Consider the following 109,321-nt stretch of genomic DNA (forward strand, 5'->3'; position numbering starts at 1 on the left):
TAATAAATAAGAAATATATTAATATAATGCATATCCTAATAACATTTTCCAGATTCCAGTATTGTTTGAATAGCCCCCAGATAGCACCCATGAGATACAGAAGATCAGTAGGTCAGAACCAATAAAAATGTTGTTTTACCAGGCCAGGGTGAGAAGAGCAGAGTAGTCCAGTTGGTCTATGAGTGAGAGACGATGAAGTTGACTGAACTTTGAAGTTCCCTTATTTCTATGGTGAAAAAGTAGAAGTTGGCAAAAATGAAAGTCATATCTTAAGATTTCCTGTAAATGCCTCATTGCCTCATAGACAAAATAAAACACACATCATTGAAGAAACGAGTTGGGGACTTTCATTTCCAAAAAACCTTCAAAGGTGTACTGTACATGATTGCTGAATTGTTCACTGTTCAAACAGCAATTGTTTTATAGTATAGTTTAATTAACTTATATGAACTGATAAGCAATGAGTCAGTGTGCAATTATGTTTTGAATCACTCCTATCCAGGAACGCTCATTGAAGCGTGACAACCCAGAACACATTTGACATATGTTTCTATGTCCATACAGTGGGGAAAAAAAGTATTTAGTCAGCCACCAATTGTGCATGTTCTCCCACTTAAAAAGATGAGAGAGGCCTGTAATTTTCATCATAGGTACACGTCAACTATGACAGACAAAATGAGGGAAAAAAATCCAGAAAATCACATTGTAGGATTTTTAATTAATTTATTTGCAAATTATGGTGGAAAATAAGTATTTGGTCAATAACAAAAGTTTCTCAATACTTTGTTATATACCCTTTGTTGGCAATGACACAGGTCAAACGTTTTCTGTAAGTCTTCACACACTGTTGCTGGTATTTTGGCCCATTCCTCCATGCAGATCACCTCTAGAGCAGTGTTGTTTTGGGGCTGTCGCTGGGCAACACAGACTTTCAACTCCCTCCAAAGATTTTCTATGGGGTTGAGATCTGGAGACTGGCTAGGTCACTCCAGGACCTTGAAATGCTTCTTACGAAGCCACTCCTTCTTTGCCCGGGCGGTGTGTTTGGGATCATTGTCATGCTGAAAGACTCACCCACGTTTCATCTTCAATGCCCTTGCTGATGGAAGGAGGTTTTCACTCAAAATCTCACGATACATGGCCCCATTCATTCTTTCCTTTACACGGATCAGTCGTCCTGGTCCCTTTGCAGAAAAACAGCACCAAAGCATGATGTTTCCACCCCCATGCTTCACAGTAGGTATGGTGTTCTTTGGATGCAACTCAGCATTCTTTGTCCTCCAAACACGACGAGTTGAGTTTTTACCAAAAAGTTATATTTTGGTTTCATCTGACTATATGACATTCTCCCAATCCTCTTCTGGATCATCCAAATGCACTCTAGCAAACTTCAGACGGGCCTGGACATGTACTGGCTTAAGCAGCGGGACACGTCTGGCACTGCAGGATTTGAGTCCCTGGCGGCGTAGTGTGTTACTGATGGTAGGCTTTGTTACTTTGGTCCCAGCTCTCTGCAGGTCATTCACTAGGTCCCCCCGTGTGGTTCTGGGATTTTTGCTCACCGTTCTTGTGATCATTTTGACCCCACAGGGTGAGATCTTGCGTGGAGCCCCAGATCGAGGGAGATTATCAGTGGTCTTGTATGTCTTCCATTTCCTAATAATTGCTCCCACAGTTGATTTCTTCAAACCAAGCTGCTTACCTATTGCAGATTCAGTCTTCCCAGCCTGGTGCAGGTCTACAATTTTGTTTCTGGTGTCCTTTGACAGCTCTTTGGTCTTGGCCATAGTGGAGTTTGGAGTGTGACTGTTTGAGGTTGTGGACAGGTGTCTTTTATACTGATAACAAGTTCAAACAGGTGCCATTAATACAGGTAACGAGTGGAGGACAGAGGAGCTTCTTAAAGAAGAAGTTACAGGTCTGTGAGAGCCAGAAATCTTGCTAGTTTGTAGGTGACCAAATACTTATTTTCCACCATAATTTGCAAATAAATTCATTAAAAATCCTACAATGTGATTTTCTGGATTTTTTTTCCTCAATTTGTCTGTCATAGTTGACGTGTACCTATGATGAAAATTACAGGCCTCTCTCATCTTTTTAAGTGGGAGAACTTGCACAATTGGTGGCTGACTAAATACTTTTTTTCCCCACTGTAGCCTACACAATTTGATGTAATTTCCACATGCAAATTATTTCTGTGAAGTGATATGCTAGCTGCTAGGCTTACTTCAATTTAATGTATCTTCTTTTCCGCAATGAGAACTGTCTGCATACTGCAGTGGTATGCTACCACATCTCAATAGATTTAGGAATAAAATGCTTGGTTGTTCAAATTAACCTAACTATAATGTGTATTGGCAGAGAGGTTTTATACTGTGAAAGTACAGTAAAATCTCAATTTTTGCATTTCTATATACACATATTTCCTGCTAAAAACCTGTTTTTACTTTGTCATTATGGGGTATTATGTGTAGATTGATGAGGGGGAAAAAACGAGTTAATCCATTTTAGAATAATGCTGTAACGTAACAAAATGTGGAAAAAGTCAAGGGGTCTGAATACTTTCCGAATGCACTGTATTTCCTGCTGACAACGAGAAATGCCATTGGAGAAGCCGTGCAAAGGAAGTATATACACCACAAAGACAGTCTCATCAGTTTTCTGAAAAATATTTCCAGTAAGGCTGTGTGACATGTGGCAAATACAGTATTGTCTGTCATACACAAAACAGAAATGACAGAAATATACATCTGGAAGACCAGACTGGTCTCTCGACAGATTCCTAGCAATAGAAGACAACAGGGTTTTCTACCACATGCTGTTATCGAATCTATTCCCAATTTAACATGTATACCACAGAAACCATTAAATAACAAAAATGTGAAAGCAAATCTGGGCACCACATTAGACGGACTGTCCATACAATTAAGATGACAGAAGCACAACAGAGTAGTGAAAACAATTTGCTATTAAGATATACCTCCCCCTGCTGTCAGTTAATGCCTTGAGCATGAGTTACCATGAATATCTCAATCCCACAATACTTTAAATACCTTATCTATCCACCATCAATATATCCATAAACCTATCTAAAGATATTACACATTTTATCTGTCATCACATATTTATACATACATTTGTCAGAAATGCTTCTCTTTTTGGGGGAATAGCATTGGCACAGGTCTGTGTTTTAGCTGGACATTCATTTTCACAGCAAATATTGGCAGCCATCACTAATGCTTTGAGAGAAGGGGGCTGGGGGGGGATCTAACGTGAAGCGGAGGTGAAGTCGGGGTCAGGGACAAAGTTCTCTCTATTTAAACTCAACAATTACATTGATAATTTATATACTATAGAGCCATTTTAGTCCTTTTTGTGATGACATGTCTCTATGTAGAGGGAAGCCTGATGTCTCATGCTTTAGAAATGCTAGCTGTTTCTGTGTTTATGTAACCAGATTAATGTAAACAATATCTGAGGAGCAGGACACAGAAATCTGCTAAGACGTCCTTTTCTCAATTCTACCTATAGCCTTTTCACTGAGGCTCAACTTCAAGGTTTTTTCCAGGGCTTAGTTGGCAATAACAACATAATCCCACACACCCATTGCCCTGGTATACCCTCTTCAATGGTTTCCTTGGTTACTTTACAGCCAATTTATTTTCACTACTCTGAATAGTGGGTGAAACAGCATATTGTTTCATTGTGCTTGACTGCGCCCGTAGCTCAAAACCTTGTCTTTAGCCTTGTGTGTCTGTGGGAAAAAGAGAACCATGAGATTTTTTTGCCAGTATTGGTACTTCTAGCATGTTAGTGAATTATGTGGTTGACAGTGGTTTATGCATTTCATTCCCAGTGAGAATTATATTAAGCACACTCATTTGAGTGGGGACATCTGGCCAGTGGCTACTAAAGACTACAAAAACTGGAAAGGAACAGACAAGCAATTGCGTTTCTCTATAGGCTATAGCTTTCGTCAGAGGAAATAATGGGAACAGGATAGAGTATTGTTATGCCATATACAGTTGGATTAGTGGCTACAAACAGCATTCAAAATAAGAAGAACCTGACAAACGTGTTCAATAGAGGATAATTTATACAAGTTATCATTGATTTTAGATTATCCGCAAGTGGACCGTGGATAAGATGTTTAAGCAACAATGAGGGCAAAAATGACCTATCACTTTTTGCATTTTACCTATCCCTGGAGAAAAATGTGGGGAATGCGGGCGTTCCAGATGTGCGCCTTAACTACGCCCACGCGCAAGGACGTGGGCACGCAACGTCTCTTGAGGGAAAGCGGAGCAGAAGAGCGAAACATGGCGACATCGAACAATCCGCGGAAATTTAGCGAGAAAATCGCTTTACATAATCAGAAGCAGGCAGAGGAGACAGCAGCATTCGAGGAAGTGATGAAAGATTTGAGTATTACCCGAGCAGCGAGGGTAAGCGTGTCTATTTTTTTACCCATTTTCTCTTTTTACCCATTTGCTGTGATTGCTCGCGACCTGTCAAATGCAGTAATATGTGCGGCGGGCACGTAGTTTGGCCAGGGAGGTAAACAATAACAAACAGCCACATATGCCAGCAAATATTATTTGCATGAATGGCAACCAGTCTCCTTACTATCATATTCGTGTAGTTAGTTATTTTCAAATGGAGAGGAATCCCGAGGCCCTCCGTCTTCAAAAGTTGCACAATATCATAGCTGCTATAGCTGCTCCAGTGCAAATATGGGGCGTGCATGCGTGTTTGACAGCGCGCATCAAAATCGAGTTTAGGTTTTTCTGCCTGAGGAAGAAGCGTGAGATTAACAGCAATTTCTATGCATTGAAGCATCTGGGACAGCAGTATTTTTTGTATATAGATCAACAAAGACATATAGCTTAATAATCAGGTGGAAAAACCAGTCGTGAGACTGGGCAGACAAGTACAGTAAATATGATTGTCAGCGTCATCAAACACGAGTCAACCCCGCACAGATTATGTTGACAGTAAACCGCATGCCGCAGGACTCTAATGTCAGCAAAATATTGATCTGCATCAATCTCATGTCAATGGTCTAAACTGTAGTTACATTTTCCTACAAAATAGCATGGGTGCATTTGAGTAACGTTGCCAGCACAACCCGCGCATTTGAAATAGTTTCAAATGGACGGGTATGGGATAATAATGATGATAGAAGTTTGTATTTTGTATTTCGTGGTCGCACATTGAGATTCGTGGTTGCAAGTACGATTTGCAAATGTGTAATTTAATCAAGCAAGCTTGTATCATGAAATGTTTAACAAACGGTTGCAAATTTGTAACTTGATATTTGAATACATTCAATAAGATTTGCAAGCATCATTTATTTATAGAATTATTACCAGAGGTGACACCAAGTCACTTATTCGAGTCACAAGCAAGTCTCAAATCACAAGGGCCAAGTCTCAAGTCGAGTCCCAAGTAGGACAGGTCAGTCAAAATAGGCTCTTATTATTATTATTATTATTATTATTATTATTATCATCAAGTCCAAGTCTTGCATTCTAAGAGCAAGTCAAGTCCAGTAGTTAAAAGTCAAGTAAAATCAAATATATACAGGCAATGACTCAACTACAAATCTTTTATCTATTTATTGAGGCAAAAACAGCCCTTTTCATTACCGGTATTTTGTCTACAACACATTTGGATTATATAGCCTAATAATTAATTTGAACAAATTACAAATTCAAATTCATAATTAAGTTATATTTTTCAAGCAATTGTTACATACCAAAAGACCAGTATGCCTATGCTAGTAATTGATGCCCCATTGCTGGTGAGCTTGCAAAGTAAATGGTTAATATTCTTGGTCACCCACATTTTTTGGGAGCAGCATATTTACATTTAAGTCATTTAGCAGACGCTCTTATCCAGAGCGACTTACAAATTGGTGCATTCAACTTAGGATAGCCAGTGGGACAACCACATCTTGATCACAGTAAGTACACTTCTTCAAACAAGCAGCTGTGAGCAAAGTCAGTGCAATCAGGGACAACTACATCTCGATCACAATAAGTTCATTTCTTTAAACAAGTCAGTGCTAGCAGGTGAAATAAGTCAGGTGTTAGTTTAGACAAAAGACAGTGGTAGTAAAGGGGGGGTAGAAGGATTACTATTATACTATTCCAGGTATTCCTTAAAGAGGTAGGGTTTCAAGTGTCTCCGGAAGGTGGTCAGTGACTCCGCTGTCGTGGGGGAACTTGTTCCACCATTGGGTGCCAGAGCAGCGAATAGCTTTAATTTATGGCAATCCTCTCTCCCTACAATTTGACGTTTGCGCTGCACCCGATTTTATAGCTATACAGTCAATCAACAATCTGTTCGCGATCTCTGTGGTTTTCAAATTTTGACCTGCGACCCAAAATAATATGTGGTTCAAAGCTTGCGCAAATGTAGCCTGTCATTGCAGGCATAAATGGTGATGCATTTTAAAAATGCAACATAAAGAAATAAACGGTGTTTTACACCTGCATTTTGAGCTGAAAGTCATTCATGTTAGCAGTCAATATCAACCAGTGGCGATTTTAACATGTACATCTTGGTGGGGGCAAACAAACAAACAAATTGGGGGATGCATGCCAGCAAAGCCACTACACAACACTAAACAATACATTAATTGCACTATAACAGTGACAAATGGTGCCCACAAACTGTTAGGGCCTACATAAAGCTGTCCCAACAGCAGAGTCCCAACAGCAGTCCCAACACCTTACCACTGCTACACCTACACCTGGCTATCAGTGGAGCCTTGTCTGGCAGCGAAACAGTTTATTCAGCGGCAGGTAGCTTAGTGGTTAAGAGCGTTGTGCCAGTAATCGAAAGGTCGCTGGTTCTAATCCGACTAGGTGAAAAATCGGTCGATGTGCCCTTGAGCAAGGAACTTAACCCTAATTGCTCCTGTAAGTCGCTCTGGATAAGAGCGTCTGCTAAATGACTAAAATGTTTACTGCCTTTAAAAAAAAACATAGCTGATATGTCTGACTTGCTTAAACAAATGTGGTTTCTACTGACAATTGAGATGTACAAACTATGGCATAAGGGGACGACGAGCGGATAAGAGGCAATCCGTAATTTCGATTAAGACATTAATGAGCGTGCTAGGACGGACGTAGTCAATGTAACTATTTGTTCAGCACTTTTGAAATGTACAGCTAATGAATTCAGGACATGGGGCGTTCTTAAAGTGTTCTCCCTGTACACCAAGTCATTCAGAACCGTAGGATAAACAAAGGGGCATATAAGCAGACAATGAAAGCCCTTAAAATATTTGATGATTACATTTCTCTAAAACAGGTTATAGGCTACATGTGCACCACAGTAGGTGAAATTAAGAGGGGAAAATAGACCAAATTATTAGGGTGAGGCACTAACAGCTTACTACACAACATACACTTAGTATTACTTTCTTAGCTATGGTATACATATCTCCCTGGCATATTACATCATTTATGCAGCAGGTTACAATACATTTTTGGACTCACCTTGTTGTGCTGTGCTCACTTGAATAGGAAGGTGGCGCGGTGGTCCTTCGTGGGCAAATTTTGTCATCAAACTTTGTCATCAAAGTCTGGCATTTTTCTGGATTGATGGTGCTTTCAAGACAACTGGGAACTATGGGAAAAAAACAAGGTAGAATCATAATGGCGTCAATGATCTTCAGGTCGTAGCTCTAGAAAGAGGCCAGAGTTCCAGATTTACAATTCCGAGTTGGATGACCGTTCACAACGTATTTTCCCAGTCGGAGCTAGTTTTTTCCCCAGTTCCCAGTTATTTTGAACTCACTGAAGTCAGATTTCCCAGTTCCGAGTTAACAGTTGTTTTGAGCGCGGCAGAAATCATGCTGGATTGACAGCATGGCCAATGTTGAATGTTTATAATTTTATGCTTGGAAAAGAGACCCTTAAACCCAGACTTGGGACCATACAGCCACTCCACTGAATAGCAGGCTAGTGATTGCTTTTCAATGCTTGCAGTTAGCCACTAATTCCTTCCAAACAACTCATTGTTGAATTTACGATTTCCAACATGTTGTGTAATGTTTATGTCCAATGGCCGATGAGCACCGATACGTTTTATCTATAATTTGTATTCCTTTTTTATCTTCATATGACAAGGAATAAAAAGGATTTGTGAGTAGATTGCCGACTTGATTCATGATGATGACTGCTAGCTAAGATTTTGAATGTATGATGTTGACATGATCAGTCCAATCAAAGCTACTGTAGATATAATGTGATTTGACGTCATTTTATCTGTGGCCAATGACCTTGAGCCTTCTTGGATGGGCACTTCTAATGTAACTATGGCAGCACCCAAGGGGCTTGAATTTTTGTGCTCTACCCTTAGATTTGGCGGTGACTTAGTGTCCCCACGAGTGACAGAACACTGAGACAATCACGGCGCAACTAGAGAACATTACCAACCCCTACACTACGTATTTTCCGCTGGCTGCCCCACCACCACAGAAAGCACTGAGCTAGGCTAAAACACCTGCGTTTTGGAGCTGCCTTGCTCAAGAAAGCAAAAAAGAGACCATGTTTGTATGCGGCTTTATTAACTCAATGATTGTAATTTTTAATTTGACATAGTTTTTTTTTTTTTTTTTGGGGGGGGGGGGGGGGGGGCATCACTTCCAATCCCCCATGTTTTTTATATATATACTCCCCTTTATTACTTTTCAACCCCGGCATCCTTTCCCTACTTGGAGTAAATTAGTGAACAACAATTCCCAGGCCTCTACTTCCGATCTACACTTACTATCTACACCTTATGGACACAGTTCATTTTACAATAATTCTATTATATATATCTTTTTATTTTTTTTTGCTCCTGAACTTCTTCTACTCTCTAATTTGACATTGTTTGCAAACTGTCATGTGACACGCATTAATGCCAAAATAACATGCAAAACAGGGGCTCAATACAAGGGCTCAAAAACAGTTGGGGTTCTGCACTGAATGACGGTCGCCACTGATATCAACTAAGGATATGTCACATTGTCACTTCTCAGGAGTACAGCGCAAGCAGGATCATATACGGTGTACTTACATTTACATTTACGTCATTTAGCAGACGCTCTTATCCAGAGCGACTTACAAATAGGTGCATTCACCTTATAGCCAGTGGGATCACCACTTTACAATGTTTATTATTATTTTTTATTTTTTATTTTTTTGGGTTGGGGTAAGGGGGGGGTAGAAGGATTACTTTATCCTATCCCAGCTATTCCTTAAAGAGGTGGGGTTTCAAATGTCTCCGGAAGGTGGTGAGTGACTCCGCTGTCCTGGCGTCGTGAGGGAGCTTGTTCCACCATTGGGGTGCCAGAGCAGCGAACAGTTTTGACTGGGCTGAGCGGGAACTATGCTTCCGCAGAGGTAGGGGAGCCAGCAGGCCAGAGGTGGATGAACGCAATGCCCTCGTTTGGGTGTAGGGACTGATCAGAGCCTGAAGGTAGGGAGGTGCCGTTCCCCTCACAGCTCCGTAGGCAAGCACCATGGTCTTGTAGCAGATGCAAGCTTCAACTGGAAGCCAGTGGAGTGTGCGGAGGAGCGGGGTGACGTGAGAGAACTTGGGAAGGTTGAACACCAGACGGGCTGCGGCATTCTGGATGAGTTGTAGGGGTTTAATGGCACAGGCAGGGAGCCCAGCCAACAGCGAGTTGCAGTAATCCAGACGGGAGATGACAAGTGCCTGGATTAGGACCTGTGCTGCTTCCTGTGTAAGGCAGGGTCGTACTCTCCGAAAGTTGTAGAGCATGAACTCCTGAGTGGTGCAGTGGTCTAAGGCACTGCATCGCAGTGCTAACTGTGCCACTAGAGATCCTGGTTCGAATCCAGGCTCTGTCGCAGCCGGCCGCGACCGGGAGACTCATTGGCGGCGCACAATTGGCCCAGCGTCGTCCAGGGTAGGGGAGGGAATGGCCGGCAGGGATGTAGCTCAGTTGATAGAGCATGGCGTTTGCAACGCCAGGGTTGTGGGTTCGATTCCCACGGGGGGCCAGTATAAAAATATATGTATTCACTAACTGTAAATCGCTCTGGATAAGAGCGTCTGCTAAATGACTAAAATGTAAATGTAATGAACCTACAGGATCGGGTCACCGCCTTGATGTTAGCGGAGAACGACAGGGTGTTGTCCAGGGTCACGCCAAGGCTCTTCGCACTCTGGGAGAAGGACACAACAGAGTTGTCAACCGTGATGGCGAGATCATGGAACAGGCAGTCCTTCCCCGGGAGGAAGAGCAGCTCCGTCTTGCCAAGGATCAGCTTGAGGTGGTGATCCATCATCCATACTGATATGTCTGCCAGACATGCAGAGATGCGATTCGCCACCTGGTTATCAGAAGGGGGAAAGGAGAAGATTAGTTGTGTGTCGTCAGCGTAGCAATGATAGGAGAGGCCATGTGAGGATATGACAGAGCCAAGTGACTTGGTGTATAGGGAGAATAGGAGAGGGCCTAGAACTGAGCCCTGGGGGACACCAGTGGTGAGAGCACGTGGTGCGGAGACAGCTTCTCGCCACGCCACTTGGTAGGAGCGACCGGTCAGGTAGGACGCAATCCAAGAGTGAGCCGCGCCGGAGATGCCCAGCTCGGAGAGGGTGGAGAGGAGGATCTGATGGTTCACAGTATCAAAGGCAGCAGACAGGTCTAGAAGGACAAGAGCAGAGGAGAGAGAGTTAGCTTTAGCAGTGCGGAGAGCCTCCGTGACACAGAGAAGAGCAGTCTCAGTTGAATGACCAGTCCTGAAACCTGACTGGTTTGGATCAAGAAGGTCATTCTGAGAGAGATAGCAAGAGAGTTGGCTAAAGACGGCACGCTCAATAGTTTTGGAGAGAAAAGAAAGAAGGGATACTGGTCTGTAGTTGTTGACATCAGAGAGATCGAGTGTTGGTTTTTTGAGAAGGGGTGCAACTCTCGCTCTCTTGAAGACGGAAGGGACATAGCCAGCGGTCAAGGATGAGTTGATCAGCGAGGTGAGGTAAGGGAGAAGGTCACCAGAGATGGTCTGGAGAAGAGAGGAGGGGATAGGGTCAAGCGGGCAGGTTGTTGGGCGGCCTGCCGTCACCAGTCGCAAGATTTTATCTGGAGAGAGAGGGGAGAAAGAAGTCAAAGCATAGGGTAGGGCAGTGTGAGTAGGACCAGCAGTGTCATTTGACTTAACAAACGAGGATCGGATGTCGTCAACCTTCTTTTCAAAATGGTTGACGAAGTCATCCACAGAGAGGGAGGAGGTGGGGGGGGGGGGAGGATTCAGCAGGGAGGAGAATGTGGCAAAGAGCTTCCTAGGGTTAGAGGCAGATGCTTGGAATTTAGAGTGGTAGAAAGTGGCCTTAGCAGCAGAAACAGATGAAGAAAATGTAGAGAGGAGGGAGTGAAAAGATGCCAGGTCCGCAGGGAGTCTAGTTTTCTTCCATTTCCGCTCGGCTGCCCGGAGCTCTGTTCTGTGAGCTCGCAATGAGTCATCATTGGATGCAGAAAGGGAGGAGAGGAGGGTTGAGGAGGCAGAATCAGGAGATTGGAGGGAGAAGGATTGAGCAGAGGGAAGAGATGATAGAATGGAAGAGGAGAGAGTAGCGGGAGAGAGAGAGCGAAGGTTGCGACGGCGCATTACCATCTGTGTAGGGGCAGAGTGAGTAGAGTTGGAGGAGAGCGAGAGAGAAAAGGATACAAAGTAGTGGTCGGAGACATGGAGGGGAGTTGCAGTGAGATTAGTAGAAGAACAGCATCTAGTAAAGATGAGGTCAAGCGTATTGCCTGCCTTGTGAGTAGGGGGGGACGGTGAGAGGGTGAGGTCAAAAGAGGAGAGGAGTGGAAAGAAGGAGGCAGACAGAAATTAGTCAAATGTAGACGTAGGGAGGTTGAATTCCCCCAGAACTGTGAGGGGTGAGCCATCCTCAGGAAAGGAACTTATCAAGGCGTCAAGCTCATTGATGAACTCTCCAAGGGAACCTGGAGGGCGATAGATGACAAGGATATTAAGCTTAAATGGGCTAGTGACTGTGACAGCATGGAATTCAAATGAGGAGATAGACAGATGGGTCAGGGGAAAAATTGAGAATGTCCACTTGGGAGAGATGAGGATTCCTGTGCCACCACCCCGCTGACCAGATGCTCTCGGGGTATGCGAGAACACATGGTCAGACGAGGAGAGAGCAGTAGGAGTAGCAGTGTTTTCAGTGGTAATCCATGTTTCCGTCAGCGCCAAGAAGTCGAGGGACTGGAGGGTAGCATAGGCTGAGATGAACTCTGCCTTGTTGGCAGCAGAACGGCAGTTCCAGAGGCTGCCTGAGACCTGGAACTCCACGTGGGTGGTGCGTGCAGGGACCACCAGGTTAGAGAGGCAGCAGCCACGCGGTGTGAGGCGTTTGTGTAGCCTGTGCGGAGAGGAGAGAACAGGGATAGGCAGAGGCATAGTTGACAGGCTGCAGCAGATGGCTACAATACTTGTATGCAGTGGGAGGTTGCAGGATGAGATGGAAACGGGGCATAAAATTAACACCCGCCAAATGCGGGTAGGTTTAGGTATTGGCGGGAAATAATGTCTATTTCACCAGCCACGATGGCGGATGGTCATTTTGCTGGGCTCTACAGTGGGCGCATTAGATTCACGAATAAAAATAGTCAAAAGTCAAGTATGACCACGTGCAAGTTAGGGTTAGGCAAATGCTACAGTATCTGTTTTCAAAGTATTTCTGCTGTTTTGTATCATAGCTGCTATTTGAATATTATTTTATTTTCTCCCCAATTTCGTGATATCCAATTGGTAGTTACAGTGTTGTCCCATCGCTGCAACTCCCGTACGGACTTGGGAGAGGCGAAGGTCGAGAGCCATGTGTCCTCCGAAACACGATCCTGCCAAGCCGCACTGCTTCTTGACACACTGCTCGCTTAACCCGGAAACCAGCCGCACCAGGGTTGTGAGTTCCTAGAGCGCGATGGAACAAGGACATCCTGGCTGGCCAAACCCTCCCCTAACCCGGACGACACTGGGCCAATTGTGCGTCGCCTCATGGGTCTCCCAGTCGCAGCCGGCTGTGATCCTCAACACGGGAGCCCCTCAGGGGTGCGTGCTCAGTCCCCTCCTGTACTCCCTTTTCACCCATGACTGCATGGCCAGGCACGACTCCAACACCATCATTAAGATTTCCTGATCACCGACAACGATGAGACAGCCTATAGGGAGGAGGTCAGAGACCTGGCCGTGTGGTGCCAGGATAACAACCTCTCCCTCAACGTGATCAAGACAAAGGAGATGATTGTGGACTACAGGGGAAAAAAAGAGGACTGAGCACGCCCCCATTCTCATCCACGGGGCTGTAGTGGAACCGGTTGAGAGCTTCAAGTTCCTTGGTGTCCACATCACCAACAAACTATCATGGTCCAAACACACCAAGACAGTCGTGAAGAGGGCACAACAAAGCCTATTCCCCCTCAGGAGACTGAAAAGATTTGGCATGGGTCCTCAGATCCTCAAAAAGTTGTACAGTTGCATCATCGAGAGCATCATGACTGGTTGCATCACAGCCTGGTATGGCAACTGCTCGGCCTCCGACCGCAAGGCACTACAGACGGTAGTGCATATGGCCCAGTACATCACTGGGGCCAAGCTTCCTGCCATCCAGGACCTCTATACCAGGCGGTGTCAGAGGAAGGCTCTAAAAATTGCCAGACTCCAGCCACTCTAGTCATAGACTGTTCCCTCATGGCAAGCGGTACCGTAGCGCTAAGTCTAGGTCCAAAAGGCTTCTTAACAGCTTATCATGGCTACCCGGACTATTTGCATTGTCCCTTTGATTTGATATTTGGTTACTAGCCCGTTAAGCAGCTTTCTTCAGAAAACTAGCTCTCAATTTAACTGTTCCTTTCGGTGTGGATTACCACCCCAGCACAGAGCGTTGAGTGGCTAATTTCAGGAATTCTGCTAACTTCAGCTTCACTTTACCGAGTGAAGTTACCTCAGTTAGCTTGTTAGGAGCGCTTTTTGTCGTCGGCTAGCTACAGTACACCTGTTGCCTGGCCTACATACATACAGTTGGCGTTGTTAGCTAGCTAGCTCCACTGCTTTAGCATCCCGCTAATAGTGGTTTCCTACTAATTGTATTTACTTCAACCCAGGGTCTCTAGCTCTCCGTCGGTTCCCACCGTTTGGAGTTAGCTAGCTGAACTTTTGACTGTCTTGGCTAGTTAGTGGGCTAACGGCACCACTGGGGTTTTCGCTAGCAACCTCTGGGGCTAAACCCCCATTCGGTTTGTTTGGCTAGCACGAGCGGTGCTGTTTCTTCAGTCTGTTACCCCTCCATTGAAGCACCACCCCTTTCACATTCCCCTGTGAAAGATAACCCACCCGTTCGTTCTATCTTGAGTTACTTGGTTCACACACCGAGTCAGCACTTGGTATCTCACACCGATGGCTCGGCTACCTGGCTATCATCACTCAGGTGCAGTTCTTGTGTCTGTAGCAGTTTGTATGAATGAGTGGTTACATAACATACATGTTGACATGTTAAATGGCTATAAGACAGAGATAAGACAGTCCTGTGTAGCTCAGTTGGTAGAGCATGGTGTTTGCAACGCCAGGGTTGTGGGTTCGATTCCCACGGGGTCCAGTATGAAAACAATGTATGCACTCACTAACTGTAAGTCGCTCTGGATAAGAGTGTCTGCTAAATGACTCAAATGTAAATAAGGAGACTCTTACTGTGATGTCAGGTAAGGTACCACTGAAGGCCCCAGTATTCAGTCAGGCAGCTGGAAGCAGATGTTTCACCATCCAGGCCCATGTCACAGCATGCAGAGGCCCGATGGGGAGATGACAAATACATTATGTACCTTTCATCACCAAAGCCGTGTTAGCATTTACTGCACATGTTGCTAAACAATCCAACCATTTTGTAAGTGTCATTGATATAAATGGGCAATTCGCATACAATATCCAGTTCATAAGCATTGACTGTAATACCTCTAGGGTCCTGTTGTTGTCTGGCAGCATTCTGCTTTCTAGTGATCTTACTCCCTCTCCACCTGAAATACAATAACAAGAAAAACAGTAAGCCTAGTCAGTCAGTCATTTGGCTAACTATGCTAATTAAACACTCATGTAAATGTTTACAAGCCTATTCAGCCAAATTATACCAAAACAATGCAGCCTGTTTTCAGCAGGGGCATATTTCTTGCCAACTGTTTCAGTCCCCAATTAATCAAGAAACAGGCAGTGGAACAAAGTAGTTTGACAAAAAGTGTTCAAAAGTCAGTAACAAGTCTTTAAAATATAGCTAGCAAATATCGTTTTTATTTTCTAGAAACCTAACATTATTTGGTACAGTGATGATGGTGGGAGTTTTTCCCCAAACAGTTTCAATTTAGCTAACGTAGCTTATGGCATTTCTATCAACTTTATCAATCAGATGGTTAACTAGCAAATATATTTGTTCTCCCCTCGCATCTAAAGCTGCCTGCTAAAGCTAACGTTAGCCAGTTGATAGTAAAGCTAGGATGAATGTCAGAAGACAGCTAGCTAAAGTTAACTTAGCTGCTGTCAATGGAGTTTGTCTGAAATGTACCATTTTATATTTCACATGATAAACAAACTACTGTCATGCATTTTTACCAAAATAAAAGTACTTCTCTTCAAGCTACTTCCTGAGATTTGATTGATGGAACAATCCAGCCAATGGTTGCAGCAATAGGCGGCTGTGGTTTTGGCTGATTGGTCAGGAGTAACAGGTCCTGCCCCCAAAGCTGCTCAAACCATTTTTTAAAACTTGTTGTTCTCTTTCTACAAACTTACAAAATGTTCTACAAGCATACGAATCTCTTGGTAACGTGACAAAAGTGACAGAACTCAGAGCATTTGCAGATAAAAAATCTGCAAGTTTATTTTTGATGCACAGAAGAATATTCATAGTCTTAAATGGACTTGTAATAATTCTGAAAATAAATTATGTTTGCAAGTTACAGGTTTGCGACCGTTACATTTTTTCCATGATACAAGCTTGCAAAAGTACACATTTACGATTCGTACAGTGGGGAGAACAAGTATTTGATACACTGCCGATTTTGCAGGTTTTCCTACTTACAAAGCATGTAGAGGTCTGTAATTTTTATCATAGGTACACTTCAACTGTGAGAGACGGAATCTAAAACAAAAATCCAGAAAATCACATTGTATGATTTTTAAGTAATTAATTTGCATTTTATTGGATGACATAAGTATTTGATCACCTACCAACCAGTAAGAATTCCGGCTCTCACAGACCTGTTAGTTTTTCTTTAAGAAGCCCTCCTGTTCTCCACTCATTACCTGTATTAACTGCACCTGTTTGAACTTGTTACCTGTATAAAAGACACCTGTCCACACACTCAATCAAACAGACTCCAACCTCTCCACAATGGCCAAGACCAGAGAGCTGTGTAAGGACATCAGGGATAAAATTGTAGACCTGCACAAGGCTGGGATGGGCTACAGGACAATAGGCAAGCAGCTTGGTGAGAAGGCAACAACTGTTGGCGCAATTATTAGAAAATGGAAGAAGTTCAAGATGACGGTCAATCACCCCCGGTCTGGGGCTCCATGCAAGATCTCACCTTGTGGGGCATCAATGATCATGAGGAAGGTGAGGGATCAGACCAGAACTACACGGCAGGACCTGGTCAATGACCTGAAGAGAGCTGGGACCACAGTCTCAAAGAAAACCATTAGTAACACACTACGCCGTCATGGATTAAAATCCTGCAGCACACGCAAGGTCCCCCTGCTCAAGCCAGCGCATGTCCAGGCCCGTCTGAAGTTTGCCAATGACCATCTGGATGATCCAGAGGAGGAATGGGAGAAGGTAATGTGGTCTGATGAGACAAAAATAGAGCTTTTTGGTCTAAACTCCACTCGCCGTGTTTGGAGGAAGAAGAAGGATGAGTACAACACCAAGAACACCATCCCAACCGTGAAGCATGGAGGTGGAAACATCATTCTTTGGGGATGCTTTTCTGCAAAGGGGACAGGACGACTGCACCGTATTGAGGGGAGGATGGATGGGGCCATGTATCGCGAGATCTTGGCCAACAACCTCCTTCCCTCAGTAAGAGCATTGAAGATGGGTCGTGGCTGGGTCTTCCAGCATGACAACGACCCGAAACACACAGCCAGGGCAACTAAGGAGTGGCTCCGTAAGAAGCATCTCAAGGTCCTGGAGTGGCCTAGCCAGTCTCCAGACCTGAACCCAATAGAAAATCTTTGGAGGGAGCTGAAAGTCCATATTGCCCAGCGACAGCCCCGAAACCTGAAGGATCTGGAGAAGGTCTGTATGGAGGAGTGGGCCAAAATCCCTGCTGCAGTGTGTGCAAACCTGGTCAAGACCTACAGGAAACGTATGATCTCTGTAATTGTAAACAAAGGTTTCTGTACCAAATATTAAGTTCTGCTTTTCTGATGTATCAAATACTTATGTCATGTAATAAAATGCAAATTAATTACTTAAAAATCATACAATATGATTTTCTGGATTTTTGTTTTAGATTCCGTCTCTCACAGTTGAAGTGTACCTATGATAAAAATTACAGACCTCTACATGCTTTGTAAATAGGAAAACCTGCAAAATCGGCAGTGTATCAAATACTTGTTCTCCCCACTGTACTTGCAACCACGAATCTCAATGTGCGACCACGAAATTCAAAATACAAACTCACAGGGTTCTTTCTATCATCATTATTATTACATAGGTGGGTTCTGAGATACTATAGACTAGAGCTAGCAACATTGGCATAGCGCACTGACTCAAGTACCCCTTTCCTTGGCACATGGAATGGGGCGGGATCGGCTATGGGCGGGGTCGACCCGGGCTGGCCCTGCCCACCACACGTTTTCATTGGTTGAGGCCCATTCCCATTCCACCACGCTCGACACAAGTAGCCTGCGTAGTGATACGTCAGCACGTACATGTAACAGATCAGCTACCTAGCCACTCTAGCTAGCTAGTTAGCTGGATAACGTTATAGCAAAGACGGTCCAGTATTAAGTAGGCGATGTCATGGCGACTTTGGCTAGCTAAGCTCATGTGCAGAAACATGTCAGCGGGTCAAACGGTCGTCTCGCGCCGAACTGCGCATGTACGTCAAATCAATCTAAGGCACTTTTTAAATATGTTGTTTTTGACGAAAATGAAAATGTTTCAGTTTGCCACGTTCACGAGGTTTGAGTAATAACATGTTCAACCACTTAATACATTGGCTCGAATCTAGGTTGTGCCATTAGATTTTGAGAAAATTATGGAACTAAGGAGGAATTTTTCACTTCTCTCATTGACGTCTCAAACCCCCGGCCTGTTCTGCTTGGTCTGCTTCGCAAGCGTTCCCAGAAGTCTTGCGATGTTGCGCCTCTGGGTTTAGAAACTTTGATTTTGACCAATGGGTAAAATAATGTTAATTCTGTAGATAATCCTCTTAAGAAAACCAATGGTCCAAACCATATGTAACTACAGTACATATGAGGACACAGAGGTCCAGACCTAATGTATTTTTTTTCTAATTTGAAATACAGTACCAGTCAAAAGTTTGGACACCTACTCATTCCAGGGTTTTTCTTTATTTTTACTATTTTCTACATTGTAGAATAATAGTGAAGACATAAACTATGAAATAACACATGGAATCATGTAGTAACCAAAAAAGTGTTAAACAAATCAAAATATATTTTATATTTGAGATTCTTCAAATAGCGGACCGCAGAGTGAAGGAAAAGCAGCCAACAAGTGCTCAGCATATGTGGGAACTCCTTCAAGACTGTTGGAAAACCATTCCAGGTGAAGCTGATTGAGAGAATGCCAAGAGTGTGCAAAGCTGTCATCAAGGCAAAGAGTGGTTATTTGAAATATAAAATATATTTTGATTTGTTTAACACTTTTTTGGTTACTACATGATTCCATATGTGTTATTTCATAGTTTTGATGTCTTCACTATTATTCTACAATGTAAAAATAAAGAAAAACCCTTGATTGTGTAGGTGTGTCTAAACTTTTGACTGGTGGTGTATATATTTTGTACACAACGAAAATCAATATGTAAAAGTATTTTGTACATAATAAAGAAAATCAATTATGGGTCTAAATATTGCTCCCAACGTTGATCAAAGCTCAGAACACTTATATTCTAATCGCGCCTGCCTCTTTGCAAACTGTTTTTTTTGTTATGTTCAACCTGCGTCCCCCAGATTTCCCTCCCGGAGTTGCCTTTTTAGCAGCACATTCACCACTCTCTCAAACGGCTAACTCCGCCATCTCACCAGGGCCCGCCCTACCGTACCTCCTCCTCCCTCTAAATAAAATATTGAAATATTGATCATTTGTTTGACCGAGACGCAACCCGACAGAAAGATACATCAATCTCAGTTAAAGCATCCGTGCGAGCAAAACAGTGCACCTCTGTCTTAGTATGTGGAGACCAGTGGTCACCAAGGCATTCGTAGTTGATCACCAAACATTTATGTAGAAAAGCCAATGATAAAGGCTGTGATAAAAGGCTTGCGCTCTTTTTTTTGTGTTGCGCTATTGGCGGTAGGTGAACTTGATTCAGAAGCCCTGCGCACCGGGTAAGCAAAGTGTTCCCATTATGAACCATTTAATTTGTCTGAAAAGACAAACACCGCCTACCCGGCGGACAGGAGATCTGTGGCTAAATCAGTGCAGCTACTGAGCTGGCCAATCAGATAGCTCAAATCACTGTGCCTACAGTGCTTCCACGACCCTGGCCACAGCAAAGTTTGATACTAGCCTACATAAGATTTAATCACTTTTTAAAACCATGGCTACAAAGAGACTGTCAAAGAATACAGCTGTTTTATGAGTGAGTTCATGTTGAATTTTTCATTCATCACTGTCAACACAGTTTTTTATTCAACACTATTACAAAACATAAAATGCGCTTCTCCCTACTTCCACTCGCGCTGCAGCTGCAATGAATGAGTAGCCAAGTGTATCCATAGCCCTGCTTTATTATTATTATTATTATTATTATTATTATTATTATTATTAACAGCTCGTACACCCACTATTTTAATATCAAGGAATATTTCACTTTCTCTAGTCATAGGAACAACATGAATTTCTGCATGATGCAGATGCGGTGCAACTCGAGATTTGCAATCAGATGGAAGACGGTGTCCCCTCTCTCTGGTCAGTCTCACCGGAGGAAAGGAAGGAGAGAGCAGGGACCATGAGAAGCGGACCCTCTGCTGCTCTCTTCCTCCCTCCGCTGAGAATAATGCCGTGTTTAAAACAACTGGGAACTCGGAAATCTACGACTTCCGACTTCAGTGCGTTCAAGACAACTGGGAACTCAGGAAAAAAATTAGATCCGACTGGGATTTTGAACGGTCATCCAACTCGGAATTCCAAGTCGGAAACTCTTTCCGACCTGAAGATCACTGACGTCATGGTTTGACCTATTTTTTTTTTCAGAGTTCCCAGTTGTTTTGAAAGCGCCATTAACATCAAATGCAGGTACCATCAGTCCAGTAAAATAAAAAAGCTATTTTTTTTGCAAATGATTTATGTTTATGCTCAGCTGAGCTGGTTTTATTAGGTTCATGTTACATTTTTTAAATCATGTTTAAAAAAAATTTGAGCGGTAGATCTCAGCTTGCTTTTTGACTGCGAAAGTGATCTTGACTCAAAAGGTTGGTGACCACTGGTGATATATACTGAACAGAAATATAAACGCAATATGTAAAGTGTTGTTTCCGGTGTTTCATGAGCTGAAATAAAATATCCCAGCTCTGTCCTATGTCAACAGAGCTCGGTGCTTATTATCGGATGTATTAGGTTACGAAATCCGACTATCTGGATATAATGTGAAGTTAGAAAGACCCCACCAAATGATTCAGAACATGAATAATCGTATTTGTCTTGATAAAATCTATTTTATTACATAAGGAAGTTACATTAAATCACTAAAGCGCATTTTCACCCACTCTGGCCTTTTCTAAACTACCCACAAAATAATTGTCTCATGATATTACTAAGTCTCTCTAGTACATAGTTGAACTTCCTGAAATGTATGTGGTTGGCTGCTGCCACCTGAACTCACGGCCAATCATAGATCAACTATTTGCATACTAATAGCAGGTGAACTGTTGAACCTACAAGGGTGTGACCTTTTAGTTTTTGTAAGGATGGAAATACATTCATATCGGTGATAATTATCTCAGCTACTGTATGTATTTATGGCGCCATCAATGTAAAGATGAGCCGGTGTGGCATGATTTGTAAATAATAAAACAATATTTGGTCACGGGTGATCTGTAATTGCTGGCAAAAAGATTCTCTATATAGCTTATTAGGTCAATTGAGGTTAAAGGTGTGTACATTTTACTGTCACGTATCATTAGGTGCTCTCTCAGGCCAGATGAGTCGTATCCCCTTGGTATTAACTGAGATTGAGTGATTTGTAATCTATAAAATAAATGTTACATTTTGTGAAAACAAGCAAGGTTTATTTTTATTTTTATGTCAGTCAGATCTTTTGTGCTCTCTATCACTCATTTTGTTTTGGAAGTATTTATTCTGTTACCTTTTAAATATTTCATACCTAACATTATCTGACTCCATGTTTGCTTATTGTTTTGTTTCATCACTCTCCTTATTCAGTTACAGTTACAGAAGACCCAGTATTTACAGTTGGGACAAAACCGTGGGCAGTACTATGGCGGATCATTGCCAAATGTCAATCAGATTGGAAATGGCACCATTGACATGCCTTTTCAGGTATGTGTTTGTAGGACTCTGATTGAAATATTTGTGGTCTTACCCTAAACTGAACACGTTTACTCTTTTGTTGACATATATTTGGCTACCATTCATCTATGAAGCTTGAGACTGGTTTGTTTTGTTGGTGTCTGCAGACTCCCTTTCAAGGTTCAGGTGACACCAGCAGGACAACACGGCATCATGGATTGGTTGACAGAGTTTACCGGGACAGAAACCGCATCACGTCCCCACATGGAAGGCCCCTCGACAAACATGGACGCCAAATATCCTTTACTGTCGATTTATGCTACTGTGTTTTTATTACACTTTATTTTACAGTCTGCTATGCAACGGAAATTAAATTATGAATTACATGGTAATATAGTAATTACATTGTAATAATATAGTAATTATATGGTAATTACCAATAACTATTGTATTTTATTTATTGAAGCAAGCGCCACTATGTAACAGCTTTAACCAATGTACTTCAATAGCATATACTGTACTACATGGTGTCATGGTGTTTTACATCCATGACTTCAGTTGTGAGATGCTACATATTTGTATTGCCCTTAACCAGGGGTCTCACATTGATAGCTGTCCATATGGCTCGGTGTATCTGTCACCCCCACCCGACACCAGTTGGAGGAGGTAAAATAATCCAACTATGTTGTGGCATGTGATACTGTTTGGATTTCGTTGTGAAACGTCCCTTGACTTTTCACAACTGATACATTTAGTCACCCCTAAGTGGTGTATGTCTCTTTCCCTGTGCTATAGAACAAACTCGGACTCTGCGTTGCATCAGAGCACTTTGAACCCACAGGACATTTTTGCAGGAGGCTCACAGGACTTGCAGCTTAAACGAGGTGCGTCGGATTTGAACTGGATGTACTTTATACGGTACTAGTCAAATGTTTGGACACACCTACTCATTCCAGGGTTTTTCTTTATTTGTACTATTTTCTACATTGTAGAATAATAGTGAAGACATCAAAACTATGAAATAACACATATGGAATCATGTAGTAACCAAAAAAGTGTTAAACAAATCAAAATATATTTTATATTTGAGATTCTTCAAATAGCCACCCTTTGCCTTGATGACAGCTTTGAACACTCTTGGCATTCTCTCAACCAGCTTCATGAGGTAGTCACCTGGAATGCATTTCAATTAACAGGTGTGCCTTCTTAAAAGTTAATTTGTGGAATTTCTTTCCTTCCTAATGCGTTTGAGCCAATCAGTTGTGTTGTGACAAGGTAGGGGGGTTATACAGAAGATAGCACTATTTGGTAAAAGACCAAGTCCATATTATGGCAAGAACAGCTCAAATAATAAGCAAAGAGAAACGACAGTCCATCATTACTTTAAGACATGAAGGTCAGTAAATCCGGAAAATTTCAAGAACTTTGAAAGTTTCTTGAAGTGCAGTCGCAAAAATCATCAAGCGCAATGATGAATCTGGCTCTCATGAGGACCGCCACAGGAAAGGAAGACCCAGAGTTACCTCTGCTGCAGAGGATAAGTTCATTAGAGTTACCAGCCTCAGATATTTCAGCCCAAATAAATGCTTCACAGAGTTCAGGTAACAGACACCAACATCAACTGTTCAGAGGAGACTGCATGAATCAGGCCTTCATTGCTGCAAAGAAACCACTACTAAAGGACACTAATAAGAAGAAGAGACTTGCTTGGGCCAAGAAACACGAGCAATGGACATTAGACCGGTGGAAATGTGTCCTTTGGTCTGGAGTCCAAATTGGAGATTTTTGGTTCCAACCGCCGTGTCTTTGTGAGACGCGGTGTGGGTGAACGGATGATCTCTGCAGTAGCCATGTGGTAGCCATGCTTTACGGTGTTTTCCACCGTAAAGCATGGAGGAGGAGGTGTTATGGTGTGGGGGTGCTTTGCTGGTGACACTGTCTGTGATTTATTTAGAATTCAAGGCACACTTAATCAGCATGGCTACCACAGCATTCTGCAGCGATACGCCATCCCATTTGGTTTGGGCTTAGTGGGACTATCATGTGTTTTTCAACAGGACAATGACCCAACACACCTCCAGGCTGTGTAAGGGCTATTTTACCAAGAAGGAGAGTGATGCAGTGCTGCATCAGATGACCTGGCCTCCACAATCCCCCGACCTCAACCCAACTGAGATGGTTTTGGATGAGTCATACCGCAGAGTGAAGGAAAAGCAGCCAACAAGTGCTCAGCATATGTGGGAACTCCTTCAAGACTGTTGGAAAAGCATTCCAGGTGAAGCTGGTTGAGAGAATGCCAAGAGTGTGCAAAGCTGTCATCAAGGCAAAGGGTGGCTATTTGAAGAATCTCAAATATAAAATATATTTTGATTTGTTTAACACTTTTTTGGCTACTACATGATTCCATATGTGTTATTTCATAGTTTTGATGTCTTCACTATTATTCTACAATGTAAAAATAAAGAAAAACCCTTGAATGAGTAGGTGTGTCCAAACTTTTGACTGGTAGTGTACATAAGAGCTTTATATAATGAACAAAAATATAAAACGCAACATGCAACAATTCCAAAGATTTTACTGAGTTACAGTTCATGTAAGGGAATCAGTAAATTAAAATAAATTCATTAGGCCCTAATCTCTGGATTTCACATGACTAGGAATACAGATATGCATCTGTTGGTCACAGATACCTTTAAAAAAAAGGTAGGGGCATGGATCAGAAAACCAGTCAGTATCTTGTGTGACCACCATTTGCCTCATGCAGTGCGACACATCTCCTTCTTATAGAATTGATCAGGCTGTTGATTGTGGCCTGTGGAATGTTGTCCCACTCCTCTTCAATGGCTGTGTGAAGTTGCTGGATATTGGTGGGAACTGGAACACGCTGTCGTACATGTCGATCCAGAGCATCCCAAACATGCTCAATCGGTGAGTATGCAGGCCATGGAAGAACTGGGACATTTTCAGCTTCCAGGAATTGTGTACAGATCCTTGCGACATGGGGCCGTGCATTATCACGCTGAAACATGAGGTGATGGCAGTGGATGAATGGCACGACAATGGGCCTCAGGATCTTGTCACGGTATCTCTGTGCATTCAAATTGCCATCGATAAAATGCAATTGTGTTCGTTGTCCATAGCTTATGCCTGTCCATACCATAACCCCACCGCCACCATGTGGAATTTTGTTCATAATGTTGACATCAGCAAACCACTCGCCCACACAACGCCATACATGAGGTCTGCGGATTTGAGGCCTGTTGGACGTACTGACAAATTCTCTACAAGGACATTGGAGGTGGCTTATGGTAAAGAAATGAACATTAAATTCTCAGGCAACAGCTCCGGTGGACATTCCTGCAGTCAGCATGCCAATTACACACTCCCTCAAAACTTGAGACATCTGTGGCATTGTGTGACAAAACTGCACATTTTAGAGTGGCCTTTTATTGTCTTCAGCACAAGGTGCACCTGTGTAATTATTATGTTGTTTAATCAGCTTCTTGATATGCCACACCTGTCAGGTGGATGGATTATCTTGGCAAAGGAGAAATGCTCACTAACAGGGATGTAAAAAAATGTGTGCACCAATTTTGAGAGAAATAATCTTTTTTTTGCGAATATGGAACATTTCTGGAATCTTTTATTTCAGCTCATGAAAGATGGAACCAACACTTTACATTAGACTTCATTTTTTTCTGGTCAGGTGGTTAACAAAAACTCTTGGCCCTACAATAACCCAATGCTCTGTTTCCAGTTTGTAGGTTTAATAATGATTTTTCTGTTCAGCGCAAATTAATTAACCCTGTTATTATGAGGGAGGTGATATATGATGTATTGATGATTAAATATTTAGTAATGGCTTTGCCGGCTACCCTTTATTGTACTATTGAAAACTCTCTGGTGTACATGATAAAAGGCTTCAGACCTTGTCTTTGAAGGCTGTAGACATTACTCATAGGACGAATATTAATATCCAAGTGATTCTCAATGTGACATTATACTAATGGCTGTCTGAAGCGTATTCCTTTATTGAGAAACTCGTTTGAAAAATGATATCAAATTCAGTCGTATTGATTTCATTTCCTTTCACTGTTATGGCAAGATGAAAATAGGGGTATTTCAATATGTATTTTTTTGCTTTTTTAAATTCTAGATAAGTGACAATTAGATAAATCGAACTCCCTCTCTTTCTCTCTCTGTCTCTTTCTCTCTCTCTGACTCGCTCTCTGTCTGTGTCTGTCTGTCATTCTGTCTCTCTACCTCTGTCTGTCTGTCTCTCTCTCGCTCTCTGTCTGTGTGTCTCTCTCTCTCTCTCTCTTTCTTCCTTCCTTTCTTTTCCTCTCCAGTGCTTCTGCTTCATGTACCAGGGCCAGAAGACACAGAATCAGATATGGACAAAGACGAACAAAAACAGAACTGGGATGGCAAAAAGGTGAAGTGCACTCCGATCTGGTGATATATCTTAACGTCATTGTTATACAGCTCTGAGTTCTATTGGATTCTTACTGAGTTGTCATTTTTCTGTTTCCCTCAGAGTGTTTCATCAAGGTCCAAGGTCCCAGGAATCAAGTGAGTACTTCCACAAACTAACTCTAACCATCCTGACTTCAGTATAGCTTTGTGAATGGCTGATTATGACCGCCCACGACAGTTGGCATTTAGTGATGATTTGATGTTTTTCCAACTGAAGACGTGATGTTTTGGGACATCATTGACATACTTTAAGAAGTGTTGTAGAGCCAGCGAGATCTGGCTGTCTACGGTGTTATTATATTGGTATTTTGAGAATGTGAACAGGGTCTTGCAGTGATCTCAGCAGATATCTTAGTACTGAGCTTATTTGGAGAGAAAACAATTGGAGGCAATTTCCCTTCCTTTCCTTTGGGGTCATGTTGAAAACATGAAGAGAAGTGTATCTCTGGAAAGCATTTGCTGGTAAAGCTGTATGCTCAACTTCCTGTCTGGCTCAAAGGACGATGTGGAAACCCATAGTGGAAATATTGCTGAAGTCGGGGAGGGGGGTATTCTCATTTATTTTCTTATGCTATTTTACATACACTGCCTGTGAAATCTGCTGACTGTGCATATACTACCTCAACTGTCATTATGGAAATACCAATCATCTCTTTTTCGGTTTACAGCATATTCCCATCTCCGGATCAGGAGCTGACCGCGTCGCTGATGCCGTCAGCCCAAAACACGGGCGGGGGCTCCCTGCCTGATCTGACCAACATCCAGTTCCCCCCTCCGCTACCCACCCCCCTGGACCCCGAGGACTCCACCCTCAGCGCCTCCAACAGCACGGGCAACCTGGCCACCAGCCACTTACACAGCTTCAGCTCCACCAGCCAAGGTGACCTCTCAGTCCTCCACCTTCCAGAACCATAGATGTATAGAGTTTGGAAACACAGTTTGAAATTCTGAATGTTCATGTTGCCACCAGGAGTTGGGAGATGATAATACCACATGATGCCAACATGGCAGACAGTTTGCCGAAATGTATCTTATATATGTCTCTCTGTCTCTAGCTTTCTATGACAGTTGGGATTCTGAAAGAGATGTTTGCTGTTTTGTGTCCCATCAGGACAGACCACCGCCCAGCAGGGCAGGCAGGACAACATGGTCAACCAGGACTCCCACCAGCACCAGTCCCTACAGCTCTCCCCCACCCTGTCACCACCCCTCACCCTCGCCCAGGTAGTACGTACCGTACACTTCCCTGCTAGCACTGTGATTGTTACAGTTCTGAATAGCTTTTCTAGTGTATTTACAATGATTGTACTCTGTAGTTGTCCCCCCCTCTATTTGATTGTACTTAAAGTAAGTTGCTCTGGATAACTGGAGCACCTGTCAAATGATTTGAAGGTAATATACCAGGAGCCTCCAGCGAATCTTAACATCCAACAGAAATTGGGGATTGTACTAAGTTTTGCCGTCACTCTTCTTTCTATCACATTTCTGTGGACATCATTTTAGTTTTTCCCACTGACTAATTTCGAACTCCTATGTCCATCTGTCTCAGGCGGAGACCATAGACGCCATGACACTGGAGGCGCAGTTGTCCCAGTACGCGTTCTTCAGCCAGCCCTCTTCTCAACAACAGCAGCAGCAGACCACTCAAGGACTGACAAGGCTGGTCCAGCTCCCCTCCCCTCTGAACACCTCGTCCAGCCAGACACAGAACTCCATGGATATGAACTCGGTAAGCTTACCTTCTCAAACCCTTCCCTCTTCAAAACATTCCTTATCCTACACTATGTCCGTAGGAAAAGATAGTGCTCAAACCGACTTAGTGTTCCTACACTATTTAACACAATGTAGTTTTTCCTGTTCGGCTATCTTTGGTTTGATCTTGAAGTCAAAGGAACTATTCTTCTTAAAGCAGGATGTGTAGTTTTTTTGTTTTTGTTTTTGCTGCAGGACCATAAATCTGTGGGAACAGATGTACGGGAGACAGAGGTGCTGAAAAATGCCATGGAGGGAAAAGATTGAGGGGGTTTAAAATAAATTCAAGATGAAAGGTGCACAAGAGAGATAATGAATACATTCTCACAAAAATATAAACGCAACATGTAAAGTGTTGGTCCCATGTTTCATGAGCTGAAATAAAAGATCCCAGAACTTTTCCATATACACAAAAAGCTTATTTCTCTCAAATGTTGTGCACAAATTTTGTTTACATCCCTGTTAGTGAGTATTTCTCCTTTGCCAAAATAATCCATCCACCTGACAGGTGTGGCATACCAAGAAGCTGATTAAACAGCATGATCATTACACAGGTGCACCTTGTGCTGGGGACAATAAAAGGCCACTCTAAAATGTGCAGTTTTGTCACACAACACAATGTCATAGATGTTTCAAGTTGAGGGAGCGTGCAATGGGCATGCTGACTGCAGGAATGTCGACCAGAGCTGTGGTCAGAGAATTTAATGTTAATTGCTCTACCAGAAGCCACCTCCAACGTTGTTTAGAGAATTTGCAGTACGTCCAACCGGCCTCAACTGCAGACCACGTGTAACCATGCCAGCACAGGACCTCCACATCTATCTTTTTCACCTGCGGGATGGTCTGAGACGAGCCACCAGGACAGCTGATGAAACTGTGGGTTTGCACAACCAAAGAATTTCTGCACAATCTGTCAGAAACTGTCTCAGGGAAGCTCATCTGCGTGCTCGTTGTCCTCACCAGGGTCTTGACCTGACTGCAGTACGGCGTTGTAACCGACTTTAGTGGGCAAAAACTCAACTTCGATGGCCACTGGCACGCTGGAGAAGTGTTCTCTTCACGGATGAATCCCAGTTTCAACTTTACGGGGCAGATGGCAGACAGCGTGTATGGCATCGTGTGGGTGAGCAGTTTGCTGATGTCAATGTTGTGAACAGAGTGCCCCATGGTGGCAGTGGGGTTATGGTATGGGCAGAGATAAGCTACGGACAACGAACACAATTACCGATGGCAGTTTGAATGCACAGAGCTACCATGACGAGATCCTGAGGCCCATTGTCGTGTCGTTCATCCACCGCCACCACCTCGTTTCAGCATGATAATGCACAGCCCCATGTCGCAAGGACCTGTACACAATTCCTAGAAGCTGAAAATGTACAAGTTCTTCCATGCCCTGCATACTCACCAGACATGTCCCCCATTGAGCATGTTTGGGATCCTCTGGATCGACGTGTATGACAGCGTGTTCCAGTTTCCGCAAATATCCAACAACTTTGCACAGCCATCGAAGCGGAGTGGGACAACATTCCACAATCAACAGCCTGATCAACTCTATGCGAAGGAGATGTGTTGCGCTGCATGAGGCAAATGGTGTTCCCACCAGATACTGACTGGTTTTCTGATCCACGCCCCTACCTTTTTTTTAAAGGTATCTGTGACCAACAGATGCATATCTGTATTCCCAGTCATGTGAAATCCATAGATTAGGGCCTAATTTAATTTATTTCAATTTACTGATTTCCTTATTAACTGTAATTCAGTAAAATCTTTGAAATTGTTGCATTTATATTTTTCTTCAGAATGCCAAGTGAGTGTTTTTAAAGGCACTCCGCTACACTGACATTCTTTAACTATATGGCGATCCATACAAGATGCCTGCTGGTGGCCTCCACAAAATATGCTGACTGTTCGGTTGCGAAATGCTAATTCAATTAAGTGTTGAACATGGTTTTGCTCAATATTGTTTGTTATAGCTCAATCTCTCTATTCAGACATTCCTTTTGCATCGCCTCAACCGACAGTTATGAACGTAGAGAGATTTTAGAGTTCATGTGTAGGCAGATGGTGCATTTGAATATTATTACAATACAATTGCATCAGTTTCTGTTGCAAGTGTGTTTATATACTGTATACTTCCTCTTAGCAGAGTGGAGTTAACTTTCATGACAAGTTATTCAATTGTTATGTAAGCTTGAGTGTCTGAAGCTGTCACTGAACCTTTTACTTTACTTCTATGACCCTAGTATAGGCATCTGTTGCAGCTGTATAGCATCCTTTTATTTCGTCATTCACTGCATCATTTATTTAGCAAGCCATACGGTTCAGCAGGGTTCCCCAACTGGTGGACCGTGGGCCAAATCTGACCCGCGGGTGATTTTATTTCAATGCTGGACATAAAGACTGTAAAAACACCAGCAAATCAGCTCCAAGTTATTTTAATTTTAGAAATCTGTTCCCAAGTATTCCCACGCATAATAAAGAGACGTGATCGTATACAAATGCAAGCAAGGTTTGAAATTATTATGTTTTAGTCAAACATTACAGTGCATTCGGTAAGTTCAGACCCCTTGAGTTTTTCCACATTTTGTTACAGCCTTATTCTAAAATGGATTAAATGTTTTTTTCCCCTCATGAATCTACACACAGTACCCCATAATGACAAAGCAAAAACAGGTTTTTAGACATTTTTGCAAATGTATTACAAATAAAAAAAGGAAATATCACATTTACATAAGTATTCAGAACCTTTACTCAGTACTTTGTTGAAGCACATTTGGCAGCGATTACAGCCTTGAGTCTTCTTGGCTATGATGCTACAGTTGAAGTTGGAAGTTTACATACACTTAGGTTGGAGACATTAAAACTCGTTTTTCAACCACTCCACACATTTCTTGTTAACAAACTATAGTTTTGGCAAGTCTGTTAGGACATCTACTTTGTGCATGACACAAGTAATTTTTCCAACAATTGTTTACAGACAGATTATTTCACTTATAATTCACTGTATCACAATTCCAGTGGGTCAGAAGTTTACATACACTAAGTTGACTGTGCCTTTAAACAGCTTGGAAAATTCCAGAAAATGATGTCATGGCTTTAAAAGCTTCTGATAGGCTAATTGACATCATTTTTTATTTTTTTTATTTCACCTTTATTTAACCAGGTAAGCCAGTTGAGAACAAGTTCTCATTTACAACTGCGACCTGGCCAAGATAAAGCAAAGCAGTGTGATTAAAAACAACAACACAGAGTTACATATGGGGTAAACAAAACAAAGTCAAAAATACAACAGAAAATATATATATATACAGTGTGTGCGAATGTAGTAAGTTATGGAGGTAAGCCAATAAATAGGCCATAGTGCTAAATAGTTACAATTTCGTATTAACACAGATAGGAATGACAGATGTGCAAAAGATGATGTGCAAATAGAGATACTGGGGTGCAAATTAGCAAAATAAATAACAATATGGGGATGAGGTAGTTGGATGGGCTAATTTCAGAATGGCTGTGTACAGGTGCAGTGATCGGTAAGCTGCTCTGACAACTGATGCTTAAAGTTAGTGAGGGAGATAAGAGTCTCCAGCTTCAGAGATTTTTGCAGTTCGTTCCAGTCATTGGCAGCAGAGAACTGGAAGGAATGGCGGCCAAAGGAGGTGTTGGCTTTGGGGATGACCAGTGAGATATACCTGCTGGAGCGCAGACTACGGGTGGGTGTTGCTATGGTGACCAGTGAGCAAAGATAAGACAGGGATTTGCCTAGCAGTGATTTGTAGATGACCTGGAGCCAGTGGGTTTGGCGACTAATATATAGTGAGGGCCAGCCAACAAGAGCGTACAGGTCACAATGGTGGGTAGTATATGGGGCTTTGGTGACAAAACGGATGGCACTGTGGTAGACTACATCCAATTTGCTGAGTAGAGTGTTGGAGGCTATTTTGTAAATGACATCGCCGAAGTCAAGGATTGGTAGGATAGTCAGTTTTACGAGGGCATGTTTGGCAGCATGAGTGAAGGAGGCATTGTTGTGAAATAGGAAGTCGATTCTAGATCTAACTTTTGATTGGAGATGCTTAATGTGAGTCTGGAAGGAGAGTTTACAGTCTAACCAGACACCTAGGTATTTGTAGTTGTCCACATACTCTAGGTCAGACCCGCCGAGAGTAGGGATTCTAGTCGGGTGGGCGGGTGCAAGCAGCGTTCGGTTGAAGAGCATGCATTTAGTTTTACTAGTGTTTAAGAGCAGTTGGAGGCTACGGAAGGAGTGTTGTATGGCGTTGAAGCTCGTTTGGAGGTTTGTTAACACAGTGTCCAATGAAGGGCCAGATGTATACAAAATGGTGTCGTCCGCATAGAGGTGGATTCGAGCGTCACCAGCAGCAAGAGCGACATCATTGATATACACAGAGAATAGAGTCGGCCCGAGAATTGAACCCTGTGGCACCCCCATAGAGACTGCCAGAGGTCCAGACAACAGGCCCTCCGATTTGACACATTGAACTCTATCTGAGAAGTAGTTGGTGAACCAGGCGAGGCAGTCATTTGTGAAACCAAGGCTATTTAGTCTGCCAATAAGAATGCAGTGGTTTGAGTCAATTGGAGGTGTACCTGTCGATGTATTTCAAGGCCTACCTTCAAACTCAGTGACTCTTTGCTTGACATCATGGGAAAATAAAAAGAAATCAGCCAAGACCTCAGAAAAAAATGTGTAGACCTCCAAGTCTGGTTCATCCTTGAGAGCAATTTCCAAACACCTGAAGGTACCACGTTCATCTGTACAAACAATAGTACGCAAGTATAAACACCATGGGACCACGCAGCCGTTATAGCGCTCAGGAAGGAGACGTGTTCTGTCTCCTAGAGATGAACGTACTTTGGTGCAAAAAGTGCAAATCAGTCCTAGAACAACAGCAAAGGACCTTGTGAAGATGCTGGAGGAAACAGGTACAAAAGTATCTATATCCACAGTAAAACAAGTCCTATATCGACATAACCTGAAAGGCCGCTCAGCAAGGAAGAAGCCACTACTCCAAAACCGCCATAAAAAAGCCAGACTACGGTTTGCAACTGTACATGGGGACAAAGATCGTACTTTTTGGAGAAATGTCCTCTGGTCTGATGAAACAAAAATATAACTGTTTGGCCATAATGACCATCGTTATGTTTGGAGGAAAAAGGGGGTGGCTTGCAAGCCGAAGAACACCATCCCAACCGTGAAGCACGGGGGTGGCAGCATCATGCTGTGGGGGTGCTTTGCTGCAGCAGGGACTGGTACACTTCACAAAATAGATGGCATCATGAGGAAGGAAAATTATGTGGATATATTGAAGCAACATCTCAAGACATCAGTCAGGAAGTTAAAGATTGGTCGCAAATGGGTCTTCCAAATGGACAATGACCCCAAGCATACTTCAAAAGTTGTGGCAAAATGGCTTAAGGACAACAAAATCAAGGTATTGAAGTGGCCATCACAAAGCCCTGACCTTAATCCTATAGAACATTTGTGGGCAGAACTGAAAAAGCGTGTGCGAGCAAGGAGGCCTACAAACCTGACTCAGTTACACCAGCTCTGTCAGGAGGAATGGGCCAAAATTCACCAAACTTATTGTGGGAAGCTTGTGGAAGGCTACCCGAAACATTTGACCCAAGTTAAACAATTTAAAGGCAATGCTACCAAATACTAATTGAGTGTATGTAAACTTCTGACCCAATGGGAATGTGATGAAAGAAATAAAAGCTGAAATAAATCACTCTACTATTATTCTGACATTTCACATTCTTAAAATAAAGTGGTGGTCCTAACTGACCTAAGACAGGGAATTTGTACTAGGACTAAATGTCAGGAATTGTGAAAAACTGAGTTTAAATGTATTTGGCTAAGGTGTATGTAAACTTCCGACTTCAACTGTACATATTGGCACACCTGTATTTTGGGAGTTTCTCCCATTCTTCTCTGCAGATCCTCTCAAGCTCTGTCAAGTTGTATGGGAAGCGTCACTGCACAGCTATTTTCAGGTCTCTCCAGAGATGTTCGATCGGGTTCAAGTCCGGGCTCTGGCTGGGCCACTCAAGGACATTCAGAGACTTGTCCCGAAGCCACTCCTGCGTTGTCTTGGCTGTGTGCTTAGGGGTGTTGTCCTGTTGGAAGGTGAAACTTCGCCCCAGTCTGAGGTCCTGAGCGCTCTGGAGCAGGTTTTCATCAAGGATCTCTCTGTACATCTTTCCCTCGATCCTGACTAGTCTCCCAGTCCCTGCCGCTGAAAAACATCCCCACAGCATGATGCTGTCACCACCATGCTTCACCGTAGGGATGGGGCCAGGTTTCCTCCAGACGTGATGCTTGGCATTCAGGCCAAAGAGTTCAATCTTGGTTTCATCAGACCAGAGAATCTTGTTTCTCATGGTCTGAGAGTGCTTTAGGTGCCTTTTGGCAAACTACAAGTAGGCTGTCATGTGCCTTTTACTGAGGAATGGCTTCTGTCTGGTCACTCTACCATAAAGGCCTGATGGTGGAGTGCTGCAGAGATGGTTGTCCTTCTGGAAGGTTCTCTCATCTCCACAGAGGAACTCTGGAGCTCTGTCAGAGTGACCATCGGGTTCTTGGTCACCTCCCTGACCAAGGCCCTTCTCCCCCGATTGCTCAGTTTGGCCGGGCGGCCAGCTCTAGGAAGAGTCTTGGTGGTTCCAAACTTCTTCCATTTAAAAATGATGTAGGCCAGTGTGTTCTTGGGGACCTTCAATGCTGCAGACAGTTTTTGGTACCCTTCCCCAGATCTGTGCCTCGACACAATCCTGTCTCGGAGCTCTACGGACAATTCCTTCGACCTCATGGCTTGGTTTTTGCTCTGACATGCACTGTCAACTGTGGGACCTTATATAGACAGGTGTGTGCATTTCTAAATCATGTCCAATCAATTGAATTAACCACAGGTGGACTCCAATCAAGTTGTAGAAACATCTCAAGGACGATCAATGGAAACAGGATGCACCTGAGCTCAATTTTGAGTCTCATAACAAAGGGTCTGAATACTTATGTAAATAAGGTATGTTTTTGTTTGATACATTTGATACAATTTCAAAAACCTGTTTTCATTTTGTCATTATGGGATATTGTGTGTAGATTGATGAGAAATGTTTTATTTTATCCATTTTAGAATAAGGCTGTAATGTAATGTAATGTGGAAAAAGTCAAGGGGTCTGAATACTTTCCAAATGCACTGTATATCTGTTTGGGCTCCTTGCGGTCAATTTACGGTCTACAAATTATTTGTAATTATGTTCTGGCCCCATGGCCATCCGCTCAAGACATTCAGCCTGCTGCTGAATCTAGTTGATGATTCCTGCTGTATATTAATACATTGGTAGTGAACTGAGGGAGATAGAAATATGATTAGTGTATCTGTCAATACTGATGTCACCTCACACTGGTTAAAGATGTGTCAACTCACCTTCTATTTGCTAAACATACATTCTACTCACCTTCTATTTGCTAAACATATGTTCAACTCGCCTTCTATTGGCTAAACATACATTCAACTTGCCTTCTATTGACTAAACATGGTATTTGACCATTGTACTGGTGGAAGTGGATTTCAGTGCTCTCGTCTTGAGGTGAAGACGAGCAGAGAGGAGCGAGCTACTACCATTAAATTACTTGGTTATCTTGTTGAAGAATGACTTAAATGGCTAGCTAGTGAGTCAGCTATTTGCACAGTACACACCCTAAAGGAAGAACAAACCCTTACATAGCATACATTTGATGATCACTGAAGCCATAGATCCCCGAGGGATTCCATTAAAACATTTGATTGTTAGCCAATTCTTATCTCTTTGTGCAGTTAGGCTAAATCACCCTCTTTCGCAAGGCCACGATGATGGTGCAAGTCAACTAATCCAGGGCATCTTTAGCAAGGATTTAGCAATAACTGCAAAGACATGAGCCTCATCCTCTGTGTGTATGTCTACTCATAGCCAGGTTGAGACACACTTACACTACATGACCAAAAGTATGTGGACACCTGCTCGTCTAACATCTCATTCCAAAATCATGGGCATTAATATGAAGTTGGTCCCCCCTTTGCTGCTATAACAGCCTCCACTCTTCTGAGAAGGCTTTCCACTAGATGTTGGAACATTGCTGCGGGGACTTGATTCCATTCAGCCACAAGAGCATTAGTGAGGTCGGGCACTGATGTTGGGCGATTAGGCCTGGCTCGCAGTCGGTGTTCCAATTCATACCAAAATTGTTCGATGGAGTTGAGATCAGGGCTATGTGCAGGCCAGTCAAGTTCTTCCACACCGATCTCAACAAACCATTTCTGTATGGACCTCGCTTTGTGCACTGGAGTATTGTCATGCTGAAACAGAAAAGGGCCTTCCCCAAACTGTTGCCACAAAGTTGGAAGCATCGTCTAGAATATCATTGTATGCTGTAGCTTTAAGATTTCCCTTCACTGGAACTAAGGGGCCTAGCCCGAACCATGAAAAACAGCCCCAAACCATTATTCCTCCAACACCAAACTTTACAGTTGGCACTATGCATTCGGGCAGGTAACGTTCTCCTGGCATCCCCCAAAGCAACAGTCGTCCGTTGGACTGCCAGATGGTGAAGCGTGATTCATCACAGAGAACGCGTTTCCACTGCTCCAGAGTCCAATGGCGGCAAGCTTTACACCACTCCAGCTGACGCTTGGCATTGCGCATGGTGATCTTAGGCTTGTGTGCGGCTGCTCGGCCATGGAAACCCATTTGATGAAGCTCTCGACGAACAGTTCTTGAACTGACTTTGCTTCCAGAGGCAGTTTGGAACTTGGTAGTGAGTGTTGCAACCGAGGACAGACTATTTTTACGCTATATGCGCTTCAGCACTCGTCGGTCCCGTTCTGTGTGCTTGTGCGGCCTACAAATTCGCAGCTGAGCTGTTGTTGCTCCTAGATGTTTCCACTTCACAGAAACAGCATTTATAGTTGACTGGGGCAGCTCTAGCAGGGCAGAAATTTGACGAACTGACTTGTTGGAAAGGTGGCATCCTATGACTGTGCTACGTTGAAAGTCACTGAGCTCTTCAATAAGGCCAATCTATTGCCAATGTTTGTCTATGGATATTGCATGGCTGTGTGCTTGATTTTATACACCTGTCAGCATCTGGTGTGGCAAAATAGCCGAATCCACTAATTTGAAGGGGTGTCCACATACTTTTGTAAATATAGTGTAGCATACCTTTTCAGAAAGGAGCCAGTCAGTCAGTCAGCCAGCCAGTAACCCAGCAGGTCAGTAACCCAGCCAGTAACCCAGCAGGTCAGTAACCCAGCCAGTCAGTAACCCAGCCAGTAACCCAGCAGGTCAGTCAGCCAGCCAGTAACCCAGCAGGTGTCAGTCAGCCAGTCAGTCAGCCAGTCAGTAACCCAGCAGGTCAGTCAGCCAGTCAGTCAGTCAGCCAGCCAGCCAGTAACCCAGCAGGTCAGTCAGCCAGTCAGTCAGTCAGCCAGCCAGCCAGTAACCCAGCAGGTCAGTCAGCCAGTCAGTAACCCAGCAGGTGTCAGTCAGCCAGCCAGTAACCCAGTAGGTCAGTAACCCAGCCAGTAACCCAGCAGGTCAGTCAGACAGTCAGTAACCCAGCAGGTGTCAGCCAGCCAGTCAGTCAGCCAGCCAGTAACCCAGCAGGTCAGTAAGCCAGTCAGTAACCCAGCAGGTGTCAGCCAGCCAGCCAGTAACCCAGCCAGTAACCCAGCAGGTCAGTAAGCCAGTCAGTAACCCAGCAGGTGTCAGCCAGCCAGCCAGTAACCCAGTCAGTAACCCAGCAGGTGTCAGCCAGCCAGTCAGTCAGCCAGTCAGTAACCCAGCAGGTGTCAGCCAGCCAGCCAGTAACCCAGCCAGTAACCCAGCAGGTCAGTAAGCCAGTCAGTAACCCAGCAGGTGTCAGTCAGCCAGTCAGTCAGCCAGTCAGTAACCCAGCAGGTGTCAGCCAGCCAGTCAGTAAGCCAGTCAGTAACCCAGCAGGTGTCAGTCAGCCAGTCAGTCAGCCAGTCAGTAACCCAGCAGGTGTCAGCCAGCCAGCCAGTAACCCAGCCAGTAACCCAGCAGGTCAGTAAGCCAGTCAGTAACCCAGCAGGTGTCAGCCAGCCAGCCAGTAACCCAGTCAGTAACCCAGCAGGTGTCAGCCAGCCAGTCAGTAAGCCAGTCAGTAACCCAGCAGGTGTCAGCCAGCCAGTCAGTCAGCCAGTCAGTAACCCAGCAGGTGTCAGCCAGCCAGCCAGTAACCCAGCCAGTAACCCAGCAGGTCAGTAAGCCAGTCAGTAACCCAGCAGGTGTCAGTCAGCCAGTCAGTCAGCCAGTCAGTAACCCAGCAGGTGTCAGCCAGCCAGTCAGTAAGCCAGTCAGTAACCCAGCAGGTGTCAGTCAGCCAGTCAGTCAGCCAGTCAGTAACCCAGCAGGTGTCAGTCAGCCAGTCAGTCAGCCAGTCAGTAACCCAGCAGGTGTCAGCCAGCCAGTCAGTCAGTCAGCCAGCCAGTAACCCAGCAGGTCAGTCAGCCAGTCAGTGAGTCTAACTAAAATATGATCCTGTATTAAGGCTCTTTCCCCCAACAGTACCGCAGTAGGGCTGGGTCTTCAGCCAATCAGTCTCCAACATCACCAGTCTCCAATCAAGGCTTCTCACCTGGCGGCTCGCCTCAAGTAAGGGCGTGTGAGCAAAACCCGCTGACAGTGTGTGTGTGTATATATATATATATATATATATATATATATATATATATATATATATATATATATATACACACTGTTCCTCCATTGTAGTTCTGTTTTCGTCGCCAGCTGGGCCCCTTGGCTGCCCCTTCCGGCTGCTCTTGTGTCACCAACCCCCTGCCACCCCCATCGTCGTGTCTCGCAGTGTCACTGACCCCTTCCCCCTTGCTGCTTCTCTGTGTCTGCATCCTAAGTGGCCTCGTAGCATAGCCACTAAAATGACACACGTTAGCCAGTTGGTTGAGGAAGGAAAATGTACTTGGTAGTTAACATCTAGCCACCTGAGCTGACTTTTAGCCTTGCTAGAGTTTTGAATCCCTTGTGTATTGTGAAGAAACAGGGTCCCTCAACAAGGCCCTGTAGGCTAGATGTACGTTGTAAGTTTGATGTAAATGTATAATATAAACAAACTAATTGAACTGAACATAACATTGAACGACTAAGTCATCTCCTGTTAGAGGAGTCCTAAAAGCTCCCACCCAGTATCCAGGCTACTAGCTACATGGGTATGTTTGTTCATCCGTTTGTGCTTTCTCTCACCTAGACGGCTAACCTACAGTGTTGTAGGTTACATGCAGTGCGGCAGACAGTCCATGTTCTGTTATCATGCCCTTCACCGGTGTTCTTTTGGCAGGGCACAGATAATGTGGTTCTGAACTGAAAGAGGCATGGGGAAGGCTGCCTTACTGAGTCTCTGTCAATATAATCCAATGATTTATACATTAAGGCGGACGATGAAAGCGGAACATTTTCGGCTTTTTATAAGAATATTAAATTAAAACTTCAAGAGCATTACTGGATGATTGAATGTTTTTGAAATTCTAACTTTACCCACAAAAGGAATTTCCATATTTCATTCTATTTCATTATGTTATTTTATCTAAGATATTAAGAATTCTTAGTACAAGACATGCATGGTAACCAACTCCCTACAACATTGTTGGTTGTGGGTTGATGACATTTATAAAGTGCTTTTGAGTAGTATTCAGTGCATGTTGACATATTGGCTGGTTGGGCACTTAACATCAACATCCGAGGAACAAGAGGTAAATGCAGTTGATCTGATCATCTGTCGAATCATCTTTAAAGGTGAGATGGGCAGGTTACTATGATGACTTAATTAATCAACTAATGGATGAGATTGAGGTTGATTGCACAGCAAATTCATTGATGAGCTTGCGAAACTTGATTCCTGCTGTGTTTGTACTGTGTCATGCTTTAACTATTGTCTAGGAAGCAGTATGTTGTTTGTTTTCAGGATTGCAGATGTGTGCGGTGATTTCTGTGTTGCCTGGAGCTGAATGGAAAGCAAAACCCAATCGTTTGATGTGAATGTCTTATGAATTGTGACATAGTTCAGTTAGTTGTGGTGTGATTGTGCACTCTATCTGCTCTTCCTCTCCTGTGTTTTATACCTGTACATTAATATCATGGTATTGTTTTTAACAAGGGGATATGCTTGTGTTCTAGCACCACTCCATATTGGGCAGTGTGTTTGCGGACTTCTATGACCAGCAACTCACTTCCAGACAGACCAGTGCTCTCTCCCAACAGGTAAGTAAGGTTTAACATCCTACCTCAGGACTAATTATGCAAGCTAATATTAGATACTTTTCGTATGGCAATATTTGCCAATATCTTGGTATCGAAGCACAATATATTAATACAGGGTTTCCCAAACTCGGTCCTCGGGACCCCAAGGGGTGCATGTTCAGGTATTTGCCCTAGCACTACAAAGCTGATTTAAATAATAAACTCATCATTAAGCTAAACGTGCACCCATTGGGGTCCCGAGGACCGAGTTTGGGAAACCATGTATTAATAGGTTTCCATTTTTTACCATTGTACTGAATCTTTATATTGACCATTTGGCAACTGTTATTAGTAGAGAAATGAGCCCTTGTTGTTGAGTGTTGGCTAACCTCATGTTCTGTGTTGACTAACCTCATGTTCTGTTTTCTCTGTTCCTCGAACAGCTGGAGCAGTTCAACATGACAGACAACAGTCTGTATGGCCAGGGCTCCACCCTCAACTACTCCCAAGCAGCCATGATAGGTTTGATGGGTAGCCACGGCAACCTGCAAGACTCCCAGCAGCTGGGCTACAGTAGCCATGGCAACATCCCCAACATCATTCTCACAGGTACTATTCCGCCACACCAGGTGGCTCACTCAAGTCTCAGCAAGGCTAGGCAGAAGAATAGAGTTCACACAATGTAAACACTCTCTCAATACAAAGCTCTAACTCTTGTTATGTCTAGGGGTCCAAGGCACACCTAGCTGTTCGATAAGCTGTCTGAATGTTTGCATTTAGCATGAAAGTGAGTGTAAGCAGACTGGTTGTCAGTGTATTCACCTGGGAAGAATGAGTACTTACCAGGGTCCAGGGTGAGCTCTGTCTTAGTCAGCCAGCCCAACCCATTTGTTCTTGTCGTGACAAATAATAATAAAAACAAATACAAAAAATACAAAAAGGCATGCCCAAACAAAAAAAGTATCGCACAAATGCGCGACCCTGCTGGGCTGAGAGGCTTCTTCTTCTTCTTCTTTAAAGTTTTATGGCAGACTACATATGTACGGGGTGTTCTTCTTTGATATTATTGCGGTCCGCAAACAAATGCTGTAGGTGCATGCCGCCACCTACTGTGTTGGCTGTATCAGCCCAAATCATTTACAAAATAAAAGTAAACAAAGTAAACAAAACTCAATGTACTCCTTTATTCAGTCCTGGAAACCCAAAAACCTTTCAGCCGCAGATACTATTATGTCCAGTTTCTTGGAATTTTTGTTTGTTTGTGCAGTACAATTAATCACATGCGCGATAAACACCATAAAATCCACCTTCTTCACAATCAGCATATCCGTTTCCCTCAACTGTTGAACAACACTCTGAATCTCAAGATTCAGCGGAGAATCCACCACCATATCTTCAGCTCCCCTCGCTCCTTCAGCTATTTCACTTGCCTCCGGGTAGGAGACCTGCTGTATAGCTCTGACCCTTGCCACTTCATACTCCTTTAACCTAACCGGGCACTCCGGGGAATTGGGAACGTGGTTTCCAGGCTGAGAGGCTATTCAATCCACCGCTCTTCTCACTAATCACCTGCCTATCACTTGCACCTGTGAGCAATTACTTATCAATCCCCTGCTGGGGGAAAGGCGTTCCAATGAATGGGTCTTAAGGTTATTATAGCTGATAGCTGGTGGTGGTGGTGGGGAGGTGGATGATTGTCGAAAACAGTTGCTGAGAAACAGCAAGTGAGAGTACATGGGTAAGTTGACATACATCCCAAGATGTATGCCCATTGGTTGAGAGAGAGGAAGGTGATAATTGCAAGAGTGAGCACATAGGTTGAACAGCAAGCGTGAGGAATGTGCATTATTGTGCCGTGTTTATAGGCTATAAGGTAAATAGGAGAATGACACACCGCACGTGGCTAACAGGAAAGAGGAGAAACAAGACACTATGCTGATGATGATACGTTTGTATTCATTCCCACTATGCCCGTAGAATAGGACAGTAAGTGAATTATGTTATGCATACTGGATGAAGTTAAACGAGCATTCAGACCAGCCTTCCTGATTTGAACTTTAGTAAACTACATTTATTAAATGCTCCTTGAAATATTTAATGAGACGCTATTCTTTATGTGGTGTAAACGCTGGAAGACCCTGACCACTCCTCATCTCTCTTTACCGGTGTATGTTTTAGCCACTGGAGAGTCACCACCCAGACCTTCCAAGGGTTTGTCTTACAGCTCTCTGTCGGCTGACATCAGCTTCGACGCAGACTCTCAGTTTCCCCTGGACGAGCTGAAGATCGACCCGCTGACCCTAGATGGGCTGTACATGCTCAACGATCCTGACATGGACCTCACTGACCCCGCCACAGAAGACGCCTTTCGGATGGACCGGCTGTAGAGTCGCTGCCAAGTTGACCGACTGTGTCAGAGGAACCCGGCCTGAGGGGAGAGGGATATTTCGGGGGTGTTGGGAGCTCGTGGCGAGGCCCCAGCTGTGCAGTGTATTCATCCCACACTCCCACCTCCCTTCACCAGCCGCCCCTTTCTAAGAGCTATGGTAAGATAAGCTAAATGGTCGACAGTTTGCTTTCTCCACTCCGTATGGAAAAGATGAAAGGGCGACGTTGTCATGTTTGGTGGATATTGCGCTTAAGGTTCTGCCTGTGACCAGTCTGTGCTAACCACATACATCCCTTAACTTGTTTATTTATTTATTTTATTACATGCCTCCTGATGGCCTTTCTGTTGGTTTTTGTAAAGAAAACAAAAAGTAGGGGATACAACACTACATTGGTCTGGCCTTCCATTTGAAGACATTAACTGATTTAAAATCATGTCTGCAGTGGAAACTGTTTTATCTTTCTCTCACCTGTCATACTAGATTAGCATGTCTTGCCTCATTATCACCCATCTGCTTTTTCACAACCGCCCTTCTCATGGCTCATAGTCCCGTGTAGCTCAGTTGGTAGAGCATGGCGCTTGCAACGCCAGGGTTGTGGGTTCGATTCCCGCGGGGGACCAGTATGAAAAAATGTATGCACTCACTAACTGTAAGTCGCTCTGGATAAGAGCATCTGCTAAATGACTAAAATGTAAATGTAAATGGCTAATCTTCAATGCACTTAACCACGCTGTCATTAACTCACACTATACAGTGCCTTCAGAAAGTATTCACACCCCTTTACTTTTTCCACATTTTGTTGTGTTGCGAAGTGGGATTCAAATGTCAACGATCTACACAAAATGCTTTAATGTCAGAGTGGAAGAAAAAATCTAACATTGTAATTTTTTTATGGAAAAGAAAACACCAATATATCTTGATTAGATAAGTATTCAACCCCCTGAGTCAATACATGTTAGAATCACCTTTGGCAGCAATTACAGCTGTGAGTCTTTCTGGGTAAGTCTAAGAGCTTTGCACACCTTGATTGTACAATATTTGCTCATAATTCTTAAAATAATTATTCAAACTCTGTCAAATTGGTTGTTGATCATTTGTACACAGCCATTTTCAAGTCTTGCCATAGCTTTTCAAGACAATTTATGTCAAAACTGTAACTAGGCCACTCAGAAACATTCAATGTCATCTTGGTAAGCAACTCCAGTTTATATTTGGCCTTCTGTTTTAGGTAATTGTCCTGCTGAAAGGTGAATCTGTCTGCCAGTGTCTGTTGGAAAGCAGACTGAACCAAGTTTTCCTCTAGGATTTTGCCTGTGCTTAGCTCTATTCTGTTTCCCTCCCCCTAAAAAACTCCCTAGTCCTTGCTTATGACAAGCATACCCATAACATGATGCAGCCACCACCATGCTTGAAATGATGAAGAGTGGTACTCGGTGATGTGTTGTGTTGGATTTGCCCCAAACATAACGCTTTGTATTCAGGACTAAAAGTTCATTGTTTGCAGTATTACTTTAATTCCTTGTTGCAAACAGGATGCATGTTTTGGAATATTTTTATTCTGTACAGGCTTCCCTCTTTTCACTCTGTCATTTATGTTAGTATTGTGGAGTAACTACAATGTTGTTGATCCATCCTCAGTTATCGCCTATCACAGCCATTAAACTCTGTAACTGTTTTAAAATCACCATTGGCCTCATGGTGAAATCCCTGAGCGGTTTCCTTCCTCTCCGGCAACTGAGTTAGGAAGGACGCCTGTATTTTTTTAGTGACTGGGTGTAGTGATACACCATCCGAAGTGTAAATAACAACTACACCATACTCAAAGGGATATTCAATGTCTGTTTCTATTTTATTTTTTACCCATCTACCAATAGGTGCCCTTATTTGCGAACCATTGGAAAACCTCCCTGGTCTTTGTGGTTGAATCTGTGCTTGAAATTCACTGCTCGGCATGGGACCTTACAGATACAATGCATGACCAAAAGTATGTGGACACCTGCTCGTCGAACGTCTCATTCCAAAATCATGGGCATTAATATGGAGTTGGTCCCTCCCCTTTTGCTGCTATAACAGCCTCCACTCTTCTGGGAAGGCTTTCCACTAGATGTTGGAACATTGCTGCGGGGACTTGCTTCCATTCAGCCACAAGAGCATTAGTGATGTCGGGCAATGATGTTGGGCGATTAGGCCTGGCTCACAGTCGGCGTTCTAATTCATCCCAAAGGTGTTAGAAGGGGATGAGGTCAGGACTCTGAGGCCAGTCAAGTTCTTCCACACCGATCTCGACAAACCATTTCTGTATGGACCAGATTCATCACTCCAGAGAACGCGTTTCCACTGCTCCAGAGTCCAATGGCGGCGAGCTTTACACCACTCCAGCCGACATTTGGCATTGCGCATGGTGATCTTAGGCTTGTGTGCAGCTGCTCGGCCATGGAAACCCATGGAACAGTTATTGTGCTGACGTTGCTTCCAAAGGCAGTTTGGACAGACTATTTTTACACGCTGTGCGCTTCAACACTCGGTGGTCCCGTTCTGCAAGCTTGTGTGGCCTACCACTTCGTGGCTGAGCCATTGATGCTCCTAGACTTTTCAACTTCACAATAATAGCATTTACAGTTGACCGGGGCAGCTCTAGCAGGGAAGACATTTAACGAACTGACTTGTTGGAAAGGTGGCATCCTATGACTGTGCCACGTTGAAAGTCACTGAGCTCTTCAGTAAGGCCATTCTACTGCCAATGTTTGTCTATGGATATTGCATGGCTGTGTGCTCGATTGTATACGCTTGTCAGCAACGGGTGTGGCTGAAATAGCCGAATCCACTAATTTGAAGGGGTGTGGCTGAAATAGCCGAATCCACTAATTTGAAGGGGTGTCCACATACTTTTGTATATATAGTGTAATTGTATGTGTGGGGTACAGAGATGGTGTAGTCATTTAAAAATCATGTTAAACACTATTATTGCACACAGTGAGTCCATGCAACATATTATGTGACTTGTTAAGCACAATTTTACTCCTGAACTTATTTAGGCTTGCCATAACAAAAGGGTTAAATACTCAATGACTCAAGACATTTAAGCTTTTCATTTTTAATTAATTTGTAAGCATTTCTAAAAACATAATTCCACTTTGACATTATGGGGTATTGTGTGTAGATCAGTGATACACAATCAAAATGTAATCCACTTTAAATTCAGGCTTTAACAAAACAAAATGTGGAAAAGGTCGAGGGGTGCCAATACTTTCTGAAGGCACTGTAGTTGTATTTATTGGTGCAGTTTTTTTCTCTGAAGTTGACCAGTATTTTACTTTTGGTTTCCTCCAAACTTGTCGTTGTAATTTCAGTCCATCAATTCTGTCAGCATTTCAGGGTTGGACATGTTTTAGTGCTGAAGGGTGTACTACAAAGTGGGTTCAATGAGCTAACTCGTCTAAATATTCAGAAATAACTTGTTATTTTTTGGAAAGATACATTTGAAATGGGCAAGGTCTAATTGACTCAACAACCAAAAACGCGTATCTAAGTTTAACTTTCTTAATGAACCAGAAAATCAATAGGTATTTCTGGTTGTTTGTCAAAGTTAGCTGGCAAACTCATTGATCCTGCTTTGTAGTATACCCCTCTGGTCAACAGTTAAGCGGTTTCCTTTGTTGAACAACTAGGAGTGCTAACCCTCCTCTTTAGCTTGTGATTGGCCACAGCAACCAAAGTAAGGTCTAAATTCCAGTTAAACAATCCTTGAAAAATCACTTACAACCCTGTTTGTAGAGTTGTCAAAAAAAGGGATGTCGTAGGGTCATTTTGGCAATTTATTCCTGAAATGACATTTAAGCTCTACTATGGTAGCTGGTTTTGAAATGAAATCTGAATGAATCACTGTGATAACCAAATTCTGCCTTAGAAGATTACATGATATGGAAAGCTATGATCTCAAATATCTCCATTCAAAAATGTTGGTAATCGTGCAACTTGTTGAGACTCTTAAGCAGTGAAGTGCAAACCTTTTATCAAGCACCACCCATTGTTTTCCAATGACCAACGCTGGACTCAAATTGGCTCTAGTGAGAATATGACCAAGTTGAACACAACTAAGGGAGGTGTATCACTGCTCATTTTGTTATCCACTGCTTTTCACTAGTTACCATTTTGCTTTTCATATTTATATTCACACATTTTGTGAGGTGGTACTGTATTTCCCATGTCAGCCTAATTGAAATGGACAGATCGAGCCGAGGAATCACATTTCTGGTGCCCTAGAAGTTGTTACTTGTGAATTAGATGTTTCGCTCCCTGGTAATTTATGTTTTGTTTCCATTAGTTGTCTTTTCTAAATTGGATCTTGCTTATGATATCTATGCAAAACAAATTAAATTGATTGATTGAGGACTGAGCGTTATTAGCGATCTAATAGACATAACTAAGTACCTAAACTAAATTACCTTGTTGAATTGTACAGTACCATTTTGATTGCTTTTTCTCAGCAAAGAAAATGAGCATTTTGGCATGTTTAATTTGCTACTCTTTAATTTACATTTTACTTCATTTTCTACACTTCACGGAGGAGATTTCAAATGATATATTCTGCACGTTGGCTTTGGCAGAAACTGTAAAAAAGCATGACAAAAGACAAACGCTGCATATATTAGAAAATTGACCCCTTTGTGACTCCCATGGATGTGTCGGAGGTTGATTTTACTGCTAAAATGTGATTCTTTTCTGATGAAGATTCAACTGACTCTCTATTAGAACAGCATTGCTGCAACCGGAATGTATTTCATCACATCTTCATACAGTATTCTCAGAATATTGACACCTTCATATGAACCTCAGTAACTTCTAATCTTAGTGTTGGACCCCATTTTTTTTGACACCCTTACACCATACTGTAGGTGTTGCACTTCAAAAGGGACGTGAAATGTGATTTTGAGTTTGGTTCAGTGCTGTTAGTGTCTCGCATATTTAATATTTGTGTGTGTGTGTATAAACGTGTCACATAAACGTTTTCCCCTCATTGTCATTGGAAAAGTCCCCCATCAGTTTTCCCATCAGCTCTTCAGTCTTTTCTGGATGTATAGTGTCAGGATTTCAGTATTGATGTGGTTGTAGGCTTTACAGTTGACCTGTTAATAGTTCATGTCAAGTGAGCTTGCTTCTTTGTGAGTCATTTCCTTGGATGTCCCCATGACATTATCCTGCATTTTACTTTGCACTTTACTCGCAACTTTATAGCATTGAGCCCTGGGACTTTTTCACCCCGCTCTGAGCGACTGTTATGTGCACTGGACCTGTTTCCCCCTGTATTTGGTCAAACTTGCCTTCTTGTTAAAAAAAGAAAGTGTATTTTTTAAAAGCATATGTTTATAGTCTATATAAAAAAAAATGCTTTTTTTTAAAAACTTAAATCAGCTAGTATTTTTTGTTAGGCGTCTGATATTGTGACTTTGAAATGCTCCAATTTTGGAAGCCGATATTATAAACTTTGTATTTTTGGATAGAAGATTTCTCACTGCACAACAGATACGGCTAGTAATGCTCCTGTTGTGCTTCAAGCTACAAGTACAATACAAGCAGGGTGAAGTAATCATGAAATGGGGAAGCAATTAGATGTAACAAAATTGATGTATCAAGGAGTGATGTGGGAAGTCACACATTAATGGTTAATATTAAAATATGTACTGTCATAGACAGGAGTGAGAACAGTCGTCTCGTTGTGCAAAGAGTATATAAACAACACCCACTATTATCATATAATATGCACTATTTAACTGTGTCATTCGCAATCTATAATTCAGAACTGTGTGCGTAAATTCACCTTGAAGAAATACCGCTAGTTGTGTGATTTATATCAGTCAGGTATGTGCTCAATTCAGAATTTTGGAATTGACTCCCATTCAATTCATGAGTTGAAATTTGAATTGAATTGGCCACACCCCACAGGATGTAGAATTTGAGTTTGATTGACAGGAAGTAGAATTAAATTCTGTGCAATTCAAAGAAATTCCACTCAGACATAGAACATGAGTTTCATTGAATCTGACAGGTCACACTTCCAGATACCAAAGAATGTATTACTTTTCTCTGGAAACAATGTTCATATACTATTTTAGTGCTTAGAATAGCTAATTATATTTCCACCCACCATTACATTTGTTTGGCTTCTTTTTGAAGGCTTTAGGGCCAAGTTGAGGGTTAAACTAATGCATTCTGGGAAATATAGTATTTTCCCTATATTTAACCAAATTTAAGAGATTAATTAAATTTAATAATTTAGAATTCGCATACAGGTTTTGTTTTCCTTTATCATTAATTTTAAGAGTTTGTCCTGAAAATCAATTGTTTCATCAATATTTTATATGCATGTATATAATTACATGTTTTATGTACAATATGTATATTTGTATAGACTACACCTAATATAGAATAGAAGAGGCATTTGAATTTCACTGAATTCAATTTTATTTCCTTGAATTCAAATTCAAATTGCAATTCTGTATCCTGTTTACTACTTCAATTCAAATTCATGTATTGAATTGGAATTTGAGGCATTTTCAATTCTGAATTGGTCACTTGTGGAGAGAAATATGAGGGAATCCTTTCAAACCCTGGTTTTGGTCTTCATTTCTTTTAATTGAACTTTTTTTTAACGTGTTTGGCTGCCACCTGTAACTTTCCTTTTCAGTAGTGTTACAGACTATTTGTCTTTTGATACGCTTGCGAAAAATACCTTTACTGTGTGGAGAAGGCATATGGTACATTCCTTACTGTGCAGCTAATGCAATAGCAGAACGCATAATGCATTGTGAGCTTACACAAATGATGAGCTGTCTTTGTGCTATCTTGGAGTTTGTGTTATTTGAAAGGTTTATCTAAATGCTGGTCTCATGTATGTTAGTGTATATTTCACTATGTTCACAGTAAATACATGCAGCATCACCATTTACCATAGATACAAGGGACACCTTCCTTCTTGTTTTTTTGTATTAATACATTCCTTGAATTATCTGTTGTTTTGCTGGTCAAGCATGCAAAACATGATTGGTTATAGATCTGAATGTGAGAACAGTTTTGACTGTGACAGTGGTTCTGAATCAGAAGCAGTCCTGATTTTGAATCTTTAGCGCTTGATTTTTACTTTGTTTTGTGTATGCAAATGTTTTGTATTCCTTTTTTCTGACTACTTTGCATGAGTTTCAAGACAAATAATTTGCTCCTATTTTTAGCTTGGTTTTATTTTGTATGTTCTTTTTTTCTATCAAGCACAATGTCATGCAAAATACTATATTGTAAACTAAGGAAGAAAGACTGTTTAAATGTGATTTAATGTTCTGTTACGTTTTCTTTGTATGGTCAATTGTCTTTGTCTTCGATTCGAACAGTGGCAAGGCCTCACACAAACTGAACTGCTATGTCAATCCAAAAGCAACAGAAAAAAATGTTTTATCAGCCTTTTATGCACATGTAGATGCAATTATTTGGTGTACGTACTTATACATTTGATATTGCATGTGTTTATGCGCTAGATGCCCACTGAAGTGTATTCTGTTTGCCGAGTGTATAGATTAACTGTGTATATTGCTTTTCGGTATAAAATGTTTTGTGCTTTATGTGATATGATGTCAAAAGTGAAAATGTGTGTTACATGCACTGAGAATTAATGTGCTACAGTATGTCATTGTTCTTCTGTTCTGTTTTTCTGACTTAAAGTATCGGTTAACCTAAAGTTTTTCAGACTGATCCAAACTCCATGTTGCTTAACTGTGTTTTTATAATCAGTTGTCTTTTTTCTTTCAAACAATTTTTTTCTGTGTTTATGTAGTAAATCTGACTGATTTGATAGATCTATTATTACTGCCACAATTTTTGCACCAATATTCGGGTGTCCAACGGTTTATACTCAAAACGTTTACAGAAGCAACCGTTTACAAAGAATGGAGCAGGTTTGCATGGTTTTTGTGTGTGTGTACGTTTATGTAACTTATCATAGATAAAAATGTATAAACCACATGAACTACAGGTAGATATCAGTTCGGTTATAAAGGTGTGATGAGGTGGTGATGGAGTCAGGCGCAGGAGGGTAAATCACAGAATAACAGGCTTTAATCTGCAAAATACAGGTTTACGCAGAAATGCGTCAAACACTCCAGGGCACAAAACAGGCGCACTGGAAAATACAAGGCATACGGGAAAAATACTACCGTCAATACACGAGCTCCACCGAGCTTCACTAACCTCCACAAATAAACAATCACCCACAAGGACAAGGGGCAGAGGGAACACTTATACACCGACTAATTAGGGGAATAGAACCAGGTGTGTGTGATTGACAAGACAATTGTGATGATGATTGGGGCGGCAGTGGTTAGTACTCCGGTGACGGCGAACGCCGAAGCCTGCCCGAACAAGGAGGGGAGGCAGCCTCGGCGGAAGTCGTGACAAAAGGACTGTTTTGTGTTCTCTTGACTTGTTTACAAAATGTGTCCTTTTGGAATTGTAATACTATACTCTATCAGTCATACAAATCAACTATGTGCAAAAGGAAATGGCCAAAAACAAAGGTCCTTCTCTAAATAATGGGAAAGATATTGTTTTAATATGAAATGGACCCTTGCCATCCACACACGATACTGTAAACCAGGCGTCTTCAACCTTTTCTTGCCCAGAGACAACCTCCCAGGCAAATTTGCGACCCAGGGACCCCATCATACATTAGCAAAAAAATTAATAATCACATTTTGTCTTATCATTAGGTGACTGATAATGACAAAAAGTAATGAACATTTTAAAATGAATAGATTTGGTAGATCTTTTTCATTATTTAGCCACCCTTTGCCTTGATGACAGCTTTGCACACTATTGGCATTCTCTCAACCAGCTTCACCTGGAATGCTTTTCCAACAGTCTTGAAGAAGTTCCCACATATGCTGAGCGCTTGTTGGCTGCTTTTCCTTCACTCTGCGGTCCAACTCATCCTAAACCATCTCAATTGGGTTGAGGTCGGGTGATGTGGAGGCCAGGTCATCTGATGCAGCATTCCATTACTCTCCTTCTTGGTCAAATAGCCCTTACACAGCTTGGAGGTGTGTTGAGTCATTGTTCTGTTGAAAAACAAATGATAGTCCCACTAAGCGCAAACCAGATGGGATGTCGTAGTGCTGCAGAACGCTGTGGTAGCCATGCTGGTTAAGTGTGCCTTAGACTTCTAAATAAATCACTGACAGTGTCACCAGCAAAACACCCCCACACCACCACCTCCATGCTTCACGGTGGGAACCACGCATGCAAAGATCATCCATTCACCTACTCTGCGTCTCACAAAGACATGGCAGTTGGAACCAAAAATCTCAAATTTGGACTCATCAGACCAAAGGACAGATTTCTACCAGTCTAATGTCCAAGTCTCTTCTTCTTATTGGTGTCCTTTTAGTAGTGGTTTCTTTGCAGCAATTCAACCATGAAGGCCTGATTCATGCAGTCTCCTCTGAACAGTTGATGTTGAGATGTGTCTGTTACTTGAACTCTGAAGCATTTATTTGGGCTGCAATTTCTGAGGCTGGTAACTCTAATGAACTTATCTTCTGCAGCAGAGGTAACTCTGGGTCTTCCTTTCCTGTGGCGGTCCTCATGAGAGCCAGTTTCATCATAGCACTTGATGGTTTTTGCGACTGCACTTGAAGAAACTTTAAAAGTTCTTGAATTTTCCGTATTGACTGACCTTCATGTCAAAGTAATGATGGACTGTCGTTTCTCTTTGCTTATTTGAGCTGTTCTTGCCATAATATGGACCTGGTCTTTTACCAAATAGAGTGATCTTCTGTATACCACCTCTACCTTGTCACAACACAACTGATTGGCTCAAACACATTAAGAAGGAAAGAAATTCCACAAATTAACTTTTAACAAGGCACACCTGTTAACTTAAATGCATTTCAGGTGACTACCTCATGAAGCTGGTTGAGAGAATGTCAAGTGTGTGTGTAAAGCTGTCATCAAGGCAAAGGGTGGCTACTTTGAAGAATAAAAAATATATTTTGATTTGTTTAACACTTTTTTGGTTACTACATGATTCCATAGGTGTTATTTCATAGTTTTGATGTCTTCACTATTATTCTACAATGTAGAAAATAGTAAAAAATAAAGAAAAACCCTTGAATGAGTGGGTGTGTCCAAACTTTTGACTGGTACTGTATATATATTTTTGCGGACCCCCTGCATTACCTTCACGGACACCTAGGGGGGCGCGGACCCGCGGTTGAATAGCCCTGCTGTAAACCCATCAACTTCCCCATGACACCAGACAGGTGATCAGGGCAATATATAAGTATTACATAGCCAAACATGGCCATCTCAACGTTTTAACATATGCCAACTAGCCTGGCTGGATCAGCAGTTGACAGCTTCCCTTAACGTCATGACTGTGACAATGGAGCTGTCCAATGCTAAAACCAACGGATCCAGGCTATAAAGCTGCAAAATAAATAACTGTATTTACAAAGTATTAAGTTCATAAATTGTCCCTTTAAATCTTATTTATAGTTCAAGTAATGCACTTATTTAGAGCACTTTGTTTTTCTGTCCTTCACTAAAATGTGTTTGTCAAAGTTGAAATACTCTTCAAATACTCTAATTTCCCACTGAATCTCCAAAGTTACGTTTTTGTTTTGTTAGACTGAGAATTACATAAACTTAAAACCATAGACTTGTCTATGAATTGTTTACATTTAGAAAAGGAAAATATTAATCTTAAGAGTTTATTTCTCACTGCATAACCTACCGCATTAAGACTGACATGTGACTGACATTTTCTGCTTGATACCTTGAGGTAACTCTTTCTACATGGTACCACATTTCTAAATAACATGTTATGACTCAAAGGCTTGATGTGATATATTTTTTGCTTTTAGCAAGTATTTAGCTCTGACTAGGATAGGTTAACCATGTGCAAACACACTGTGTGACTTAAACCTGCTCACCCAAAGCATCTCCTGTAGGATAAAATGCAGATCTCAATATAAGTCTGTACATTTTTGTATTATTATAGTGGCACTACATGTAAAAAGGGAAAATCAACTAGCCAGATGAAATGGAGAGAGTCATTGTTTGATCATTCAGCATAGTTATTACCACAACAACAACAAAAACTACAAATCCTCTGATGTGCATTTAATGGGGGATGGCCCACTCTAGTGGTCCTTTTCTCATACAACGGCAGCTAAATTGTAATATAATGTATTTTCTTTTTGAGTACGATTACTCAAATGTTGCAAATGCATTTAACTGCAATGTCTGGATACTACACATACTGTACTCACAGCAACAGGACACAGTTATGCTCATCAAATATGCAAATCCTAGCATTCAGCAGAACAGCTTGGCAATCCTGTACTTTTGTTGAGCTGACCCTTTAAAATGAATGGATCAAATCTTGTTCTTTAAATTGTGCTTTTATATTAAAGGGAGAAAACAGACCAAAAAATCAAAGTGGCTATATTAAATGTGTACTAAATAACTGAAAACGAATGTTAAGCTTCTATTCAAATCGTACCTAACGTATTTTTCTTGTGTGAAGTCTTCTGTCTTTGTATCTTTGCATTACTATTTGTAAATGAAATTAGATTAAATAAAAATCTAAATAATCAATGTGACTGATCCCACTAAATGTTGTTGGCCCACTGTTTTATTGTTGTACAATGTCTCCATCTGGTGATCATGAGAGGTAGAGTGGCTGTAAAGAGTACAAATATTATGTTCACTCACAGTAAGATAATAATAATATTTAATTTGTAGAGCCATTGTAACTGAAGCAGTTACATTGAAGTCTTATGTCAGCTAAAATATAATAACCACTTGGCAACTTTTTGTAGAAAGAGAATGCATTTAGTTCCCCTGATTTGGCTATTTTTTTCCACGTCTTTGGGAGTTTCCCAGGTGCTTAACTGGAAATCACCTTATTCACCTGGCTCCCCTGGCCCCTCTTGTCACATCCTGTAAAGGCCCAGCAAATTAACATTTCAGCAACAGTTTGGAGGAAAGCAATGCTGACAATAACTATTTTAATTGCTTGGGCCAGTAAATAGTCCACACTATTAGGCTACACTTAATCATTGACCTAATCAAGTCCAGTGAGGTTTCCATAGGATCATATGTTCACGCAATTTTGCTTTTTATTGCATGAGAACAATACAATGCATTGCCATACACAAAAGGTACCATCAGTAGGAATAACTTCCTATAGAAAGAATTATGACAGATGACACAGTTGTGTTAACACTTAACAGTTAGAACACTTACATTTGTAGTGATTATAATACAAGCTATAATGAATTTTACAGTAGGTTATTGTAAGCTAATGTTATTGAAAACATTGAGTAGTTGGGGCCTTCTCTTACCCCAGGTGTGTTTAGGTTTAGCTTCGTGCGCGGGTCAAGTGTGCGTCCATTGCATCCCATAATGCAATAGGAGGCCGTTGTGACTGATCCAGCAGTCAGCGGCTGGTGGTGAGTTTCCAGAGCGCCGAAGAGGCAGTAGCAGGCGGTGAACGTCTCTGAATCCATGTGACATTATACGAACATTTAAGCGTACAGGCATTAGATAAATATGCGGCCTAAGTGTCTAGCATATCTCCATAAAGGCCCGTGAGTGTCGGCAAGTACCACAGTATTCGTTTTGGAGGATTCCTCCCCCGTTCGCCGGATCGCACCGAACAGGCAATGACAACGGCCTCAGCAACTCCGCAGCAGATGAGAGACCGGCTGCTGCAGGCCATCGATAGTCACAGCAATGTGAGTAGCTAGCAACACGATGTGGCTATCTGGACGCATATTTGTCGTCATATTTATTTATTTAAAAACAACATGCCAAATATCCACTGATAAATGCTAGCTAATAATACACGCTTGTGAGTTGACACATTGCTTGCTAGCTTAAGTTAGCTAGCCACTGTAGCTAGTTCACGCTAACAAATTTGCTACGCTAACGTTACCGGGCGCTAGCTAGCTTCGTTGCTAGCCTGGCCAACAGGGTAATGTTTAACCAACTATGTTGAAAACAAGTTAGCTTAACTCTTGATACACTAAATGGATATCAGCCGAAATAACGTTAGCCTAACGTTAGTTAGTTATCTATCTAGCCCACTTCACTTGACGTTTCTCCCATTCCTCGCCCGCGTCATACACGTTGTTGCGTAGCTATCTAGCAAGATAGTAGCTACTACCTAACTTAACTAACGTTAGTTGGTTGGCTAGTTAGTTAACTTGTCAATATGAGTGAGGTCGAATTTGCTTTGTTATTTATTGGCAAGCGTATTTTCTAATTCCTTCACCGAACTGACTTTACTAGTTAGCCAATGAGCCAGCGAATGAAACTTCTGTTTCAAAAAAGTGTGTATCTGATAAATGCTAGCTAATCACATGACATGACTATCTTGTTATCCAATACCTATATAAACACTTGTAGTGATGTTGGCTAAGGTTTGGGTAACTTAGTTAACTTAACTCAACTAGAAGTCAACTACAGTAGCTACCTTAGCTGCAATGGCTATGCAGTGGACTCTTCATTGCTAGCTAGATTAAAAGTAGCTTCAGATCAGGTTAACACGGCTTGCCTCATGTCATGTACCTAGTTTTCAGGCTGTCTTATTCAGTGTTTCCTACTATGGACAAGATAACTAGCTTCCGATACCTAAGCTATGTGCAACAAGCTACTGTAAAATGCTTTAAATAATTGTAGGCAAAACGAACGTATTTTCACGATTTCAGTTATATCATCAAAATCAATACATCAAAGCACGTTTTGGGCTCATTCAGTAGTTTTTACGTGATTAAGTAGAATCCTGTTGATATTCCTAAAACATACGTTAAATGGTACTGTTGCTGCTTCCTGTTATCGATTTTTGATTTGTAGCCCAGTGTCAATATGCTGAAATGGGTTGTGATATTTTGAAGATAAACATCAAAATTACTCCCTTTCAGAAAGTATTCAGACCGCCTGACTTTTTCCACATTTTGTTAGGTTACAGCCTTATTCTAAAATGTATTAAATTGTTTTTTTCCTGATCAATCTAAACAATACCCCACAATGACAAATCAAAAACAGGTTTTTAGAAATGTTTGCTAATTTATCAAAAAAAAAAAAAAAAACTATCACATAAGTATTCAGACCCTTTACTCAGTACTTTGTTGAAGCATCTTTGGCAGCAATAACCGCCTCAAGTCTTCTTGGGTATGACGCTACAAGCTTGGCACTCCTGTATTTGAGGAGTTTCTCCCATTCTTCTCTGCAGATCCTCTCAAGCTCTGTCAGGTTGGATGGGGAGCGTCGCTGCACAGCTAATTTCAGGTCTCTCCAGAGATGTTCGATCGGGTTCAAGTCCGGGCTCTGGCTGGGCCACTCAGGGACATTCAGAGACTTGTCCCGAAGCCACTCCTGCGTTGTCTTGGCTGTGTGCTTAGGGTCGTTGTCCTGTTGGAAGGTGAACCTTCGGCCCAGTCTGAGGTCCTGAGCGCACTGGAGGTTTTCATGAAGGATCTCTCTGTACTTTGCTCTGTTCATCTTTGCCACGATCCTGACTAGTCTCCCAGTCCCTGCCGCTGAAAAACATCCCCACAGCATGATGCTGCCACCACTATGCTTCACCATAGGGATGGTGCCAGGTTTCCTCTAGACGTGATGCTTGGCATTCAGGCCAAAGAGTTCAATCTTGGTTTCATCATTTACATTTAAGTCATTTAGCAGACGCTCTAATCCAGAGCGACTTACAAATTGGTGCATTCAATTTAGGATAGCCAGTGGGACCTCCACCCCCTTTTTATTTTTTTATTTTATGGGGGGGTGGGTAGAAGGATTACTGTTATACTATTCCAGGTATTCCTTAAAGAGGTAGGGTTTCAAGTGTCTCCGGAAGGTGGTCAGTGACTCCGCTGTCCTGGCGTCGTGGGGGAGCTTGTTCCACCATTGGGGTGCCAGAGCAGCGAATAACTTTGACTGGGCTGAGAGGGAACTGTGCTTCCGTAGAGGTAGGGGGGCTAGCAGGCCAGAGGTGGATGAACGTAGTGCCCTCGTTTGGGTGTAGGATCAGAGCCTGAAGGTAAGGAGGTGCCGTTCCCCTCACAGCTCCGGAGGCAAACACCATGGTTTTGTAGTAGATGCAAGCTTCAACTGGAAGCCAGTGGAGTGTGCGGAGGAGCGTGGTGACATGAGAGAACTTGGGAAGGTTGAACACCAGACGGGCTGCAGCGTTCTGGATAAGTTGTAGGGGTTTAATGGCACATGCAGGGAGCCCAGCCAACAGCGAGTTGCAGTAATCCAGACGGGAGATGACAAGCGCCTAGATTAGGACCTGTGCCTCTTTCTGTGTAAGGTAGGGTCATACTCTGCGAATGTTGTAGAGCATGAACCTGTAGGATCGGGTCACCACTTTGATGTTAGCGGAGAACGACAGGGTGTTGTCCAGGGTCACACCAAGGTTCTTTGCACTCTGGGAGGAGGACACAATGGAGTTGTCAACTGTGATGGCGAGATCATGGAGCGGGCAGTCCTTCCCCGGGAGGAAGAGCATCTCTGTCTTGCCGAGGTTCAGCTTGAGGTGGTGATCCGACATCCACACTGATATGTCTGCCAGACATGCATAGATGCGATTCAGCACCTGGTTATCAGAAGGGGGGAATGGAGATAATTAATTGTGTGTCGTCTGCGTAGCAATGATAGAATAGACCATGTGAGGATATGACAGATCCAAGTGACTTGGTGTATAGAGAGAATAGGAGAGGGCCTAGAACTGAGCCCTGGGGGACACCAGTGGTGAGAGCACGTGGTGCGGAGACAGATTCTCGCCACGCCACCTGGTAGGAGCGACCTGTCAGGTAGGACGCAATCCAAGAGTGAGCAGCGCCTCAGATGCCCAACTCGGAGAGGGTGGAGAGGAGGATCTGATGGTTCACAGTATCAAAGGCAGCAGATAGGTCTAGAAGGATAAGAGCAGAGGAGAGCGTTAGCTTTAGCAGTGCGGAGAGCCTCCGTGACACAGAGAAGAGTAGTCTCAGTTGAATGACCATTCTTGAAACCTGACTGGTTTGGATCAAGAAGGTCATTCTGAGAGAGATAGCAGGAGAGTTGGCTAGAGACGGCACGCTCAAGAGTTTTGGAGAGAAAAGAAAGAAGGTATACTGGTCTGTAGTTGTTGACATCGGAGGGATCGAGTGTAGGTTTTTTGAGGAGGGGTGCAACTCTCGCTCTCTTGAAGATGGAAGGGACATAGCCAGCGGTCAAGGATGAGTTGATGAGCGAGGTGAGGTAAGGGAGAAGGTGTCCAGAAATGGTCTGGAGAAGAGAGGAGGGGATAGGGTCAAGCAGGCAGGTTGTTGGGTGGCCGGCCATCACAAGTCGCAAGATTTTATCTGGAGAGAGAGGGGAGAAAGAAGTCAAAGCGTAGGGTAGGGCAGTGTGAGCAGAACCAGCGGTGTCATTTGACTTAGTAAATGAGGATCAGATGTCGTCAACCTTCTTTTCAAAATGGTTGACAAAGTCATCCATAGAGAGGGAGGAGGATTCAGCAGGGAGGAGAAGGTGGCAAAGAGCTTCCTAGGGTTAGAGGCAGAGGCTTTAAATTTAGAGTGGTAGAAAGTGGCTTTAGCAGCAGAAACAGAGGAAGAAAATGTAGAGAGGAGGGAGTGAAAAGATGACCGGTCCGCAGGGAGTCTAGTTTTCCTCCATTTCCGCTCGGCTGCCCGGAGCCCTGTTCTGTGAGCTCACAATGAGCCGTCAAGCCACGGAGCAGGAGGGGAGGACCAAGCCGGCCAGGAGGATAGGGGACATAGAGAGTCAAAAGATGCACAAAGGGAGGAGAGGAGGGTTGAGGAGGCAGAATCAGGAGATCGGAGGGAGAAGGATTTAGCAGAGGGAAGAGATGATAGGATGGAAGAGGAGAGAGTAGCGAGAGAGAGCGACGGTTGCGACGGCACATTACCATCTGAGTAGGGGCAGAGTGAGTAGTGTTGGAGGAGAGCGAGAGAGAAAAGGATACAAGGTAGTGGTTGGAGACTTGGAGGGGAGTTGCAGTGAGATTAGTAGAAGAACAGCATCTAGTAAAGATGAGGTCAAGCGTATTGCCTGCCTTGTGAGTAGGGGGGACGGTGAGGTCAAAAGAGAAAAGAATGAGGCAGAGAGAAATGAGTCAAAGGCAGACGTAGGGAGGTTAAAGTCACCCAGAACTGTGAGGGGTGAGCCATTCTCAGGAAAGGAACTTATCAAGGCGTCAAGCTCATTGATGAACTTTCCAAGGGAACCTGGAGGGCGATAAATGATAAGGATGTTAAGCTTGAATGGGCTAGTGACTGTGACAGCATGGAATTCAAATGAGGAGATAGACAGATGGGTCAGGGGGAAAAGAGAGAATGTCCACTTGGGAGAGATGAGGATTCCTGTGCCACCGCCGCGCTGACCAGATGCTCTCGGGGTATGTGAGAACACATGATCAGACGAGGAAAGAGCAGTAGGACTAGCAGTGTTTTCTGTGGTAATCCATGTTTCCGTCAGCGCCAAGAAGTCGAGGGACTGGAGGGTAGCATAGGCTGAGATGAACTCTGCCTTGTTGGCCGCAGAACGGCAGTTCCAGAGGCTGCCGGAGACCTGGAACTCCACGTGGGTCGTTCGCGCAGGGACCACAAGATTAGAGTGGCAGCAGCCACGCGGTGTGAAGCATTTGTATGGCCTGTGCAGAGAGGAGAGAACAGGGATAGACAGACACATAGTTGACAGGCTACAGAAAAGCCTACAATAATGCAAAAGAGATCGGAATAAAATTAACTAAACATCTGGGGAAGCGAGAGAGTGGGGCCTCCCTCACTCACCTTTCACTGAAACACTCAAATATAACTCCCAACTTCCACTTTAGAGATTATAGTTGTTGTAAACTACAGTGGTTCAATGTTTTCTAGGAATAGACTAACTTAGTTTATTCAGCTAGCTAACTTGGTACAGTATTCTTCCGTGAAAAACCGCCCAGGGCACCGTATCCTATGACGCCATTGCTAACTAGCATGTTAGCTTCCAATAACACACGGTTTAGCACCAATACTCGGTTACAACAAACTACCAATAGTGTGTTAACACACTAAACAGATCATTTGTGTCCTTGTCTAACGTTGTGTAAAGTTTTGGGTTAGATTTGACAGTTTGAGTGAGTACGTCGTCAACTTATTCAGCCAGTTAGTTAGAATAGTTAGCATATTAGCTCGCCATCACTCTCTGTCAACGAAACAACCCCTCCCACGGTATGAAACACACAGAGAAGGCCAAGCTAACGTTAACTAGTCACCCATGTCTTGAATTCCTTTTAAACGACTCTGGTTACCAGTATGTAAAAATATAATAAAAAATAAGTGTAGGTTATAAACTTACCCTTAGTAGCTACTGTTAGCTAGTTAAGTGTAAAGCTAGCTACTGAATCAATTTAGCTAGTTCGCGTCTGTCCCAACGGAGAGAAAGCGTCTCCAAAGGCAGAAGCCCGGTTAATACAAACATATCTTACCAAGCCAACTAGCTAGTTAGTTACATATAATTGTTTTAGATTAATTCCAAATTAGGACCAACTGTTCTATTGGTCATCTAGTAGCCAGCTTGTGGGGATAACGTTACTTGTAAACATTACAGCTAGGTCGTTCTAGCTGTTGTTTAGTTAGCTATCCAGGTAGCAACAAGCTAGCTACATTTCGAGTACAGTAGCTACTAACTACCTAACGTTAACTCTTTAGCTAATGAGGTTAGAAAAACAGCTGAATGGTAGGTAGCTAGCTAGCATAATTACAGGTACTCTTAAGCGTTAACTATGAAACCATACATTACCTTCAATGAATTATCAGATCAGAGAATCTTGTTTCTCATGGTCTGAGCGTTCTTTCGGTGCCTTTTGGCAAACTCTAAGCGGGCTGTCATGTGCCTTTTTACTGAGGAGTAGCTTCTGTCTGGCCACTACCATAAAGGCCTGATTGATGGAGTGCTGCAGAGATGGTTGTCCTTCTGGAAGGTTCTCCCATCTCCACAGAGGAACTCTGGAGCTCTGTCAGAGTAACCACCGGGTTCTTGGTCACCTCCCTGACCAAGGCCCTTCTCCCCCGTATGCTCAGTTAGGCCGGGCCGCCAGCTCTAGGAAGAGTCTTGGTGGTTCCAAACTTCTTCAATTTAAGAATGATGGAGGCCACTGTGTTCTTGGGGACCTTCAATTATGCAGACATTTTTTGGTACCCTTCCCCAGATCTGTGCCTCAACACAATCCTGTCTCGGAGCTCTACGGACAATTCCTTCGACCTCATGGCTTGGTTTTTGCTCTGACATGCACTGTCAACTGTGGGACCTTTATATAGACGTGTGTGCCTTTCCAAATCATGCTCAATCAATTTAATTGACCACAGGTGAACTCCAGTCAAGTTGTAGAAACATCTCAAGAATGATCAATGGAAACAGGATGCACCTGAGCTCAATTTTGAGTCTCATAGCAAAGGGTCTGAATACCTTTGTAAATAAGGTGTTTCTGTTTTTTTTCTACAAACCTGTTTTCTCTCTGTCGTTATGGGGTAATGTGTGTAGATTGCTGAGGATTTTTATTTATTTAATCCATTTTAGAATAAGGCTGTAACGTAACAAAATGTGGAAAAAGTCAATGGGTCTGAATACTTTCCGAACTTATATTTTGCTAAATTACTACACACCAACATTTATCAAGGGGCTTGTACTGTAATCAATAGCACGCACAAATTAATCATTCACATCGATATTGTATAGAAATCAATGGATCTGGGACAATGACCATGACGACATGTACTATTTGCGCTCTTCTAAAGGACAAACCATAACTATCTTTGGTATACTACATATAGCCTACCTGTGGATAGATGAAAACCTGTAGTAGCCATTTATCAGCTCATCTCCTCGTGCCACAATGATGGCCAAAGGAAACCCAACACACTTTTTTGACTGCATAATTACATCTAATCATCACCTCAGCTAGTTCTACAAACCAAAGATATGAATCTGTTTAAAGCAATCGATTTAGTATCATTGAGAAATGTACTTACTGTGATATGTGCTTGTCTCACCTAATTATCTTTAGATTAATGCACTAACTGTAAATCGCTCTGAATAACAGCGTCTGGTAAATGTAATATTGATGACTATAAACGTTTATATTACGATCACCAATCTGAGGTAAAAGGAAGTGTAATTCCTCTCAATTTGTGGTGAAAATGCGAGCTTGTGTAAGGTAGTAACACAAACTGTCCATATTAGGGAAATTAGAACAATATAAAATGTAATGTGACAAAATAATTCAACGTGTCAATTTAAGATGATAGTATATGCTGCCCACTCACAAGCTTATTGCACCTATTTCTCACTTATTATACACTCAAACACAATTTAACCTGGTGCTCTAGACTAGAGCTTCCATAGTGTCTGTGCAGCAGCCTGAATGTTCAACGTCACTAATAATTGGCCAGATTGCTTGTTAGCCAGTTGATAACCAGCATAGCGTTTAGCTCTAGCTAGGTAATAGGCCAGCTCGCAAGCTAACTGTTGCCTACTTAGAAGTAACAGCAGTTACTTGACACCATCTTTTTAACTGACTTAACTGTTGAGCAAATATTGTCTGAAGTTCTGTGTTCTGATCACCTCTTTTGCTCCTTTCAGCAGATTTGCAATATGGTGGCAGTATTAGAAGTTATCACATATTTGGAGAAGTTCCCTATCACCAAAGAAGCACTTGAGGTAAGACCCAAAGCTTTGTACGTCTTTTTAAATTGTTGCCAGTTACAATGATTCTGGTGTTCTTAACCACTTTTTATTATTATACTGTTTTATTACCAACTTAGGAAACTCGCTTGGGGAAACTGATCAATGATGTGAGGAAGAAGACCAAGGATGAAGACCTTGCCAAGCGTGCCAAGAAGCTTTTGCGGAGCTGGCAGAAATTGATCGAGCCGGGGCAAAATGAGACTCCATTGCGGGGGGCCGTTTGTGTCCCGGGCTCTGCCAATGGCAGTGCCCACCCCTGTCAGACTGACGTTCCACCCCCTGACGTCTCACTGGCAGGCAAGGGTGTCCCAGAAGTCAAAACTAGAAATGACGTCCACAACACCCACTCGCCGAAAGCAGAGAAGTCAAGCATCAGAAAGCGTAGAGGGGAGCAAAGGGACAGTGTGCATTTACCGGCCAAAATCTCCAAGATGTCCCCCTACGAGCAGATGCACAACTCCACCCCGCCACCACCACCCACAAATGGGATTGCAGGTAGCCCTGAGGTTCCCCCATCGCCGGACAGGGCCCGGACAGAGCACCTAGAGAATGACAAACACAGTAGAATCCCTGTCAATGCTGTTAAGCCTCACCCCAGCTCCCCGGGCCTCACTAAACTACCTAGCACTTCCTCTTTACTCAAGACTGCTGTGTTACAGCAGCAGGCAAGGCTGGATGAAGGAGGAGGGGGGTCGTATCAAGCCAAAAGCCCCCGCTGTCTCTCATCAAGTCTGCGGAGTCCACGGACTATGAAGCAAGAGACGATGTCCAAGCGCTCTTCAACATATGCACCAAAAGGGACTATCCCAAGCCCAGCTCGGAGCCCTTGCTTGCTGTCGTCCCAGTTTTTAACGTCCCCAGCCAAAGTGTCTCATGTGGATGCGCTGCCACCCCCTGCCCATAGGGCCTCACTGCACTGGCCCGGCTCCTCGGAGGTCACCACCCATTCCCCACGCAACACTGCAACACTGGAACCCCCGCCGGTCTTCCCTCCCAACTCCCAGCCCGCCCCAACGAACTCTGAAAGCTCAGAACTCCACAGACCCACGCCCTCCTCCTCTGTAGTGGTGGTCAAGGCTGAGGCAGAAGTCGCTGCCTCCAGCTCGGACCGCAAAAAGAGGAAGAAGTACAGGTCCAGAGACTACGCTGTCAACCTGCAGGGGCAGGACACAGAGGACCAAATGAAGCCTGTGCGGTTAAAAGAGCGCAGGCTAACGTTTGACCCTGTGACTGGGCAGATCAAGTCCATGGTACATAAAGAACCCTCTCAGGTGGAGGAACCCCCAAGGCAACCTCCCCCTGAGCCCCAGCAGAGGACTCACCTGCCCTTACACCAGCATCAGCCCCCCACCCCCAGCCCCTTCCAACAGACTAACTGGAAAGAGCTGTCCCGAAACGAGATCATCCAGTCCTACCTAAACCTTCAGAGCAACATGCTAACATCCTCGGGGGTCCAGGCCCCCGGCGCGCACTTTTTCATGTCGGAATACCTGAAACGGGAGGAGAGCGATGTTAGGGAGGCGAGGCGAGGAGTGCACGTCTTGCAGCTGGACAGCTCGGTAACGGACACACCGGGGGTGAGCCGGGAGGTGACTGACGAGGACCTCCACAGAGTACATACGGAGCACTGGCAAGGCGTAAACGGTTGTTGCGACACCAAGGGCACTTGGTACGACTGGACGGAGTGCATATCTTTGGATCCACACGGGGATGAGAGCAAACTAAACATCCTGCCTTACGTCTGCCTAGACTGAGGAGAAGGGGTGTCTCTCTTTCACTTGACAGAGGAAGGAAAACAATTTTTTTTGCCCACTGTGAGTTGGGGAAAGCCAGAACTGCAAAACTCCCTCCGTGCCTCCCTCTCAGAGATAATCGAATGAGGTTTTGGTAAAAAAAAAAAAAAAAAAAGTTTGCTTGGTCAAAGGGCTGCTGTTTCAGTTCTTTTTTTCAAAAAGAAAAAAAAGTTGCGGGAAAGATGTGCCCCTGTTTGCAGTGCTGCTACTAACAAGGAATTGCAAACTACGGTTCTAGTTGAGGGTTGGCTGGGTTTGAGCTGTCCAGTAGAGGCACAGTTATGCTCAGAAGGGGTTGAAAGAGTTTATCTAGCACAGGTAAAGCCGAATGTGTCCAGCAAGTGGAATACTGACACCTATTTGGCAGTTAAAAGAAGCTTTGTGACATGAAACATTTTTTTTCCTAAAATGTCTTATCATGTATGCATCTATTTATTTGACCTTTTCAGTTTTTTGGGGAGGTTTATCGAAACAGATGTACAAAACCTGTAGAGCTTTTCTGCTTGCATCACGTAATGTTGACCTGTTCTACAATGCAAAAGAGGCATACCATTGTTTTGCACAATCTTTTCTTTTTGATTGGCGATACGCGTTAGCTATCCAACATTCCATACTCCTCACATCTATCTCCTCACCACTCTGTTCTGATGCACCCATGCCATCATACACTTCTTCCCGGAAGAAATTCTGCAAAAAAAATTAGCCTGTTTTTGAATGTGTTCGATCCAAAAAGTATTTAAAAAATCTGTTTAGTTTTTGAATTATTTATTTGTTAAATGTACATTTGTATTTCCTCCCTTATCCTCTAGCAATCCTCACCCAGGCAGAAATGTGAGCGCTAATACATTAAAACTGTATACAATTGTGTGGACAAGAAAATAAGGAAACGTTTGTATGCGGGAACTATACTTGTTACCATTCCTTTAGCTATCATTTGCCTTATGGAATTTCATCATAAGATTTTTAAAGTTGAACAGCCTTAGTGAATGTACAGAAATTAGACCTTTGTATTTAGTTATACAGTGGTAGATAACTTTTGTAATTTCATAATTGACACGAAGGTACGTGTAGATAAAAAATACACAACACCTGCAAGTAAAAAATTGTTTTGCATAGTTTGGACATCCATGTCAAAGTTCCCTCAGATCTTTTAAGCGTTTGTTTTGCAGGAATGTTCTACTCATTGAGAAGCATGCATGATGGTGAATGAACAAGCATTGTTTATTTTGCTTTTTTGTTAAACTACATAAACCTAGAGAGTGCTGTGGTACCATCACACATTCTTAACTTTTTCCATGTGACAAACATGATAGTAAATTTAAGTAGTTTTTTCCTTTTCTCATCTTGCATTGCCACTGTTCTCCACATATAACATGACTTTAGATGGGCGAAGATCAGACTGTGTGCCGCTACATTCATCCCTACCAATGTGCCTTTGATGTCAAATCTGGATTTGTTCCGCATATTACTCCTGTCCTTGGAACTAGGTTTATGTGTGGGACAATTCCAAATTCTTTGTCCAATAATGCTGGAATATGCACAGTTTTTTCTAAGCAATGGTCCTTAGTGAACACTGGTCCAGTATGGGTAAATTGCAGACTGAGATATCACTCAAACACAGCTCGCAATAAATAAATGTTAAAGATGATTGATGTGGATATGGTCAGTTTTGACTGGGACATCTTTATTTGTTCAGTGTTTAACATCTCTCAATAGTTTGAAAAATAAAGTGACATTCTAAACCCTCTGCTCGGTTTTCTTATTTGGTATAAGACTTAATTCTGACACAATATAAACACAACTGTTTGTATTGTAGTCAGGTTGGGGTTAACTGGTTAACGTTGGCATTAATATGGTAAGTTCAATGATGTAAACGCTATGTCTATGGGTGCATTACTACTTTGGTTTTCATTGTGTATTCTCAGTGTCCTCATGGGGGAGCACTTCGGTTGGTTTTAAAAAATGGACTTGAATGGGCTATGACAAGTTCTATGGTTAAACAGAAATGTATATCATGGCTTTATTTATCTTTGAATTAGGTTCTGTTGCTGTCCTCTTCCACTTCCTTGAGTGGTTTTACTCGTTATGACAAACCACAACTGTCAACTCACTTTCTTCCTCCTGATAAGATAACCAAGTCTCTACATGCATTTCAGAACCCCTCCGTGAGTTGTTGTAGTCAGTGAATTGCTGCTCCTTCTAGAAGACTCCTCCCCTTTTAGACTTATGAATCATCATTACACATCCATGGTGTCACCTCCCTGACAACCAGCTGTCCTCCTGTGACTGTCTGGGAACATGTCACTGAGGACCAGATCAGAGCTGTGTTGCCTGTTGGGTCTTAGGTCCCTCTAAGTTCTCCCTTGTGACCCCACTTCTCATCTTCATTCTCTGGTGGTTGTTGGCTGTTCATATCAGATTCATGGCCCTGTTGCTTCCCTACCCCTTGCCTTCAGGCAATGATCAAATGATGCACTTCCGCCAGACACCCATGCCACCCTGCAAGGATACAGCAGCAGCCAAACTCCCCGCCTGGTCTCTGAGACTAGACGTAACATAGGGAATGTAAATCCGACACACTAAAATTAAATCAAAATGTATTTGCCACATGCGCCGATTACAACAGGTGTAGACCTTACAATGAAATGCTTACTTACAAGCCCTTAACCAACAATGCAGTTTAAAGAAAAATAAGTTAAGTAAAAAAATAAAATTAAGAGCAGCAGTAAAATAAAAATAAACAGTAGGGAGGCTATATACAGGGGGTACCGGTACAGAGTCAATGTGCGGGGGCACAGGTTAGTCGAGGTAATTTAAGTAATATGTACATGTGGGTAGAGTTAAAGTGACTATGCATAGATAATAAACAGATTGTAGCAGCAGTGTAAAATGTGGGGTGGGGTGGGGTGGGGTGGGACAATGCAAATAGTCTGGGTAGCCATGATTAGCTGTTCAGGAGTCTTATGGCTTGGGGGTAGAAGCTGTTAAGAAGCCTTTTGGACCTAGACTTGGCGCTCCGGTACTGCTTGCCGTACGGTAGCAGAGAGAACAGTCTATGACTAGGGTGGCTGGAGTCTTTGACAACTTTTAGGGCCTTCCTCTGACACCGCCTGGTATAGAGGTCCTGGATGGCAGGAATTTTGGCCCCAGTGTGATGTACTGGGCTGTACTCACTACCCTCTGTAGTGCCTTGCGGTCGGAGGCCGAGCAGTTGCCATACCAGGCGGTGATGCAACCAGTCAGGATGCTCTCGATGGTGCAGCTGTATAACTTTTTGAGGATCTGAGGACCCATGCCAAATCTTTTCAGTTTCCTGAGGGGGAATATGCTTTGTCGTGCCCTTTTCACGACTGTCTTGGTGTGTTTGGACCATGATAGATTGTTGGTGATGTGGACACCAAGGAACTTGAAGCTCTCAACCGGTTCCACTACAGCCCTGTCGATGAGAATGGGGGTGTGCTCAGTCCTCTTTTTTTTCCTGTAGTCCACAATCATCTCCTTTGTCTTGATCACATTGAGGGAGAGGTTGTTATCCTGGCATCACACGGCCAGGTCTCTGACCTCCTCCCTATAGGCTGTCTCTTCATTGTCGGTTGTGTCGTCGGAAAACGTAATGATGGTGTTGGAGTCGTGCCTGGCCATGCAGTCATGAGTGAACAGGGAGTACAGGAGGGGACTGAGCACGCACCCCTGAGGGGCCCCCGTGTTGAGGATCAGCGTGGCAGATGTGTTGTTACCTACCCTTACCACCTGGGGGCAGCCCGTCAGGAAGTCCAGTATCCAGTTGCAGAGGGAGGTGTTTAGTCCCAGGGTCCTTAGCTTAGTGATAAGCTTTGAGGTCACTATAATGTTGAACGCTGAGCTGTAGTCAATGAACAGCATTCTCACGTAGGTGTTCCTCTTGTCCAGGTGGGAAAGGGCAGTGTGGAGTGCAATAGAGATTGCATCATCTGTGGATCTGTTGGGGCGGTATGCAAATTGGAGTGGGTCTAGGGTTTCTGGGATAATGGTGTTGATGTGAGCCATGACCAGCCTTTCAAAGCACTTCATGGCTACAGGCGTAAGTGCTACGGGTCGTTAGTCATTTAGGCAGGCTATCTTAGTGTTCTTGGGCACAGGGACTATGGTGGTCTGCTTGAAACATGTTGGTATAACAGACTTAGTCAGGGACATGTTGCAAATGTCAGTGATGACACTTGCCAGTTGGTCAGCGCATGCTCGGAGTACGCGTCCTGGTAATCCGTCTGGCCCTGCGGCCTTGTGAATGTTGACCTGTTTAAATGTCTTACTCACATCGGCTACGGAGAGAGCGTGATCACATAGTCATCCGGAACAGTTTATGCTCTCATGCATGCTTCAGTGTTGCTTGCCTCGAAGCGAGCATAGAAGTGATGTAGCTCGAATGGTAGGCTTGTGTCACTGGGCAGCTCGCGGCTGTGCTTCCCTTTGTAGTCTGTAATAGTTTGCAAGCCCTGTCACATCCGACGAGCGTCAGAGCCGGTGTAGTACGATTCAATCTTAGTCCTTTATTGACTCTTTGCCTGTTTGATGGTTCATCGGAGTTCATAGCAGGATTTCTTATAAGCGTCCGGGTTAGAGTCCCGCTCCTTGAATGCGGCAGCTCTACCCTTTAGCTCAGTGCGGATGTTGCCTGTAATCCATGGCTTCTGGTTGGGGTATGTACGTACGGACACTGTGGGCACGATGTCATTGATGCACTTATTGATGAAGCCAGTGACTGATGTGGTGTACTCCTCAATGCCATTGGAGGAATCCCGGAACATATTCCAGTCTGTGCTAGCAAAATAGTCCTGTAGCTTAGCATCTGTGTCATCTGACCACTTCCTTATTAACCGAGTCACTGGTGCTTCCTGCTTTAGTTTTTGCTTATAAACAGGAATCAGGAGGATATAATTATGGTCAGATTTGCCAAATGGAGGGCGAGGGAGAGCTTTGTACGCGTCTCTGTGTGTGGAGTAAAGGTGGTCTAGAGTTTCTTTCAGCTGGTTGCACATTTAACATGCTGGTAGAAATGAGGTAGAACGGATTTAAGTTTCCCTGCATTAAAGTCCCCGGCCACTAGGAGCGCTGCCTCTGGATGATATGCTACGTTTGCTGTGGTTACATAAGACAGATGGTTACTTAAGGCAAAAACAAAATTAGGGTGGTTGGTCGGGCATTTAACGCGAACGTCTAGCAACCGAAAGGTTGTGAGTTCGAATCTCATCAGGGAGATTAGCAACTTTTCAGCTACTTGCTACTTTGCAACCAATGTTCCCTCTAATATTGTTAATCACTGAGCAAATTTCAGGTCTGCTGAGCGCAAACTTGAACTTTGTGAAAATTCTGTGCAACTTCCAGCGCACGTTTACTGTGAACACTGAGGCTGTACCCGCTTTAAGTTAGTTTTAACAGTGGCCATGTAGGCTATTGGCTATTTGATCATAATGTAGGTCTACCAAAGTGGCCTACCATCATGGAAATAGCTGTTCTATCAGTCAGCCTACAGTAGCAGCCAATGTGTGGTCAATGTAGGCCTACATTCCATAAGACTTTCAAAAAACAAAACATGCAGGGCTTGACATTAACCTGTTCATCCACTTGTCCTTCAGACAAGGAGGTGACTGAAAATGTTGTGTTGTTTGATGCAAGAAACCACTTTACAAAATAAAATGCATTATTATTCCCATACCATTATTACAGTGAATCAGGCAAATTATGCTACCCTCTGCCTATTGGCTACTTAGCTTATTCAAGCCTGTCTCAAAATACAACACTGCCCCTTTAAGACAAAAAATAAGCTCTTTACCTGACTCGCTTTTCAAAGATGTCTAGAAATATACAAGTTTTGTGCTCTTGTAGGAAGCAATCACTCCCCTATTTCTGACTACAAATGATCTATAACTGGGCTAATAACTCACTAACTAGCAAAGGATATGAACTAAATGTGCACACGTGGCTACATGCAGCTCTTGCTTTGAACTCAAAACAAGCGCATCTACTCACGACCACTTATGCTGTAAACACAGTCCAGTTCAAAGTAAATGGCACAGATCCATATATGGCAATGGTCTATTTGCATATAGGCCTACAGCAGCTCTGATTTGTTTATGCCGCACCGGTCTGTGTGGCGTCCGGGCTGAGGAGTGCTTGTCAATGCAATAGAATCCTACTCCGATGCATTCTGCCTACAACAAAATCTCTTGCATAGTTTGTTTTGTTCGGTATATTGCATTGAAAGTGACTAATATTGCGTTGATTCGATCACAATTGCCACAGTAAAGGGAAACGTTGACAGTGTATATTCCTTGTTGTGCTTTTTCTATGTTGTCGATCTAGTATGTGTGGATCTATGTTGGCCGGTGTGGTTCCCAATCAGAGGCAGCTGTCGCTCGTTGTCTCTGATTGGTGACCATACTTAGGCAGCCTATTGGCACTGTCTAGTTGTGGGATCTTGTTCCTTGTAAGGTATGTTGTGTGTTCTACCTTGGACTTCACGTTTCGTTTCCTTTGTTGTTTTGTCGTGTGTTTGTTAAGTTTAATAAACATGTACGCATATCACGCTGCGCCTTGGTCTGACCCGTCATTCAACGAACATGACAGAAGATCCCACCAAACGAGGACCAAGCAGCGTGCCGAGAAGGAGCAAACGCCTGGGACTCAACAGGAGGTTACATTAGTAGATGTCCTCCTCAATTTGGGGGAGAATTACGGAGGAGGAGGCCGTCCGTTATCGGAAGGCGATGAAGGAGGATGCCCAGGTAGGAGAGGAGAAACGACGCCAACAGTGCCGACGACGGAGACCCGAGAGGTAACCCCAATAAAAAAAATTGGGGGGGCACACGGTGTGGACGACGAGGCAGCAGGAGGCCGTTAAAGGGCGGATCTGCAGGTTAGGAGAGGAGGCCACCATGTTACGGGAGTTATTCGGTCAGAGGGAGGCGCTACAGGAGGCTAAAAGGGAGAAGGAAAGAGTAGAGGCACGGCGAGAGGAGCTGGTAAGGCAGCAGAAGGAGCGGGGGTTAATAAAGGAACCCAGTCCTGCTCCTCGCACCAAGCAAGTGGTGCGTGTCGCCAGTCCGGTCCGGCCCGTTCCTGCTCCCCGCACCAAGTCAGTGGTGCGTGTTCCCAGTATGGCACGGCCCGGCCCGTTCCTGCCCCTCGCACCAAGCCTGTGGTGCGCGTCGCCAGTCCGGCCCGGCCTGTTCCTGCTCCTCGCACCAAGCCAGTGGTGCGCGTCGCCAGTCCGGCCCGGCCTGTTCCTGCTCCTCGCACCAAGCCAGTGGTGCGCGTCACCAGTCCGGCCCGGCCCGTTCCTGTCCCTCGCACCAAGCCAGTGGTGCGTGTTCCTAGTCCGGTCCGGCCTGTGCCTGCTTCTCGCACCAGACCAGTGGTGCGTTTGTCCAGTCCGGCACGGCCCGTGCCCGTTCCACCGGTGCCTGGTCCGGCACCGGTCAGCTGCTCCACTCCGGAGCCAGAGCAGTCCGCTCCACCGGTGCCTGATCCAGTGCCGGTCAGCGGCTCCACTCCTTGGACTTCACGTTACGTTTCCTTTGTTGTTTTGTCGTGTGTTTGTTAAGTTTAATAAACATGTACGCATATCACGCTGCGCCTTGGTCTGACCCGTCATTCAACGAACGTGACAGTGTGTGGCCTCCACGTGCCTGTATGACCTCCCTACAACGCCTGGGCATGCTCCTGATGAGGTGGCGGATGGTCTCCTGAGGGATCTCCTCCCAGACCTGGACTAAAGCATCCGCCAACTCCTGGACAGTGTGTGGTGCAACGTGGCGTTGGTGGATGGAGCGAGACATGATGTCCCAGATGTGCTCAATTGGATTCAGGTCTGGGGAACGGGCGGGCCAGTCCATAGCATCAAAGCCTTCCTCTTGCAGGAACTGCTGACACACTCCAGCCACATGAGGTCTAGCATTGTCTTGCATTAGGAGGAACCCAGGGCCAACCGCACCAGCATATGGTCTCACAAGGGGTCTGAGGATCTCATCTCGGTACCTAATGGCAGTCAGGCTACCTCTGGCGTGCACATGGAGGGCTGTGCGGCCCCCCCAAAGAAATACCACCCCACACCATGACTGACCCACCGCCAAACCGGTCATGCTGGAGGATGTTGCCGGCAGCAGAACGTTCTCCACGGCATCTCCAGACTCTGTCACGTCTGTCACATGTGCTCAGTGTGAACCTGCTTTCATCTGTGAAGAGCACAGGGCGCCAGTGGCGAATTTGCCAATCTTGGTGTTCTCTGACAAATGCCAAACGTCCTGCACGGTGTTGGGCTGTAAGCACAACCCCCACCTGTGGACATCGGGCCCTCATACCACCCTCATGGAGTCTGTTTCTGACCGTTTGAGCAGACGCATGCACATTTGTGGCCTGCTGGAGGTCATTTTGCAGGGCTCTGGCAGTGCTCCTCCTGCTCCTCCTTGCACAAAGGCGGAGGTAGAGGTCCTGCTGCTGGGATGTTGCCCTCCTACGGCCTCCTCCACCTCTCCTGATGTACTGGCCTGTCTCCTGGTAGCGCCTCCATGCTCTGGACACTACGCTGACAGACACAGCAAACCTTCTTGCCACAGCTCGCATTGATGTGCCATCCTGGATGAGCTGCACTACCTGAGCCACTTGTGTGGGTTGTAGACTCCATCTCATGCTACCACTAGAGTGAAAGCACCGCCAGCATTCAAAAGTGACCAAAACATCAGCCAGGAAGCATAGGAACTGAGAAGTGGTCTGTGGTCACCACATGCAGAACATCTCCTTTATTGGGGGTGTCTTGCTAATTGCCTATAATTTCCACCTGTTGTCTATTCCATTTGCACAACAGCATGTGAAATGTATTGTCAATCAGTGTTGCTTCCTAAGTGGACAGTTTGATTTCACAGAAGTGTGATTGACTTGGAGTTACATTGTGTTGTTTAAGTGTTCCCTTTATTTTGTGTATATATTTCAAAATTTGAGGTAGGCTATATGATCGCACCAGTAATAGATCCGTTGTTGTATTACTTGTGAAGCACAGCTGAGTGAGCATACATTTAAATAATGTGCTTTTTAATTTATTTTACTGGGCTGGTGGTGCCTGCATCTGATGGTCAGTCTCAGCAGAGGGAGAGAGCAGCAGACTGAGGGTCCGCCTCTCAGCGTCCCTCCGCTCTCCCTTTCCTCTGCTTACAATGACCAAAAAGGGACACAGTCTTCCAGCTGATGGCGAAACTCGAGTCACACCGTATTATTTCTGCCTCATGCACAAATTCATGTTGTTACTCCTATGAACAGAGAAAGTGAAATATTCCTTGATGTTAAAAAAGACCCAAGCCGCTAATAATAACATCAAAGCAAACCTATAGATACACTTTCCTACTCATTAATTACTGCTGCAGTGCTTGTTGTAGCACTGAGTGGAAATAGGAAAAACTTGCATTTTATGGCTTATAAAAGTATTGAATACAATGTTTTGACAGTGCTGAGTAAGAACTTGAAATCTTGAAATCTCACAGTATCAACTTTGCTGTAGCTTTCTTTTATGCCTGCTACGTTACTGCAGACACGGTCATCTGAGCCATCCGATTGGCCAGCGGTAGGCCTATAGTGCACTTGATTTGCTTTCTGGCCCTGCCGGGAAGGCAGAGTTTGTACCTTCTGACACATAAAATTGGTAAAAATGGTAACAGTTCGACTACCCGGCGCGCAGGGCAGCTGAATCGGTGCACCTACTGCCAACAGCCCGAGACAAACAAAATAAAAAGGCTTTTTTTACAGAAATGTTTGGTGATCGACTAGGAATGCCTTAAAGATCGACCGGTTGGTGACCACTGCTCTAGAAAGTTGTGTGAAGTTCAATCTCATGCTTCTCTCTGTGGGCTGATATTTCTGAATGGCACCATCCCTATGGTGAAGCATGGTGTTGGCAGCATCGTGCAGTGGGGATGTTTTTCAGCGGCAGGGACTGGGAGACTAGTCAGGATCGAGAGAAAGATGAACAGAGCAAAGTACAGAGAGATCCTTGATGAAAACCTGCTTCAGAGCGCTCAGGACATCAGACTGGGGGCGAAGGTTCATCTTCCAACAGGACAACGACCCTAAGCACACAGCCAAGACAACACAGGAGTGGCTTTGGGACAAGTCTCTGTATGTCCTTGAGTGGCCCAGCCAGTGCCCGGACTTGAACCTGATCGAACATCTCTGGAGAGACCTGAAAATAACTGTGCAGCAACGCTCCCCATCCAACCTTACAGAGCTTGATAGGATCTGCAAAGAAGAATGGTAGAAACTCCCCAAATACAGGTGTGCCAAGCTTGTATCGTTATACCCAAGAAGACTTGAGGCTATAAACGCTGCCAAAGGTGATTCAACAAAGTACTGAGTAAAGGGTCTGAATACTTATGTAAATGTGATATTTGTAATAAATTAGCAAACATTTCTTTAAACCTGTTTTTGCTTTGTCATTATGGAGTATTGTGGGTAGATTGATGAGGGAAAAAAACAATGTAATCAATTTTATAATAAGGCTGTATCCTAACAACATGTGGAAAAAGTCAAGGGGTCTGAATACTTTCCGAAGGCGCTGTAACTCCTAAACTTAACCCTAACTCCTAGCCTAGCTAACGTTAGCCAGCTAGCTAGAATTTGTAACATAGCATACATTTTACACATTCGCAACATATAGTATGTTTTGCAAAATCGTAACATATTGTACGTTTTGTAAATTCCTAACATATAATACGATATTGTAATTCGTAACATATAATATACGAAATGGGTGATGGACATTCACAAATTAATACCATACGAAACATAACATATCATACTAAATGGAGGGTCTCAGATTTACTTACAGAATAATACGAAATTGATTATGACACTGAATAGGGCTAAGGATGTTGGATACAGTTGTTGGTAGGGTAGCCAAATGAGTTCAGTATGCCATTTTCATTTGAGACAAAGTAGTGTAATGTCATTGATCATCAAGATAATATTCCAAATACTCTATTGAACCAAATTGAATTGACAACCACACTAAGGCTGCGTTTAGACAGGCAGCCCAATTCTGATATTTAGTTCACTAATCAGATTGGCTCTGAAGAGCTGATGTGAAAAGATCTGATGTGATTGGTTAAAAGACAAATTAGTGGAAAAAACATCAGAATTGGTCTACCTTTCTTTAAATGCAGCCAAACTGTCACTGAAGTGATACAAATGGACACTGAATTGACTTGACTTTTTTAAATCAGTGTTTTTATGAAACTGTGGTTTATAACAATGTAATAACACATGAATCATGATAATGTGTCTTATCTAGGCTAAACTAAAATATTTGGTTAATTGTTTAATGTCATAATTAATATTTTTAACTATGTTCTCATTTGGATGTAGCCTACTAGTGCTATTAACATTCTCAGAATTCCAAAATGGGTCAAAACCCTTGAACGAGCGAAGGGGGTCCTTTACACTCCAAAAATGTAGTTCAATAATAGTATCATTACGTCATTCAGTAGCTCAATTTGGTAGTTCCTCTACTCAAACTTTTCCCGACGGTGATTCAAGACTCCCCAACTACTGGTGTGGCCATAGGATACTCCCACCATTCAGGAATTTGGGACTTTCCTTCCATATAAGGACTTTTTGATATCAATCACGAGTCACGATTTAGACTTAGAAAGGGAAAGGTGGAGCCTAAAATCGATCAACGAACCGTACAAGTTCGTGTAAGCATTTCTATTGGTTGTAAGAAAAAAGAAAGGAAGTATTTAGTTCACTCCGGAGTTTAACTGGAAGAGACACGAAAATAAAAGGCTTTGCACAAAGAAACTGATACAAAGTATCAATACGAAAAACAAAATAACTCGTTCATAGTCATGTCTGGCTCATCATTTAACAGAGGTCCTGCTTATGGGTTTTCTGCAGAAGTCAAAAGCAAGGTAAGTGTTCACGGAAAGTGCTAATGAATCACTTGCCTTATGGTAGTAGCCTATACTGTAGCCTATGGTGAGGTTTATTATGGAAAACTGTATTTATTTATTGAAAAATGTGTAGGCCTAAGTCTTTTAGGCTACATGGGCTATGATGTTCTGCTGAGTGTAAAGGTATTTAATAGTACGTGGAACTGGCAAAGCTACTTTTTGGAATGACAAATAAAGAGGAAGACTTTTGTCAAATTACAAGTTTTACCGGCTGTGCACTATGCATATATGTTTGATAATAGTGTTCATTAATATGACAGAATGATACAAATAAAAAGTGAACTTTAGTTTGGTTTAAGTTGTTGGTTTAGTTTTGGGAAGCGCTTAGAAAAGCATGGGCGTTGCCCGTATTGGCAATGTAGATTTCCTTGTGGCAAGTTAAAATCTCTATACGGTCCCATTACATAGAGAAACTGGTCAGTACAACACTCTATAGTGTTGTAGGTCTTTCATACATCCATCCATCCATGTCCCTGAGTTTGATGTCACCCATCCAGAGGTCACACTGTCCTATCACGAGAACAACTGCTGCTTCCTGCGCTGGGGTGGATTGGGGCCTTGGTGAATGGCTATTGTAGTGCGCACTGCGCCTACGTGCATACTTTGACAAATGGCTTCACAAAACAATCCAAATAGAAATATGTTCTCTTTCAGAACATATGCACTTTCAAAAGTGAACGTTGACAGGAGACAGTGCCAGTGTTTTCTGGTGGCAGTGTTTTCTGGTGGCAGGTAGCATAGCTGTTAGAGAGGCGAGCCAGCAACCGGATGATTGCTAGTTCGAATCCCGGGTCCGACTGGAAAAATCTTTCGGGAAGTGAGCTGGCAACCGTTGGGTTTCTTGTATCAAATCCTATATATGCCATTGCCTGCCGGTACTTACCCCCCACAACAACAGCTCCCAGCGCGGCCAGTGTGGCAGCCCCTCTATGTGTGTCTTTCAGAGGGTTGGGTAAAAGTCAAATTTATGTTGGACCTTGTGTGCAATTAACCAATTAAGTGATCTTAAACTTAATCTATCTATAAATGTCCTCCATCCAAAACGTCAATGGCACAACCAGGAGTTAACCTACTACTGTACCCCTTGGGCCAAATATAACTGTTTTATCACATTTACTTTAAAGATTTGGAGGAGCCTTTGTGTTCCTGTACTTATTATGATTATTATTATTTATTTAATCGTGTGTTACACTTTTATAGTGTAATAGGAGAAATGGAATTGAAACGCTCTGCAAAGTTCCCCAACCTGGCTCTTTACTTATGTAAACAGAGAATAATGACTAATATAATATCATTTTCTATTTTATCCTTCATAAACAACAAACTTTACCCATCATGTTCCAAGTTATGTTATACAAAAGAATACTCAGGTCCCCACATTACTACCCTGATCCGTTTAACTGCAGATAAAAGTGCATTATAGTCTCTATCTGACACATAGCAGATAAATGTGCATTATGTTCTTCTGTGTCTGAGACATAGCAATGTGTCTTTTAGACCACCAGCTGATTTATTGTTTGCATTCCTTGGCTGAGTCCTTATATTGGCAAGGGGTCCCATTCCTACAGTTTTCCATTGGTCCTCAGAACGCAATGTACGGGTAGCCAAGTGGATGTAAAGCTGTTGGTTTCCTCTCATACCAATGAATGATGTCCATTGTCTCTGGTATTTCCTGCCATTGATGATGTAGGAATGCAATGCAATGTGAGGTATTGAAGTGTGTTATTCAAGGAGCTTTTACTCCTTGACTAGGCCCCTTGCCATTTTAGATGATAGGTAAAATTATGGTTAACCCAGACTTGTAGTGGCTCAATTCCAACAAGACTACCAAATATGTTTTTTGAGAACGTAGCGGTGGTCCATGTTCATTCCATTTGATTTAAACTCTTTCAACTCGGAGTCCCAACAGTCATTCCCCATGACCTAAATTGCGCCGCGGGATGAATTCCTTGAGTTCACCATGCCTCTCTAAATTACATCTTTCAAATGTCTTGTGGGCAATTAAAGCAGTCAATGTTGTTTTAATTTGGGGATAATTAAATGAAGCAAATATATAATGAGAGGACCGGTTTGCCCAGGAAGTCCTTTATTCGGTTGTACTTGAAGTTCCGCTGCACATTTTAGCCTTGGAGGGAAATTTGTGGAGAATATTTTGACCCTATTCCTCACACAGTCTTTGGTATGTATTTTTAACTTCAACCTCAGAATGCATTGTTTAGAGATACTATAGAGGCCATTAAAACAATTACTTTCTGTACTGACATTGCAATGTTGTTGCATTTCTATTTGTAGTATCATTTTCATAGTAAGATCTACACTACAGTTCTAAATAGACGTTTTCTAAATGTTGATTTTAGTGCCAGTTTCCTTCTTCACACTTATTTCTGTGATTATTTATTCAAAGTATTTACAAATCAGGATAACACTTTAAACACCCTCTCAACAAGGAATGCAGTCTCTGCAGTGTCAAATTGCATAAAGTTTAACTCGCCCCAATACCATGCAGCTACCTTCCTGTGCTTCAAGGAGATTTAAGTGGTTTACCAAACAGGATGTGTGTGTGTGTGTGCGCGTTTTGTGTTTGAGCTCATGTCAGTGTCACCTCTGTAAGGGCTGTTACAATAACACCCAAAGTTATCCCCATTGGTTGAGACTGTGAAACATACACAAACACACTGTGAATCATGGTTTTGGGGCCGCCCATAATAAACTCTTGAGAGAAACTATCAACACACACAAACCATTATATTGTTTCTTGCTGTGGTTCTGGCAATGAAAACCGGCCACTACCAAGTCATCAATTGATGATAAATACTCCCACACATACAGTACCAGTCAAAAGTTTGGACACACCTACTCATTCAAGGGTTTTTCTTTATTTTTACTATTTTCTACATTGTAGAATAATAGTTAAGACATCAAAACTATGACATAACACATATGGAATCATGTAGTAACCAAAAAAGTGTTAAACAAATAAAAATATATTTGAGATTCTTCAAAGTAGCTACCTTTTGCCTTGATGACAGCTTTGCACACTCTTGGCATTCTCTCAACCAGCTTCACCTGGAATGCTTTTCCAACAGTCTTGAAGGAGTTCCCACATATGCTGAGCACTTGTTGGCTGCTTTTCCTTCACTCTGCGGTCCAAATCATCCCAAACCATCTCAGTTGGGTTGAGGTCGGGTGATTGTGGAGGCCAGGTCATCTGATGCAGCAATCCATCACTCTCCTTGGTCAAATAGCCCTTACACAGCCTGGAGGTGTGTTTTGGGTCATTGTCCTGTTGAAAAACAAATGATAGTCCCACTAAGTGCAAACCAGATGGGATGGCGTATCGCTGCAGAATGCTGTGGTAGCCATGCTGGTTAAGTGTGCCTTGAATTCTAAATAAATCACAGACAGATTCACCAGCAAAGCACCCCCACACCATCACACCTCCTCCTCCTCCATGCTTCACGGTGGGAACCACACATGCGGAGATCATCCGTTCACCTACTCTGCATCTCACAAAGACACGGCGGTTGGAACCAAAATCTCAAATTTGGACTCATCAGACCAAAGGACAGGTCTAATGTCCATTGCTCGTGTTTCTTGGCCCAAGCAAGTCTCTTCTTATTATTGGTGTCCTTTAGTAGTGGTTTCTTTGCAGCAATTCGACCATGAAGGCCTGATTCACGCAGTCTACTCTGAACAGTTGATGTTGAGATGTGTCTGTTACTTCAACTCTGTGAAGCATTTATTTGGGCTGCAATCTGAGGTGCAGTTAACTCAATTGAATTTATCCTCTGTAGCAGAGGTAACTCTGGGTCTTCCTTTCCTGTGGCGGTCCTCATGAGAGTCAGTTTCATCATAGCACTTGGTGTTTTTTGCGACTGCACTTGAAGAAACGTTCAAAGTTCTTGACATTCTCCGGATTGACTGACCTTTATGGCTTAAAGTAATGATGGCCTGTCGTTTCTCTTTGCTTATTTGAGCTGTTCTTGCCATAATATGGACTTGGTCTTTTACCAAATAGGGCTGTCTTCTGTATACCACCCCTACCTCGTCACAACACAACTGATTGGCTCAAACGCAAGGAAAGAAATTCCACAAATTAACTTTAACAAGGCACACCTGTTAATTGAAATGCATTCCATGTGACTACCTCATGAAGCTGGGTGAGAGAATGCCAAGAGTGTGTGCAAAGCTGTCATCAAGGCAAAGGGTGGCTACTTTGAAGAATCCCAAATATAAAATATATTTGTATTTGTTTAACACTTTTTTGGTTACTACATGATTCCATATGTGTTATTTCATAGTTTTGATGTCTTCACTATTATTCTACAATGTAGAAAATATTAAAAATAAAGAAAAACCTTTGAATGAGTAGGTGTGTCCAAACTTTTGACTGGTAGTGTACGTTGGTAGCACTTTATTATATGGAAAGTACCTGGTGCACAGTAATAACCTATGAATAACTTGTTTGTTCCTTTGGGATTCATTAAAACAAGCAGCAATGGCCACCATTAGGTACCAGGTAGTTCCCAATTGTGTAGAATTATTTGAAGTACCCATTTCAAATAGTTTTCTCATAAATACCAGTGGAAACATTACTGTCAAATAAAGTGTAACCTGCATGTTACCTGCACATATTGTGTTGGTGTTTAGGTTGTGCAAACTTTCCCAAGACGTGAATGTTTCCTATAATGAATTTTGACCTTTCCCCCTCTCCAGATTGCAGGAAAGTACGACCCTCAGAGAGAGGAAGAGCTAAAGGTCTGGATCGAGGATACGACAGGATGTGTCATCGGGGAAGACTTCCAGAAAGGCCTGAAAAATGGCGTCATCTTATGCAAGTACGTTTCTAAATAGGGCCAGGATCCATCATCATGTCCCTATGTGTAAAATGTGGCTTTATTGACCCACAAAGCTAGAAATTCTATGGCACCAGCCAATGGATTTAACCAAAGACAACATCAATCATAAACATTCTGCTAGCTACAACGTAATACATCAAATAATACAATCCATAGCATATGTCCTGTCTGTCCTCATTGCTGTTGGTTTTACTGTACTATAGACAATTTTCTCCTCTGATTCCTTCTGTTGCCTATGAGGTACTGCAGTCTAAGTAAGCAAACTCTCTTCCTCCCCTAGACTGATCAACAAACTTCAACCTGGCTCTGTGAAAAAGATCAACTCGTCCACCATGAATTGGCATCAGGTGAGCTGCTTGGATTGTTCTCTCTACATGAACAGACTTGATCTGTACTTTACCAGGTGGTTTTACAGTTAGAGAATATATCTGAGCTGTTGTGCTGACCAAGCCTGTTTTTTTACTAGCTTAAAAGCAGAGGTAGATTTTTATTAGAGCTGCAACTTTCTCTGAAGTAGTGAGTGTACAGAAATAGAAAATGTCTTAGAATATGAAATATAGTGAGACCTCGGTGTGCCAGAGATATCCTTTTAGCTAAATGGCTTGTTATGATAGCCTCGTTATAGGTGTGACTTCCTAAAATCTACCTTCATGCAATTATTGAGAAGCTCTTTATTCATCTTATCATTTCATGCACTATGTCTGGATCTAGCTGGAGAACATCACCAACTTCATCAAATCCATCCAAACGTACGGCCTGAAGCCCCATGATATCTTTGAGGCCAATGACCTGTTTGAGAGTGGGAACATGACCCAGGTCCAGAGCACACTGCTGTCTCTCGCTGGCACGGTAAGACTTTCAGTATTAAAAACTTTAGAAACTGATTTTTATGCTTGCATCCCTCATGAGAATAGCAACTTCTGTATTTTAACGTCTGTATTTTTAACTGTGTAATTTCCACTTGCATTAATCATTTGACCTTGCAGTAATGCTCTGTAGAACATGTCAGGTTTTGTCTTCGTAAAGATGTTCCTGAAGCTAACATAATGGTGTCCCGTCTTCCTCAACATATGGTGTCAGAAGCGGGATCTAAATACAGCACCCTCCTGAATAAGCTCCTACTATTGTGTCCAGTAATATCTTGAGGTATCCAACAGTGTCAGGATTTCTGTACACTTTCACCTGCAGGCCAAGACCAAAGGCTGCCAGTCCCGAGTGGACATTGGGGTGAAGTACGCAGACAAACAGGAGAGGCTATTCGACGAGGAGAAGATGAAGGCCGGACAGTGTGTCATCGGACTGCAGGCAAGAGGGAATGTGTTGACAGTGATACCACTGAGGAGCATGTTGTTCTTTTTGCTGTTGCCAGCTCTTTAGCCGTCTTGCCAAACAAAACATCAGTAGCAAAGCTGACTAAGATATATAGCTAACAGCCTTATAACAGGCTAAGGCAGAGACACACTGGCATTCATGCTATTGTTCTTGTAAAACTCATATTTCATTGAATCTTGCCATAACTTCTATTAATTTAGGATATTTCTTATTGAAGGGTTGCATGTAGGGTTACATTAATGATTCCTAACCTTTATAAGCCCTTTGGCATAACTTCTATTTCAGCCAAGAAGACTATTGTTAATTTGATGATATATACTCAGGGATTAGCAGTCTGTCTGAAAGTCTCCATCACAGGGGGGTTGTAATTTTCCACTCATCCTTTGCTGTTTTCCTTTTATAACTGATATCTGTCTCTCTCCGCAGATGGGGACGAATAAGTGTGCCAGCCAGGCGGGCATGAACGCATACGGCACCAGGAGGCACCTCTACGACCCCAAGGCTCACATCCTGCCCCCCATGGACAACTCCACCATCAGTCTGCAAATGGGCACCAACAAGGGGGCCAGCCAGGTAAAAGTCCATGTGTAGAAAAGACAATACAAGAGCTTAATGGTTCTGACAAACAAAGTTCTCATTCATTTCACCATGTCTTAAAACTCAATCAAGGTATCAATACTGTGCTAGTAGACTTTGGCTATTACTAATGGATTCTTGTTTATTTTAATTCCTACATGTTTGAATTCACTGCTAACTAATTCATCTTTCTCTACTCTTCAGGCTGGTATGACAGCTCCAGGAACCCGCCGTGCCATCTACGACCAGAAGCTGGGCACAGACAAATGTGACAACAGCACCATGTCGCTGCAGATGGGCTCCAACGCAGGCGCCAACCAGAGCGGGCAGAACTTTGGCCTGGGTCGTCAGATCTATGACGCCAAGTACTGCCCCAAGAACGAGGAGGGTGAGGAGGAGCAGAACGGGGCCGGGGCCGAATATGTCCCTGACTACCAAGACGAGGGTTACCAAGAATACAAAGATGAAGCAGTGCCGGTGTACCAACAAGAGGGGACAGATTATTAAAAGGGGGGTTGTGCTGGTTGAAAACAGAAGAAACCTCAAGGAAGGCTTTTTCAAAGTTATTTGTTACATAGGATTTTCCACCTTTTGGGTGATATCCTTTTGGGATTGGACAATAGTGCCCTCTTGCCCTCATTTAAGTGCTGGTTAGGACCAATGTTACACATATCTCACATGTACTATGCATTAGTAGGTTTTTATATTCCTGTTGAAATGGCTATGCTTATGTATTTTTAAAGTGTAACCACTAAAGCTAGTACTGGTGTCTGAGCTGAGATTAGCTTTTATATCCCAGTGATTAGCTTTTAGTAAAGTGCCAAAGCCCTCTTGCCAGTTTCCCCCTCGACAAATGTTTGCCAACTAATGTAAATTGGTACATTTAAAGGGATAACATTTATACCAATTATTTTTTATCTTCAGGCAAATATTGGATCCAATAGGATTCAATTATAAAAAATCCTCAGTTAAAAAATGGATTGTTCCATAGTTGGAATTTACCCATCATTGTACTAAAGGTCATATTGAGAATGTAACCTATATACATTTATATGATCTTAATTGATGTGAATAAGAATGTGAATTTGTAGTAATTGTTAGTATCCATTCAGTATTTTTACTTGGTAATATAAAAGACAACAATATATTGTGTAGTATCTGTTTGGACCGAGGGAAAAAAATTGTGCACTTTTTTATGTATGCCGACCATATAATTTCTTTGGAGGAAATATTTCCTTTGTTTGCATAACCAGAACAACTGGAGCCAAGATTATTTTCTTTGGATTAGAGTATAAAAAATAAAAATAAACATTCAAACATTCCAAGCTGGATACTGGATTCGTTTTGTCAAAGTTTTCTTCATTGTATAATGTTTTAATGGATTCACTGATGATTGATAAGGGGACCAAACATATTTTAGATTTTGAACTCTGTCATTCAAAGTGATTATTTATATATTTCTGTAAAAAATTGTACCGACTCTGAAGGGATATTTGCTCTTACTACTTTTGCTATTATATACATTCCTTGTGCTTTTCTTTGGATCCATATTTTCATTATGAATAGAAACATGTGTGTGAATAAAGTGTAATAAAGACATTCATTGTATACAAAACAGCCTGATGTGTCAATTAGTTAGAATTAAAAGGTGTCTCATTAGTTACATGGTTGTCATAACTTAGGCTACGATCATTAATTAATGTGGCTTTAAATAGGGCATAAACAATGTCTGCATTCCATCGCCTAACATACTAATTTCATGGTATGTGAAAAATGCAGTGTTGTAGGCATGGGGTTTTGAGTCATTTGGGTCACTGATGGAATAGAGAAGTACACTACATGTCCAAAGGTATGTGGACACCTGCTTGACGAACATCTCATTCCAAAATCATGGCCATTAATATGGAGTTGGTCCCCCCTTTTCTGCTATAACAGCCTCCACTCTTATGGGAAGGCTTTCCACTAGATGTTGGAACGTTGCTGCGGGGACTTGCTTCCATTCAGCCACAAGAGCATTAGAGAGGTCGGGCACTGATATTGGGCGATTAGGCCTGGCTCGCAGTCAGCGTTCCAATTCTTCTCAAAGGTATTTGATGGGATTGAGGTCAGGGCTCTGTGCAGGCTAGTCAAGTTCTTCCACACCGATCTCGACAAATCATTTCTGTATGGACCTCACTTTGTGCACTGGGGCATTGTCATGCTGAAACAGGAAAGGGCCTTCCCTAAACTGTTGCCACAAAGTTGGAAGCACAGAATCGTCTAGAATGTCATTGTATGCTGTAGCGTTAAGATTTCCCTTCACTTGAAACATGAAAAACAGCCCCACACCATTATTCCTCCTCCACCGAACTTTACAGTTGGCACTATGTATTGGGGCAGGTAGTGTTCTATTGGCATCCGCCAAACCCAGATTCGGACTATCAGATGGTGAAGCGTGATTCATCACTCCAGAGAAGCGTTTCACTGCTCCAGAGTCCAATGGCGGCGAGCTATACACCACTCCAGCTGACACTTGGCAGTGTGCATGGTGCTCTTAGGCTTGTGTGTGGCTGCTCGGTCATGGGAATCCACTTCATGAAGCTCCCGACAAACAGTTATTGTGCTGAAGTTGCTTCCAGAGGCAGTTTGGAACTCGGTAGTGAGTGTTGCAACCGAGGACAGACGATTTTTACACCCTATGCGCTTGAGCACTCGGTGGTCCCGTTCTGTGAGCTTGTGTGGCCTACCACTTGGTGGCTGAGCCGTTGTTGCTCTTAGACGTTTCCACTTCACAATAACAGCACTTACAGTTGACTGGGGCAGCTCTAGCATGGCAGAAATTTGACGAACTGACTTGTTGGAAAGGTGGCATCCTATGACGGTGCCACGTTGAAAGTCACTTAGCTCTTCAGTACGGGCCATTCTACTGCCAATGTTTGTCTATGGAGATTGCATGGCTGCGTGCTTGATTTTATACACATGTCAGCAAAGGGTGTGGCTGAAGTAGCCGAATCCACTCATTTGAAGGGGTGTCCACATACCTTTGTATATATAGTGTATGTGAGCTAAAGCATGGCACCCTCAAGCAAGCGGTCATGGCTAGAAGGGATTCAGTTTTAGTCAAATTAACGTCAAAAGTAAATAAATATATATTATGTTGATAACCCAAACCCTTTTCCTAACCTAATTCTCCTAACCTGCTACGTTAATTCTCCTAACCTGCTGGGTAAGTTCTCCTAACCTATTACGAAAAGTCAAATCTGATGTTAATTTGACAAAAGCTGGCTCCCTTCTAGCAAGCCCAGTGCAGCTACATATCACAAGGCAGGCAATACGCTTGACCTCATCTTCACTAGATGCTGCTCCTCTACTAATCTCACTGCAACTCCCCTCCAAGTCTCCGACCACTACTTTGTTTCCTTTTCTCTCTCGCTCTCCTCCCACACTACTCACTCTGCCCCTACACAGATGGTAATGCGCCGCCGCAACCTTCGCTCTCTCTCTCCCACTACTCTCTCCTCTTCCATCCTATCATCTCTTCCCTCTGCTCAATCCTTCTCCCTCCAATCTCCTGATTCTGCCTCCTCAACCCTCCTCTCCTCCCTTTCTGCATCCTTTGACTCTCTGTGTCCCCTATCCTCCCGGCCGGCTCGGTCCTCCCCCCCAGCTCCGTGGCTTGATGACTCACTGCGAGCTCACAGAACAGAGCTCCGGGCAGCGGAGCGGAAATGGAAGAAAACTAAACTCCCTACCGACCTGGCATCTTTTCACTCCCTCCTCTCTACATTTTCTTCATCTGTTTCTGCTGCTAAGGCCACCTTCTACCACTCTAAATTCCAAGCATCTGCCTCTAACCCTAGGAAGCTCTTTGCCACATTTTCCTCCCTCCTGAATCCTCCTCCCCCCCCCCCACCTCCTCTCTCTCTGTGGATGACTTCGTCAACCACTTTGAAAAGAAGGTTGACGACATCCGATCCTCGTTTGTTAAGTCTAATAACACTGCTGGTCCTGCTCACACTGCCCTACCCTATGCTTTGACTTCTTTCTCCCCTCTCTCTCCAGATAAAATCCTGCGACTTGTGACTGCAGGCCGCCCAACAACCTGCCCGCTTGACCCCATCCCCTCCTCCCTTCTCCAGACCATCTCCGGTGACCTTCTCCCCTACCTCACCTCGCTGATCAACTCATCCTTGACCGCTGGCCATGTCCCTTCCGTCTTCAAGAGAGCGAGAGTTGCTCCCCTCCTCAAAAAACCAACACTCGACCCCACTGATGTCAACAACTACAGACCAGTATCCCTTCTTTCTTTTCTTTCCAAAACTATTGAGCGTGCCGTCTTTAGCCAACTCTCTTGCTATCTCTCTCAGAATGACCTTCTTGATCCAAACCAATCAGGTTTCAGGACTGGTCATTCAACTGAGACTGCTCTTCTCTGTGTCACGGAGACTCTCCGCACTGCTAAAGCTAACTCTCTCTCCTCTGCTCTTGTCCTTCTAGACCTGTCTGCTGCCTTTGATACTGTGAACCATCAGATCCTCCTCTCCACCCTCTCCGAGATGGGCATCTCCGGCGCGGCTCACTCCTGGATTGCGTCCTACCTGACCGGTCGCTCCTACCAAGTGGCGTGGCGGGAAGCTGTCTCCGCACCACGTGCTCTCACCACTGGTGTCCCCCAGGGATCGGTTCTGGGCCCTCTCCTTTTCTCCCTATACACCAAGTCACTTGGCTCTGTCATATCCTCACATGGTCTCTCCTATCATTGCTACGCTGACGATACACAACTAATCTTCTCCTTTCCCCCTTCTGATAACCAGGTGGCGAATCGCATCTCTGCATGTCTGGCAGACATATCAGTATGGATGACGGATCACCACCTCAAGCTGAACCCTGGCAAGACGGAGCTGCTCTTCCTCCCGGGGAAGGACTGCCCGTTCCATGATCTCGCCATCACGGTTGACAACTCCGCTGTGTCCTCCTCCCAGAGTGCGAAGAGCCTAGGCGTGACCCTGGACAACACCCTGTCGTTCTCCGCCAACATCAAGGCGGTGACCCGCTCCTGCAGGTTCATGCTCTACAACATTCGGAGAGTGCGACCCTGCCTTACACAGGAAGCGGCGCAGGTCCTGGTCCAGGCACTTGTCATCTCCCGTCTGGACTACTGCAACTCGCTGTTGGCTGGGCTCCCTGCCTGTGCCATTAAACCCCTACAACTCATCCAGAATGCCGCAGCCCGTCTGGTGTTCAACCTTCCCAAGTTCTCTCACGTCACCCCCCTCCTCCGCACACTCCACTGGCTTCCAGTTGAAGCTCGCATCCGCTACAAGACCATGGTGCTTGCCTATGGAGCAGTGAGGGGAACGGCACCTCTGTACCTTCAGGCTCTGATCAGTCCCTACACCCAAACGAGGACATTGCGTTCATCCACCTCTGGCCTGCTGGCTCCCCTTCCTCTGCGGAAGCACAACTCCCGCTCAGCCCAGTCAAAACTGTTCGCTGCTCTGGCACCCCAATGGTGGAACAAGCTCCCTCACGACGCCAGGACAGCGGAGTCACTCACCACCTTCCGGAGACATTTGAAACCCCACCTCTTTAAGGAATACCTGGGATAGGATAAAGTATTCCTTCTAACCCCCCCCCCCCCCCCCCCCCAAATTGTAAAGTGGTTATCCCACTGGCTATAGGGTGAACGCACCAATTTGTGAGTCGCTCTGGCTAAGAGCGTCTGCTAAATGACGTTAATGTGCCCTTGAGCAAGGCACTTAACCCTAATTGCTCCTGTAAGTCGCTCTGGTTAAGAGCGTCTGCTAAATGACTAAAATGTAAATGTAAATATCTGATTTACAAAGGCACTGCACTGGTAGCCTTTGCTTTGCATGACTAGCAGTTGGTGCAGATGACCTTGCTGCCAGCTGTAGTAGTTCCAATGTTCACAGTCCTTTTGGATTGGCGCACTTCACTTTATCAGCATGCATGGTTATTATAGCAGAATGTAGTCAAAGTAGCCCTGCTTGTCTGACTTGTTTATTTTATTTTGCAGGTTTGCTCCATTCTCTGTGAATGCATGCACACATTCTCTGTGTGAAGAATTCAAACATGGCGCCTCACACCGCGTGGCTGCTGCCTCCCCAGGAGTCTTATGTGGTCGGGAGAGGTTGTGTTTTCTCTAGCAGGAGGTAAGCTTGGCTTCTTATATGGTGTTGAGTAAAGCTTAAACCATGTATTTAGATCGTAGGTAGGTAGTTGTAGTTAGGTATTGTAGGTAGTTTATTTAGGTAGTTATTTAGGTAGTTATTGTAGGTTTCCGTAGGTAATTATTGTAGGTAAGTATTGTTTACGGCGGAGCCCGGCGAAGCACGAGGCTAGCTAGCTAGCGGGTAGCTACTGGTAACGTTTAGCAACGGTGGAGAGTTGTTTCCAATGTTAATGTGCTAGCTAGCCAACGTTAAATTTTTGCTGCGTTATGAAAGGAACTAGACACGGACACGAATTATCTGTTTAGTGTGTTAACACACTATTGGTAGTTTGTTGTAACCAAGTATTGGTGCTAAACTGTGTGTTATTGGATGCTAGCATGCTAGTTAGCTATGGCGTCATAGTTAGGCATCGTGGGCTGTTGTGGGTAGTTACTGTAGGTTAGCATTGTTTTTCGGCGGTGCCGGGTGTAGCACGAAGCTAGCTAGCTAGCCGTTCTTCAAACAAAGTCAACACAGTAGCCATTGCTAGCTAGCCAACACGACCAGCTAACTGTACTGTAGTAGCTAAATACAATATACTTGTGCTAGCTAGCCAACGTTTAATTATTGCTGCGTTATGAAAGGAACTAGACACGGACACGAATGATCTGTTTAGTGTGTTAACACACTATTGGTAGTTTGTTGTAACCAAGTATTGGTGCTAAACTGTGTGTTATTGGATGCTAGCATGCTAGTTAGCTATGGTGTCATAGTTAGGCATCGTGGGCTGTTGTGGGTAGTTACTGTAGGTTGGCATTGGCTAGTTAGCTATGGTGTCATAGTTAGCTAGCTGAATAAAGTGGGTTGAGTCTATTCCTTTAAACATTGAACCGCTGTGGTTCACAACAATTCTGATTTCTAAAGGTGGAAGTTGGGAGAGTTTTTGTTCGGGTGGTTCAGTGAAACAATTATAGTTTCTGAGGTGGAAGTTTTGGTGAGGGAGGCCCTGCTCTCTCCTCTCCCAGATGTTTAGTTCATTTCATTCCGATCTCCTCTGCATTATTGTAGCCATTTGCTACAGCCTGTCAACTATGCCTCTGCCTATCCCTGTTCTCTCCTCTCTGCACAGGCTACACAAACGCCTCACACCGCGTGGCTGCTGCCTCTCTAACCTGGTGGTCCCTGCACGCACCCCACACCTGGAGTTCCAGGTCTCAGGCAGCCTCTGGAACTGCCGTTCTGCTGCCAACAAAGCTGACTTCATCCCAGCCTATGCTAACCTCCAGTCCCTCGACTTCCTGGCGCTGACGGAAACATGGATTACCACTGAAAACACTGCTACTCCTACTGCTCTCTCCTCGTCTGACCATGTGTTCTCGCATACCCCGAGAGCATCTGGTCAGAGGGGTGGTGGCACAGGAATCCTCATCTCTCCCAAGTGGACATTCTCAATTTTTCCCCTAACCCACCTGTCTATCTCCTCATTTGAATTCCATGCTGTCACAGTCACTAGCCCATTTAAGCTTAATATCCTTGTCATCTATCGCCCTCCAGGTTCCCTTGGAGAGTTCATCAATGAGCTTGACGCCTTGATAAGTTCCTTTCCTGAGGATGGCTCACCCCTCACAGTTTTGGGGGATTTCAACCTCCCTATGTCCACATTTGACTCATTTCTCTCTGCCTCCTTCTTTCCACTCCTCTCCTCTTTTGACCTCACCCTCTCACCGTCCTCCCCTACTCACAAGGCAGGCAATACGCTTGACCTCATCTTTACTAGATGCTGCTCTTCTACTAATCTCACTGCAACTCCCCTCCATGTCTCCGACCACTACTTTGTTTCCTTTTCTCTCTCGCTCTCCTCCAACACTACTCACTCTGCCCCTACACAGATGGTAATGCGCCGCCGCAACCTTCGCTCTCTCTCTCCCACTACTCTCTCCTCTTCCATCCTATCATCTCTTCCCTCTGCTCAATCCTTCTCCCTCCAATCTCCTGATTCTGCCTCCTCAACCCTCCTCTCCTCCCTTTCTGCATCCTTTGACTCTCTGTGTCCCCTATCCTCCCGGCCGGCTCGGTCCTCCCCTCCAGCTCCGTGGCTTGATGACTCATTGCGAGCTCACAGAACAGAGCTCCGGGCAGCGGAGCGGAAATGGAAGAAAACTAAACTCCCTGCCGACCTGGCATCTTTTCACTCCCTCCTCTCTACATTTTCTTCATCTGTTTCTGCTGCTAAGGCCACTTTCTACCACTCTAAATTCCAAGCATCTGCCTCTAACCCTAGGAAGCTCTTTGCCACATTTTCCTCCCTGCTGAATCCCCCCCCCTCCTCTCTCTCTGTGGATGACTTCGTCAACCACTTTGAAAAGAAGGTTGACGACATCCGATCCTCGTTTGTTAAGTCTAATGACACTGCTGGTCCTACTCACACTGCCCTACCCTATGCTTTGACTTCTTTCTCCCCTCTCTCTCCAGATAAAATCCTGCGACTTGTGACTGCAGGCCGCCCAACAACCTGCCCGCTTGACCCCATCCCCTCCTCTCTTCTCCAGACCATCTCCGGTGACCTTCTCCCCTACCTCACCTCGCTGATCAACTCATCCTTGACCGCTGGCCATGTCCCTTCCGTCTTCAAGAGAGCGAGAGTTGCTCCCCTTCTCAAAAAACCAACACTCGATCCCACTGATGTCAACAACTACAGACCAGTATCCCTTCTTTCTTTTCTTTCCAAAACTATTGAGCGTGCCGTCTTTAGCCAACTCTCTTGCTATCTCTCTCAGAATGACCTGCTTGATCCAAACCAGTCAGGTTTCAGGACTGGTCATTCAACTGAGACTGCTCTTCTCTGTGTCACGGAGGCTCTCCGCACTGCTAAAGCTAACTCTCTCTCCTCTGCTCTTGTCCTTCTAGACCTGTCTGCTGCCTTTGATACTGTGAACCATCAGATCCTCCTCTCCACCCTCTCCGAGCTGGGCATCTCCGGCGCGGCTCACTCCTGGATTGCGTCCTACCTGACCGGTCTCTCCTACCAAGTGGCGTGGCGAGAAGCTGTCTCCACACCACGTGCTCTCACCACTGGTGTCCCCCAGGGCTCAGTTCTAGGCCCTCTCCTTTTCTCCCTATACACCAAGTCACTTGGCTCTGTCATATCCTCACATGGCCTCTCCTATCATAGCTACGCTGACGATACACAACTAATCTTCTCCTTTCCCCCTTCTGATAACCAGGTGGCGAATCGCATCTCTGCATGTCTGGCCGACATATCAGTATGGATGACGGATCACCACCTCAAGCTGAACCCTGGCAAGACGGAGCTGCTCTTCCTCCCGGGGAAGGACTGCCCGTTCCATGATCTCGCCATCACGGTTGACAACTCCGTTGTGTCCTCCTCCCAGAGTGCGAAGAGCCTTGGCGTGACCCTGGACAACACCCTGTCGTTCTCCGCTAACATCAAGGCGGTGACCCGCTCCTGCAGGTTCATGCTCTACAACATTCGGAGAGTACGACCCTGCCTTACACAGGAAGCGGCACAGGTCCTAATCCAGGCACTTGTCATCTCCCGTCTGGATTACTGCAACTCGCTGTTGGCTGGCCTCCCTGCCTGTGCCATTAAACCCCTACAACTCATCCAGAATGCCGCAGCCCGTCTGGTGTTCAACCTTCCCAAGTTCTCTCACGTCACCCCCCTCCTCCGCACACTCCACTGGCTTCCAGTTGAAGCTCGCATCCGTTACAAGACCATGGTGCTTGCCTATGGAGCAGTGAGGGGAACGGCACCTCTGTACCTTCGGGCTCTGATCAGTCCCTACACCCAAACGAGGGCATTGCGTTCATCCACCTCTGGCCTGCTGGCTCCCCTTCCTCTGCGGAAGCATAGTTCCCGCTCAGCCCAGTCAAAACTGTTTGCTGCTCTGGCACCCCAATGGTGGAACAAGCTCCCTCACGACGCCAGGACAGCGGAGTCACTCACCACCTTCCGGAGACATTTGAAACCCCACCTCTTTAAGGAATACCTGGGATAGGATAAAGTAATCCTTCTACCCCCCCCCCCCCCCCCCAAAAAAAAATGGTAAAGTGGTTATCCCACTGGCTATAGGGTGAATGCACCAATTTGTGAGTCGCTCTGGATAAGAGCGTCTGCTAAATGACGTAAATGTGCCCTTGAGCAAGGCACTTAACCCTAATTGCTCCTGTAAGTCGCTCTGGATAAGAGCGTCTGCTAAATGACTAAAATGTAAAATGTAAAATGTAAATTTTATTTCACCTTTATTTAACCAGGTAAGCCAGTTGAGAACAAGTTCTCATTCACAACTGCGACCTGGCCAAGATAAAGCAAAGCAGTGCGATAAAAACAACAACACAGAGTTACATATGGGGTAAACAAAACTTAAAGTCAAAAATACAACAGTAAATATATATACAGCGTGTGCGAATGTAGTAAGTTATGGAGGTAAGGCAATAAATAGGCAATAGTGCAAAATAGTTACAATTTCGTATTAACACTGGAATGATAGATGTGCAAAAGATGATGTGCAAATAGAGATACTGGGGTGCAAATTAGCAAAATAAATAACAATATGGGGATGAGGTAGTTGGATGGGCTATTTACAGATGGGCTGTGTACAGGTGCAGTGATCGGTAAGCTGCTCTGACAACTGACGCCTAAATTTAGTGAGGAAGAAAAGAGTCTCCAGCGTCAGAGATTTTTGCAGTTCGTTCCAGTCATTGGCAGCAGAGAACTGGAAGGAATGGCGGCCAAAGGAGGAGTTGGCTTTGGGGATGACTAGTGAGATATACCTGCTGGAGCGCATACTACGGGTGGGTGTTGCTATGGTGACCAGTGAGCTAAGATAAGACTGGGATTTGCCTAGCAGTGATTTATAGATGACCTGGAGCCAGTGGGTTTGGCGACGAATATGTAGTGAGGGCCAGCCAACAACAGCGTACAGGTCACAATGCTGGGTAGTATATGGGGCTTTGGTGACAAAACGGATGGCACTGTGATAGACTACATCCAATTTGCTGAGTAGAGTTTTGGAGGCTATTTTGTAAATGACATCGCCGAAGTCAAGGATCGGTGGGATAGTCAGTTTTACGAGGGCATGTTTGGCAGCATGAGTGAAGGAGGCGTTGTTGCGAAATAGGAAGCCGATTCTAGATCTAACTTTTGATTGGAGATGCTTAATGTGAGTCTGGAAGGAGAGTTTACGGTCTAACCAAACACCTAGGTATTTGTAGTTGTCCACATACTCTAGGTCAGACCCGCCGAGAGTAGTGATTCTAGTCGGGTGGGCGGGTGCAAGCAGCGTTCGGTTGAAGAGAATGCATTTAGTTTTACTAGTGTTTAAGAGCAGTTGGAGGCTACGGAAGGAGTGTTGTATGGCGTTGAAGCTCGTTTGGAGGTTTGTTAACACAGTGTCCAATGAAGAGCCAGATGTATACAAAATGGTGTCATCCGCATAGAGGTGGATCCGAGCGTCACCAGCAGCAAGAGCAACATCATTGATATACACAGAGAATAGAGTCGGCCCGAGAATTGAACCCTGTGGTACCCCCATAGAGACTGCCAGAGGTCCAGACAACAGGCCCTCCGATTTGACACATTGAACTCTATCTGAGAAGTAGTTGGTGAACCAGGCGAGGCAGTCATTTGAGAAACCAAGGCTATTTAGTCTGCCAATAAGAATGCTGTGGTTGACAGAGTCGAAAGCCTTGGCCAGGTCGATGAAGACGGCTGCGCAGTACTGTCTTTTATCGATCGCGGTTATAATATCGTTTAGGACCTTGAGCGTGGCTGAGGTGCACCCATGACCAGCTCGGAAACCGGATTGCATAGCGGAGAAGGTACGGTGGGATTTGAAATGGTCGGTGATCTGTTTGTTAACTTGGCTTTCAAAAACTTTCGAAAGGCAGGGCAGGATGGATATAGGTCTGTAACAGTTTGGATCTAGAGTGTCACTCCCTTTGAAGAGGGGGATGACCGCGGCAGCTTTCCAATCTCTGGGGATCTCAGACATTACGAAAGAGAGGTTGAACAGGCTAGTAATAGGGGTTGCAACAATTTCGGCGGCTAATTTTAGAAAGAAAGGGTCCAGATTGTCTAGCCCAGCTGATTTGTAGGGGTCCAGATTTTTCAGCTCTTTCAGAACATCAGCTGTCTGAATTTGTGTAAAGGAGAAGCGGGGGGGGCATGGGGAAGTTGCAGCGGAGGGTGCAGAGCTGGTGGCCGGGGTATTGGTAGCCAGGTGGAAAGCATGGCCAGCCGTAGCAAAATGCTTTTCGAAATTCTCGATTATTGTGGATTTATCGGTGGTGACAGTGTTTCCTAGCCTCAGTGCAGTGGGCAGTTGGGAGGAGGTGCTCTTATTCTCCATGGACTTTACAATGTCCCAAAACTTTTTGGAGTTAGTGCTACAGGATGCAAATTTCTGTTTGAAAAAGCTAGCCTTTGCTTTCCTAACTGATTGTGTATATTGGTTCCTGACTTCCCTGAAAAGTTGCATATCGCGGGGGCTGTTCGATGCTAATGCAGTACGCCACAGGATGTTTTTGTGCTGGTCAAGGGCAGTCAAGTCTGAGGAGAACCAGGGGCTATATCTGTTCTTAGTTCTGAATTTTTTGAATGGGGCATGCTTATTTAAGATTGAGAGGAAAGCACTTTTAAAGAACAACTAGGCATCCTCTACTGACGGAATGAGGTCAATATTCAAAGTGTTTTAGGGAGCGTTTGACAGTGATGAGGGGTGGTCGTTTGACCGCGGACCCATTACGGACGCAGGCAATGAGGCAGTGATCGCTGAGATCCTGGTTGAAGACAGCGGAGGTGTATTTAGAGGGTAAATTTGTCAGGATGATATCTATGAGGGTGCCCATGTTTACAGATTTTGGGTTGTACCTGGTAGGTTCATTGATAATTTGTGTGAGATTGAGGGCATCTAGTTTAGATTGTAGGTTGGCCGGGGTGTTAAGCATATCCCAGTTTAGGTCACCAAGCAGTATGAACTCTGAGGATAGATGGCGGGCAATCAGTTCACATATGGTGTCCAGGGCACAGCTCGGGGCTGAGGGGGGTCTGTAGCAAGCGGCAACAGTGAGAGACTTATTTCTGGAAAGGTGGATTTTTAGAAGTAGAAGCTCAAACTGTTTGGGCACAGACCTGGATAGTATGATAGAACTCTGCAGGCTATCTCTACAGTAGATTGCAACCCCACCCCCTTTGGCAGTTCTATCGAGACGGAAAATGTTGTAGTTGGATATGGACATTTCTGAATTTTTGGTGGCCTTCCTAAGCCAGGATTCAGACACTGCTAGAACATCAGGGTTGGCGGAGTGTGCTAACGCAGTGAATAACTCAAATGTAGGGAGGAGGCTTCGGATGTTAACGTGCAAGAAACCAAGGCTTTTACGGTTACAGAAGTCAACAAATGATAACGCCTGGGGTGTAGGAGTGATACTGGGGGCTACAGGGCCTGGGTTAACCTCTACATCACCAGAGGAACAGAGGAGGAGTAGAATAAGGATACGGCTAAAGGCTTTAAGAACTGGTCTTCTAGTGCGTTGGGTACAGAGAAAAAAAGGGTGTCACGCCCTGACTCTGGGGACTCGTATTTGTTGAGTCAGGGTGTGTATTTTCTATGTGGTATGTTCTATGTTGTATTTTCTAGGTTTAGATCTAGATCGTCTAGATCTATGTTGGACGGTGTGGTTCCCAATCAGAGGCAGCTGTCGCTCGTTGTCTCTGATTGGGGACCATACTTAGGTAGCCTATTGGCACTAGTGGGTTGTGGGACCTTGTTCCGTGTGAGGTATATTGTTTGTGTACCGTGGACTTCACGTTTCGTTTAGTTTGTTGTTTTGTCGCTTGTTTATTCATTCCAAATAAACATGTATGCATATCACGCTGCGCCTTGGTCTGACCCGTCCATGAACGATCGTGACAGAAGATCCCACCAAACGAGGACCAAGCAGCGTGTCCAGGAGCAGACAGTCTGGACATGGGAGGAGATCCTGGAAGGGAAGGGTTCCTGGACATGGGAGGAGATTCAGGCTGGGATGGATCGCCGTCCTTGGGAGGAGACAGTGGAGGCGCGGTATAGAGAGGAGCAGCGGCAACGCAGAAGGCGCCGGCCGAGGAAGAAGCCCGAGAGACAGCCCCAAGATATTTTTTTTTTGGGGGGGGCTAAAATGGTGGTTGGCGGAGCCTAGTGTTAGAGCGCAGAACCAACTCCCCGTACTCACGCGAGGAGGCGTGTGACTGGGCAGGCTCCGTGTTATGCAGAGCTACGTACTGTGTCGCCAGGGTGCCGGCACAGCCCTGTACGTCCTGTGCTAGCACCACGCACGTGCCGTGCGAAGATGGGCATCCAGCCAGGACGGGGTGTGCCGGCTCAACGCTCCTGGTCTCCAGTATGCCTCCTCGGTCCCGCATATCCTGCGCCGGTTCTACGTACTGTATCGCCAGTACGCATGCACAGCCCAGTGCGTCCTGTGCCAGCGCCCCGCACGTGTAGTGCGAAAGTGGGTAGCCAGCCAGGACGGGTTGTGCCAGCTCTCCGCTCCAGACCTCCAGTCCGCCTTCGCAGCCCGACCCGGCCCGTTCCTGCTCCTCGCACCAAGCCAGTGGTGCGCGTCGCCAGCCCGACCCGGCCCGTTCCTGCTCCTCGCACCAAGCCAGTGGTGCGCGTCGCCAGCCCGGCCCGGCCTGTTCCTGCCCCTCGCACCAAGCCAGTGGTGCGTGTCGCCAGCCCGGCCTGGTCTGTTCCTGTCCCTCGCACCAAGCCAGCGGTGCGCGTCGCCAGCCCGGCCCGGCCTGTTCCTGCCCCTCGCACCAAGCCAGTGGTGCGCGTCGCCAGCCCGGCCCGGCATGTTTCTGCACCTCGCACCAAGCCAGTGGTGCATGTTCCTAGTCCGGTTCGGCCCGTGCCTGCTCCTCGCACCAGACCAGTGGTGAGTGTGTCCAGTCCGGCACGACCTGTGCCCGTTCCACCGGTGCCTGGTCCGGCACCAGTCAGCAGCTCCAGTCCGGAGCCAGAGCAGTCCGCTCCACCAGTGCCTGATCCAGCTCCGGTCAGCTGCTCCAGTCCGGAGCCAGAGCAGTCCGCTCCACCGGTGCCTGATCCAGCTCCGGTCAGCTGCTCCAGTCCGGAGCCAGAGCAGTCCGCTCCACCGGTGCCTGATCCAGCTCCGGTCAGCGGCTCCACTCCGGAGCCAGAGCAGTCCGCTCCACCGGGGTCCAGTCCAGATCCGGTCAGCGGCTCCAGTCCGGAGCCTGAGCAGTCCGCTCCACCGGTGCCCGGTCCAGCTCCGGTCAGCGGCTCCAGTCCAGACCCAGACGTCAGCCCCTCTCCAGGTTCGGGGTCTCCCACACCAGGTTCCAGACAGGGCTTGGTACTTCGTGGGAGGAAGGAGAGGGGAAGCAGCGCGCCGAGGTCCAGACCAGACCAGGGGCGCAACAGGGAGGCGGAGAGTAAGTGGTCGTCACGCCCTGAGCCGGATCCGCCTCCGAGGCGGAATGCCCACCCGGCCCCTACCCTGTTATGTTTATGTTGTGCGGTCGGAGTCCGCACCTTTGGGGGGGGTACTGTCAGGCCCTGACTCTGGGGACTCGTATTTGTTGAGTCAGGGTGTGTATTTTGTGTGTGGTATGTTCTATGTTGTATTTTCTAGGTTTAGATCTAGATCGTCTAGATCTATGTTGGCCGGTGTGGTTCCCAATCAGAGGCAGCTGTCGCTCGTTGTCTCTGATTGGGGACCATACTTAGGTAGCCTATTGGCACTAGTGGGTTGTGGGATCTTGTTCTGTGTGAGGTATGTTGTTTGTGTACCGTGGACGTTTAGTTTGTTGTTTTGTCGCTTGTTTATTCATTCCAAATAAACATGTATGCATATCACGCTGCGCCTTGGTCTGACCCGTCCATAATAATAATAAATAATAATAAAATGCCATTTAGCAGACGCTTTTATCCAAAGCGACTTACAGTCATGCGTGCATACATTTTTTTTTTTGTGTATGGGTGGTCCCGGGGATCGAACCCACTACCTTGGCGTTACAAGCGCCGTGCTCTACCAGCTGAGCTACAGAGGAACGATCGTGACAAAGGGGCAGATTTCCGGGGGTTGTAGAATAAAACTGACATGAATAACTTTGCTATCCCTAGTTCCTTATATCTCCAGGTTTGGGTATTTTATCGTAAGGTCAGATATACCTGGTACAATAAAAAATATGATGGGTAAAAAAAGTACATTTGTAAAAACTCTTTCCTCAGACCCAGTTCAACATGCAGTGGTCACCTGAAAGTCTTGCAACAACTGAGCAGGTAGGATTAATTAAAGCAGTTTCTAGTGCACTACATTTTAGTCAAACACTGCCTATTGTGCCTAGAGCTGTAATCCCCTAACGTAATGTTCATTGGCTCTGGTACAGGGACAAGAGCCCTGCATTAGCACACAAGGCCTCGGTGTCGGCAGTGCCAAGCGCAAAGGGGAGAACGTCATCACCAAGCTAGATGTCTGGACACGCAGCAGGGTAAGAACTCCTCTACTGAAACGTCCATCACAAGAGAAGTTGTTGCACTATGTCAGTGTTTTAACTGTGGAATAGATAATAACCATAATGAGAGAGGGCCCACTCCCACTTTAATGTGGATGTTTCATCATTATAAATTAACTGATTAGCTTTTTAAAGTAAAACATTGGAATTTAAATGGAACCCGACCACATCTTGTCACTTCCCTCCTCGTCATCCTCTCACAAAGATAATGATGCAAAATCGTATTAAACTTTATTGGAAACCTGACACAAGCACATTCTGGAATATTGACTGTCATTTATGCATGGGGTTTGAGAGTGTGCCTGTTTGTCCCACAGAGCTCGCTGTGGCCTATGACCTTTGGGCTGGCGTGTTTCTCAGTTGTCACTGTAAATATTTTCTAGAACATTCAAACCTGACACCGCAACCTGTGTTCTAACCCAGTAAAAAAACAAGAAGGGAAAAGATACTGTTGTTCAAATCAGCACTTCGATTGATGATGTGTTGTGCATTTGTACATGAGGTTTTATGACAGAAAGTTGGCTATTGATGAATTGGGCCTCTTGGTAACTGTATCAGGCATGTCAAATAATTTCATGTGAATATTTCATTATTTTCTCTCCATCACAAAGCTGTGCTAATGGAGGTGGCTACTACCATTGCTCTTATGCAGTTGTCCGAGGATGTTACCACATTGTACCCGTAATATGTATCAGTCCTGTATCAGGCAGAGGACGCTGGTGGGAGAAGCTCATTGTAATGGCTGGAATGGAATTAATGGAACGGAGTCAAACGTGCTTTTGATGTGTTTGATACCATTCAATTTAGATTCCAGCCATTACAATGAGCCCGTCCTCATATAGAATTTCTTAGCATTTTTCATACAGACCTACGGGTATTACATGTCTTGTTCTTGCACATGTTTGTTTCTAGGTTGTCCACCCACAGCAGAAGCTTTGTTGTGTGGCACCTTATCGTTTCAGAAGGAGATCACGCGGGAGAAGAAAATGAAGATTGGTACTGAAATTCTGTTTCTACATGGTGTATTTATAGCTGGTGATTGACTTCATATGGCTCATAATGATGTCGCTCTTGCTGCTGGTGACTCTCAGATCCACCTCTACGCAGACGACACCATTTTGTATGCATCTGGCCCTTCATTGGACACTGTGTTAACAAACCTCCAAACGAGCTTCAATGCCATACAACAATCCTTCAGTAGCCTCCAACTGCTCTTAAACACTAGTAAAACTAAATGCATGCTTTTCAATCGAACGCTGCTGGCACCCGCCCACCCGACTAGAATCACCACTCTCGACGGGTCTGACCTAGAGTATGTGGACAACTACAAATACCTAGGTGTCTGGTTAGACTGTAAACTCAACTTCCAGACTCACATAAAGAATCTCCAATCCAAAGTTAAATCTAGAATCGGCTTCCTATTTCGCAACAAAGCCTCCTTCACTCATGCTGCCAAACATGCCCTCGTAAAACTGACTATCCTACCGATCCTTGACTTCGGCGATGTCATTTACATTTTACATTACATTTACATTTTAGTCATTTAGCTTTTACATTTACATTACATTTACATTTTAGTCATCTTATCCAGAGCGACTTACATATTTTTTTTTATACTGGCCCCCCGTGGGAATCAAACCCACAACCCTGGCGTTGCAAACGCCATGCTCTATCAACTGAGCTACATCCCTGCCGGCCATTCCCTCCCCTACCCTGGACGACGCTGGGCCAATTGTGCGCCGCCCATGAGTCTCCCGGTCGCGGCCGGCGGCGACAGAGCCTGGATTCGAACCAGGATCTCTAGTGGCACAGTTAGCACTGCGATGCAGTGCCTTAGACCACTGCGCCACCAACACTCTACACAGCAAATTGGATGTAGTCTATCACAGTTCCATCCGTTTTGTCTCCAAAGCCCCATACACTACCCACCACTGTGACCTGTACGCTCTTGTTGGCTGGTCCTCACTACATGTTCGTCGTCAAACCCACTGGCTCCAGGCCATCTATAAATCACTGCTAGGCAAATCCCCGCCTTATCTTAGCTCATTGGTCACCATAGCAGCACCCACCCGTAGTCTGCGCTCCAGCAGGTATATCTCACTGGTCATTCCCAAAGCCAACACCTCCTTTGGCCGCCATTCCTTCCAGTTCTCTGCTGCCAATGACTGGAACGAATTGCAAAAATCTCTGAAGCTGGAGACTCTTATCTCCCTCAATAACTTTAAGCATCAGTTGTCAGAGCACCTTACCGATCACTGCACCTGTACACAGCCCATCTGAAATTAGCCCACCCAACTACCTCATCCCTATATTGTTATTTATTTTGCTCTTTTTCACCCCAGTATCTCTATTTGCACATAATCTCTTGCACATCTAGCATTCCAGTGTTAATACTATTGTAATTATTCTGCACTATAGCCTATTTATTGCCTTACCTCCATAACTTGCTACATTTGCACACACTGTATATATATTTTCTGTTGTATTTCTGACTTTATGTTTTTTACCCCATATGTAACTCTGTGTTGTTTTTTTTGTTTTTTTTATTGCACTACTTTGCTTTATCTTGGCCAGGTCGCAGTTGTAAATGAGAACCTGTTCTCAACTGGCTTACCTGGTTAAATAAAGGTGAAATAAAATAAAAAAATAATAAGGATAACATTTTACTGTGAATGAACATTATCAGGAGGTGTTGTGTATTTTATCTTACCTTCTGCCTTTGTGTTATTCAATGTCAGATGTATTTTTGTGTGAGGGCTGTCATAAAAGATGACAAAAACATTTTAGCTGTCTGTTTTAATTTGGATATCTCCTATAGAAGTATCCCGAGTATGGTGACTTCAACTTGAATGGAAGTTGCACTGTTTGATGTTTATTGTACAGTACCGCCACCTACTGGTCCAGTGAAATATACACATATTTTGTCTGGGCGGAAATAGATAGCCGGATGTCCCTGCGAGTCGCGCGATATCAGCACCAACGAGACTTCGGAATGTTCTTTTCCCCGGAACATCAGGCAAGATGGTAGGTGGCCAATTTTACAAGAACCCGAATTTGACAATCTATGTCCATCTCAGCTAAGTTATAACACCTTTTAATTATTAAATCATACAGTGCAATGCATCACTGCGTATCAATCGGTGCATTGGTGAATTTTAGGATGAAACACATTATTTACAATACCACAAAGCTTGGGTTGCCTGCAATGCTAATGCTAGCTTGCTCTTTATTTACCGAATCCGGTTTTGTCTTTTAGAGATGAATTCCGAAGTAAGCACGACAGCACTCTACTAACACATAGTGGCTATGAATATTATGAATTATATTCACAGTGAACGGCTTGTTTTAACACTCGTTTTCGTTGGCCCTTAATATCAACTGTGTTGAAGTAGTTTGCGTTGTTTCCCTAGGCGGATGTCGAGATCAAGAAGAAGCGTACCTTTAGGAAGTTCACCTACAGAGGTGTGGACTTGGACCAGCTTCTGGACATGTCCTAGTGAGTAAACCAATTAATCCAATAAATGGGTCCCGACATTTGGCAATATTGCTGTTTGCATTGTGGTATTTCGGTGAAAGCTCGGCACTTTCTCTGAGTGTAACCATCATGCCAATGCTAGAGGAACCCCATCTTGCAGAAGGGTGAGGTCAGACAGTGGCGTTCTCTCTTTCGAAAGTTGGGTACATTATTATGGCAACCGGTATGCTGTTTCATTTTCATGACTTTTCTCCATTTTGCATGTCATACATATCGTTACATAATGAATTGGACTATGACTAAATATGTAAAACTCTAAAGAGGTCATTTTGGTACAGTCTGGATTTATTTAAATGTTTTATTGACTCCCCTGTAGAAGTCTCCAGTCTGCTATTTGGACCTGATGCTGAATGTTAATTTGAAAGTATCCCTGACTGCATCATGCCTCCCTTCCTCCAGTGAACAGCTGATGCAGCTGTACTGCGCCCGCCAGAGGAGGAGGCTTAACCGTGGCCTTCGCCGCAAGCAACAGTCCCTCCTGAAGCGCCTGCGTAAGGCCAAGAAGGAGGCTCCCCCGATGGAGAAGCCCGAGGTGGTGAAGACTCACCTCAGGGACATGGTCATCCTGCCTGAGATGGTTGGCTCCATGGTCGGAGTGTACAATGGCAAGACCTTCAACCAGGTTGAAATCAAGGTGAGGTTTTGGGAAAGATCTGTAATTCCAAGGTTAGCAATGCTAACAGGGACATGTAAAACTCCATATCGAATGTTAGCTAAATGCAAAAAAATGCATTGTGAACATTTTAGTCTCTGACATTAACTATTTACATTACAGACATAATGCTTAGTTTACTGCACTCACAAAACAAATTTTAGACAGCAAGGCTCTTGATCCAGGAGGGGATTCTCTGCTGTTGCCGAGAGAAGCTTGATTTTGCGAGAAGCTAACCAGGTAGCTAGATTCTAAATTAGAAAACCAAATGCACAACTGCGTAGCATTTAGCACATTTCAGACAGTTAACGTAATAGTTATAAGATACTTTGGGCCGTGTATGTGGACACCCCTTCAAATTATTGGATTCGGCTATTTCAGCCACACCCGTTGCTGACAGGTGTTTAAAATCAAGCACACAGCCATGCAATCTCCATAGATGGACATTGGCAGTAGAATGGCCCCTCCTGAAGAGCTCAGTGACTTTCAACGTGGCACCGTCATAGGATACCACCTTTCCAGCAAGTAAGTCCGTCACATTTCTGCCCTTCTAGAACTTCCCCGGTCAACTGTAAGCGCTGTTATTGTGAAGTGGAAATATCTAGGAGCAACAACGGCTCAGCCGCGAAGTGGTAGGCCACACAAGCTCACAGAAAGGGACAGCTGAGTGCTGTAGCGCGTAACAATTATCTGTCCTCGGTTGCAACACTCACTACCGCGTTCCAAACTGCCTCTGGACGCAACTTCAGTACATTAACTGTTCATCTGGAGCTTCATGAAATGGGTTTCCATGGCCGAGCAGCCGCACACAAGCCTAAGATCACCATGCGCAATGTCAAGATTCTGCTGGAGTGGTGTAAAGCTCACCGCCATTGGACTCTGGAGCAGTGGAAACGCCTTCTCTGGGGTGATGAATCACGCTTCACCATCTGGCAGGCTGATGGAAGAACCTGGGTTTGGCAGATGCCAAGAGAATGCTACCTGCCCGAATGCATAGTACCAACTGTAAAGTTTGGTGGAGAAGAAATAATGGTCTGTGGCTGTTTTTCATGGTTTGGGCTAGGCCCCTTAGTTCCAGTGAAGGGGAATCTTAAAGCTACAGCATACAATTACATTCTAGACGATTCTGTACTTCCAACTTTGTGGCAAGTTTGGGGAAGGTCCTTTCCTGTTTCAGCATGACAATGCCCCTGTGCACAAAGCGAGGTCCATACAGAAATGGTTCGTCGAACGGTGTGGAAGAACTTGACTGGCCTGCACAGAGCCCTGATCTCAACTCCATCGAACAATTTTGGGATGAATTGGAACACCGACTGCGAGCAAGGCCTAATCCCCAACATCAGTGCCCGACCTCACTAATGCTCTTGTGGCTCAATGGAAGCAAGTCCCCGCAGCAATGTTCCAACATCTAGTGGAAAGCCTTCTCAGAAGAGTGGAGGCTGTTTTATCAGCAAAAGGGTGGACCAACGCCATATTAATGCCCTTGGTTTTGGAAAGGGATGTTTGACAAGCAGGTGTGGTCCTCTGTAGCTCAGCTGGTAGAGCACGGCGCCTGTAACGCCAAGGTAGTGGGTTCGATCCCCGGGACCACCCATACACAAAAATGTATGCACGCATGACTGTAAGTCGCTTTGGATAAAAGCGTCTGCTAAATGGCATATTATTATATTATAGGTGTTCACATTCTTTTGGCCATGTAGTGTATCTAGCTGGCAAACATTTATTTGTGAATTCCATACTATAACTAGATCACCTGGCGCGTGCTGCACAACAGTGAGTGACTAAAGTCTCCTGTCTTGTCATTGTGTGCTTGTAAACAAACACCATGTTACTGGGGACTACCGGTAAGCTTCATAATGAAAATGTGACGGGTGAAATGACGAACTCAATGTGCTTTATCTCTTAACGTATTGCAGAAGTTGACTGCAAGTATTTACTTAAAAAGTAACTACAAATATTCACATTTATTAAACTTCAAATAAGTAGTTTCAACGGTATGGAAAAACCTTGCCGTGCCTATTTCTAAATCCCCGGGATACCGCCCAAGCCTACTACACACCGCAATGGCCCCTCCCGAGATTGCGATTGTAAATACATTTTTTAATTTTACTTATTGCTAGGGTTTTCGCATCCTGTTACCTGCGTACAATGCAATAATTTGCTACACTGTATTTTTGAAGCCTTTGGTAATAATCAGATGTTTGTATAGTTCATAAATGTTTTGGTCCTGCATCAATCTTGTCCTTACAAGTTTTCTGTCTACATCTGCGTGTAGAAGCTGTCTGAACAATGTGCAGTGGTAGTTCAGTCACGGATGTATTCTAGTTGTCTAGTAACAGGATTGTCCTGCACGTACTAACATTTGTACATTTCTCTCTCCAGCCTGAGATGTGCGGCCACTACCTGGGGGAGTTCTCCATCACCTACAAGCCAGTCAAGCACGGTCGCCCCGGTATCGGAGCTACACATTCTTCCCGTTTCATCCCACTGAAGTAGAATGGCTGCTGTCTTTGTATAAATAAAATTGAGGTCCCCACACTTTTCTGTTTGCTTTTAATTTAAACATGTTTTGTTCTGTTTTCCTGAATTGTGACATGAATATTTTTATCCATTGAATTAATTTCGTTTTCTAGATCTGGGTGCATACCTGCCCATGTGTTCCCGTTTTAGGTATAACAAATATATCATTCTGTGTAGTTTACTGGCTGGAGCTGCACTTCCTGGTATGTTGCCTGTGTCTCAACACGTTTTCTCAATTTGCTTATAAGTGACACCCTTGTACTCTAGTGGTAAAGTTTATCAGTGCTCAAAAAAATAAAGGGAACACTTAAACAACACAATGTAACTCCCAAGTTAATCACACTTCTGTGAAATCAAACTGTCCATTTAGGAAGCAACACTGATTGACAATACATTTCACATGCTGTTGTGCAAATGGAATAGACAACAGGTGGAAATTATAGGCAATTAGCAAGACACCCCCAATAAAGGACTGGTTTTGCAGCTGGTGACCACAGACCACTTCTCAGTTCCTATGCTTCCTGGCTGATGTTTTGGTCACTTTTGAATGCTGGCGGTGCTTTCACTCTAGTGGTAGCATGAGACGGAGTCTACAACCCACACAAGTGGCTCAGGTAGTGCAGCTCATCCAGGATGGCACATCAATGCGAGCTGTGGCAAGAAGGTTTGCTGTGTCTGTCAGCGTAGTGTCCAGAGCATGGAGGTGCTACCAGGAGACGTGGAGGAGGCCGTAGGAGGGCAACAACCCAGCAGCAGGACTGCTACCTCCGCCTTTGTGCAAGGAGGAGCACTGCCAGAGCCCTGCAAAATGACCTCCAGCAGGCCACAAATGTGCATGTGTCTGCTCAAACGGTCAGAAACAGACTCCATGAGGGCCCAACGTCCACAGGTGGGGGTTGGGCTTAGAGCCCAACACCGTGCAGGACGTTTGGCATTTGCCAGAGAACACCAAGATTGGCAAATTTGCCACTGGTGCCCTGTGCTCTTCACAGATGAAAGCAGGTTCACACTGAGCACATGTGACAGAGTGGAGACGCGGTGGAGGATGTTCTGCTGCCTGCAACATCCTCCAGCATGACCGGTTTGGCAGTGGGTCAGTCATGGTGTGGGGTGGCATTTCTTTGGGGGGCCGCACAGCCCTCCATGTGCTCGCCAGAGGTAGCCTGACTGCCATTAGGTACCGAGATGAGATCCTCAGACCCCTTGTGAGACCATATGCTGGTTCGGTTGGCCCTGGGTTCCTCCTGATGCAAGACAATGCTAGACCTCATGTGGCTGGAGTGTGTCAGCAGTTCCTGCAAGAGGAAGGCATTGATGCTATGGACTGGCCCGCCCGTTCCCCAGACCTGAATCCAATTGAGCACATCTGGGACATCATGTCTCGCTCCATCCACCAACGCCACGTTGCACCACAGACTGTCCAGGAGTTGGCGTATGCTTTAGTCCAGGTCTGGGAGGAGATCCCTCAGGAGACCATCCGCCACCTCATCAGGAACATGCCCAGGTGTTGTAGGGAGGTCATACAGGCACGTGGAGGCCACACACACTACTGAGCCTCATTTTGACTTGTTTTAAGGACATTACATCAAAGTTGGATCAGCCTGTAGTGTGGTTGTCCACTTTAATTTTGAGGGTGACTCCAAATCCAGACCTCCATGGGTTGATACATTTGATTTCCATTGATAATTTTTGTTTGATTTTGTTGTCAGCACATTCAACTATGTAAAGAAAAAAGTATTTAATAAGATTATTTCATTCATTCAGATCTAGGATGTGTTATTTTAGTGTTCCCTTTATTTTTTTGAGCAGTGTATATCACGTGTTTATTATTCAGAGAAAATGACTGCCACACTTTCACATGCGTAATAAACAAACACCCTAAATTGGTTCGCCATCTGTTGAATCGTGAATGTCTTGTAAACTGAGTAATTTTTTTAAAGCAATTAAGACTTG

The 109,321-nt window shown here is 44.2% G+C and overlaps 4 protein-coding genes and 1 long non-coding RNA gene across 7 annotated transcripts in view; 4 read left to right on the forward strand and 1 right to left on the reverse strand.

Moving 5' to 3' along the window:
* The window catches only part of LOC311146627, a 1,722-nt gene extending 1,517 nt beyond the window's left edge, over positions 1-205 (reverse strand). The window contains exon 1 of the long non-coding RNA XR_014614699.1: positions 140-205. This is a non-coding gene — a long non-coding RNA (uncharacterized lncRNA). The remainder of the gene's footprint in view (positions 1-139) is intronic.
* A 4,078-nt stretch (positions 206-4,283) lies between these two features.
* On the forward strand, positions 4,284-43,720 carry LOC311147263 (CREB-regulated transcription coactivator 1-like). 2 transcript variants are annotated; one of them, XM_084183934.1, is made up of 13 exons: positions 4,284-4,445; positions 21,664-21,780; positions 21,918-22,046; positions 22,355-22,416; positions 22,546-22,634; positions 26,100-26,185; positions 26,288-26,322; positions 26,895-27,106; positions 27,338-27,450; positions 27,776-27,955; positions 40,192-40,275; positions 40,698-40,863; positions 42,433-43,720. In XM_084183934.1, exons 1-13 carry the CDS (start codon positions 4,320-4,322, stop codon positions 42,639-42,641), a joined length of 1,608 nt encoding a protein of 535 aa, XP_084040060.1. In that variant the 5' UTR covers positions 4,284-4,319; the 3' UTR covers positions 42,642-43,720. The 2 variants fall into 2 exon arrangements, with proteins under 2 accessions (XP_084040060.1, XP_084040059.1); XM_084183933.1 differs by having other exon boundaries at positions 27,338-27,453; positions 42,433-42,738.
* An 11,434-nt stretch (positions 43,721-55,154) lies between these two features.
* LOC311146847 (mediator of RNA polymerase II transcription subunit 26-like) lies at positions 55,155-66,971 on the forward strand. Of its 2 annotated transcripts, none has more exons than XM_084183450.1 (3): positions 55,155-55,429; positions 63,327-63,404; positions 63,509-66,971. In XM_084183450.1, the coding sequence occupies exons 1-3, from the start codon at positions 55,358-55,360 to the stop codon at positions 65,183-65,185; spliced, it is 1,827 nt and encodes a 608-aa protein (XP_084039576.1). In that variant the 5' UTR covers positions 55,155-55,357; the 3' UTR covers positions 65,186-66,971. The 2 variants fall into 2 exon arrangements, with proteins under 2 accessions (XP_084039576.1, XP_084039577.1); XM_084183451.1 differs by having other exon boundaries at positions 63,330-63,404.
* A 9,902-nt stretch (positions 66,972-76,873) lies between these two features.
* On the forward strand, positions 76,874-85,625 carry LOC311147064 (calponin-2-like). Its single transcript, XM_084183682.1, has 7 exons — positions 76,874-77,154; positions 81,913-82,034; positions 82,336-82,402; positions 82,767-82,904; positions 83,244-83,360; positions 83,814-83,960; positions 84,168-85,625. Exons 1-7 carry the CDS (start codon positions 77,092-77,094, stop codon positions 84,468-84,470), a joined length of 957 nt encoding a protein of 318 aa, XP_084039808.1. The 5' UTR covers positions 76,874-77,091; the 3' UTR covers positions 84,471-85,625.
* An 18,029-nt stretch (positions 85,626-103,654) lies between these two features.
* LOC311146795 (small ribosomal subunit protein uS19) lies at positions 103,655-107,386 on the forward strand. The gene is made up of 4 exons (XM_084183383.1): positions 103,655-103,685; positions 104,072-104,157; positions 104,596-104,830; positions 107,231-107,386. The coding sequence occupies exons 1-4, from the start codon at positions 103,683-103,685 to the stop codon at positions 107,342-107,344; spliced, it is 438 nt and encodes a 145-aa protein (XP_084039509.1). The 5' UTR covers positions 103,655-103,682; the 3' UTR covers positions 107,345-107,386.
* The last annotated feature ends 1,935 nt before the right edge of the window (positions 107,387-109,321 follow it).

The sequence above is a fragment of the Coregonus lavaretus genome (assembly GCF_964263955.1).
Source record: "Coregonus lavaretus genome assembly, chromosome: 19".
Lineage (NCBI taxonomy): Eukaryota > Metazoa > Chordata > Actinopteri > Salmoniformes > Salmonidae > Coregonus > Coregonus lavaretus.

Bases quoted from the DNA above. Each gene is read 5' to 3' on its own strand.
- LOC311147263 (XM_084183933.1), top strand. From the start codon at position 4,320: ATGGCGACATCGAACAATCCGCGGAAATTTAGCGAGAAAATCGCTTTA. The intron at 22,047-22,354 runs ATATCCTTTACT...CAGGGGTCTCAC, and splicing joins TCGACAAACATGGACGCCAA to ATTGATAGCTGTCCATATGG. The intron at 22,417-22,545 runs GTAAAATAATCC...CCTGTGCTATAG, and splicing joins CCCGACACCAGTTGGAGGAG to AACAAACTCGGACTCTGCGT.
- LOC311146847 (XM_084183450.1), top strand. From the start codon at position 55,358: ATGACAACGGCCTCAGCAACTCCGCAGCAGATGAGAGACCGGCTGCTG. The intron at 55,430-63,326 runs GTGAGTAGCTAG...TGCTCCTTTCAG, and splicing joins CCATCGATAGTCACAGCAAT to CAGATTTGCAATATGGTGGC. The intron at 63,405-63,508 runs GTAAGACCCAAA...TTACCAACTTAG, and splicing joins TCACCAAAGAAGCACTTGAG to GAAACTCGCTTGGGGAAACT.
- LOC311147064 (XM_084183682.1), top strand. From the start codon at position 77,092: ATGTCTGGCTCATCATTTAACAGAGGTCCTGCTTATGGGTTTTCTGCA. The intron at 82,035-82,335 runs GTACGTTTCTAA...TTCCTCCCCTAG, and splicing joins AATGGCGTCATCTTATGCAA to ACTGATCAACAAACTTCAAC. The intron at 83,961-84,167 runs GTAAAAGTCCAT...TCTACTCTTCAG, and splicing joins CCAACAAGGGGGCCAGCCAG to GCTGGTATGACAGCTCCAGG.
- LOC311146795 (XM_084183383.1), top strand. The intron at 104,158-104,595 runs GTGAGTAAACCA...CCCTTCCTCCAG, and splicing joins CAGCTTCTGGACATGTCCTA to TGAACAGCTGATGCAGCTGT. The intron at 104,831-107,230 runs GTGAGGTTTTGG...TTCTCTCTCCAG, and splicing joins TCAACCAGGTTGAAATCAAG to CCTGAGATGTGCGGCCACTA.